Source organism: Cottoperca gobio, chromosome 6 (genome assembly GCF_900634415.1).
Source record: "Cottoperca gobio chromosome 6, fCotGob3.1, whole genome shotgun sequence".
Taxonomy (NCBI): domain Eukaryota; kingdom Metazoa; phylum Chordata; class Actinopteri; order Perciformes; family Bovichtidae; genus Cottoperca; species Cottoperca gobio.
In genome coordinates this window covers 18899610-19043788 of record NC_041360.1, presented here as the reverse complement: position 1 = coordinate 19043788, position 144179 = coordinate 18899610, and the positions used below count along the sequence as shown (strand labels likewise).

At 40.7% G+C, this 144179-nt stretch overlaps 4 protein-coding genes across 5 annotated transcripts in view; 3 read left to right on the top strand and 1 right to left on the bottom strand.

Annotated features, from left to right (window-relative positions):
- Positions 1 to 19343, top strand: part of LOC115010099 (tumor protein p53-inducible protein 11-like) — a 28399-nt gene extending 9056 nt beyond the window's left edge. The window contains exons 3-8 of one of the 2 annotated variants that reach the window (XM_029434509.1): positions 8945 to 9084; positions 12692 to 12750; positions 12910 to 12958; positions 13482 to 13578; positions 15506 to 15607; positions 16611 to 19343. In XM_029434509.1, coding sequence (XP_029290369.1) covers positions 8956 to 9084; positions 12692 to 12750; positions 12910 to 12958; positions 13482 to 13578; positions 15506 to 15607; positions 16611 to 16744 — 570 coding nt within the window. In that variant the 5' untranslated portion in view covers positions 8945 to 8955 and the 3' untranslated portion in view covers positions 16745 to 19343. The remainder of the gene's footprint in view (positions 1 to 8944; positions 9085 to 12691; positions 12751 to 12909; positions 12959 to 13481; positions 13579 to 15505; positions 15608 to 16610) is intronic. The other variant, XM_029434510.1, reaches the window with a different exon arrangement.
- A 1978-nt stretch (positions 19344 to 21321) lies between these two features.
- On the top strand, positions 21322 to 42618 carry cd82b (CD82 molecule b). Its single transcript, XM_029434874.1, has 9 exons — positions 21322 to 21474; positions 27317 to 27389; positions 28637 to 28709; positions 35160 to 35284; positions 36569 to 36643; positions 38191 to 38289; positions 38512 to 38685; positions 39742 to 39825; positions 40743 to 42618. Exons 2-9 carry the CDS (start codon positions 27327 to 27329, stop codon positions 40818 to 40820), a joined length of 771 nt encoding a protein of 256 aa, XP_029290734.1. The 5' UTR covers positions 21322 to 21474; positions 27317 to 27326; the 3' UTR covers positions 40821 to 42618.
- A 32511-nt stretch (positions 42619 to 75129) lies between these two features.
- Positions 75130 to 105994, top strand: tspan18b (tetraspanin 18b). Its single transcript, XM_029432933.1, has 9 exons — positions 75130 to 75469; positions 92766 to 92849; positions 100434 to 100529; positions 101620 to 101814; positions 102982 to 103056; positions 103143 to 103241; positions 103464 to 103640; positions 104298 to 104381; positions 105118 to 105994. The coding sequence occupies exons 2-9, from the start codon at positions 92847 to 92849 to the stop codon at positions 105163 to 105165; spliced, it is 777 nt and encodes a 258-aa protein (XP_029288793.1). The 5' UTR covers positions 75130 to 75469; positions 92766 to 92846; the 3' UTR covers positions 105166 to 105994.
- A 15300-nt stretch (positions 105995 to 121294) lies between these two features.
- Positions 121295 to 138027, bottom strand: alx4b (ALX homeobox 4b). The gene is made up of 4 exons (XM_029434395.1): positions 137688 to 138027; positions 128863 to 129176; positions 122927 to 123055; positions 121295 to 122113 (listed from the first exon to the last, which is right to left on the bottom strand). The coding sequence occupies exons 1-4, from the start codon at positions 138025 to 138027 to the stop codon at positions 121793 to 121795; spliced, it is 1104 nt and encodes a 367-aa protein (XP_029290255.1). The 3' UTR covers positions 121295 to 121792.
- Positions 138028 to 144179: the final 6152 nt, after the last annotated feature.

Here is a 144179-nt window from a genome sequence, read left to right as displayed (position 1 = left end):
CACACGGTTAAACAACAAAAGAGTGAGCTTGATGGAGAAACAACATGGTTTTGCTTACATGTAATACGCATTATACCTTGATGCCCAGATTGTAGGTCGGAAACCCAGACCAAATGTGCAGTTTTCCCTTTATTCTCTCAAACTAAACCTACTGAACACCTCTGCACCCCACATATTTATGTACAGTGCGTTCGTCATGGTGTGTTTCTCTCACTGAAAAGGGGAGGAAAATATATTTTTTATCTAGACTCTACTGTGGGATGTACGATGTCCAAATGATTGTTAGTTTCATTACCAACATTCCTGTTTCTAACCTTACAAGACCCAGGAATCTACACAATACATTATTTTGTTGAGTATGAAACTAAAAAGTGCCTATTTTTGACACCTCGATTTATACACTCTTACAATCTTTAATAACCTGCTGTAATTTCAAACTGTCTGCATTACTGATCACTACCCGTTGCGACTCCGATTTCTTGCAGCTTTTACCAAGATGGACTTGAGACAAAACAAACCCATAACCATTATAATAACTTATTTTCACAAGCTACATTATTTTCACAGCAGGACTCTAAAAGGCTCCACTGTGTGTTTTGCTCTGTTCATTTTAAGAAATTGATCAATCTAATTGTTACCCACAAGCAAAAGGAACAACATTTTTGTAGATTACAATGATCTTGTAGTGAAATGTAATTTGCCTTAATCCAAAAAGTGCAGTAACACTTTTACTGTGATGGTGTTTTGTGTAGTGAAGGGTCTGCGAGTAGTGTTTACTTCTGAAATTCTTAACAATCTCTTGTCTATGCCAGCAGTCGTGAGGGGAAAATAATTGGGTGCAGAGTTTTATCCACTAATAATAATTTTTTGTGCGTCATTAAAGCCTGCCTTATTCAATCATTTAATTTGTTTTGGCTAACCGTTACCCTGGACAACAAGTGTTTGATCTGGTATTTCCGGCTACCTGGGACTCCACTTAACTTAATTCCTTCTGACTTAACTCTGCAGAGACATGTACATGCTGTACACTCGGTTACCAGTTTATTAGAAACAAGAAGCTAACAAGACTGCTGTCATATACAAAACCTTCATGAAGTTGAAACTGTTTTTAGAGAAAAGTGAATTCAACTGTGTGCTCGTTTTAGAGGCTTCAGTTTATGATGCCGTTCAATTGTAGTGTTTTCTACTGAGCTGTTTCTATTATTTTGTCCACCCATTTATAATAATAATAATAATAATAATAATAATAATAATAATAATAATAATAATAATAATAATTAATTGTATTTGTAAAGCGCCTTTCAAAGTTAAAAGCAATCTGAAGGCGCTAAAACAAAGAGGGTAGCCTAAAAAAAGATCTGCATAATGCAAAACAGTTCAACAGAACCACAAACGACAGCCTATTCCTGACATGAGTGAAGCTTGAAAAGATGAAGAACACAAACATCAGTATCAGTTCTTCCTCCTGTCCAAGAATTCGACAAATTTTGAGATATGTGGCAAACTAAACTTAACAGTCAGACTGTATACAGGACGGCTTTTGTTTTTAGCTAGTTTGTAACAATTAGCTGAGCTAGCTCGCTATGCTTGTGTATTGGGATAGTATTAGCTTAAACTTGCAAATGTTTTACAGCATTTACTTACAGTAAAAAGTGTGGTTGTCTGACACAGAGCAGGGGACAGGCTGCAGCGTCATAATAAATGCTGCGGTCTTTAGCCCTGGGAACGTTTATTACCGGGTTTCTGTAACCATCCCTAAATAAAATATTTTTTCTTATTTATCGCGTTTCAGGCAGTCTCTTGCGATTTGTTAACCACACATGTTCATATCATGATGACAATGATATTACGATGTATCGGTCAGCACTACTGTGCAAAGGTAATTGCAGCATATCTTGAAATCATAGTGACAGTGCAATAATATGCAGCTGCAGAGGTTAGGAAATCAACAATAACCCTAATTGTTAGTCACTGCATAACAATAATAATAATAATAGCAATTATATATCAGTAGTAATAATGGCTGGTTGGCTGTTTTTCAGTGTCTTGCTTTGTTGGTGTGTACGTTTGAAGGCGGGACATCGTTCTTGTCGTCTTTTCTTTATGTGTGATGGAACCCTGCTGAGCGCTGATGGATTTTCTCCCTTGAGGAGACCATTCACCTCCCAGCTGTGTGTCAGCTCTGCTTTACCTCACCACGTTGTTGCTGCTTCTGCGTTGGCTTCACAGTGAGCCTGCCATGTCAAGATGGCTCCATAGATAGAAACGCCAAACAGTCACTGGCAGGCCTCTGTGATGCTCCCTTTCAATACCATAAATGGTAAAAAATTAAATCACCGCTCTTTCTTACACACCATTGAACTATACATTGTGTTTGTGAGTTTGAGTACAAAGCTGTGCCAAGTCAAACTACAGTCCCTCACTGTGGTTTGGTATTGACACACATATATGATGATTTGGACATTTATATATTCAGCTGAGTTCATTGGACAACGCTTGAAATTGTTCTCAAATGCACATTCTTGATCGTTATTTCAATTGATGAGGAGGGTAGTCATGTAGCATTCAATGATGATTCATAGAATTTTGAAACTATGTTTTTCGACAGATTTGCATTGTTATAAACCTTACCTGAACAGATGTATTATAACTTCTTATTACTGTGACAAAGACTCCTGGGATACTCTACTTGGTATGTAATTGTGACTCCCAAAAGATCTTTAGTAAACACTCTAGGAACACTCTAACATAATCAAGTTGGAGCAAGTCGGCCAACAAGAGCGTAATTTCCCTTGCTGCAATGTGATGTAATAACTGAATATTAGGCAGGGAAACCCTGAATCCCAGGATTCATTAGGACTAGTTTATCCCATGGTGACTGTCCCCAGATGACTTAACAGCATTAATCTGTTCAACACAGCACAATAATCCATTGATAGTAACTGAGGAGCAGTTCTCCCAGACTGACTGTGTATACAGATCATCTCTGTGTTGTATAGAGTACAGTTTCCAGGGTATGCATTGCTGGCCTGTTCTTACTCAAGATAGAAATTCACTCCCTTCTCTACTGTCCTTTGTTTATCACCAGCTGTCAGAAGCACAGCTTTCTGTGTTCATCTGTTTTCTCTGCCCCTTTGCAACAATTGTAATTTGTAATTTCCACATCAGAGCCAGCATCTGTTATGCAGGAAATTCATTACTTTAGATGATTTGAAGAAAATGATCTGGGTTTTAACACCTGGATACATCTACAGCAGGGGTGCCCACACATTTTTGGCTTGTGAGCTACTTTTAAAATGACCAGGTCACAGTAATCTACCTGTATAAAAAAACAGCTGGTGCTGTCTGAGGTCCGTGCGACGATGGTGGGGGGTGCTGGTGCGTAGTTCACTCCTCTCCTTTCCTCCGCTCTGTCTCTGACTGTAGGTGTGTGTGTCGGGAGCGAAACAGAGCAGAGGAGGGAATGTGAATGCGCAAGGCAAGAAAAAAACTTGAATTTCAGGGTGATCACGATCGATCTTATGGGCACCCCTGATCTACAGCATCAATCCCTTCACTTGCACGATATAGTGTGCAGATCACAGTTACCAGTGCCTACCCTTGACTGAGCTATATTGATCAGTCACGTCAACTGAATATGTCAAGTGTAATCACGCAGGCCACATGAATAGAAAAGGCACAATTTAAGACTTGTCATGTGTCAGTAATTGGGTTACCCCTGCATGACATGAGGTGCTAGGGGTTTTGTTTTCTTTCCTTTGGTTTCTGATCTTACAATTCATCAAGCAGAAACACTGAAACACACTGAAAACACAACTTACGCACAAATCTCAGGACATTAAACACTGGCTCTTTGTTGGGAGCAGTAGAGGAAAAAGGGGAAAAGTAGAGGCGAGGGCCGATTTTGAAGGTCAGGCTGCAGTTTAAAAGGGATTGATGTCATCTGGTCTGGTCAATCAGGACGCAGCACTTGAGGAAATGGCCAATCACAGGCTGCACCTGTTTCAGCACCCTTGCACACTCTCACATGCATGCACACACTCTCACACGCATGCACACACTCTGAGGGGAGAGAGATCTGACACACAACACAACAAACACATGATGACCCAGGCTCATAACACGGTACACACCATAATACACTAACACCAGGGGTGTCGTGCTATCACAGCCCAGGTGTCGACACCTTGTATGAACATTACAGTGTTTTATCTACTGCTCTCAGCAGTGCTTGGTTGGAGCTGTAATGACTTGCTGAAAATGAACTGCTTTAAAAACAAAAAGGTTTCATTTGTCACCAAGGTTAGGCACCAAAATAAATAAATATTGATGGGGATATTGTTTAGTGCTTTTTTTCCTCTAGTGAATCAGTATTGAACATTGTGAGGGATACATGGACTTCATTGCAGCTCTGACAGAGGACAGCAACACGGAGAGTAGATCAGAAAACAATAAGGCGTTTATCTGTTACAGGAATAGTAAGAACTGGAATGCAGAGGAAACACACGTTGAAACACAACTCGGGTTGAGAGTAATGTCTAAGAAGTTTGCTGTTCAGTTATGGTTTGTGCGCTAATACATTAGCTCACAGTTCGGAAACAGACCATGAATGCCCAAACACATGGTCTACAGTAGGTAAACAAAGCCATTTCTCATGCTGTTCCTGTTTAATCACAATTCCTCATGGTGCTGCACGACACATATCTATGCAAAAACAGATCCTTGAGGTAGTGGCAGTAAATCAGTTTGTCACTGTTGAGTAGGTGTCTGAGGTTGTTGTTGAAATGATGAGAGCTTCGGGGTGGAGTCCTGCAATTACCCATCTCCGCTTGCCATAGGGCACGATACAGTTATGTTGGCCTGAGTCAAGAAGAACTTGTGCCTCAGTCTTCCCCGGTCATTGGATGTGGTCACACATGGTCAGCGATGCTATGATTTTGTCATCAGAATACTTTTCCAGCTACTGCTGCAGCATAATGGTATAGGCTCTTGTGCTGAAGCTCCAGTATTCTTCAGGGCAATGAGAAATCCATTGCATTAACACTAACCATGAGAGGTAACACGTTTACTAAGGTCACTAAATTATTCTTAGTGGGCTCTGGAGACAGATGTTTCATTAAGCATAAACTGCTCTCTCTTGTTTCTGGAGTCTGTTGAATTGAAGTGTTCGATGTACTAGATATCCCAAACATAGTGGTGGGGATTTAGAGGCTACTGGGCAACTGTCTTATTTATAGAAAAGAGGAGGAGATGAGCAAGCTGTAGAGTCTGATTTCTTATTTTGAGTAACACATTTGTTCACAGTGGCTCCTCCACACCCACACACTGCTTTGTTCTTATGATACAATTATATTTTTACAGAACGTCTTTCTTGTTGCTAACCAGAGATCTCTCAGGGAGTTTGCACCTTTTCCACAATATCTTACTCCTATGTTTAGCAGATTTTCATTTTCATAGCACATGTTATGTCACAAAACCATGACCAAGGAACAGAGAGAATATTGTTTGCTGCTAATCAACTCTCGGATTTTGCTTCATCTTTTACTCCAAGTGGACTAACCTGGTCTCTTCCACACACACACACACACACACACACACACACACACACACACACACACACACACACACACACACACACACACACACACACACACTAATGATATTCATTGATATGTTCCCTCTCTTGTTTATCCCTCAGGGAGGTAAATGCATTGATATTCTGCAAAGACATGCATGATCACAGAACATGGAAGAAAGCTGTATTAATAACCCTGTCCAGCATACATCACTGATGCATCTTCCTTGAGGGTATTATATGCATGTCATCATCACACAATCAACGCTTTTGAGTAATCTGCAAATGATTGTCCTCTTAACCACCCTCATGTTTTGTTGCGTGGGTGTGTTCAGTTTTAGTCAGGGTGTTTTTAAATTCACCATATATTTAAATTCTTTCAAGTAATATACGCTTAAAATGGGAAATAGGATTTTCCCGTATACAAATAGCTCTTATTAAACAATTACTGCAGGAATAACTATGTATTCTAGAAAATGATCCCTTTTATATAATAGCATTGATTATTGATTCTTGTCTTGCTGAGATGAGAAGTGTTCTGGAGGTATTTTTGGATCCTGGCAAACCTTTCTTCTGGTATCTTCAGTAATGGCAAAAATAGTTATACATGTAACACTAATTTGTGTGATGGTGACACAGATGCCGAGACTGTAGAATTTAGCACAAATTAACAAACATGGATGTTTTTCCTTCTCCGGCACCAGAACACTGATGCATTTTTATTTTAAAAAATCCCAGAGAGACCACCCTTCACCTGAAAGAACAGAAATCCGTGCTCTATAATGTAAAACAAGCACCTTACTGAAGAGACCTTGATTGCTTTAACACGCAGGAACACGAGCAAGAGCTCTCGCTTAAAGCTGTACTAATAATACTAAACCAAACCGTCCTTGTACGCAGCTCTTAGTCCTTTGCATACCTATTTATTCAATCTTTACAGCATCTCGATACATTTTCAATGAATGTTGAAATGTTACTCTTGGGAGCCTAAAAATGCACTTCTGTCTCGGATGATCTGCTCTTAACTCAAGTTTCTCTTTATTAATCCTGTCCATTCATCGTTTTACACAACTTGAACCTTGTTCTCGTCTTCATGTTTGACTCATCATCCACATGAGATGGTCACTATTCAAGTAGTTTAGGCTCACAAGAAGCTACACATTAGGAAAGTATGGCTTCTCTCCAGTTGACTGAACACAGATCAAAGTCTTCATTCATCCTAAGATTTCACCTGCGACAGCAAGGAGAATGACAGCGGAGTCACTGTTGGGTTCAGCAGAGAACTCATCACCAAAGATGGTTTCAATCGTGAAAAGTGCTTTCAGTAATTAAGAAGTAATTGGTCCATTGGCAGTTGCTAGGCAACTGCATCAGCATTACTCTGGCAAGTCAAGAAGCACTGTTGAGGAGATTCAAATGGAGAGACGTGCAATAGTATGTTATGTCTAGAGAAATATGTGATTTACTAGTGTCGTATTTACTGCATTATCACAGATTCTGATGTGGCCCCCTGAATGTTGATCTGCCATTTACAGCGATGTTATGCAACGCATGCTTTCTGTCTGCGCCTCAGACGAGCCCTGCATGTTGTAAATAAAGCAGGGAGGAGGATTTGTCTGTATACTTCTCTGGGAAGGTTGTAGAATGTGGTTGCTTTTGATACTGCATGCATGAAATAAGGAAATAGGATTTGAAGGTAGACAGTAGGGCTGAATACTATATTTCAGCCTTGTTATAGCAATAAGGGATGTTAATAATTAACCGACAATAAGAATTTTGAACAATTTTTAATTTAAACAGTTAAAACATGTTTACACAGTCTATTTAATCTAATAATGTCTCATCACAATCAGTGCACTGATTCATTGAGCATTAAAAACAAGTGTCTCGTGTATTTTCACATCAAACTTTTGATTTAGCGAAGAAGAGGAAAGAAAAACCAAAGTTTCTCTCGTCCTTTCTTTTTTCCTTCTGTGGTGCCTCTATAATAATTACAGAAAAGAGAAAGTCTGGTCCCTCATCCTCTGTGTGGGAGTCCAAGAGGAATGTTTGACAACTGCAGCCTGAACACATGCTGTGTAACCTTTACTGACGCTCCAAGCCTTCGTATGAACACCGATACAAGAGAAAGTTGTTAAGCCTTGCCTTATGCATGTAGTCAGAAGACAGAAATGTAGTCGGATTAGCACACTGTTTAGTTCCCACCTGTCTATTCCAGCCAAACGCATAACAAAATTTCAGGAAGACCTTACAATGTAATGCTGTCCAAGTATGGCGGCTAAACTTAAGCTTGCTTGTATAAACCTAATCATTAAAAGATATTAAACTTACTGAATGAGAAGCAGTAAATCATCCAGTTGAACCATGGTCGAGGTTACACTATTGAGTCGATGAGGATCTCTTTTGATTTGACTATTGCTTGCCTCCATTGAATCCACAGGCACTTTTCATTAACGGTGATCAATAGGACCACAGCAGTGTATCCTGCTATCCCAGTTAGCAGCCAACAACATGGTCAGAACAATACAAATACATGGAATGTTAATAATGGTTTTCATTTATAATTTGTGTTTGTATTGAAGAATCGATTGTCTGAATGGATAGATCAGACATTTTAAATGTTGATGATAATGGGCTATATTCATAAAATAAATGAAAACCCCAACAGTTATTAATACTGGAAGACTATAACTATTAAAACAGATGCAGGAGAATGCAGGAATCACAGCTTTATTGTGAAGGTTTTACTTTCTGACTTGTGAAGGGTAAGCTTGACTGGCTGTGCAATAGTGAAGCTTTGAGCTTTATTCAGCATGTGGTGGTGAAAATAAGTCATGCTAAGAGCTTAAAGCAGGAATCTGTGCCAAACTACAGAAAATGAAAGAAAATAGTAATAGGCCGCTGAGATTTCATTTAAAAAGACCCTCAGTCTTCGTGTGTGTGTGTGTGTGTGTGTGTGTGTGTGTGTGTGTGTGTGTGTGTGTGTGTGTGTGTGTGTGTGTGTGTGTGTGTGTATAAATAAATTGCCTGTTGCTATCAGATTGACTTTTTGAAGAGGCACCTGTGTCTCCTGGCCTCCCTACAGATCTAGAGGAAGTCTGGCTCCTGCCTCCAATTTCCCTCAAGAAGGTTTTATGGGTTGCCTCTATTTGCTAGAGCTGTGTTGCATAAGTCAAGTCCTCAAGGGGATTATTGGAAGATACTCCTGCCTGTGTTGTAGAGAGGTGCCTTCTTCAAAACAAGTGGCAGTAACAGAGAAAAAGCTTCTGATGTTTCTTATAATAATATTTATTTTTTTGCATCTATTCTCATCGTCTTTCTCTATTTCCTGCTCAATTTCTCCAACCTCTCTTTTCACTTCTTTGTCAGGTGTTTGCACCATGTCGTCTAAACCTCACCCTCCTCTGATGAAGAAGCACAGTCAGACAGACCTGATAAGCCGTCTGAAGAGCCGGAAGATCCTTGGAGTTGGCGGCGAGGATGATGATGGTGAAGTGCACCGTTCAAAGGTCAGACAAAGTCACATTATTTTCCCCCTGTTTTTTATTTATTTAATATGGGCAGTAATTCAGACAATAAAGCTAAATAACTAATGCATTAGCACAAAACTTAGTAATACATGTAAGCACATGCGTTAAACCATCGTTAGTTACATGGATGATATTGCAGCAATGCGCAAGCAAGAATGGCACTCCACCACAGATGCATTCATTAACCCTCAGCAGAGATATGGATTCCTTTTTAAAAGCCACAAATGGCTGCTAATTGGCTGGCTGATCACTCTCATAGTGTCCCATTGTGTGCATTAGCTCCTTATGCTTCAGTGAATCTAGATCACGTAATCCCATGAGCTCCTGCAGCTCCACTGAGATGTGACTGGCTCCCCTGAGACACTCGCTCCCTCTTACATCTCATGTATTATATTCCTGCCTCACATGCATTTGCACACTCATATAGACAGTGCAAAGTGATGTGTATACCGAAACACAACAGCACACATGCTGGTTCATGACAGGAGACATGAAGACACTTCTATATATTCCTGCACATTGAGCTGCACAGTTGCAGACTGTTCCATTTCAGAGAGTTCAAATATCAAGACCCCAATGATTACTTTTTTTGTAAGATTGCATTAGAATGAACATAGGCAGAGCTGTTCCTCACTGAAATATTAATCAGGGCAAGTGGGAGAAGAGAACAGAAGGGAGCAGGCATACGTTGGTGACTGATAGCTTGTGATGAGAAGACGCCCCCCTTTTCTCAGCCCTTCTGAGTGTTTGTTTTCTCTCTCAATGTTTTAGCAAGGAGCCTAGCCCGGACATCTGCCACTCGGATCCTTTCACAAAGCTTACTGATGGGGAAAGAGAAACACTTAATTCCACAACATTCATGCCAATAAAGCTTATTTGATTTGAGAAGGATTAAAGAGGTTAGATACCGGCTGTAATGATTAAATGGTGATCCAGCAACCGTCTATTTAAGGAACAGTAACACAATACTTTGGATAATATCTATTGTATGTGCTGATTTGAATAGTATGTTTCCCTATTTAACTCTTCCATAATTTATAATTACAAGTGTTGCTCTTACAATGTGCTGCATTGTGCTGTTACTCTTTAGTTGTATTTTATCCTTGCCACAAGTGTTTGTGGTAAAGAGACCAACGGGATCTGACAGTTCGCTGCATAACAAGAGTTGCTTTGGAGGGGAAATAGTCTATAACTATATCTAACTATATCCCTTTGGTCCCTGTAAACAAAGGAGGGAAGGACTCCCTTAGTCCGCTGACTGTTTCTTCCTGCTTGGAGATAAGAATACTGTTCCTATTAGTTATACTTCAGTGAGAGAAAGAGAGGCTTTGTATTCGTGCTACCATATGTGAGTGCAACTATGCTAAACAATTTTGCCCGTTGGCTGTTTTAACCCAGTGGTACACTACTTTAGTGTTCATGTCAAAAAGCACTCACCAAGCTTAAGCCCAGGCTTTCATAGATCAGACATACCACAAAGTTTTCTGTATATTTTCTATCCCAGGCAATTACCACTGAGACATATGAAATGGTGATAGTTATCTACATAATGTGACTGCACAAACTGACAACATCCATCAGATGAGAAGCACAATTTTAGTTTGGTGAATAAGAGATTCTACTTCCATTACTCCTCCTGAGTATTTTTTCATGCTCTCTGGCTGAGTTACGCTTTGTTTACTGAATGTAGTTGACTGACGACGAGGCCAGGACCCAGCAGCTGTGATTAAGCGTATCTCATCACAAACAGCATTGTGCATTTCTTCCTTTTCCTGTCTCTCTTTCTCTCCCCAACTCCCTTCCGCTCTATTCCCCCCTAAGCCAACGCTGTGCCCTCAGTCGACGCTCATTTCCCTTTTGAGTATTTCTCATGCCAGTTATGAATATTTATGTGTTCCTGTCAAAATACGCCCCTGAAACCATGGCACGGGAAGGCTGATTCACCTGGTCACGTGATCACAGCCGGCACACACGGATTTCTGTACAGGCACTTTAGCTGCAGTGCAAGGAGAGATGAAATAGGCATTAACTGCAACTCTTAATCTTAATCCATCATAATATATAATATTTCAGCCCTTAAACTCTCTTAAATTCATGAGGTTTTTACTTATTATGATTTGATGGAGCAACTATATGGAATACAGTTTAGTTCCACATGCTCAGTAACACCTACAGTACATGGTGGAGGATAGTAGAAGGCGAAACCCTTGACTTGATCTTTTTAGTTTATGACATGAATCATTTTGTTTCATTCACTCTGACATTTCACAGCCAGGCAGAAAACCACTTTCCAATTGATAGAGAGTTCCCTCTAAACACTGCTAGCCAGCAAATAATTAATCTTCTCGGATTTAGTGGTTTTCACGGTTCAGTGTATTTTTAGTTTTGGTGATGCAATGTCTCTCTGCAACACAACAACAGTTTTTGAGGGCAGAGATGTTTAATGATGAAGGAAACTTGTTCATGAGAGGGGAGTGATGAGGGCTTAGAGTCAAGTAATACAACTTCAGACAACCTCTGTGGGTTACTGTCTATTCAGGCAGAAAACTAGGTTTGTTTTGTTCTCTTGCCCTCTGTGTGGTTTATCTGGGATAGTCTGTTTACCTCCATGTCCTTGTGTATTTACACTTCTCAGCTGATATCCTCCTCGCATGCAAAAAGAATCAGTGATGTTGCCCTTTAAACCACCTCCTTTGTTTCATTTACAAACATAATACACACTCATTTGCATCTAGTTCACAATTCTTCTCATTATCAATTCAGATCACAAGGTGATGTTTACAAGCAGTCAGAAATGCAAATATATTTAAATTGACAAAACACACAAGAAACAAATCTTTATCATTTTGTTTGATTATTATTATTGTTTTTTCAAATGTGTTAATACATTTTCTTTGAATCGACTGATGATTTAACTAATTTTTTTATCACTACACTATACAAGCCCTCAGATAGTTATAGATGGATATTATTCGTTATAGATGAATATGCTGGTAATATCAGACTAAACAGAAATGGAGCCATAGAGAATGCTTGCATTCATATTTGTGTTTTTTGGAGAGGTTCACATGAATATATTAGTGCCTGATGAAGCGGAGTAAAAAAACAAGTCAACATTTATTAGCATTCCAGCATCTTCTAGCATCTTATCTGTGATACGAGACGCAAAGGTGTGTCTTCTCAATATTGCTGCATGATGAGATTCATTCTGTATTTTTCTGTGTTTCATGAAATAAGAATAGTTTTTCTATTCAACAGGAATAAATCATTGCTTTCAATTTGTCAAAATATTCTCCCACTCAATGCTTTAGGCTCTCATGATTATACATTGAGTATTGTGGCATTTGTGTTGCTATTATTAAAATTAATTTATGGAAAATAAGTTTTTTCTTTTCTTCTAGCATACACTTGGTATTTGGTATTCATCCAGAATTCACTACAAAATGTTGTTATGACATTATTGGTTATGTGATGCTTTGTTGAAGGCTGTCATAATAGATATATTTTAAGATCACATGATTGCTTTTACATTTCCCTTTTCATAACTAATTTACTTTTTCTTTTTTCTTACCTTGTTCGCTCACAGATCAGTCAGATGCTCGGAAATGAGATGAAGTTTACAGGTCGAGAGCCTATCGGGCTGAGGTGAGATTTCAACTGCACAGACCAGCTCACAGTTAACACAGCACACTGTGTAAAGTCATCTGTGTGTCACTTCTAGTGAAGTCTAACATCTTTTAAAATGAGCCATCAGTATTGCTTACAGGAAGGATGCCGTATGTCATGTAATGCCTCTCTTTTTAGGGTCTGGATACTCATCTCAGCAGTGGGTTTCACAGTTATGGCCGTGATGGTAAGTGTTGCTTTAATCAGTGATTGTCAAAGTATCTCAAAGTAGTGTGTGAAAAGTTTGTATATTCATTTATTGAAATTATCATGATTATAAAATCTTTCATTTTTTTTATTTTATAAAAGGCTTCATAGTTCAGCATATCATTTTAAAAATAATTACGGTAAGTAATTGTTTCATATAGATATATAGATATAGACACACACACACACACACACACACACACACACACACACACACACACACACACACACACACACACACACACCGATACAACAATTAAATTTCCTGATTGGCTTGGCAAAGCGCTCTTTTGGCAACAGCTCGCAAAACTCCACCAACCGTTACGGAGGAATATATATATACATACACACTCAATGTCCACAGTGTTCAGGTCATACATTGATTCTAACTCACAGACAGGAAGACTTTGTCAATGCTGCTGCATTTTTGGCGCATTTGGGGAGGACAGAATTCTGTTGTGCTGATATGACAGAGTTGTGTTGTGCTTTGTTTTCCTACACAGGCCCTGGTGTTTCCCAACCAGCTATATGAGGTTGTTTTTGAGGAGGAGCTCTCCACGACTAGCCTCTCCGTTCGCCTTTATGGAGGAGCACTGCTTAGTAAGTCTTCACTTCTATTCATGCATATTTGCAGTACAGTGAATATACTGCAACTATGGATGTGGAAGTACATTTGCTGTTCTGCAAGTATGCTAACACACCATTTTAATGTATTCATTCACAAAAATGCACATTGCTAAACTGCACATGGTCTTTTGTGATAATGAATTCATTACAGTTCACACACGCACATTCAGATGAAGTACAGAAAGCTCTGTTCTTGCTCTAAAAGCATCCCTTTAGTCTACAAAAAGAGGCTGTCTAATATTATTCAGTTCTGTGTGTGTACACTATATAATGACTTGACAGGAGTACAGAGACCACTTCTCAAGAATGCTCACAGAAAGGGCTCCAGTTGCCTCTGTGGACTCGGATCTAAATCCGCCGGGAACGTAGTGAGGGCTAGCAGGACACTGTATGTACTCTATGAATGTGTGTGAGTTGGCCTGGAACTAAAAGAGGAGGCAGTGTATTTCTCTACATTGCAATTTTTTTCATTACATTTTTTGCACTTCTGTGCCACAGGAGACAATCGATGTGAATAAATATGCCAGATAATGATGGAATTTGTGATCATTTTAATGGCCTTCTTAGTCTGTGATGTCTTATTGATGTGATGTGACTGTGGCAGAGAGGCTGGTTGCTCCTTCAGGGGAAAGTAAGCAGGGAAATATAGAAGGGTGAGAGCAAAGGCTTTGCATAATTTCAGTACATTTCCACTTTCAGCTAAGTCAGGCCATAACATGTGTCAGAACATCAACACCTAGACCCTATATAGATATAGGAGCACAATGTGTTCCCTCCTCCTCCCTTGCAAGAGATGTGTGTGAATACTAAGCTCATTCTCAGCTCAAAGCTCATTCTGCTCTCTTTACATATTGTACACATATCGCAAAAAACCTGAATAATGTACAATCTGAACAAATAAAAAATTACGCTCTGCATGATTACTGCATTGCCTGAGGAGCCTTAAACACATAACTCTGTGGACGAAGATACGAATGAACCAGCTCTCCATCTCATAAGGCCAACAAAAGAGGTGCTTTGTTATCTTAAATGTCAGCAGGGCTGGAGGGACTAGCAAAGAAAATGTGTGATGTCTTCTAAGACAAGAAGCGGTAAAAGGGTCGAAGGAAAGGGTCTCATCTGCCACACAGATGGAATCAGGCAGGGAGGGGAGACTGTCCATCAGCCCTCCCACTTTTCTGCCCACCCCTGCTCGTTTCCATCGCCACACTGGTGTGTGTGCGCGTGTGTGTGTGTGTGTGTGTGTGGGAGGGTGAGCGTGAAATACAGGAAAATGAACAGGAAGAATGGCAGGGAATTAAATGCTTTTATAAAAATCAATGAGGTGGAACATTCAACAGAATCAATAAGCCAATTATCACCGTGTGCATGTTGCATCACAGATTACAGCCGGAGGACAGCTACAAGTAAACTGTTCTCATAGAATCAGACTCCTCTTTATTGGGCTGCTATGTGCACACATAAAAATAATTAGACTCTGGGTTTTCTTGCATTGATCTCAATATACTTACACATAAATGGACACAACAGCTAGGAACAAAGACAACAAAGCTGGACAAATAAAGGTAGAGAATAGACAGGACTATTCAATTAAAACAAATAGGTATGTATATATAAATATATATAAAAATCACCAATGACTAACAATAAATAAAAAGAAACATCTATATACAAGTCAAGTGTTCTGTAACTTGTAAACTATACAATTATGGCAAAGAAAGAAACACTGAATGGTTATACATGGACTGAATGATTATGTAATGTAATGTACACCATAGTACTTTTGCTAGTGGAATTGCGCTTGGATATGTAGGAGTCTTTTTCCCTGATCTTCCTTTATTCTGTTTTCTTTCCCATACCCCTGATTCTATAAATTCCCTTTTATCACATCCTTTTCCAGGCCTGGCCCTCATCATGTGGAATGGTCTCTACACAGCAGAGAAGATCGTAATCCAGTGGACTCTGCTCAGTGAAGCGTGCTACTTTGCCGTCCAGTTTCTAGGTAAAGACATTTCATCTCATATCTCCAATACATTATTTTACAGTTCTGTTTATGTCCTTTTGTCTGTAGCTGTTAGAATCACTCTCTCACTTTGATTGTTACAGAGTTGAGACAGTTAGTCAGAATTGATTTTTACCAGAGAATATTGTAAATGTATGTGTTGATACTTCCCTCTTGTGTTCAGAGTGTGGAGTCACAGCCTTGCATTATTTTAAAGTATTTGTTTACATGTTATCAAGTCCATCTTAAAACAGCGCTCACATGCCTATATGTACATTGAAACTGTTTTTGGCCTTTAAAAGCATTCCTCCTTTTGCCTTTGGAGCCAGAGAGACCTCTTTATATAGCTATTTCAATGCCAGCGTGCCCTGTTTTTTGTTTTTGACCTGATGTATTTGAGGAAACCTTTTGTTTTTGCTTGATGTATTTATAACCAGGGACTACAGATGAAAAAAAGCATTTTGGCTAATTCTGCTTATTTTCTTTACCATAAGAAAACGTATTTATTGATTATTACTGTCCCTTCCCTCAAATAAACTAAACTAAAGCAAGTGATGGGGGAGAAATTTTACAGGCCTACGTCTGTGGAAAAAATACTTCTAAAGGGCAGCTGAAGTGAATGTGAGGCTTCAGCAGTTGGTTACAGAAATCAAGTTGTGTTTCTTTAGGTAGTCTTTCAGCACAAAATTCCCTCTTTGTGTTACTATCCCTCCACCGAAGCACTGCAGGGAATCACTGTCAGTGGAAACACAAAAAGGGAATTTCGTACTAAAAAGACTATAACTTTGAATGATACTGAACACCGACTGACAATTACAGCAACAGATAACTTGTTCAATGTACATACTGGTGAGTATTGTTTTAAGATAGATTTGGAAAAACGTGAACCTGTCCTCCTTTAAGAGCCACTTTCCAGAGGTTAAGAAAAGCTTGTGCAATGTGCCTTTTGCTTACAATAAAAATAATCATATTTCAAGTACAAAATGTTGCTTTGTGGTTTCAGTGACATCCATCACCTTAATCGAGATTGGCATCCTGCCAAATGCCGCCATGCTCTTGCTCCTCAGTCGGGTGTTCTTCCTGGTCGTCACCATGGCTTACTACTTCCACCTGGGCCGTAAGTGGAAGAAGATCTGAGGTGTCAGTTACACTTCCAGGGAGGGGACAGCTGAGCACAGATCAGGAACAAGGGGTCAGAAGGTTTGGAATATTATTTGATTGGGGCTTGGAGTATTACTTTGCCAGTGGATGCCCCTTTCCATGGGACCTAGCCTATTGTAACCCCCAGTATTTAACAGATGAGCACAGTCTCGCATTCCAGACTCTACGACACGAACAAGAAGTGAATTTTTCCTTCACTGGGCTGTGAGGTCAAGCCCCTCTTGACACACACTCCTCCTTTGTGCAGTTCTGAGTGCTGTTATTACAAATAAACAGCTAGCATTTTGTAGTCCATTGTGTCACCTAGTTAAATGATTTAATTTGTACAGTACATCTGACTATGTTGTTCATGTACAGCCACAGGATTTCCACATTCAGTATTTTGTGTTATCTAAAGTTGTATTTTGACACCGCTTCTTAATCGCACTCAAGGACCAAGAGTTTGTGCTTTAATTTGTTTGATACTATTGATGTTAAATCATACTGTTATATGCTTAAGTGAAGCCTGAATATCTGTGCTCTTGCATGCTTCTCTTACACCTCCAGCAGCTACTGTGCTTCATGTAAGATTCGCAGTCAGATGAGCTGGATGAGTGACAACAAACCTTTTCTTAAACAGCTTTCTTGGTCAGCACACTGAGGAAACTCTCAATCACCACCATCAACCATATTCAGATTTAGACTACCCAAAAATAAATGCTGAATCTTAAACATTTTTCAGGGACAAAGTGATTTTTTTATTCTTTGAGCAATCAGTCAAGAAGTTCTACCAAAGTGAATGGGAATTAATTTGTACAGAATATTGACACTACTGAGATTAATATGTGATGTTGATAAATGCACATGTCAACCGCCTCGTAGAAGAGAAGCAGTGTAGTTCTCTCTCTCTGTGTGTGTGTGTGTGTGTGTGTGTGTGTGTGTGTGTGTGTGTGTGTGTGTGTGTGTGTGTGTGTGTGTGTGTGTGTGTGTGTGTGTGTGTGTGTGCGTGTGTGCGTGTGCGTGTACGTGTTGGTAGGCAGGACTTGGCCCGAGTGATCTTACAGAAAGTATTTTAACATTCTGAGCTTTACTGTAAAGCTAGTGCCACAAGCCCAGCATGTAAGTGTGCAGAGCAAACAAACCTGAGCTGGTTCCTCTTCAGTGATGTAGCACAGTTTTTTTTACATACACCTTATCCTTAGCCTTAAAACTACTTAAAGAAACAGTCATCAACACTGCATCCTACTTCATGTAAATATGTAAATAAAAGTATTTACTATTATGTGGTGTTCTTATGGACCGGAACTTGTTCAGTATTAGTTAAATGTTTTTCAAAGGTTAATCTTTCTCTTGGTGCGTCTTATTTTGTACTTAGTGCTGTTTGTGTTTTTGACGTCATGCATGCAATACAATCCACCAAAAGAAATGACTAAATGTGTAGCAGACGGCACCCAACTAGAACTCAAAGCTGATAAATACAGTAGAGATGTTAATGGCGGTGAATGGATGCATTAGCTAAATATGGCAAAATAGCCTAAAAAAACATTTGATTTATAAGGCAGTTAAACTAAATAAGAGATATATATAATCCAGCACTTGATTTTCACCCAATCGATATGTTCAATGCATTTTATTTACCTCCCACTTCTTGGCCCGCCTTCAGGTACGGGACATCCTTACTCGACGACGCTAAATAGTCAAATCTGATCTCTGCAACTCAAAAAGACACTCTTAAAAATAGTTCTCATTTTGTAAAGAAGTCGAACAAGAAACATACGGTCGGTCTCCTCCAAAGGTGGTCCATATTGTTGCAAATGACCACGTTCAGTCCTGCCCTCAAAGGGAGTGGTCCTGAGGTCGGAGTGATTGTGGGTTTGCAGTTGTGAGTCCAGCACTGAAGGCAGATGTGCTTGTTACTTGGGTGAGCTTTCAGTTCAGATAGGGAAAACATGAAACATGGGTGAGGTCTCCCGTACTCCTGAAAAGTTGTAATTATCTTTTTTTCCAGTGTTTAATTAGATGAAGCTCTCCAGAGTGACATTGTGTGCCCCAACCTACTGATCCGTCCTGACTAGCACGGTAATTATGGAGTTCAAGAAAAATGTCATTCCATTTCCGTCGATACTACAGGCCTCAAATCATCAGCCCTGTGAAATGTTCAAAGGTCTGTGAAGCAGGTTATTTTAGGAGAGATGGGTAGTTTCAGGGGGGACAGGCAGAAGAAGGGAGGCAAAGAAATGGCTCTTTCATCCTCCTGGTTCTCTGACGTAAATTAGTCCAAATATTACATTGGTAAATTGTGTCCTTGACATTTTAGAGGAATAGTAAGTTGAGCTATTCATTCCCTCCTGATGTAGATCCAACATATATTGTACTGTTGTGAATAGCATACTCGGTCAAATTGTTTACAAGTTGTAGCATTGTGTTTTTATATATATATGTGATATATTGTACCTCGAAAATGAATTGTTATGGATTTCCACTATTTAGTTTGAAATAAAGGACAATACTGTTTATTTTGAAGACTTCAAAAGTTATGTAATCATCTTTGTTCCTTGTCCTTTCTGATATAAATATATAAAGTGCTGTGATAAACTATTATTGTCATTATTGATTAATCTGCATATTATTTTCTTGATATTGTTTGGAGGTAAATAGTGAAGAATCTAAGTGTCTCACAGCCACAATTATGTCATAAAAGTGCTTGTTTTTTCTTATCAACAGTCTAAAACCCAAAGATATTCTGATTACTGTCGCATATGATAAAGAAAAGCAACAAATTCTCATGTTTTTTCTTTAAAAATGTACTAAAATCATTAAATCAATCATCAAAAATAGTTGCAGAACAATATGTTGATAGTCGTTTAAGCTTTGCTGCTACATACTGGAGCCCAGAACTTCAAGTAATGCAAAATGTAATGGCAATGTAAGGATGTGGTGATTTTGTGAGAAATTGTATCGCTTATCGAGCAGCTACATGGAGCCTTCACTGTCTACTGGTATGATCATTTATTCATCTCATTTCTAAAGTAACTAAACGGAATTTAAAAGGTTTACAAATCAACCACTTCAAACATACCAAAATACTACACATACCTAACGTACACGTTTGGAATCGTAATGTTAAGAAAAGTGCTCCACACAGATCAAAACATCCAGTGTAACACTCCACTCATGTTCTGAGTTGAGCCTGGCTGTGCTTCAATTTGTTGTATCACTGATTCCCAGCAGCAAAGGTGAGACTTTAATTTACAGACACGGGTATACACTCACTAATTGATAGCTGGCAGCCTCAAACAAGATACTTTCCACAAACCTGCGGCAACCTTAAAAGTGGAAAGCCTTCAGCAAAATGTACTATTTAGTTCAACACATCACATCAAAACACACAACATAACCAACATCCTAGTTCTAACATGTCTCGACAAAGAAAACTAGAGAGCTGTTGTGTAATGCCACCCTTTTGTTTAGTGTTTGGAAGGTGTTGAACATGTCGTAACATGATCGTCCTCAGGTCTGCATAAAACTCTTCTCTGTGAATTTAAATTATTTTCTACCTGGTGTAGCTTACCACATATTTCTGCCTAACCTTTCCCATCCCCAGTGCTCTCTCTTTACATACACATTGGGCAAAAGGTGAAAAGGGGGATTGTGTAGCACAGGAAGTGTGTGTGTGTGTGTGTGTGTGTGTGTGTGTGTGTGGTTAGGGTTGTTTATAGGCAAAAAGCTCCCATGTGTCCCTGTGTTTGCACTATACTTTCCACTTAATATAATGAGTCCAGTTTATTTCTAAAGGCATGATGATAAACAGTCATTTAGAGTTGCTTACAATGGATCATTTAAAAGGCAGTCTAAAACATGTAGTCAGGTTTATCCAGCAACAGCTGATTATTAACATGTAAATGTTTATCATCTGTTATTATTTTCATTATGTTACGGTGAATGGGACAGGCAATTCACATTGTGACGGTGTGCTTTCTCACGAGCAAATTATTATTATTTTGTGATCTAATAAACTTTATTTTCTTAAAATTACAAATAAATGTGGATAATCTCAAAATAGCCCAAATGGTCTTTATATGATCATCAAATAAAGAAAATAAAAAAGGTTTTGGCATCATAATAGACTTAAAGTACTAAAAGTAAATTATTATGCAGAATGGCCCATTTCAGAATAATGTATATCATATTAATAATTTAGAATTACTAATGCATTAATGTGTTCATCGCTTTAATGTTGAATCTGGTTATCATGGGGCTATATTTAACTACTTTGTTTGACTGATAGCTAGTGAATTCTCACGGGACACATTTTTATCTGTAGCCATAATACTTTGTCGTAATTTATTTTCTTCATTAACTAACTAATTACCTACTACTACAAGTACAATTTCCACCACTGAGATAATAATAATAATAATAATAATAATAATAATAATAATAATAATAATAATTCTGTAAAAACATGCCAATGAAGTAGGTCTCAGTTAACTTAAGAAATTGCACCTGTGTGGTCTCAGTTTTTTTGGCTTGATTGGGCAGGAGAGGGTTAACAACCAAGTCACACACGCTCATACACACACACACACACACACACACACACATCCAGATAGACAGACATGCAAAAGTCTTGTTTCTCACCACAGACACTTTAGTCACCCAGCAAGCACGACAGAAGACGGTCGACCTCTCAGCCATCTGTTACCACCTCAGGAGAAGAAGTCAAAGTAAGTTTTAGCGTTATTCATGTGTACATGTATCTAACTTAGCTAGTAATAAAATAAGCGAACGCCAGAGTCGATGTTGTCAGTTAGCCGCCATGTATTTTGCTTTTAGACAACTCTTATCTCCTGAACAGCCTTTAATAACAAATTGTCTACAACACTAACCGACAGTTAACTAACATTTGAACGGCAGTTAGCTTAGCTGCGTCCGAAGAACAGTTGAGTTTTCAGTTGACGTTAACGTGAAGCTAACGTTCGTTCTGGTTTTAGATAACCTTCGATAAAGTGTTGAAGTCCCAGATATAAATGGACGTGTTCATCCAACGTTAACTTGTTAAAATGTTACATTTGTTCAATATTTGTCTCAAGTCATACTCTAGTCGTGAGTCAGTATTAAAAAAAACCAATGTATAAAAGCTGGCTGTACAGTAGCGACCTGCCATGGTCACGTCTCAACTTTATATGCAGTTAACAGCTCTTTGCCATCTGTTAACTGTGTAACTCCTGAAACATGTGGTTGATCTTTAAACAATCTCATCACTAAACTTCGGACGTGAAAGCTGATGACCCAAAAATGAAGGACCTCGAGGATTGGCTTTAATTTAATGGGGAGATAGTGAAAAGTCATTATTTTACATATAATTATTCATTATTAGCCCACTTGGGTTAACTGTTCAGTGTGTCCGGATAACTGTCCTCATCACAGGCTTCCGTCTTTTCATGTCTATTTCAACCTCCTTTGACAAAGTGTATTAACATACTATTTGCCAATACAGCGTGATAATTATAATAATCATCAACCCCCTGTTTTGGACGCTTTTTGATGCAGCTCCATTATTGCATTCTTAAGCAAAATTCCTAGTTAGGTACAACTATCTTCTGTGGAGTTAGTTCTCTGCACAATTATTTTACAACAAATCTGTCAGGGAGGGATTTATGGGACACAAACTTATTGTTTTTTTAAGGTGTGTGTGTGTGTGTGTGTGTGTAAGGAGGCTTGACAGGAAAAAGGACTTGAGCTTTACAGAGGCATGTCTTTGGCTAAACTGAAGTTAATTAAGATGCCTATCCACCACATGCAACGCAACATCCAGTTGCAACAGAGCTTTTTTTGTTTACAAGCAATTTCATATCTGAGCAGACACCTACTGAAGTCGGCTAAGCTAAATAAATGCTCAACTCTCAACTGTCTGCTCTTATAGTTTGCTTTTAAGGTTTTGGCCACCATTCCCATTCAACTAGCAAATGTATTTGGCAGCTGTGTGTCAGGTTCACAAACTGTAGTATTATCAGCTCGTATACCCACATGATGCTTCTTAAAAAGCCTCAGAGCAGAGGTGAGTTGTTTGATGCTGTGCAGGACATTGCCCTGTCACACATATCCGTGTGACAGAAACGTATGCCGGCGCATACGAAATATCGGCAATAGGTTGATAGAAATTAAGGGTAAGTTGTGATCGTTTGAAGGACGCAGACGATGCGCCAGACATACGGCGGCCGGCCCTGTCACACAGTTCCATATGGCCGAAACATATGCCGGCGTATATGAAAAGTAGCTCAAAATATGTCAGAGTCCAAGTTTTCCACAGCGGTGTTGTAGCTGACGTATACATAACACATTATTATACGTATGTCAAATGATCACTTACCTATTTAAAACGTATCAGAGCTTCTGGCCAACGGAGCTGGAAAAGTGCCATTTGGTTCACGTCATGCTGATGCTGGAGAACGGCTAGAATGCTGAACGCTAGCTGTTCTGTAGAAACATGTTTAATAAGTTACTCCGTTGTCAGGCATCATCTTAACATCGGGTAGGAATAGGGTATCCACTCGTTATCAATACATTGGCTGTAGGGATTCACCGTCAGCCGACGTAGCCTTTATCTAACGTTCCTCTAACGTAGTCACGTAGGTATTTACGTACTATATTTACGTAGGTAAGTATTCACGTACTGTATTTACGTAGGTAAGTATTCTCGTACGTATTCCATATTCACGTATGTCTAACGTCACGTAACGTCTGCATATCTTATGAAGCACACGTCGGGTACGTCCGGTAATTTTGAACATACTCAAAACATCAGCGTTCACCAACGCACCCCAGCGTAACAGTGAGCTCTTAACGAATACTACTTATACCTTACCTTATATCTACGTAAACCAGCGCATTGCTGATATTTTGTATACGCCATATTTTTGTACATCTTATGCATTTGTTGGGTATTCGTCTGATACATCTTGTATTAGTAAGTGATGCCTATCAATAGGTTAGACATGCGTATCTGTATACGTTCACTTTTCTGATCCGATGAAAAGTTGAACGTATTTGAACTCTGACAAATGTTCGTATGCTCCGGCATACGTTTCTGTCATACGGTGATGTGTGACAGGGCCTTAAGACTAAGAAAGCTATTTTAGGTCATGTTCCCTCTGGTTACGTATCGGCCTTCAGGTGTCATTATTTTTTGTATTTAAAACAAGTGATTCAAAAGATGACTGAAATTATTAATGAAAACCTTTTAAAGACGTAAACAATATTACATCATTACTAGCAGGCCTAGTCCTCACCTCGCAAGCGGCATAACTCTTTCCAGAAATGTATATGTGCTGAAGCTTTTGCATCTTACTAAAAAAAAAGCACATTTTTCAGTTGAGTCACCAAAATGCCACTGAGATAATGAGCTACATCCTGTCTGTAGAGGGACAAACAACATTGTTGCAGATGTTAAAGCCGGTTTCTGGCATGGTATTAAGGATTTAGTACCAGCACGATGGCCTCACAGATGTGTAAATGGGTCAGATATGAATATAAAGGGAGGAGTTGGTAGATGAAGGTTGGCACATCTCCATGCTTTTTGTGTACAACAGGGCTGTAGTTGAATTATACTGGGTCCATTACAGACTTAGTCAATGCCATCTGCCACTAATGCTGCCTTCATTGTCAGCTCTCTACTCCATGCATGTGTAACATTGGATTTTGTATACATGTATGTTACATGTAAGTCAAGCCACATGGAGGGAAATGGGTGCTATAAAGAAGAAATAATGGCTGTATGAGGTCGCAGAGTTATGAAAGCTCAAGTGACTAATTTGCACCTTTCTTAAAGAACATAACATAGTAAGTAACATATTTTCTTCATGTGGTTTTTGCATTATTAAGCCTGAGCGTACTCCTATTTTTCAACCAAACTACATTGTCTTTTGATTTGAGGATTATGAATACTTGCTGTTATACAAGGTTTCTTGGAATAGCCTTTTGGCTCTGCTTTGAATTTCCATTGCAATTTGAATTTTCCTTATTTTCACTTCGGAACAGATTTGTCATTCACTTTCAGGGAGCCCAGTGTGATTGGGTTTGTCTATGTAGCTTCAGTGGAAATAAACCTATAAAATGTCCTCAAAGTTTACAGTATCTGCTCAATGTGTAAACTTGCATGACAGTTCTGACAGAAGATTGTATTTGTGGTTTGGTTTGGCTTTGCTGCTAACCTCAATATGTTCAGTTGGCTGCTTCAGAATAAATTGTGCTGGTCCTATTAGCCTATTTCATTTGTTGTTTGAAAAATATAATAAGTAGCATTGAGGCATTGTTAGGAATTGTTTTCAGATGGACGGTGCTCTGTCAACAAACAATGGTTGTCATAACTAAGCCTTTTTTTAATCCGCATTGCTGCTCACCATCTAGACAAAGACCAGCAATCTCCTTTAAGGATTATCTACTTTGCAGGGCTATCTGCTTTGGGTTTAGCACTGTGTCCAGTTTTGTAAACATGAATTGTGTTGGTATGTAGGCTGTCAAGTACATTTAATAGCCTAGTATCAGTGGTTAGTAATATTAACTTCAGCTGTCTCTCAGAAGTGTATTTATTTGCCTATGTTTGCTTTTGGTTACTCTAAATAACTAAACTAAATACTGTAACTATAACTCTGGTCTTGTGATGATTCCCTGCAGCTCAAACTGTTGAATCCTAACCTTCAGATTTGTATTCGTTCCGCGAGTAATGACTCATGGATCTAATTGGGACGATCATGTTAAACAAATAATTTTGTGAGAAGAAAATATGTTTCCTCAAACACAGTAGTTAGAAAATAAATAAGGAAGTTAACAGTATGGTAAGACCTTTACATGGGTGTTAAATACCGTTTCATATTTATGATAGGCTGTACCTCATTTCCTGTTGTTCGGATGTTCATGTTAAATAGAGATGGCATCTTGGATATTATTGCTTCCCTTTTCACTCGCATGAATCAACAGACACGCCACTAACCAACTGAAGGGGAAGATACAAGTCCAGCAGTTAGATGTGACTGACAGATATCAGCAAAGCAAATATGCTCAACTAAAAAAGTAATTTAACTGGTAATGCATTATATTAGCGTTTTCGTAAGTAAGAAAAAATATCACTTTCTACAGACAGCACTTGCCATAACTTTAAGTGCCTGTGCTTGTCTTTAGTTGAATCTCTAAACAAGAAATCTACCATTACGAAAGAAAATACAATCAATCAAAAGCAAAGCAGTGCAGAAACATGGGACCTAAAAACCCAAAGACCTTAAAAGTATGTTAAGAAGCGGTATCCTTTTTATATTCAGAAATAAAACACAATAAACACCAGGTCATGGGTCTTTGCTTCCAAAAGTAGTATACACTGTTTAAAATAGAACTAAATACACACTATTATAGGCCCAGGCATTGGGAAGAACCTACAGTTTTGATGGAGAAGAGAACAGCTTGTCATGTGATACATGGGGAGTTGTCTCTATAGGATATTTTCAGACTCCTCAAATAACCACAATGGCTGGTTATATTTTCAGTGCGCCCAGTGAAGGAAAAGGTCTGGTTGTGGTAAATATTTTCTTTTGACTTGTGGAGCCCAGGCTGAATCATGTTGCCAGAAAGTTTCATAACGTGTCCCTACTGTGCTGTATTTGTGCTGCTAGCCCCGCCTACAGGTGTTACCTCAAAGGAAAATGTTACTCACAGAAAAGTCACTGAATGCAGTCGTATGTGTTGGCTTGTGCACTCGATGTATACATCTGAATAAACACAAATATAGATGAGTGAGAGGTAAACTGATTGTAAAACGACGCAGATGTCAGTGTAACATGCCCAGACCTAAAATGTCAGACAGTTTTGGTTTTGATTCACAACTTTATTATGTTGTCAGGTTATGTGTTTGTGTCAGCCAGACCTATTAAATATGGCTACATATGGTTTTTTTTTTTTGGCTACTGATTTGGCTCAAAATTGACTTTACTACACTGTGTTTCTAACCAAGCTTGTTACTGCTAGTAAACAAAGTTGTAGATCGGCCTGGTTCCCTTCTGCCTGTGATGACAATAGCATGTCTAACCACATGCTGTCATGGTCTCCACACATCATCATGACTTCACCCCTCTACACTTTGTGGTGGTTTTTCCTCCAATCTGTTCCCTGGGGTGGTACCTCTTGTCGAGAATTAAACTATATTCGTTTTGCTTTTAAAAGCATACTATACTTGTGAAACCCAATATTTTAACACAATGGGCTAATTGTTGTCTTATGAAACTAGAGCAGGTTGAGCTGTTTAAGACTGGAGAAACATGGCTGTTAAAATGAATTAGGCTTGATGTAGTTGTTTTGAAGGTTAAAGCGGTTTAATAAGGAACCCAACTGCAGATTTCTGTCGTTGTTTTGTGGCATGTAGCACTATCTTAAAGCTAGCTAGCTTTGTTTTTTTTATTGTCGTCTTTTCTCCATCTTGTGTCTGTCTACTCTTTTTCACTCTCGCGCCCACACTAGGCTGTGATATTACCCTCTGATGTTTAAATTAACCAATAAATTCTGTTTATTTCTGTCTTTCAGAAGCGCAGCCATGGGGAAAGGATGCATCACAGTCACCAAGTACTTCCTGTTCCTCTTCAACCTCCTTTTCTTTGTAAGTGATGACATTTCTTCATCACTGCTTGCTGGCAGTGCTGCAATAAGTGTAAATGCATAGCGTGCACTGTCAGAAGCATGTCACATGACTTCCACTTTGTCAGCAGCTTTATTTACCTAAGATAGAAAAATAGGTATGCTATACTCGTTCAGCTGAATCAAACACTCATGACGCATTGGGAGCAGTCTGATGCCTTTCAGCCTTCAGCATTAGTTTTTATTTGAGTAAGCGTCCTTATTCAAATAGCATTAGATAGAGACATAGGAAAACGTCGCTGCAACTCTGCCTGGAGCGAGAGACTTTACAGAGTACCTTCAGCACAGCCAGGTCTAAACAACAGCAGATGGTTACTGTTTGTTTCCTCCTCTCTCACACTAAAGTCCAGGAGTTGATAAAAACCCCAGACTCCTAAAACGGACTCTTTGAGGGTGTCCAGACCTTTCCAATGAGACTGCAGCTGTAAACCTGACACAAACCTTTTGATGTGAACACTCAACTCTAATAGGAAGCGTGTGTGGTTGTGTCAGTGTTTGTCCATGTGGACAGATTAGACTAGACTAGAGGAGGCTAGGTGAAGGCAGGAAGTGGTGGGCTAATGATGGCTGCCAGGAGCTCAACAGTCCCTCTAAATGAACAGTGCTTAACCAGGGCTCTAATCACTGTTGTGGGGTTGGGAGGAGCGGGAGCTGGTGAAACAACAGAGCCTCTCATCTATGGATGTTTCCCCTACTGCAGTGTCCCACGATTTCTAAACAAGGGCCATCTTAATTACATAGAAGTTCTGAACTTCATTTCCTCATTACAAGGGTACATAAGGTGAAACTGATCATTTTCTGAGGCTTTCAGACTCCTGTGACTAAAGGCTCCAATCTAGAGGTGATGATTCCTCTCATTTCTGATTATCTTTACCACTTTATCCTTACTTAACACTGTTCAGTTTGCGGTTCTTGAATAGAATATAAGTGACTGGTAGATTTGTGGCTGGCTGGCTGTTAATTGTGAGAAAATCCAACAGAGTGGTTCTCTTGATCCTCTCCACATCCCTTTTCTCTCTGCATGTTGCTTAGAGAGAAAGAGACAAGCAGACAGAGAGGCAGAGTGAAGAGTTAGGATCTGATTAGTTCCAGATGTGACAGACTAAGGAAGCATAAATAAGGCCCTCTGTTTAAGACACACCAGCACAGATTTTGTCTTACTCTCACATGAGATTTTGTGCCTGACTCTTCTCTCTTTCCCCTCCACAGATCTTTGGAGCATTGATCATGGGCTTTGGCCTGTGGGTCCTCTTTGATAACCAGAGCTTCATTGCTGTTCTACGTAAGTGTTGTAACACGCAGTACCGCTGTCTCGTCCTTTAGTGATAACAATCATGTTAGCAAACATTCAGCACTTTTAACCCATGTCCATTCAGCTGGTCTGAGCGTAGTAGAGTTGGAAATAGAGATTGAAGAGTGTGCTTGTCAAATCCTATAACTTCCCGTCTGCTCTGCAGAGCTTATGTAGATTTTATCCCATAGGACTCCTTCCCAGGGAACCACGAAGGGATTTTCGCAACAAACCAAAAATATGACTCACAGATTAAACTTTATGACTTCCTCAGCAATTCAAAGGCTTCCCTGTAGACTCACACTGATAGATACATCTGTGGAGATCCAGGGGAGTAGGTTAGTCAGGGGAGGTGACACATATCAAGTTATCTTATTTCAGTAAATGGCAGCTTTATTTTCTCCTCAGTTTCCACAGAGTTGTACTTTGAACTTGCCGGTTCTCTCCGCTCCCCAGATGGCAGAGGTGCACAGATATAATCTCCCACCCGCACTGATGTTGATAAATCTATTTATAGACACTGCAAGGTGAAAAAGAAACCAAGCCTACGAATGGCGTTCTCCTAAGAGACCAAGTTGTCAGCTTTGTCCTAGACAATAATATGTCTAACTTAAGTTATCTCCTTGTAAGACACTAGAGAAAGTATAATGAAACCCAGTTCAGGCTGAAAAGAACAGGGAACCACGGATGGAAACTCTTTGTTGCCATAAATCTTGTTATAAATGCTTTCAGTGTATTCATCCCAGATGGAGTATTGCCGAGAGCAGCACTGAGGTTTTCTCCCAACTTCAGTCTACAAAGAAGAATTCTTTCAATTTATTATCTGGCAACTTAATATGCGTTGGAAGTGAAATAGTGTTTTTTTCCAATGAAACTGTGATACCCCTTTCCTATAGGAGATGGGCATATGAGGGTCGCAAAGCTACATCTGATGATTAATGTTAACCCATTCAGATCAACCTCAGATGTGGTTAAAACATGTGCACTGTGCAACTCTGAAAGACCTATGAGATTTACTGATCTTTTACTGACAATGTTTGAACAACAGTGAATAACTGAAACCACGAGTCGATTAGATTGAGCAACAACTATTTGATTATTGTTTGATTGGTATATCTTCAAGAAAAAATGCCAAATGTGAGGATGTGCGGCTTTTCCTCTGTTTTGCATCATCGAGTAATTTTAGTTTTGATCGAACAAAACAAATAATCTGAAGACATCATCTTGAGCTCTGGGATATTGTGTGTGACAACTTTCTGACATTTTATAGACCTATCAGTTACTGATTAAACAGGAAAGCAATCAACCGATTAATAAATGGTGAAAATAATCGTAAATTGCGGTTGCGTTTTTAGCTTTAGTTTGCAGTCCATGCTTTGCCGTTTTAAGATGAGCAAGGCTAATCTCTGAGGGCTGAGCAGAACTGGAGAAATCTATATTTAGGCTGGAGGTCCGTGCTGCTTTGACTAATGAGTTGTGAAGAGGCTGAAGTTATGACGAAGACCAACCAGAATTGACCTTGTGTCCTAAAGTAGTCGTACTGAGTCTTCCTCTGACTCATATTTCAGCTCTTGAGGTCACTACTCAAGAAGGAATCCCTCCAAGGTTATTACTTGAGCTGAATTTCCAGGTGTCCAGAATATAAAGGCCTGAACAGTATCTATCATCCTCAGTCCTATTGTTATGATAATCCAGCTGTTCCTCCTGAGATACCAGAGATCCTGCTTCACTAATACCCTGAGGATATCCCTTCCTATGGGAGGCTTGATGACCTTCTCTTCTCTGTGTATTTTTGTTCCATGTAGCCAGAAGGGGTCAACTTCATCTCTTAACTGGGTCCCTGAATTTCTAACTTCACTGGAAATCTCTTACCCCTCTGTAGAGGAAAAAAAGCAAAGGCTGCAGGCAACTCTGTTTATTGACTCTGTGTGTTCCCCTCAGAAGTTGTACCATTGCCTGACCATAAACAGGATCTCTGTTTTTTTAGTTTCCATTCTTTATGAGTTATATTAATAGAAGCCTCTGCAGCTGTCCCAATGACTTCAGGGAGGGGAACTTTGGGAATGTTTTGGCTTCAGGACCCCTATTTCTCAGTTAAAAGGGAATCTTCCCCTCAATGTACACCCCTCTGTATCAATACGTGTTATAAGTTTACCTCATTGACATGATGCCTTGAATTTATCGTTCTTTCACTTGCCAAAACACAGCTTGCCTAATGTTTAAACAAAATTCAGCTTTGGAAAGGAGGTTTGTGAGCAAGAGAGTGCGCCAAAGCACAGTTTGGAAATATGCTGCAGATTAATTCAGAAACTTTCCAAAGTCACGAACAGAGAAAAGAGAACTTGGTTGGAAAATGTTCTTTCTTTGGGCCGCTTAAACTCTAGAAATGAAGGACAAAGCTGATCTACTTATGTTTACATTTTAAATCTGACTTTATTTCAGCTCTATACAAGCTGAAAGTGTGGCTCTGGTCATGTTTACAGAAAGACCTGCAATACCAAACAGTCCCCCCTCCTCCCTCTGAGGCTTTCTTGAAGGGCACCATCATTCTTGTTTTTTTAAATGGAAAGTTCTGTGGAAACCACCTGAGGAACTATTTTAGAATATCTAGCTGCGACCTACATGGAAATGGGCCATAGTAAACAACAGAGCAGCACAGGACACACAACACTTGCTGACTTGAGACAAAGTATATGAAATGACCCCAGAACACAGTTGCAGAGCAGCAGGTTGTAAAGTACAACCTGCTGCTCTGCAACTTTGATAAACCTGACAGAGGGTCTGGCAGGAAACGCTTTTTTGTTTTGTTTTAAAAGACCTAAGAATGTAGGATTAAAAATAGAAACTATGATGTTAAAGTTCGCCTGAATATGTTTCATTGTTACAACCGGGCCACACTGCATGAGCAGCGGGCTACGGCCACCTCGTTGAACCGTTGCGTCTCGCTTGCGTGTGGTGTCCACACAGACAGCGTTTCTGCTGCTGCGGCGCTGCTACTACCAGCCCAGTCTTTCTACATTAAATCTGCATTTCATAATAGCTGGAATGTTTAATTTAATTCTAAATTACATTTATATTCATTTAGACAGAAAAAGGTTATGACGCGTGCCCTCATTTGTAAATACTTAGAATCCAAAAAGCTGGTACTCTATTTATGGAGCTGTGCAAGTCACTGCATTTTCAACAATATTGTCCTGCAAATATTTCAGAATAATAGCCTTGTGTTAACGAACGAAAGGATTGGATGCATTGACTTAACATGCCAAGAATATTAGAAAAAGGGAATTCAATTAAAACGTAAAAGTGGTCACAGCAGAGACTCATTTTGAGGTTGCATTAGTGTTGCATGACGTTTCCTCTAACTCCAGGGTGTGTGTTTTTACTGGAACAAGTGTTCGTTTAATCACGGGGCTGCAGGGAAACTACACACAAACATCTTTCTTAATTATAGTTCCACTGTTAATAACCATAGCAAACTGGCTTATGATCTACATGGGAAAATATATTTTGAAGTTCCACTAACTAAATCTCTATTACGTTGATTTAATGTGCCACAAGTGCAGTGAAACAGTTCTGCTCCACACTCAGACTAACAACTGTAAAGGAAGTCATGCCGTAGTATCTAGCAGAAGAGATGATGGCCCTCTATCATGCAGTCCCAATTCAGCAACTGAACTGGTAACGCACGTCACTGCTTCCTCTATTTTCATCTCTCCTCTAGATATTGATGTGTTTTGCGACTAACCAGATACTCTGAAGTCTTTTGCACGCTTTGGTTTGGCAACACTTGTGTTCAGTGTATTTCAATGGTCTCACTCAATCTCCCGACAGTCACTGAGGCTTCTGCTTAAACCATTTCATGCGTCTTTCCAAATTGTTCAGGTAATTTCCTGTGAACATCTGTTACTTTTGCAGACACCAGTTGTGCGTGTGTGCGTGCGTGTGTGTTTGCCCGTGTGTTTGAGAGAGAGAGATTGAAATAACATGCTTCAACAGAGAGCTGGATATAGAACATACACTATGCTTGTCTGCCTCCCTTTAAATGCTACCCTGTAGCCACATAAACACTCTGCATATGTTGACCAACGTACTTTTAGCTTTCAATTATTCTCAAACCGCCGCAACATGTGTTTCTCTGGTGACCCATGTAGAGTCAGCAATGTACATGCATGTAATGACGTCTTTGTGCTAGCGTGTGTATTTTGTCTTTATTGCAAATAAGTAATAATATTAATTTAATGTCTCAGTACACTACACCATCTATGTACAAAATATGCATGCTAACCATTTATAATATAGAAATGATAATTTCCTAGAGTCCAGGATGATGTCCTTAGATGTCTTGTTTTTGTCCGACCAACAGTCCAAAACCCAAAGATGTTCAGTTTACAGTCGTATGAAACGGAGAAAAGCCGCAAGTCTGTAATTAGAGGAGGGTTAAAGCTTTTGCTTAAAGAATTATTGCTCCATTATCAACAAAGTTGTCAATTCATTTTCTGTTGACTGATTAATCAACACATCGTTTTTGTATAGTACTTGGCGGCAGAACGTTTTAAATGCATATAATTGCGTATCATTTACGGGTTCAATTGCAGCCGTCAAAAATGTCATAACTACATAAAACTTCAAATATGTATCGACTAACATGTATATGGGAATGAGCTGTTATAGGCAACACATTTAAAGTTAAGTTAAAGCCTTTTATTGTCATTATACAAAAAGTACGAGATTCAGAGTGCAACAGAAAATACAAACACAACATTAAAAACACGACAGGACAACATAAGCAGTCATACAGAGGGAATAAATAGTTAAAAATATTGATAAAAAATTGATTATACTTTTAAAAAGTGCATTCAGAGTGTGCATGTGTGTGAAGATGGTTATGGTTATTGCATTAGGTGTGCTGGTTAAGCAGCCTGACGGCCCAGGGGTGGAAACTGTTTTTTAGTCTGTTTGTCTGTGATTTGAAGCTCCTGTATCTTCTCCCAGAAGGCAGGAGGGAGACCAGTCTGTGACCTGGGTGAGAGCTGTCCTTTATTATTGTGTTTGCTCTGCTGAGGCAGCGGGAGGTGGAGATGTGTTCCAGAGAGGGCAGGGGGCAGCCAACGGTTTTCTCTGCCATCCTAATCACTCTCTGCAGGGACTTTCTTGTCCGCAGCTGAACATCCAGCATACCACACAGAGATGGAGTATGTCAGCACGCTCATACGCTTAGATTCACCTATAGACTATGTGGTATGAAAGGATAAATAGGTTTTCAGTCTTGATTTAAGAATAGCATTCGTCTCTACGTCTGTACTTGAGTAGTGGTTGATTCTAAAGAATTGGGGCATGGTAGGAAAATGCTCTCAGGCCCTACAGATGCACGTTCATCTTTGGAAGAAGCTTTCATCCTGTGATAATGAGTGTACATGACGGAATATAAAGACTGAGGATGTCTGCAAAGTAACGTGCTGCTCAATAATGAAGCAACTTGGATGTCTGTGTGGACAAATGTTGGCTCAGTGTATTTACAGTTAAGTTTTACACCGTACCGTTGTACTTTGAAAGACACATTTGGATTTACAGGTCCAATTAATATTCATTGTGCACCTGTCCTAGTGTATACTGTGTAAGATGATTGCTCCGTGAAGCAGCAGCAGCAGCAGCAAATGTGATGATAAGAGAAGCCATGAAGCAACATTGCATTATATTCATTGAGCAGTGGTGGAGGAGCTGCTGCGTCTCTCAACTTCTTCACCAAATAAATGGGAGTGAGTTATCTGATGGCTCTGGCTGGCTTTCTTGGAACTGGAATCTTTGGGAGTTGGAGCCATTTCACAGAGCTCAAATTCAGGCTTCATCTGCAGACCGAGCTCTGACTCTCTGGAGCTCCTCCAGCCCAGATAACACACAGCCACATAATGGCTACAGTTTATCTCCGCTCCAACCTTCCAATCTTCCATTACAGTCCCTGCCCCCTCCTCCTCCTGGAGCCCTCCCGCTCTACATACCAAAGAGGGAAATCAATTAATCTCGCCACACATTGGTCCAACTCTCTCTGGTGGCCTATTAAAATAATCTTTTGTGGGGGAAAAAACTGAGCAACAGAATGCTCTGAATTCAGAGAAATGGAGGGTTTGCACATTGCTGTAACCATCTGTATCAAAATAGTTTTACATGTGAACAAGGCCTTCCTCTGAGCTACAATTGTTTGCAGGCACACACACTGGGTAAAGTATTAGAACAAGAACAGAGATCTGCTTCATGGAAAATGATATGTCCGTGCATTTTGTGTGCTAACTGGTTGTGTTTTCTGTGTTTAACTACAAACTGTTGCAATAAAACTATTGCAGCAGGTGTTTAGTTTGTAGCACCCACATAGGTTTCAGTGGTTTTGTGTAAGTTTAACTCTTCCTCCTGTGTGTTTCTCTCTGTTCACATCTGGGGTTTTTTCAGAGGAATCATCAGACACGGTGAAAGTGGCCTCCTACATCCTCATCGGAGTGGGTTCCTTGTCAATGGCCATGGGCTTCTTCGGCTGCATAGGAGCCATCTACGAAATCCGTTGTCTGCTGGGACTGGTGAGGAAAGCTCCAATTCATTACCACACAGGAAACTAAATATTATGTTGTATGACAGAGAAAATAAATAGGTTTAAATCTTAGTAGAGTGGCGTTCTGGTGATCTAGGGCGTTAATGTGCCGATCATGAACTCCAACGTCCATAATTAGAGTCAACCACAGAATTATTTTATATCAACAGGGCCATAGAACTATATATTATTGTATATATTGTACAGTATTTATAGTTACTGTACACTTATGATCTACATGAAAACGTTAACCTAAATGCACCTGCTTGAGATCTCAAGCCTGGCTAAGAACACATGAGAGATTCCTGCTGACAGTAAAGCCTTTTCACACTTGTGCTTATGTGTGTGTTGGGACCTCACAGCATGTGTGGATCTACAGAGGGGAGGGGGTGACAGGGATAAAGCCAGTGAGATGTAGGGGGGACAACAACAGTGGGGATGGGTGCATAACCTCTTCAGCTAAACCTGCTAGGGGTTAACTGAAGAACTGCTGTGACCTACTTCTCCAAGTGATAGTGACCAGCTGGCAGAGGACCCCCCATTTTACACACGCACGCACGCACACACGCACACACACACACACACCACCATTACACTCTGGGAGGACATGCATGAGGCTGTTGAAGGATCTTTAATGGCTTACATTATTTTTGCTGAAGGCTTTAGAGATTAGAGACTCTAAACTAGATTAACAGCCATTTAAAATGGAAGGTATCTCCCCAAGAGTTTTCTTTTCTGCTCGTTTTGTTATATAATGTAAAATTATTGAAACATTCAAAAACTGGTTTGTTTTGTCCTCATTGGCCGGGAAACAAAATGTGTGAACACAACATTGACATATCATCACATTTGAAGTCGATATGATGAACTTTTCTGGCCACCTGATGAAGACCAAGATTTACTCTGTGTGTACTGGGGGGGGGGGGGGTTTTAGAGCTTTTTCTATAAAAACGATGCCTGCTGTGGCCCAACACGATGAGAGCAGTGAGAGAGAACCAAGCGGTAAGGTTGCAGGCTGGACAGATAAACAAAGAGCTGAAACATCTATAAAGTTCTGCGGAGCTGCACATTGTGGGGGCTAATTCTCTGTAGGTTAATTACTACATGCAACCCCTTTCTCAGTTTAAAATGTTATCAAATTGACATTTCACACAGTCGATTATAGCCGCTTGTTTTACTTTATTGAATTTTTCATAACTTGTAATTGGAGCTTATTGATTTCCTGCTGTATTGTCAGTGTTTTAAAAGTTGTGGTTCCCTTTATTCCCCACAGTACTTCACCTGCCTCCTGCTCATCCTCATCGCCCAGGTCACCGCTGGAGTTCTCATTTACTTCCAAAGAGATACGGTAAGACTGTAGCTTTAATGTACCTTATCGATCTACTTTACTCCCTTCCCCTATTCTCAATTTCACATCTCATTTTTCCTCCTGTCTTTACAGTATTTATTTTTAGTCTTCTTCATTATTCCCCAATCTTATTTTAGTTTGCCCTTTAACCCCTACTTCTCATGCGCTCTCCCTCCCACCACCCTTCCTAACACAGCTGTGACTGGCTGTGTTGGGGAGCCCCCCTGCATCCTGTGATGAAACAGTTTCTTATCTTAACGAATGGAAAGTGACTTGGTGTCGGTTTGTACGTTGGATGTGGGTAAAAAGTGAGATGAAGCAGGTGGACTGAAGGAGATGTGTGACAACTAGAGGAATAATCAAGCAGGCTTTTGCACTGAATATTGTTTCCATTGACGTCTTTCTTGGTTCCCCTGCTGGGTTTTTTTGTTTCTTGTGTTAGAAAGAGAAGATAAACAAATTGATGGTGAATGAGTGTTGCTGAAGCAGCTGTCATATGCTGACATATTAAATTGTTATGTCTAACACTGCCTCATATAAAACTGTAATTATCACCCCAGGCCAGAAACCACTTCCAACTGAAGTCTTTGATGAAACAGTGCCCCCTACAGGCGAGATCACCAACTCACCAGAGTTGATGGAATATGTTTCAGTCTTTGCTTTGAGTTGTCAGGACACTCAACACACTTTTTAACAACAACTCTCCTCCTGGGTTTTTCCTTTAAAACCTATTTTATTGAAAGAGGAGTCAAATCTATAATAGTCCCAGCCTAAATAATAGCGCCAGTGTGTTTGCATTGTGCATGTGAAGGGAGTGTTGCTTTTGAACACACCAACCTCTCAGACCGGTTTCACGCTCTGAACTTGGCCGCTGCCTCGCAGAACATAAAGAACCTGTCCTTTGATAAACCTCACACCTATAGGACTCAGGCTAGGCGGAGGTTGTTGTCACCCTTTCAGCTGTTAGACCTCTATCATGTACATGTGTTTACACTTGTGTGTATCTCTGAGAGCACGTGTGTGTCTGCAGCCTTTAGACGCTCCCTGTGTTTAAGGCTTACCACAGGGCAGGGTGGTGCCATTTCCCAGAATAGGGAAAGGCTCTCACTCATCATCTCCTGTAGAGCGCTGAAGATGCATCGCTGCCACCCCTCTGTGGTCTTACTCACATAAACACAGAGTGGTGCTGCGCCTTCTAAGCTGTGCAATGTTTCAGCCCAACATGGGACTTCACAGGGCAATACCACCCGACGTGTAGCCCTAAGAAACATTAAGTTCAGATGTTGCTTGTACATCGTAGAAAAAGATTTAGTATGGGTGTGTTTGTTTTCTTTTCTTCAACACTGTCTCTCTATCCTGCATGAAAAGATTGATTTCTACATCTGTGGACAATCTGTTTACTCTTTTTTAGCGTTCATACAAGCATGCACACGCATACATACTATTCATGTACAGATATCTATAGTATGTGTATCAACTAAGAACAAGTAATCAATATTGGTGTGACGCATGAGCCTTGTTTATATTTATTCTCCTCTCATTTTCAGTTGAAATATGAGATGTCCAACATCATAAATGGCATGATAATCAACTACACTGGCCAGAACAGGACCACAGAGCACACCTGGGACTACGTTCAGAGGACGGTGAGTTAACTCTTCCACCTGCTTTGTACAAGACTAAACTAGGAATAAACTAAATGCACCTTTACAAGTTTGTTGTAATAACATGTCGGTATATATTTTACCTTCACCTTGTTTATTTTAACATTCATTTCCATCTCTCCTCTCTTTTGTGTGCGTTTTCAATCCATCTGTTTTATCTCTTAATCTTTTCACTCTCATCCTTCCTCTCTTTCATGTCACCAGATGAAGTGCTGTGGATGGACTGGTCCAGGCAACTGGTCTGAGAACATTTGGATTAAGAACAGCTCCCAGAACCTCTACCCATGTTCCTGTCGCAACCAGTCCCTGCCTGGCACGGAAATCAAGGACATAGGCATGTGTGACCACCTGTCCTCGGAGACACCCGTCTATGAAACGGTAAATAACACTTAGATCTGCAATGCTGTTTCTGCACCTAAGGTTGAAAACCATTTTTGAATTTCACTGATTAAGCCAACAGCTGTTTACCAAATGTTCCCATCTCACGGCAAACATTACTCTAACAGTATTTGTGAATATGTTTTTATAATAGAGGAGCACAACTCTGCGGTTGGTTGTAAAATCCTCTCGGTTCATACTTTTTGTGGTCACTCACTCCTGCACCATGTGAAACTGCTGTGTAGAGCAGCTGCAACTCCGGCCTGCCGTCTGCCTCACTGTGCTCAAACTACTTTTTCTTAGAAGGGAATTTTCACATTAATGCAGAGTTTTACTCTGTTGCTGTGTTTTAATGTTGGTTGATGATCAGCCATGATTCAGTCACGACACAGACGTGTTGGATATAACTTAGTTCAGCTGTTTGTTGCTTTCATTCACAATATCTGTAGGTGATACCACAAAGGCAAATATAACATTAATTCTAATGTATTTACATCTTTTGCTAGCTTAAACTTTCCCATTGGGTTTGCTACCCAGGCCCATAGGAGTTTATATAAATGGTAACTGTCTAAACCCAGGTCGGTGTTTCGTCAGCTCGGTGCACAATGCTTACAGCACCTGCCTTGTTCTGACAGACCATACACCTTTACTCATTGCATAAGTTGGTGTTGTGTAACTCCGGCTGCCGGCTCCGTGTGGCACTGTGGTCGTACTTTATCAACACAGTGGATACCGACAGCTGAGGCGTGTTGTTTGTGCTGTGGGATTTGTTCAAACACCAGGAAAGCTTTACTGTTCTTTTGTTTGGTCTGCGTGTTTCAGAAACTTTTCTCTAGTCTCTCTCTCTATCCACTTTTCCTCCGCTCGGCTAAGCCGTGTTATTCTTCCCCTCACTGACTCAGTCCAAAGACAACAGTTGTGTTTTGTTCAGTTCTGTTCATGTCCGGCTGGGATCACGTAGCCATTCATCTCTCCTCTGCACATTTGCCTGCAACCCCCCTCTTTCCATGTCTTTCTTGACCCCTCTCTCTCCCTCCCTCTCTTTCTCTCCTCTAGGGCTGTGTAACCAGCGTGGAGAAATGGCTCCTTGACAACTGTGGAGTTATTCTGGGAATCTGTGTTGGTGTGGCAGTCATAGAGGTATCCATCTTTCCCCCAGACTGACCTTAAAGAATGAGTTCTGATTTATGTTTTAATACAAATACACACATGCCATATGAACTGTATTAGTAAATTGTGGTCACTATAATTATTTGATCCCTCCCTGACGCAACTCCATCGAGAAAGATGGGGGAATAAATCATACAAATAAAAAAATTCTTAGTTCAACCAAAGCTAATATGAGTCAAAGGAAGAGTTTAACATTTTTGGAAATGCAAGAGTTACAGTAGTTGAAAAGATTCTCATGCTCACGTCTTTCTTGTATATATGAAGCTGCAGCCAGGGAAACTGCACCAACTCTTCTAAAGTTGGTCATTTACATTAAAAGGTGGAATAGTTGGTGTCAATGAAATTAATATATGAAAGCAAAATGCGACAAAGTACAATTAAAACAAACTTAGCAAATAAATGATTGTGTACATGAAGCATGAGACTTAACATCCCCTGAAGCTTCCACTCTGAAGAGACAAAAACCTCAAATCTGTGTGAAACAATGAGGAGAGTTGACCTTCCTCAATTTAATACATGAAACCAACATAAGTGCATGCTATAATTACACCATGGTTTCATGAGGTTCGACTGGTGTTACGTCATCTTGTCGTTCTCTCTTCTCCTGCAGTGGTTTGATGGCACCTGTCTGGGGATTTAGCTCCACCTACTGTTAGTCTCGATAAACCAACTCCTAACATGTATAACAGTAGTGGAAGGAAACGCACAATAATTCACATTTTCTTCCTCTGATTTTCTGTAAATTTGGTTAAATGCAGTCCTAGATTTGGGTGGTAAACTGGCTGTTGTAAATGTGGTTACATTCTTTGGCTTTGACATGTTTGATTGAGTACTCCATCTGTCAGTTTTAACTCTGATAACTAAGTTGATAACTCCATTTCCTCCAGCTCCTTGGGATGATCCTCTCCATGTGTCTGTGCAAGAGTGTCGTCCAGGAGGATTATACCAAAGTACCGAAGTACTGAGCTGAAGACAGAGCCAGCGTCACACCACACACAGATGGATGGACTCTTTTCCCCTCTCTCTCTATCTCTCTCCTTGTCTTACATTCTGATGAACACACACACACATTTAGACAGCTGTCTCCACCATTTGAGCTTCTCCTGCCTTGACAGCTGTTCAAATTTCTCACGCCCCATACGTCCCACAAACACACACACACACACACACACACACACACACACACACCTCTCAATCAAGCTTTGACACACTTGTTGGACATAAGTCCACAAGTTACCATTGTTGTCTTATCATTTTGTATTTTTTAAGGAGACATTATTGATGTTTCGGTGGAAGTCTTGAGAATTTTGCAGGTTTGAAACTATGCAAACGTTCATTTATGTGTCGTTTTGTTTTCCTTGGCTGACCTCAATGAAACGCTTTACATAGTTGGTAGAGAGCACTTTAGTGACATTTGGTGAGCAGAGAGCCAGAGCATCGTCTGGCTCTCGGGCATGGAGATGAGAGGGAGACGGGAGGGTGTGGGTGGGTGCGTGGTCGACGCTCTCAAGGATTATTACCACTTTGTGATCCTGCAGCTGGTATTTTTAGTGCAGAGGGAGGAGGACAGGCCAAGGGCTGTGCCAGGGCAGGGCTGCTGTGGTGGAGATTTTAGTTTTTCTCATCAGTTTCATGTGCCCGGTAGGCCTGATATTAACCTCCGTTTACACCAACCGCTACCGCCTCCCTCCTGCTATCCATCATCTGTTAGCGTCTCGAAATCACGTCTCTGTCCTCCTCTCCGTTGTGTCTGACTGGTAACCAGTAGCTTTCCAAAATGCTTAGTTTTGCATGAAGTAAGTGTGTGTATGATGTGTTGAGTGAGTATATTATTACTTATTTTATATATTCTTGTGTGATCTCTGTTTTGTTTTTTTACAACTGTATATATGACTGGTGAGGGATTATGGCACTTCAGTGCTTGGTCAGCGTTTTATATGGGAAAGCTGTCACCCACATGCTCTTGTTTTAAGAGTCCTATTGTTCTTGGTTTCCTCTCTATTGTTTATGATGTACAGAGTGTGGCTCCCACAGCAGCTCGTCAGCACTATTTTGGTCTGAATCCCTGACAGTGAATCTGTCTTCACTCTTGAAGCTATACTTTTATTTCCTTAGCATAGCATGAGTTTGTGAACAGACAACCAGTCATATCCCCTACCTTAAACATCCTTATTTAAGCTCCTCACACTTGCCATGAACACGGCAGCTGTGCGACCACAACTTATTCTCCCTTCTCTGTATGATCGTTTGTAGTCATTTGGCCTAATTTTTTGATTATCGGTAACAAGAGCAAAGAAAAAATGTTCATCAACTCATGCTGTCTTTGTTGAAAAAAGATGTTGCTTTGAGTTTCCTCATCCCACTTCTCGTTATCTCAGTTCATCCACTTCATTTTAAACCCACTATTATTGCCGAATTTATGGTTAATTTAGTGGATAGATTGCACTTTTATTCAGTTATTTCCAATCATGTTCATCCTGCAATGACACAAGAGGGTAGGAAGTGTCCATTTAAAAAGAAGGAAAGAATAAACATTTGTGTCTGTCACAATTGCAGTCGGCCTCTATTTTATGACCTGCCAAATTGAAACATTTAATTTATCTTGATGAGAAATGAAGGCTTTTCGTGTGTGTTTGAGATATTTTTACACTTTTGCAAAAAAATGAATTGTTTTGTTTAGTAGAATAAATACAGTATGCCATGTTGAAAACAAATGTTTCTTTTTATTATTTAGAATTACTAATAAATCTGAACCCACTAGAATCCATTGAACATTTCTTTCATTTCATTTCATTGTGCTAATAGAACTTAACTGATATTTCATCACACGGTTTCCCTTTGGTCAGCTGTCAGGTGTTGTACATAAAGCAACCAGAAGATGGCGGTATATATTCAACAGACAGACGGATGCATTTGGACAAGATGAGCCAAATTAGTATGTTATGGCGTTCAAGTGTAAAAAAGATTCTTCATCAATGGATTAATTATGTTTTAAAACTCTGATTTGTAGAAGCTGCAGGTTTAATTATGAGCGTCATGCCGATTCTAAAGAAATGACTTATTTCACTATCTTCCCACTTCTACACCTCCTCAGCGAATTCATTTCTTTTTTTGCATTATTTCCCAATTTAATCTTTGTATTTTCTTGTAAATTTAGTTTCACTACCCTGGGGCTGCACAGAACAAAGAGCTCCACATCCATTCATTTCTCTACAATAACAGGATTTTTACTAAAAGAGCTCCTCCCGTAAGATGTGAGTGCAATGACTCTTATCAAGGAAAGCCTCATGATGTCATGTCATACCAGAAGCTAATGCCTCCGCTGATTTACGAGCACGGCTTTTTAAGCAAAAATAACAGAATCATGGCACCAACCTGGCTGCTCCAGTCCACAGTATAATGAGTACAGTGTACATCATCAACTTCTCATTAAAAAATATAATATTGGATAACAAATGTCGGCTACATAAAGGAAGAAATAAACCGAATCCACAAACTGGATTATAGCTCCAGAAATGTTTTTGGACTAAAGAAAGTCTCTTGTTGAGGCTAATCGACAACATGATAAAAGGACACCGTTTATATAGACACCAAACTGATTACATCCTGTTGATGAAAGTCATGTCATAGTTTAATGTTACCATAGTTACAATATGACCCTCTACACGTATTATCAAAAAATATGAAATGGCTGCAAATAGGTCACGGAAAACTATTTTGGGATTACTGGGAGGTAAAAATGTCAATTATTTGCATGTTCCACCTCATAGAAAATTTGGATTTGATGCTTATTTATGTTTCCTAACATTTTAAAATGAACACATTTGGATTGAGGATTGTTGGTAGAACAATACAAGCAATGTGAAGGTGTCACCTTGGGCTCTGGGAAGCTGAGGGTTGTTTTATTACCACTTTGCATGGATTATAGAGCTGCAACAATAAGTCCTTCGACAAAAAATGCATTGTCAGTTTTATTTATAATACATAAGATATCTTTGTATGCAAGCTGTGGAAAACTAAGTGGGCCTATAATAGACAGGATAGTGAGCTGCTGCTGCTGCTGCTGGGCGCACACACACACACACACACACACACACACACACACACATCCAGTCCAAACACAGCGAGGAAGGAAAGCTTCCTCTGTTTTTCCACATAACTGTCAGTCAGTGAGTCCAGGGCAGAGGAAGTGTGGGATAGATGATGATCCCTCTGAGACCAAATGAAATAAAAGGATGAATAATGGAAGATGTCAGGTCCACGTGTTCACCAAGTAACCCGCAGTGAAAAGAATATGCTGATTTGAAAAACGTGTCTCTTGAGATAGGCAGGTAAAACTTTTGTATGACTGTATGTTCTCAATGTGGAGCATGCATGCATTTTACACCACTGCATAGAGCTCATGCATTCAAATGAGATGTATGTTTGCCAGGATGTTCCCTCTGCAACTATTTGTCTCCCTATCAATGTGTGTTTTTAGTTAACTCTCTGCTCCATTGGTGCTCATCCAACACCGATGATGGTGGGGGTCTCCCTGCGGCTTCCCGTTGTGCTCTTGTTCCCAGCATCCTGTTCTGAACATGTTCAGGCAGCACCCCCACATGCCTCTCACTCACCCCACAATGGACCCCACCTCCACCTGCAGACTGACCTATCTGCCTGGTCCTTCATCCTGCACAGACCCACACTGGCTTTCCTGTTTTCAATGTCTCTCGGGGATCATACATAAACAAACTGTGTGAACTCATGTTCTCATGCATATCCGCCTGATAGATATGTTTAATACCATCACTACTGCAGGGTCTATCCCCTGTCTGGTGCAGATTACTTTTAAGCCTGAGGAGCTCTAATAAGAAATGAGCAGTATGAGTCACAGCGCCTCTGTATGAAATGGAAAGACGATCAGCTTCGTTCTATTAGCTGTTTAAATTGTTTCTGTGATAGGCTGAGAGGCGGCAATTGGCTGCAGGTCAGTGGGTGTCCTCCGCCTCATTTCCTGCCCAGCGGCTTGTAGGCTCCAGAAGAATGATGCCCTGACTCACACTCAGAGCATCTTCCTTTTCTCTCGCTCTCTCGCTCTCTCGCTCTCTCTCGCTCTCTCGCTCTCTCTCTCTCTCTCGCTCTCTCTCTCTCTCCTTGTGGGCTAATCCATTGTGATGAGAGCAAGCTCTCCTCTCTATGTGGCCTCTTTGACCTCTGAAATCACTCTGCTGCAGCTGCACCGCCCTGCCAAACACCGGTGAACATCAGCAATATGAGTATGTGAAAACACAGCTTTCACTCCAGCCAGGTGAGAGAGAGGGAGATGGACATGAAGAGAGACTATTGGTGCCAAGTGGGGACTGAGAGAGAAAACAACAACATTTACATCAAAAACACCACACGAAGCAGCAGAAGTATATTTACTCATGTACTGTACCTGATAACAATATTAAGGAATGTGTACTTTACTGATTACTATTTACTTTCTTACTCCACACGACATTTATCTCACGGCTTTTGTTATTAAGATTTGACATCAAAAACATCTGGTCATTTAAAATCCACTTCCAGATTACGTCTAGATTAATCATTATTTACACAGTAATGCATTACTTATAACAAGCCCTGGTATTGCACCTCAATACCTTTGTACAAAAGTACAAAATTCTTGGTCAAATTGATATTCTTGCTCAGGCTACTTAGCTATTTCCTCATTTGAAATCATTTGAATCACTAGATAGCTGCAGGTTTGAAGTGATTAGGTGAGGCAACTGAAGAAGCTTGAGGGGTTTGGTGACTTAAACTGCTGCTGCTCTAAAAGGGTGTTATGCAGATCAGCTGACACGCACACCTCCCAAATCTCAAAAACACATCGTACAGACCTGCAAGTAAGTAGATCTGTTTATTCAACTCAAGTACATGTGTGCCTATGTGCAGCCTGGAGAAGCATAACTCCAGCTTTAAGGTGCCTGCTGTTATTGACAGATGTGTTGTTGCTTCCTAAAGTGTGGTAAGTTTGTTTGGTTAGCTGCATGCTGCCAGTGAAGGCAACATGTCATTTAGCTTGACATGAATACTTTTACGTAGGCTATTTGTAGTCTACAATGTTGTTTTACTACTTCTCTTACAGTACCTCAATTAAATGAATTAACTAGTCGATGGACAGTTTAGTTTCAGACATTTGTAAGAAATATAATTGGCAGATTAATCGATAAGGAAAAAGATCATTAGTTGCAGCCCTAGAAGTTAGAAAAAAACATCCAACATGAATTAAAACCTGAGCTGTCAACTTCATATTGAGTGTGTGGTTGTGGCTTGATCCGATTTGATTAACAGGGGCGTATCCTTGGCAACGTAGTGCGTGAATCGAGGCCTGTTGACTTCGACTAAACCGCACAGACGAAACACAAATACTAAAATCTCTTATGTGAAAACCAATCGTTTGGCAGAAGATAATGTATTCATGTAAAACGTGTTACTCATAAGAAGAATTGTATCTTCAGGGCCTTTAAATGTAAGGTACTGTATAATATGTAACATTTCCTCATTGAAATATTTCCAAAAATATCTATTTTTGTTGAGTTGTGTACTTACATTATCCAAAATGTTTCTAACAATGTTCAAATTGTATTAAAGGTAAGGTGTCCTATCCTCCTTGATGCCCTCTGGTAAACACTGATACATTGTTTATTACTGTTTGTATTGCTCACTCGTGATGGAGCATGGTTATTCATTGTCATTTGCTGCATTTCTTCTTTTTATAATTGAATTCACCACATTATGTTAGCTACAGTGGCTGTATGGGTAGTGGACTCATCTAAAGGTAGTCTAAGTTTGCAAGTTAACCTTACGTTAGCCAACCTTACTTGCGGGTATTTGATTAGAATGAAGTGAACATGAACAGACGATATGTGAATACAACTTTATTACATTTGTGCCTGAGTCACGTCAGATAGATTTTCACCTGCAATGGTGGCTGTTTAACAATGAAGATAAAAACTCCCATGAGCCCACGCTACTTCACGATGATATCATAGTGTGTCTTTTGTTATTTCACTTTCATGTTTTGATTGAGAGACCTCTCACTGCAGAAAGAACCGACCGTGCGTTTAAGGATCTGAATACTACACCACTGTCTATTTCTACAGAGATCAGACAGTGCCAGCTGTAGTTAACATCTTTTGGCTTGAGGTGCTAATTATCTGTCATTGTGTCCATAAATACCTCATAATCACACTGTAATCTTTTGTACCAAATTACGGCCATAATATTGTTGTATCATTGGACCCCACAGGCTATAATGAGCTGTCTCTGCATTGAATACTTAAACACACATGTGTGTGTCTGTGTGTATGTATACTGTATGCTTTTGTGTGCTTGGTGCTTGAGTGGGAGTTTATGTCCGATCTGATTGATGGGGGTGGTAGTGGAGGCAGCGCTCCCCTGACTGAAGCTACAGGCAGCACTAGGCTTCTCATTAACCTATGATAATGCACCTGTCACCCTGATACGAAAGCCTCACAGCACATTTGTTGCGGATGGCTGTTCTCGCTTCTTCGTTTTTTTTTCACTCCCTTCCATACTTCATCTATCTCCTTTTGTATCTCTTTTCTCTCTCAATTTCTTCTGCAGCCTTGTACATTAACACGAACACAAAGTAATCTCCACCGTTTGGAGAATCTTGCTGACTCCGTGCCAAAGCTGACCATAGCAGATGGAGGTTTGTGCTTTTGTGTTTCTCCCCCTCCTCTATGCTGAACAAAGCAGCAGCTACAGTATTTAATAGGATCTGTGTTCACTAACCAACCAACTCCACAGTGGCTCAACTGTTCTAGCTTTCATGGCTGCATTTGTGTATACTGTATACTGAAAATGCGATGGACCCTCCAAAATGACTAACAGTATGTGCTATCACACAACATACGCCCTCTGAGTCCACTCATTTGCTGGCTGACAGAGATGTGATTTCTCCTTCTGGTCAGTGTTTGATTTTTATCACAGACTGAGAAGACCAAAGTTGGGTTGTACCAGCTGCACTATTTGTATTACCATAGTCCTTGCTAAGGTTTTGTGTGTACTGTAACTTGAGTTAAATCCACCATTATAACTTAAAAAATGCCGTAGCTAGTAAAGACTTTAGTGATGTGTAAATTGATTGCTAGCATACGTACTGTATGTACCACTTTCTAATCAAAAGTAATCAATTATGCAAACATGAAGAGGGATTGTATCCATGTTCCTCAGCTGAATATCCTCTTAATGACTCATTAAGAAGACCTTTCAAAGATCTTATGTTCTCAGAAATGTTTCCCTAGCTCAAGCGTTCATATGTTTCCCGGATCATTATGTTGAAATCTCCCACCTACATTGTCTAGTTTATAAACTGTAGGCCTAATCCTTGAAACCTATGCCTTCATATTTGAGGGCAAGAATGGAACAGGTTTTTAACCATTCAAACAGCCTTCAAAACGTACATCTGACTTTGTTCTTTTTGCTATTTAAAATGCAAAGATAGCGCTTACCAATCACTTACAATGAGAACCCTGAGAACATAGGAATGACCCCCATAAAGTCGGTGTAGCATCACAAGCTGTAGAATGTATTATACATGTAGGTAATACTTGTAGTAATACTGTTTTATTTCTATATGCAAACATGGAAACGTGTGTGTGTTTCATTTTAGTGTTCAAGCTGTTTGGAATAATGTAGCTGATGAAATTAGGTCTGGCTTCTCTTTTACCCTAACCCTCTCTAAATGGGTCATTAGCAAGCTAACGTTAGCTTTGTCAATTATGTTCAGTAAACTAATATTACGCTACAGTTAGCCTACACCTGGCAGTTACCATCATTTACTCAAATAAAAGCAGAAAGTACCACACTGTGAAAACCCATTTCAAGTTCTGCATTAAAAAATATGACTTAAGTAAAAGAATGTAAGTGTTATTAACAAGTAAAAGTAGCCTGCTCATACTGCAGAAGTGTAGCTTTATGCTACCGGTATTATACTAGTATTTATTTCTTCTTGTTTATTGTATGCACCAGACACCAAAGCAAATTCCTTGTAAGGGAAAAACTACTTAACAATAAACCTTATTTTGATTCTAATATTAGCATGCATTAACACATTAATGTTTAAGTAGCATTTTACTTCTGTAGCTGGTCATGGTTGTGCCAATTTGAACAATTTTATATACTGTTGAATTCAATTTCCCTTGAGTACAGTACTTGAGTGAATGTACTTTCACCACTGGCAGTTACTGGATGTAGATATTTAGTAATAACTAATCTTAGAGATCCCTTTAGGTTGAGCTCGTGAAGAGCTGGTGCGACTGGCTCCAGTAGTCGTTGTCCTATCATAATATCTTTCTATATGTCATTTTCTCCTCCAGCTCCTCCACCAGATGTCTTCTTTATTCCCTGTTGCCCGTTCCAGTCAGTTTCTCTGCTCTCCAGAGGGCCTTTGTGTGATTTATTTATCATATCTGCACATTCAGAGCCAGGAACACACCCTCAGAGCACACAGGACTATGGGAACGATGCCTCGAGCCGCTGGAGAGTGTCGAGAAAGGGTGAGGACTTAGAGGACAGATAGTAAATCAGTCTGGACCTAAATATGTGTGTCAGAACTGTAGCATGTAAGGTGGAGGCTGCTTCAGAAGACGTAAAGAGAGTGTTTAGGTTTGGGGTTTCGGGGAGTGAAGCTTCAGTAGCTCCCATTAGTCACTCTGTCAGATGTGTGAGAGAGATAGACGAGGCTGCTCTCGTCCCATTTGATGCCGAACAGCCTTTAGAATTCAGATTTCCCAATATTGGCAAGGCTTGATCATGATTAAGGAATGAACATGTGTGGTGTTGGGAATGTCTCTGGCATGACTCTTAGCTTCAACCTAATCTCTTCCACTTCATCCTTTGCCATGCAGATTTCTTAGAGGGCAATCAAATATTACTGTTTTAATGTCTCTTGACAATAGCCGGAGTTTGTTTGCGTTGGATACCAGCTGCTCTCATTAAGGAAAAGCAGGACAAATAAAAAAAGACACCCCTTCATGGGGTCAGACCTTCCTGTTTAACAACCAGCCAGCTTCCTGTTGAGGCCCCTTCATGTGACACGTGTGACCGACATTGACACCTCTTTGTCCCTGAGAGTTCATCCTCCACTTTCACGGGGAAAACCTGCTCTACATTTTGCCAATGCAAACATCCTGCCATCTTTTTCCTTTCCATCTACACATACATAGATCACAAGAACGTGGAACATTTCACAATTCAATTTAGAGGTGTCAACAAATTAAAGAAGATAAAAGCAAGAGGACTCGGGTCAGTGTCTCAGAAATTACTGTTACCATTCCAAGCTCCATACCAAGCGACCTTAAATGTGTCAGTGTCACCGTGACCGACGATTGGAAGTAATTTGGCTGTATTTATCTCGTGAGCTGTCATTCGGAATAGACTGGCTTTCAGCTTGAGTGCCCATTTCTTTCTACTGCTTATTGAGCGGGGCTGAAATGGTGGGAAACAAGCCTCTCCTGATGTGATGAGGGCAGCGTAGATACCCTTAACATGGCAGCCTGCTGAGTTTCACATGTAAGGACAGACCACTGGACCTAATGGAAGAACAACAGATGTGGCTTTCTCAGGGAGTTGGGTTTCTTTAATAAAAAAGAGATAAAGTCAATATATGCATCAGTGTAATCAAAATAGGAGGTGGGGAGCAGAGCGGATGGCCTTCAATGAAATATTCTCGAATGCTGATTAGAGAAGCCATGTTAATGAGATTCTTTGACAGTCTAATATGGAGAACAGCATGCCCCCTGCTGTGTCTGTCTGTGCCGTTCCTTTCTCTCGGTCGCCTTGCTCGTCTCATATTTTGTTCTTTTTCACACTTCCTCTTCCTGTCGCTCTGTCTCTTCTTCACAGAGGGGACAATGTTTACACTTGGCTAAGACAGCATGGGATCTGGCCCTTTCCACCGACCTCTGTGATGATCACAGCTGTGGAAGTGTACCGTTTAACATCTCATGCTCCATACAGCCCTCTACTGTCTTTTCTACCTGAGGGTAGAAGACACACACACCTTGGGATTTGGGGACGGGTGGTGCCACGTGACAGGCAGGCAGCTGGTCCACATTAACAGGAGTAAAGACTGCCGTTGGTTTTTTCGCCTATAAGCAGTGTAACATATCCTGTCAGGTGCTGTCGCTCGCACGTCGGTATGTGTGTGTGTACACTGTATAAGGATCCATCTCTGGGCTCAGTGGAAAGCTGTGCAGAGAAAGTAGGGGGCCCAGATGTTTTAGCTCAATATGTTTAAGGATGAGTTCATGGGGAGAACATCTGAGGCTTTCAGCTCGGTTGACCTCAGAAAGAAACTCTTAATCCAGCCAGTTTGAGGACACATGCATACATATCCTTTTCATAAGAGAGCCGGAGATGCGACTCTTGTGCAAGTACTTTTGTTCAGATAAAGTTAATTACTATTACTATTACTAATAATTATTTTTAGCGTAACAGCACTTAAAAACAAAGAGGGAAAGAGTAAAACATTGGCCAGATACAGAAACAAATGTGTTCGAATGCCTGTGGGTGTGCTATGCAAAAGAGTGTGTGTGTGTGTGTGTGTGTGTGTGTGTGTGTGTGTGTGTGTGTGTGTGTGTGTGTGTGTGAGAGAGAGAGGCGGAGATAAAGAGGGAGAATTAGGGAAATAGTCGAGACTGTGATTGTGGACTGCAGGGAGGGAGGCTGGAGGTGTTTGCAGCCAGACTAAAGTTGCTCCTATTAAGCAGAAGTGTGTCTGTGTGTGTAGGTGATCCTGTTTCAGGACAAAAACAAAGACACTTCCTCAGCCATGTAGCATGTTAGCCTCAGCGTTGTGACAAAAAGAAAGAGATCGTCAGCGGTCAGATGGAGGGATGGATCCCAAGACGCTGCGTTTGCACTCTGGTCACAACACCTAACTTCCCCCAGCAGAGGAGAAACAAGGCCAGACCACAAGCATACTGTCCCCACATGTTACTGTACACAGCTTCTGTCCAGACTGTACTGCTGCAGACTCTGTGGTCTGTGATAACAAACCATTAAAAGAGCAACAGTCCATTAATCGTTTTGTATTTGTTCTCACGTTTTTATTTGTTTTAACTTGTTGTTGTTTGATAAATGTTATTCTGGCAACTGTCTGTGTCTAATGTCTGTTTAGATGAATCAAAGTTTGCGTAAGCATACTTGGGTGTGACACTGGACTGCGTAAGAGTACGGTTATTGAAAATGATTTGCTGATTTTAATGCATAAGCATATCTTTGGCTTCTGAACTGACAAAATAAGAAATCTGATGACATCACCTCGGATCCTGAGAAACTGACATTTCTCACTATTTTCGGACATTTTATAGACCAAACGATCAATTAATCTGGAAAATAATCGGCAGATTAACCAATAATGAAAATAATAGTTATTTGCAGTCCTAACTGACAGTATCCTTGAAACTTCACATGTGGGTGTACTCTGTATAAAGCCTTTTGTGTCTCCAAAAAATCTGATTAATCACTTGCGTCAGCATCAGTTGGTTCTGAAGACCACAAGCTTGAAACTGTAAAATAAATGTAGAGGTGTGGAGTTAGACAGAAGTGAATTTACCCGGGCTCTGTAGGCGGTTTAGTTGCATTATGGCTAATGTATGCACCAGGTTTTAACCACGAGGAAGAATGCGTGGCGTAAAAAGGACGATATATCTGAATTTTTGTTTCAACTGTCGATTGTGAGTCCAACATTTTTATAGGACTATCATGCTAAATCAGTGGAGTAAGATTAAGATGTTTGAGGCTGTAAATTTAAACATTTCTTAGTAATATTTCTACCTTTGCCATCACAGAGGAAGGGGCGCTTTTCAGATGGTCCAGACAGCAGGATGAGCTCAGCACTCATCCAACTTGTTCTTACAGTCTAAAGCCGTCAAATCACAACTCCTGCTTCTGAGAATCAGCCAATCACTTCACCAGTGGACAGAAAGGTCAAGTGAGACCAGTAAAGTGTTTTTATGAGGCCAAACCAGACAGAGGGACAGGAACACTGTCTTTTATGGGCTACTGGGAATAGTGAGCTTCCATCTCAAGGCTATTAAAGGTCTCCCCAGCACAGAGAGTCTCACTGCCTGGGGGTGGGACATGATGCACCTGGGCTCTGGATGGAGACAGAAGCTTAACCCATTCTCTCCTCAAGCCTGCTTTTCCCATACCTCATCTTTCCATCTCACCACTTACATATGTATTTCCCAGTTAGCTTTCACAGCGCTGAGAGACGCCAGTATTCTTTGGATCACGGGTTTTCAAACTTCTCTCAAACCCTCCCTAGAGGGGCGTGAAGGGAGAGACTATGCCTTCTCAGAGTCATAACTGAGAAACATAATTCACTTAAGATTCAGAGTGACCCGTCTATTATTAAAGCTAATGTCCAGCGTGGATAATAAATCTGCTCAGAAATAACAGAACTCCAGACTCCAGAACTAGCTTCAGAATCATCACAGCTTTAGATTCTCTTCAGTATTAAAGTATTCCAGTAATAGTTGTCTGGCGGCTATCTATAGGTTAATAGTATGCAAACAAATACAGGCTAAAAAACGGGGCTCAGTTGTCGCCCACATCTAGCTAACCGACTCCTTGGCAATATACTTTCTGTTTACAGCCCCCAGGTTGTCTGTATTGTATCTCCATGCTTGTGATAGTTCTTCTAGGGAGCAGAATTCAACAGTGAAGGCGAGCAGTAGATATAAAGTATACTGTACCCTCTTGAGGTTAGCTTGTGGCTCTGGTTAGATTTAAACTCAACAGGCAGCTGTAGGGATAAGTGAACTCACTCGACTTTTATTGACCTTCCCCATTTCCTTTATGATACACATGTGAACCCACAATAAGACTGTATCACAGGGGAGAAAGAGAGGTGTAGTGGTCGAGGCTGCACAACCTACATTCATTTTTTAAATTTAGCTCACAATTTTCCCCGCTTGTACTCTTGTATCCAGCCAGCCGAGCAGTTTGGTGCCTGCAAGAGTGAATTTTATGCTAGATTGTCATTTTGATTCCTATGGGGCCCGCTATTGAGTGTGTTATTGTGCGATCCTGAGCCCGTTCTCCTGCCGCACCATGCTCTCCTCGCGGTGTTATTAACTTAGCATCTTTAGATGTGTGCGAGATGAGTAGTCACAGGGGACGGAACTTAGAAAATGATAAATTGTTAGAGGAAATATTTTTTTTTTATACTCTCTTCCTAAATCTTGCTGCTGATTGAAATCTCACAACCTTCACGTGTTGTACCCTCTGCTGAGAACTGAAGGTGGGTGTAATATAAGGGAGGAGGAATAAAGAGCCTGATTTGGCATGCAGTGCATGACACCAGTGAGCAGCGCATGATTGTGGAAGTAACGGCATCCTTTTCACCTCTCGCCAGCATCTGACATTAGATGATTGGCTGCCACAGGATGCCTTTACCCACCCTAGAGAGTGATGAACACTTTGTTCACACAAAATCAGGTGAAAAATCAGGTGTCTGATTTGTCAGCAACATTATTTTCTCACATCTATGTTGCTAAAGCATGTTGTACAATGACATTAAGAGAAACTGGTTAGTTATATTTTGATTTAGACTGGAAGTAGGGGAAAGCAGCTAACCTGGCTCTGGCTCTAGCGAAACAACCACCTTAAAATGAAATGAGCTAAACTGTTGGCAGTAGCTTCATTGTTACCGTACAGACATAAGAGCGCTTTAGTTCTTCTCATCTAATTCTCGCTAATCTCAGATAAATGTTGAACTTTCTAATAAAACAAATCTCAGCTATCTTTTACCAAGTGTCCATTTTATCTTTTTATTTTATTTATCTTTCTCTCCCTCTTCTCTCCCCTCGCCTCACTGCAGTCTGGACTTGTATGCCATGTGCTTTTGTGGCCTCTGGATAAGAGAGTGAAAGTGACAGGGCGGGACGGCAACTGTCCCCAGAGGGACGTGATGTCCTTCTGCCTCAGCAGTGAGCAAGAGCCAGCCAATCCTAAATGAAAGCCTCAGCCCAAACTCACCATGACAGAGAGGATGGAGCCTCAGCTCAACCCTGATGGCGACTGGATTTTCAGTCTGGTCTGATCGGGAGCCACGTTTACATGCAACACTGCACCCACATGATCTGAAAAAGTACTTCAGGACCCTGAATATGCTGGGAATACAAATTCATCCACAAAAAGAGAACATTATGTAACACTGCTTTGATTCTGCAGTATTCTCAACAGGTGCCACGCGTCTGGCTCCGAGCCACTGCCCAATATATGTTGAGGTAGATATAAGATGGCTGCAGTGTCACTGTAAATCACTCATAGAGGAGTTACGCTGGCACGTCTGCTGTAGTGCATATGCAGACGTGCTGGTAAACCTCAGAAGTCTGCTCTGTGATTGGAGAGAGAAATGATGGGCCTCTCGGTTAATGGGAAAAGCAACCGGCGGAGGAAGCCTGTGTTTTTCTAGCTCATCTGGCTTAGATTAGAGCACGCCTGCACTCCACTGTCACAGTGAGAGTGGAGAGGAGATAGAGGCATTAAGACACGAAGAGAGCAGACAGTGAGGAGGGAGGGGACCGAGGGGAGGGAGAGGCAGAGAGGAGGGGGGAGAAAAAAAACAATAATAAAGAGAGAAAGCAACCAGAAAAGAGAAAAAGCATTTGCAGAGGGTTTTAGGATTTGTGATGAGCTCTGGCTCTGTCACCTCGAGTGCTTAGCACAAGTCAGAGGCATAAACCCTTTAGATAGGCCTTGTGGAACAATGGAGGAGGAAAAAGCTCTTAAGACGAGACCATGAATGAAAGCAGAAGGGTTGAGTTCAGGGAATAGAGCCAAAACGCGTCGGCTTGCCCCTGGCACGTCCTTGCCCACTAACTGAGAGCACATGCCTGGCACAGGAAGACAACTTTCACCCTCTTCACCTTCAGAACATCCTCCTGCCTCAACAACCGCCCCCTCCTCCTCCTCTGCTAATGCACTCAGACATGACCCCTCACGACTCAGTTGCTCCCTGCACTCTAAATGAAGGAAAGAAAAACACAGAGACAAAAAGTTACGGGTATCCATATCCCTCACTGCAGGTTGGTGTTGTTTACCAGCTTCCTCACAGCATGCCGTACCTGCAGAGTCACAGAAACAAGTTACAGACATGCTGGAACTAATTGTCTCTTCTGCTGACAACTTCACAGAAAGCAATTTCAAAGGCTTTAAATTAGTTGCCTAATTTCCATGTTGGCACTCCTCCTGTCTCTGTCGTTTTGTCCTGCAACATGCAGGCTTTATTTGGCTCTCTGCATGTTACTGCATCTGTAAATTCTTGAGGCTGAAGAGGATTTTTGTTTGAAAAGAGGTATTCTTTCTGTCTTCATGTGTCTGTTTATATGTGTGTGAGTTAATCCAGGCTTTTACACAGTGAGCTGAGTGGAGGGATTTGGAGTGTTTTGAGTCCATCAGTCTGTTTCTGCTTGTTGTGTAGCCTTCGTGCAGACAGGCTTTCTAGGTCAGGCCTAATTGATGACCTGTATTAATAACAGTGAGTGTGTGTGTGTGTGTGTGTGTGTGTGTGTGTGTGTGTGTGTGTGTGTGTGTGTGTGTGTGTGTGTGTGTGTGTGTGTGTGTGTGTGTATGTTCCTGTCTTGGTTTATGCTGTCTCACTGTCCCTAGGCACAGCTGAGATCCCCCCACCACCCAGCCCCCCTAAAACACCCACCCTCCTCTCCCGCTCTCTGGGATACCTTGTGTGTGTGTGTGTGTGGGGAAACGTCCTGCTGTCACTGCAGGGGGGGCCAGCCTTCGTCCACACCCTTGTCTATTTTGCCTCTACATGAGGTCTCTCTGTCTCTCTCAGATAGGAGTGGGGGGTGTTGGGGGGTGTTGGGGTTGCAGTCTGAACAAATAACATCACCTCTAATGGGTAGACAGTACAAAGCAGTGTCGAATGGCAGCAAGTTTTCCAGTGGACACTGGAAATGAATATGAATATGAGTACATGGAAAAAATGGAACCTTTAATTATATCAAGAATTAGAGGTTTCAAACTCCTTCGTGCCTTCATCTCCAGCAGGGTGGACAACTGAAACCGCAATGGAGTTTGCAATGGAAAAGACCATCAGACAATTTAATCACATTTAGAATAATTCTTTCACAGTTTTAACAAGAACCAGGAGAAGTGAGCACAAAAACGTTTAAAAAACGTTTTGCTCACCAGAGATCTGGGAACGCAGGAACACTGCTCAAAAGAATTCAGATTTTTTTTGTGGTTAACCAAACCTAATTTTTTATTTTAAATGAGAAATCAAAGGAGGACTGTAACATCATTGACTCAAACTGCCTTTTATGAACATCCATTCCAGGTACTGGTTCAACTTTGACCGACTGTAATTGTGTACACACACTGTTAAAGACATTACAGCATCACTGCCCTTTCAGTTTATCTCTAAAATAAAGTGCTTTCACTGTCCGTGTGTTTACAGCCTGTGTGCGTGCTTGTCTCTCTTCCCCAGGTGGACTGTATTGTAATGATGTGTTTGCGATCTCAGATTTCAGCACTTACTTTGGTGAGTACAATTTTCTTCCAGCATTAGAAAAGATGACCAAAACTGTGAATGAAAACCCAAGTTATGATACATGTTTCCTTTGAGAAGAGGAGTGATGTGTTCTTGCTTTGGTTGCTGCCTTCTGAATGTGCTGCAATCTGAAGGGGATTTTTGGAAAGACCATTTTGGGGAAACTGTAATAAATATCCTGTAAATCTTTACACAGTCTTCCAGATAGTTTATAGAACAGATTTCAAAGGCCTGCTGCTAGTTTATAAATCACATCAATGGTCTTGGGCCAAGATACATTAATTTTTTGAAGAATATATAGGCCCTTTATATCGTTTAAAGCTTAGTTTAAACCAAACATGTCAATCATTTCCAACACACAAATGGAACCAACTTTTAATTTAATTTGAATTCCATTAAAAGGATACTTTATCCAAATAAATGATCATTTCTACCAGTATATCAATTACTCACCCCATGTTGCCTTGAACAATAAGTTGTGTGAGTTTGTAAACAGTTATTTTCACATAGTTGTACTGTTGTTAAACATGTTAAACAATTCATTAAGACCTTCACCGTGGCGGCATGGGAGAAAAAGTTTACCTCAAGAATTCCAGTTAACACGGCATAAGATATACAAATGACAAAAGTATTCTAAATCACCCAGAATTAAATCACTTTAAAATCTGAATTAAAAAGTCGATTATTTCCTGTATCTTTTATTAACTCGTTTATTTTTCCTTTTTATTGTGTTTTCATCCTTCTGTCTGTAAAGCACTTTCAGTTGGCCTGTGTTTAAAAGGTGCCATACAGATATACTTGCTTTGACTCTCATGAGGTCATTGCTGTGCTGGAAAGTGAAAGTCTTTGAGGATAGCTTGAGGGACAGACTCTTGTCATTATAGAGGAATTCTCTCGTCGTGCGGAAAATGACTAACAGTCTGATGCAAACCTTCACCTCACAAGCTTTTTTCATCAGGAAAAAACTCCACTTTTCCAGCTCTGTCTTCTGGTAGAAAATATTACGTCTTTTCTTCACACAATGACCAAACTTCCTTGTTAATCTTGCAGATGGCACTTTGAGCCAGCTCTTGCATGGATGCTGAGTCTGAAAGTGAAAGCTGTGTTACCTTGAAAGCAGAAAGTCAGTCAACTGTTTTCTCTGGAGCAAATCGCTCGTGCTGCTCAGCCTCCTAATCCCTTATGGAGCTGCTGTGTTCAACACACACTCTAATAACCCTCCGCTTCTGTTTTCTGACACACGCTTCAGCTTTATCAGTGCTTCCTGTCTTTCATTTGTTTTTCATTCACCAGCTGGAGCTGGAAACATGCCCCCCCACCCCCCCCCTTCATTCTCCATCCATCTTCTATCCCAGAACAGTCGCTGCTCCCAGAGGAGATGTCAGTGCAAAGAGAAATCATGTCCGTGATCACAAAACTTCAATGCTCTGACAGGGCTAAAGCCCAGAGCGCCAGTATCAACATGTGTGTGAGACGGATAGAAGTGATGCAAGAGTGAAATTGTTTGTTTACATGAGTGATAGTGTTCATATGCATAATGATTCTTTCAGAATTTCCCCTTTGACTAGCATCTGACAGCAGGAGGGCAATAAATCTCTGGCTCCTTGTTTAGACAATGCGTTGGACTCATGCACACATTGGGCTGTGGAATGTGAATGTGATAGCTTGTAATTCCTCACATCTGCTTTCCTCATAAGCGTCCACATCTTTATATGGTCAAAGTATTCTCTGGCTCCTGCCATTTGGTACCAATGTCTAGAAATGGCCTGAGATCATCTAATCATGTCCATATCCACATTGTGGCATGTGCAGGATTCACAGCACTGACGCATGTTGTGCTCTCTCTTGCTAAAAAAGTAACTACAAGTTACCATTAACATGCATGTTGCTGCTGGAGCACATTGTTCCCCCTCGCCATGAGAATCATGCTACTTTTGTCTGAGCAGACTGACGGGGCCAAGTCCTGCTCGGCTCCCTCGCTGAACTCTGTTGTCATGGCGACAGAGACGTCGTGGCAGTGGGAGTGCATCTCCTTCGAAAAAATAAGACCAGTACCAGAGCATTATGCATCTACTCGTGCTGCCTCTTTACTATTAATGGACATAAATATTTATATGGTTTGGAAGATATTTTCACGGTGCAGGAGAGCCGGTGGCCTGCGGTGAGCGGAGACATGAGCTGATGAGGTGCTCTGTGTCACACATCTGTGACTGTGTGCTCATGTGTGGATGCATCTCTCAGTACCCTTTATTTCAATCGGCTCCAAGAATAATAATGTAGGATTTTATTGTAACATAGAAACTGAGCTTTTATTGTATTTTGCATACATTTAAATCTCGCTCATATCCAGCGATCCTTTAAATTAGAATCATTAATCTCTTTTACAAGGTACCTCTAGTCTGCAGTACGTTTACTGTACTGTGTGCTTTCACACTATCATCACTATGGTTGATTACAATAAGATAAGAACAAGATTTAAAAAATGTATTGACGATTTTGATCATTTGTTAATTAGTTAGGTAATAAAAGTACCAAACATTCACTGATTTGAGCTTCTCAAATTAAATGATGTCCTGTTTTATATCACTGTACTGTGAGTTTTAGGCAAATCAAGCATGTGAAGATGTCACCTTAGGGTTTAAGAACTTGTGATGGGGAACCACTGTATATATATATATGTGTGTGTGTGTGTGTGTGTGTGTGTGTGTGTGTGTGTGTGTGTGTGTGTGTGTGTGTGTGTGCGTGTGTGTGTGCGTGCGTGCGTGCGTGTGTGTGTGTGTGTATCTAGCTGTTCCCTCTGCTTGCAGTGTTTATGCTAAGCTAAGATAACCGCCTGTTGGCTCTTGCTGCATATTTATCGCACTATTATATTAGAGTGTATCAATCTTTTCATCTAAATAAGTAAAGTAAATAAGCATATTTTCCAAAATGTCAACCTTTTCCTTTAACAAAAACCTGGATGATAAAATTCAGCTTTTGCTTACTCTGATATTATTTTCAAAACCAGATAGAAAATGTTTTGCTCTCGTTGTGACAGCAATTTTTCAGTCTGGAAACAGGAACCACACAGCAACCTTGAAAATGCTCAGACCAGAGAGAGAGAGAGAGAGAGAGAGAGAGAGAGAGAGAGAGAGAGAGAGAGAGAGAGAGAGAGAGAGAGAGAGAGAGAGAGAGAGAGAGAGAGAGAGAGAGCAGAAAGAGTAATGCAGGCTGTCATAAAACAAATAGAGTCCAACATAACTGTATTTGCTTTTCCTTTTCTTTTTCTTAGCTTTTCATAAATGGCACTCTCTGGCTACAAGGTCACCCTGTCACTTCAATATGTTTGAGATCTATATATTGGCTTCTGTGTCGCCCGTATTTCATTCTCGTCGACTTGTTCCTCCATTTTTCTCTCTCCAGCTTTGTTCTCTAACACACACTTCTTTTGTCTCTGCTCTTTCTCTTAAGATTCTCTTGAACTTGTAACATTACTTCTGGTAAAAGTATAGAAAAGCGGGGCCCTGAGGGCTTTGCAATGTGGGCTCAGCTTTATAGCAGATTAAATCATAAGCAGAGCCTGTAGAATCTACAGGCAGAGAAGAAATATCTTCCTTTTTTACATTTCATTTGCATGCTTTCCTCATCTTTCCTCCAGGCCTTTTGGTTAACGTGACCCACCTCCCATGGCTGTCTCACAATCTATCTTCTCCATAATGACTAATTTAAATGGCTTTGATAATCCGTTGGTACTATGAATTAAATAGCCATTAGACGAGGGTTCACAGGGAATGAGGTGAATGGAGGATGTGGCCTGAGTCTCCTCTCTATCTCGCTTCTCACACACTTTTTATTTTATTTTATTAAAAGCATTAGTTACAACAAAAGGAGCTCGGCCAAAAGGCTAAAATATTGTCCTATCATTCAAAGCTGGACTCATCCTACAATTTATTTTCTATTTATTCTTTGAAATGTTGAAGACTTAAGATATTACTATTTTGAACAATTCGTGACATTGAGCATTAAGTTAGATAAAAGGTCACACAACAACACTACAGTCCATTGAGTAGTTTAATTCACTTCACAATTAAATATCTCAATCACAACAACATAACAATATAACAACCAGTAAGAATACGTGTAAAATATATATCGATTTCATTTTTAGATATTCTCACAGTGAGATCTTCATACATGTTTAGCCTCCTGTTTCTTTTAAAACTGCACATATAAGAACGCTCTCCTGTCATTCCACACTGCCTCCAACAAAAAGCTGCTCTGAAGCCCATATTAAGTGTTTAAAAACTTTTAATATCTTTGTGGTAACTTGCAGATAAATCTCCTCGCATCTTGTCCTCAATAATTATATCCAATTACAGTTCCCACTTTTCTCTCACATGGAAATAGTCTTCTGCTATGTCAGCTAATAACGTTTAAATGTATTTATTTTTAAATAGGTGTTCTAATAACGCTTTGTTGCGAAGACGATTAATACCACATGTATGTCTGTAGAGTAAATATGAATAGCTAAGCGGCTGGTGGTCGTAGCTTCATCTTCCCTGTTCATATGAGAGTGGTATCAATCTTCTCATCTCCCTCTTGCCAGCTAAGAGAATAAGCACTTTTTAAAATGTCAAACTAGTCCTTTAATGAAATGTTCAAATACGTCCAACTTTTCATCGGATCAGAAAAGTGAACGTATACAGATACGCATGTCTAACCTATTGATAGCATCACTTACTAATACAAGATGTATCAGACGAATACCCAACAAATGCATAAGATGTACAAAAATATGTTGTATACAAAATATCGGCAATGCGCTGGTTTACGTAGATATAAGGTAAGGTATAAGTAGTATTCGTTAAGAGCTCACTGTGTTACGCTGGGGTGCGTTGGTGAACGCTGATGTTTTGAGCATGTTCAAAATTACCGGACGTACCCGACGTGTGCTTCATAAGATATGCAGACGTTACGTTACGTGATGTTAGACATACGGGAATACGAAATACGTACGTGAATATTTACCTACGTAAATATAGTACGTAAATAGCTACGTGACTACGTTAGAGGAACGTTAGATAAAGGCTACGTCGGCTGACGGTGAACCCTACAGCCAATGTATTGATAACGAGTGGATACCCTATTCCTACCCGATGTTAAGATGATGCCTGACAACGGAGTAACTTATTAAACGTGTTTCTACAGAACAGCTAGCGTTCAGCATGTTAGCCGTTCTCTAGCATCAGCATGACGTGAACCAAATGGCACTTTTCCAGCTCCGTTGGCCAGACGCACTAATACTTTTAAAATAGGTAAGTGATCATTTGACATACGTATAATAATGTGTTATGTATACGTCAGCTACAACACCGCTGTGGAAAAGTTTTTTAGCTACTTTTCATATACGCCGGCAGACGTTTCTGTCATACGGATATGTGTGACAGGGCCTTTATCTGTATACTCGAGGTGAGACCAGGTCACTGTAGCCCTGATCTTTTCACTCTTGAGTTTGACTTGTGGTTGGTATCTTTTGACCAGCAGTGGCCTGTTCCAGTTTGCAGTATACAGTTTGTCACATCCCTGCCAGGAGAGAGGAAAATGCTTTCATTATTAAACAGGGCCCCTCCGGCATTGACCATTTGAATCGTTAGCAGTAATTAATGCACTTTCCTTCAGGATAAACAGTTCAATAAATAAAGGGAAGCAGCTGAAGAGTTGGAAGCTCTTGACGCAAGGTGAGTGGTCGGAGCAGACAAGTCTTCCTGTAAAGCTCAAGCAAGAAAAAAAGAAAATTAATGAAGAGGGCTTGTGTTTTTATATGAGCAGTATTCCCTGAATCCACACCTCAAGTTAAAGTTTCATGTGTCTGTCACTTTTGGAGTGATATCATAGAGTCAGAGCAAATTGAACATTCATCCTGAGGGAAAATAAATAACACATCAAAGAATCAGATCTTTTTTTATTAAGGAAATGTAAACTGCAAAATGACTATGGCATCAATTGTCTCCTGATGGACTTGGGCTCATGATTTAAAAATGAGCTTTTATGTGAAACTCGACTTTCCCCTGAATCCGCCTGCCGAGTTGACATGAAAAAGAAAATATGTGTCAACCTGTGTGCTCTGCTTCACTCCCCCGTCTTTGCTTACCATATTCATTAAGTCTTTCCATTTCATATGGTATGTGACATTTATTCTTTGATGCTGCAACAAATGGATCTTGAAGTAGGACTTTGATGACAACATTTCACGGCTCACTGGCTGCGCTTTGAATCACCGCTGATGGTGATCCAAGGTTAAATGCTCAATCAAACTCTCCACCTTCACCTTGTGTTGTCCTTGTATAGCAATAATTACACCTTTGTGCCTTGCTTTCTCAAGTCATACCGTTCCAATCAATCACCTGAATTATCTTTTGTACACCAATCACATCCTCAAATAATGAGACGCAGATCTATCGGTAAATGAATGTGTCTAATTATTCAGACATGGTGGGGATCATATTTGCCCTGGTGGACAAATAATTGTCCATTTGTTATCCATCACTCCACTTTCTTTGACAGACTTGTTGGCGACATGACCTTTCCATCCAAAATAGGTGACTAAGGCATAATTACCATCTTAACTGAATTTCAATCATCTCATAATGATTATTTACCATACATAATTCTTTTGAATTAATTATTTATGGGTCGCAAAGAAGGGTGTGCAGCAGATGGATGTTGTTGTGAGCAGAATACAGGGATTCAACCCATATGGAGGAAAGTATCTGGAGGATAAAATGTCCCGATCTCCTGGTGAAGAAAGCAAACAATTATTTTTGATTTACTTCCAAACCTGGGTACAAATATTAAAACCTGTGAGTTTTTGGTTGGAGCCAAAATGATCAAAAGAAATATTAATTTAGGGCATGTACCAGTTTTGTGTGCAATGTAATGCTTAAAATATAGGCACAAGCTTACCATTGGGATGCATCAGCTCCATCGCGGGTATGAGGCAGCAGCTCTCATGGCTTTGAATCTCGGCCCGTACATGCACTCGTTTGGCCTCACTCAAAAACGACTTCTTGATGGTCGTCTTCTTCCTACATTTCATCTCTGTCCGATTCGTCTGTAAAATCCCCTGGCATAGGCGATGGTGGTGGCGAGAACAACAGACAACGGACTTAGTAGCTACATGTAATTTGGTGGGGTTCGTAACACACATTCAGTGCTATTGGGTCAATCAATATATGTAAACAGTTCCTCCTTAGCTTACTGTTTTTACAGGAAACAATGTTTCTTCTGCTGGGATTTTCAGGAGATGAAAGCTTGTGCTGCTGACCTTGCGGGACCATTAGGGGCTGATGGTGGAGCCCACTTATGTATGGGGAGAGGGAATCAATATAAAAATATAGTGTTTATATTGCTTTCTCCTATAAGTGACCTTGTAGCATCCTTTGATATTTAAAAGCACAATGACAAAGAACTTCCTAAAAAACTAATTTAGAGACTCATAAATATTATCCCATCTAAGCATCACTTAGGACCCAGTCTAACTGTAGAGATTATGCCCTCTTCCTGTATTTTCTCTTTTCATCAACACAACTCTAACAATTGTGGAAACCATAACGCGTTATCTGCTATTTTAATTCAGCTATATCATACAATTTTAATTCTGCTATATTAGAACATTTTAATTCTGCTATATTATACAATTTTAATTCTGCTATATTATACAATTTTAATTCTGCTATATTATACTATTTTAATTCAGCTATATTATACAATTTTAATTCTGCTATATTATAAAAATTTAATTCTGCTATATTATAACATTTTAATTCTGCTATATTATACTATTTTAATTCTGCTATATTATACTATTTTAATTCAGCTATATTATAAAATTTTAATTCTGCTATATTATAAAATATTATAAAATTTTAATTCTGCTATATTATACAATTTTAATTCAGCTATATTATACAATTTTAATTCTGCTATATTATACAATTTTAATTCTGCTATATTATACTATTTTAATTCAGCTATATTATAAAATTTTAATTCTGCTATATTATAAAATATTATAAAATTTTAATTCTGCTATATTATACAATTTTAATTCAGCTATATTATACAATATTTAATTCTGCTATATTATACAATTTTAATTCAGCTATATTATACAATTTTAATTCTGCTATATTATACAATTTTAATTCAGCTATATTATACAATTTTAATTCTGCTATATTATACAATTTTAATTCAGCTATATTATACAATTTTAATTCTGCTATATTATACAATTTTAATTCTGCTATATTATACCATTTTAATTCTGCTATATTATAAAATTTTAATTATGCTATATTATAAAATTTTAATTCTGCTATATTATACTATTTTATCTGCTATTTTTATAATGGTACTTCAGACTCATTTACATCTACACTGTGATTATTGTACTGTAAATTGTCTGGTGAACACAAATATCCAAATAAAACATAAAATGTCAATGTGTCTCTTTAAGCATGACATCACCTTTTCTCCAGCCTGATGTGTTTATTAATCTATCCATGGAAACAGGACCATAATAAACATCCATTCAGCCCAGTAGGTTTTGTTTTGGATGCTGATTTTTGGGTATTACCTGTCTTGTGTGTTTGTCAATAAAAGCATGGCTGCAACTCCTGTGCATGCAGAAACAGGTTAGCAAACACTGCTGTCATGGGAGGAGCACCAGATTTGTGTTTTATGATCTCAAATGAAATTAAGCATGTGAGTTCTGGCACTTTGAACATGTCATTTTTATTTTTGTCAGGGAGCTGTGTTTACATCCGTATCTGATGACATCTGGAGTGGGATTAGGAAAAGTCCTTTGTTTGTACGCTCAGATTTTTGTTCAGAGTATTGGACAGGTGTTTCCAAGGAGCGGGCCTCTTCTCCTTACTGGCCACAATGTGCACACACACATGTAAGTCCCTGGTGGTTTTCCTCAGGCCTAGTGAATCTCACATAGAGTAGACAGTAATGAGAAAAAGGATAACTGTGTTCCATCAACAGCTGAGCCCTGCAGCTCCTGTCAGCATTAAATGCACATATATCGCTGCTGGGCATGCAGTTGCTAAGGAAGTGTTGGTATCCAAGCAGGAGTTGGCAGGGAAACATCCCTAAAGTTGATTCAAGAGATTGGATGCCGCTGGAGTTGATTTCCAAGCTGCATACATATTTCATTTATGTATAGTAGTTCTCTAAAGGGAAGGAGGGAAATTACCTGGGCATCTGTAATAAGGCTGCGTGAAGTGTAGCAGGTCCAAAATAAACTCTGGGAACATCATTATCGGCTTGTGGACATGAAAAAACAACGTTAGTGGTGGTACAGGACAGTAGCAAGAGTTATGGTTCTTTGAGTCCCCAGCTCAAACTGTATTAACGGGTTTCCACATTAACGTTGGTCAGTGACCACCGTGTTTCCACACCTGGTAACTGAACTTCAGTTGAAATCTGTCAAAACCATCCGGTGCTCTGCAGACGTGCCACGAAAGCACACTGTAAATCATCAGACATACTAAAAATTAACTCCTCTGACGTCTTGGGACTTAAAACGATGACTTGAATGAATACAAAGCTGAGAGCTCATATTACAAATTATGTTTCTAAGATAAAGTAATATGCAATATTAGCAGACTTCCCAGAATGCATCTTTTTGAGTTCACACTTCTGAAACAAGGCAATGTGTTGTTTTACAAGTTTGTAAATCAGGTTTGTTAACTTTGCAAAAAGGTGTGCCTCAAGGCTCTAGTTTAGAGCCACTTCTGATTTATTAATTTTTCTGGCTCAGGTAAAACGTTTTACTCTACAAAGCAAATAATGCTTTATGTAATGCAATCAGGTAAAGTTTTATAATCTAATTTAGGTTGTAATATTTACTTCTCTTTTGTTTTGAGTTACTATTTCTTTTGTGTTTTGTTGTCGTGTTTTCTGTTTGTGACTTGAGTGTTTATTTTTAATATACATTAAATGATGTCGTGGTTGTTTCCTACGTTAATAATGAAACCAATGCTAACCTTAATGATTGTAAGTATTCACTTCAGTCTCTAACCCCACACACAAGAAAAACCAAAGCTGGAAGGATTGTGTGCGGGATGAAGAACAGATCCTTCATACTGAGAGTATGGAAGTGGAGGAAAGCAAATGTGAATGTAGTATACTGTATGTCAGTGGGACAACACAAATGAACATGTTGTAACTTTCTAAGCTTTCTTTAGAGATGGAAATTACGAATCACTTTGCTGATTTGAATTGTTTCGTTCAGTACGGTACTGCCTCTTTTATTTTTATATTTAATATGTTAGCCTACTTATGTTATTTTATTACACATGTGTTTGCCTACTTGTATTAATGTGTCTTTCATCTGCATTGTCCCTTTGCTGTTGTAAAGCTGTACATTTCCCTGCTGTGGGACGAATAAAGGATTTCTGATTCTAACGGTAAAAAGATGCACGGCCACGCACTATGCAGTTTATTTGCTTTCTATGCTGAGTGATTACATTACCAAATGCACTTTAGCATGTACATTAGTAAGTAATGCGTCATCGTTGTTACGTCTGCGAAGTTCAGTACAGATTCTGACCTGAATCTAATCAGTTCAGTAGTCGACCGCATGTTCAGTCTGTCGCTGGTTCGCACCGTTAGTTCATTACAGAACTAGGCGTATACAAGCACCGTTTATGAAGGTTGTTACAGACAGAACGCAGTTGCCGTTGCAGCTGCTGCAGGTTGCAACACAGCAGCCTCCGGCTACTTCTGATAGCTGCTGCTATCCACATGGTACAATCTCATCACAGAGCTAAACAGAGCGGGTTGTAGCTCAAAATAAAGGAGCTAGCAATATGACACGATTAATTAAGCAAGTTTTGCAAACAATAAACATAAACAATGTTTATTTGCCCAGACTGGATTAACACATTTACCAACCTGCACATTGCAAACAACTGATTATCCCTCTGCTCACCTTTCCAAGCATGTCCAGGAACTAAGGGGGCCTTATCTGCTATTTTAATTCAGCTATTTTTATACAATTATAATTCTGCTATTTTTATAATGGTACTTCAGACTCATTATCATCTACACTGTGATTATTGTGCTGTAAATGCTCTTACTTCTGTCCTTGTACTAATTGTTATGTTTTTGCTGTGAAGCACTTTGGGCTGCAATTCTTGTATGAAAGGTGCTATACAAATAAAGCTTATTATTATTATTATAATTATTATTATTATTAAGGAAACGGACCTGCTTCATATGTAGATTTGAAGGGCTCATTATAAGCTAGTTTAAAAAAAAGAAAAATCTTAGTCTCATGTGATTATACACCAATGAAAACATAGTTTCATTTCTGCCAATAAATCCCCCTGAATCCTAGACACCGGCCCTTTAATTTGAACCAGCACACAATATTTTACAGTGCACCAACCGCAGTGACTCAATCCACAATTCATAATTCATTTAAAATCTTTTATGTCCCACATTTCCACCTTCCAAGACTCCCAGACCAGAAAATGTGCCTGGGCTGGACCAATAACCACAGACCTCCATACTTGTGCTGCACACACAACCGCAGTCCTGTGACAGAAGAAGTGGCTCAAACCTTTTTAACAGTGATGTCTTGTCAAAACACACACTGCATGTATAGCACACCTACGGCAACTGAGTGCAAATGAGAAATAAATCTTCAGAGTTAAACATGCATGTTCTCTCTGAGGTATTCAAAATCCCCAAATGACACAGAGGAGGAGAGAAATTGTGTGTGACAGACAAATGGATCTTTCCCTCCCGGTGAATCAGATTTCTGGAGGAGGAGGGGATGCAGTGGTGGCTCCCCTGGCCTACTTTCCGCCATTCAACAGCCAGTACATCCTCCTGGGAACACTGGAGGTACAGTATATGGAGAGAGTTCAGCCACGCTTGGCTTGTCAATGCAAGACAGCAAAGAAATGGCTGCACTCAGGGGGGTGGCAGGGATGGGTGAAGAGTCAGTTAGCACACTTACTGTACACAAAGAGGGAACAAGGGCAAAAATGGTCCATTCATTCCTTATTTCCATCTTTACACTCTCCATTTCCTCTCGCTCTACAGCCACGGTGCTGCTGTGTGAGTTTTCTCTCTGCTTGGTTGAGCTCAGGCTCAGTAGATGTTTCTGTTGTGTGAATTCCTAAAAGAAGAGGGGTATAAAATATCAGATTGACATACATCTCTACACTCTTCCCTCTACTTTTCTCTCTCTCTCTCACTCTCTCTCTCTCTCTCTCTCTCTCTCTCTCTCTCTCTCTCTCTCTCTCTCTCTCTCTCTCTCTCTCATATCCTCAGGCTCCTGTCACTGACTGAGCTACAGCAGGTCGACATCCGTAATTATTAAGGTGGAGGAAAACCTCTCACTAAAGTGCCTACAGGTGTTTTTAATGCAGGGGAATGCACACACAAACAGACCATGTTAAGAAGAAACATAGCATAGAGGAGTCTTAATACATAAAATAAGGAATAAAGATACTTCTAAAAGCTTTCTAATTTCAGATTAAGAGTGTTAATACTCTGATTTCCTTCTTTATGCCTCTTGCTACGGATGTGTCTGATTATTCCTCTAAATAGAGTTGGGGGCTTGTTGCTAGGCTACAGCCAGGTAAAACACACATAAACATAGGGGTTGTTAAAATGAAGATGTTTCCAAATAAAAAATGATCCAGTCCCTTCCAGTTTAAGTGTGTCATTTCCATTGTCACCTTCCTCTACCCTTTCTCCATCAGCTTGGCCATGAGACAGATGCTGACAGGCTCACTAAGCCAGATGGAGATGCATGAATTCTCCGATGATTTCATGTGAAAGCACGCTGATTTTGAATGGTGTCTCAGAGGGAATCTTGGGGGGGCGTTGGGGATGTTTGCCTCTTGCCTCACGAGGACGGTTTCTGCTTAAATATCGACATTAAGAATTTTTCCACGGGTTGGCCTCAAGACAAATACATGTTCATGACTCAAGACAGCAGAGCCTATTCAGATTCAGATTCAGTGTGTGTGTGTGTGTGTGTGTGTGTGTGTGTGTGTGTGTGTGTGTGTGTGTGTGTGTGTGTGTGTGTGTGTGTGTGTGTGTGTGTGTGTGTGTGTGTGTGTGTGTGTGTGTAGGTTCCCCTACAGGGCTTCCAGGAGATAAGTCTTGCCGGTCTCACAGTTTGATCCTGGTCCCGGAGTGGAGGGGGCATGGCATGCTTCCCCTGGGTGCTGTCTGATGCCCCCTGACAGATTGAGGCTGCAACAGTGTGTTCGACGTCTTCCTGTGTGTTCGTGTACGTCTGTGTATGTCTTAGGGATGTTACATTTATCAGAATAATGGCAGGCAAATCGCACAGTTAGAGACAAAACCTCCATGGCTTTGTTTGTTTGTTCAAGCAAATAAATGAATCATAAAATGCAAACTTCAGTGTTTTGTGACTGATCCTCCTACTGTGATTTATTCTCTAGCCTATTTATCACATTTTAATTGCCTTTTTGTGAATGTCCAATGGTCTTCATGCTAAGCTAAGCTAATCGCCTCCCAGCTCTAGCTACATACTTAACGCCAGAGCTGAAACATATAGTTGATTGACAGTTAAATCAATTAAAATCAGTTAATAATTTAATACATTTTTCAAGCCAGAAAGCAAAACATTCACCAGTTTAAATTTAAAATAATCTAAGCATTAATTGATTGCATAAATAATTGTTTGTAGCAGCTGTACTAAACGCACAGACATATCTGGAAGTGGTATCTTCTCATCTGTATCTCAGCAAGACAGCAAATAGCCATATTTCTCAAAATGTCAAACCCTTCTTTTACACGAAACATGTCAGTGTCAATAGAAAAGAAGCTTGTATGCCATTTTAAGCCTGCATAACACAAACCGCATTTCAACATGGGGAGAAGATAGCTTTATCTCCGTGCAACAACAGAATAGTGAAAATACATCCTGTTTTTACAGGAATTCAAAATTGGCATAGTGTATTAAAAAATATTTAGACAAAACAATCCAGCATCACATTACCGCAAAATGCGATATTAAATTACTCCTATGCTGTTGCCGGGGAAATTCCTTAAGACTACGTCCCCTGTGTGCATCTACGTGTGTGTGTGTGTGTGTGCACAACAAGGCCTACTTTGTCAGAGCTTGTGAAGCTTGTCCACAGCCTGTTTAATGAGATAGCATGTGGTATGATGCTATGTGTGTGAAATTGAAGCGCGGACTGTGTAAATTGAATTAAATGGGTTTGTGTGCGATAAGAATGTGCATGTGAGGAACGGCATATAAGCTAGCATAGTCTGCCTATCAGTGTGTGTGTTACTGTATGTGATTAACATGGACACAAGAGTTAATTGTATCGCCGGCAGCATGGATAGAGGAGGAACAAGTACACTGTACATTAAATCATGTCTGAAAAAAAAAAAAGGGTTTTGAATGCTTTTTTCTTTAAAGATTTTTTTTTTAACTTTAGTTTGAAAACAGCCATAGAGAGAAATGGGGATGACATGCAACAAAGGACCGTGTATCAGGTTTGAATTTAGGCCGCTGAGATAAGGACTTAGCCTTTGCACACGAGCCGCCCAGGTGAGCTATGGTAACTTAAATCCTGTGTGATTTAAAATAATGTCCTTGAATTCTTGCAAAGTGACTTAGACAATCACTGAAAGGCTAGAACCTGAGACTTTAAACTGAATTTGGAGCTGTACATTGACTGGTACTACATCCCGAGGGGCCAGATCACTACATTTGTTGATCAATCACTGATTAGCTAATAAAAACAAGTAATCTCTCAGCTGAACTGTGTCAGGGCCTGAAGAGAGGACTTCTCCCTAACACCAGTGATCCATGTGAGCGCTCGAAGGCGGGGGGAGGTGGTGGTTTAGTCAGTGATTCACCTCAGCCTTTCTTTACTCCGAGCCCTCTGAAAATACCCAATGAGCCAAAAAGAAAATACCTCACAGCTGTTCTCTCGGCAGCCAAGCCATTCCTGTGATACTTTTCTTACACAGGCGGAGTCCCACCGTCTGAACCGAGCTCCTGACGAGTCTTTGGATCCAACATTTCTATGAGATGATCTATGCTTTGTTTTGAACTTCACTTTAAGACGTTCGTTGTCGTTTATTCTTGACTTCAGAAATGCTTCTAAAATTGCAGACTTCCGAGGGGCCAATAAGAAAGGGATCAGGAGAAAACACAAGGAGGCTGGGGGTTGGAAGTATCACGTATGCCACTGGGAATGTCAGTGTCACGACCTTAGAGGAGAAGGCAAAAAGATCAGTCTCTGGAGCGCTTATCTTGCTCTCCATCTGTAGTAGATTTTGTGACACGAGGTGCACAGAGGGGTAGAAAACACTTCAGCTCCCCCCTCTGTCACCCCCTCCAAACCCGAAACAAAAGCACTCCTCTTGTTTTCTGGCTGTGAGAGAGGCACACAGCATGAATAATTAACAAGGGACAAACAATAACTATCAGCTGCCTATCTGAGAGTTGTCACTTATCTGTTGCTGGAATCAAAAACAGTGTTGAGCTCCTTTATCAAGAAAGCAATTCTCATTACTCTCACAAAGATAATATGACTTTATGCCTTCGCTTTCTCTCCAGAAGGAATTATTTGTTGTTCTCTAAATTTTTCATCACTTTCCTACATTTAGTGTGTGTGTGTGTGTGTGTGTGTGTGTGTGTGTGTGTGTGTGTGTGTGTGTGTGTGTGTGTGTGTGTGTGTGAGTGTGTGTGTGACACAATGATGTGCGTGATGATTTTGTGCCACACTTCCAGAGACATTTTCCCACTGAGACTAAAGACAAACTGTAGCGGAAGATAAGAGCCAAAAAAAGAAAGATTGCCATCTTAGTCTTTATTCAAAGAAAAAGATTAAAGTCAGAATTCTGCTCAAATAGTCCTTAATCTGCAAATTAAGTAAGAATTTGAGTTATAAGATTAACTCATTTTGACTTTATTCTTACTTTACAATGGTAAAGCCACTGACATGCTGACATCTTCTTACCCAGAGTTAGATGAGAGGATATAATATAATACATATTAGAATATATATTATGCAACTTTACTCTCTTGTTCTTTCTTGTTCTTTTGCTGTAGCAACGTATATTTCCCCGTTGAGGGACTAATAAAGGATTTCTGGTTCTGATATTGTCCATGAGGGTGGACATTTGTCTTCGGCTCAGCAAACAGAAGAAACAACTACGTAAAAACCAAACAAGCACTTAGTAAAGCAAACACATAGACAAGGTCATATTACACATTAAAACTGTTCATGTCAATGTCCATGGCTTAAATCTTCTTAGTCACTTTGTGGAGTTAAGAATAGTTATGGCACGTTGGATGAAAGACTTCTTAAATACATTTTAGATGTCAGAGATAGAGCCTACAGGAGCTCAAGAGGTCAAATTGGCTGAAGAGAGGATGGGAGCTATCTGCCAGGATACTCTTCGCTTTCTTCCTCGTTGTCCTCGAGTCCTTGAGTCAAGGGCTTTTTGGGTTTGCCAACTATTTTGCTTTGCCATTAACACAATCTCAGAAAGTTTATTTTCAGATCTACAGTTTGGGCAACCTACAGGCAGGAAGGTGAAAAGTTAAAACACTTGTTCTAAAATATGCTGACTACACCGAGGCCAGTAAGGTTTCTATGAAGATAAAGTGTCTCTTGAAAATATTGGCCCACTCTTTATTTCCAGAGAAGCTCACCTGGGAGTCCAGAACTGCAGCAAATTACTTTAACTTTTCCACGGTTTCAAAAAGTTGGCCATGAAGTGAAACTGCCTGTTTTCAGGTCGTTTTGTGCTGATAATCCATTATTTTGTCCACATTGATAGCCGGCTAAAGCGAAACAGTTTTTAAAGGGCCTTAGTGTGGACCAGATAGGCGAGGCAGCTTAACCTATGGGTCTATACCAATCTCCTATATCTTTATGCTAAATATAAAGCTACAGCCAGCAGCCGGTTAGCTGAGCACAAAGACTGGAAACAGGTGGAAACAGCTAGCTTGGCTCAGTGCGTATACAGCTCTAAAGCTAAAACTGCTGGTTGGAGTGCAGTTTGTTAATTATATTGAACTGAATGGTAATGTTAAGTGTGATGTAAAAACAAACCACAATCTTTAAATGAAAATCCAAATATTTCACTACAGATTTTCAGAGAAATGTAAGTTAATATGTAGACTACTTGTTATTATCAATTTAAACAATGTCATTTGTGTGTCACGATATATGATAATAAGATACGATTCCATTAAAGACGATAAATTATCATATTGAATAATAGCCAAGCTCTAAAGTAGGCTAACTATTTCCCCCTGTTTCCAGTCTTTATGTCAGCTTTATGCTAAAAAAAATAACTATGTTGGTATCGATCTTCTCACCCAGCAAACGTTAACTCACTGCAAGAATATACATATATTATTGTGTAGCCTACGATCTGAAAAAACATTTAATATAGCTCTATAATGAAGTAAACAAATCAATGAGAATTGTTTAGAGAACTTTTTTGATTAATTAACTTAACGCTTCAGAGGTGTTAGCCTACATCTATTATTCAAATGATTTTTTTTACACGAGGTTGACTGCTGATGTTACAGATGCAAAATATTTCTTGCAGCACCGAGTTTATGTTTAGCACACCGGAGTTACAATAGAGAAGGTAAACCGGAGGCGTGTATGAGAGGAGAGTCTCCGCCCTCCACAGCAGAGCAGGCTGCTGGATGAGCCGCTCCGCTTTCTGCCACTTCACAAAACTGTTTGCATACCAATCTCCCCTCAACACTGCGTGCCTGTCCAAACTGGGATCTCACATTTAGGAGTGCTGGATTTTATTAGTTGGACTCTGCTAGGTAAAATTATCTTCCGTGGACACCCCCAGCTGATCGGCATTGTTTCTTTTATTTTAAATCTTCCCTCCTGCAGTCCCAGCCTTTTTTTTTTTTTTTTTAAACCCGACTGTTTAGTCACATTTTCGCAGGGAAACATCTTGCCACAGAGAGAGGTTTCGACACTGAGCTGCGTTTTGGAGGTAAGAAACAACTACAAGCCTCCAACTTAAGTGCTGTGTGTTGAAATGAAAGTTAAATCATCACATTATGAATCCCTCGCTTGTTTTTCTTCTGCTGTGTTGAACGGGCTCGTTATTTACAGCTTGTCTAATGGGCGACGCTGTGTTTGTTTTCTGCTTACTTTGTTGCTTTAAGTTACATTTTCCCATCAGATAAACTGCAGAAATAAAACAAGTCATTGTTGAAACTAATTGTTTATTAAGTAGTTTATCAAGCTGTTTGTTCAGACTTGAGTTAAAATCAGGTCAGGTCGGTGTTTTTTTCCCTTTGGGGGGAATAATAACAGACTCACACACACTGAATATCCTGAGGTGACTGGCTGTGCCATGAATCAGTCTATTAAATGTGGCTAATGCGCAGTCTGGAGATAATAGTGGGTTATAGTATGAGAAACCTGACATCGGGGGGAATCCGCGGTGATGTGTGTCAGTCTCCAAGCTGGCATCCTTCCCACGGGGCTCCAGCCATAACCGAGGAGGAGGATGTCTGAATAGATGTGTGGGGTCACCAGATGGATGTCTCTGACGGCTCTACCTTTGCTGTAGGGCAGGAGTTCACTGTCAGTGTGCATTAATAAGAGGGATGCATCATCCAAAACCACCTCATCCCGCTCTGCCCTTCTGATCTCCACTGGAGCGAACATGACACTTTCAAGAGCTCTGAAAGAGAAAAGTCAATACTTTGTTAACATGCACTGAGCATGTGACTCTATAAGCAAATTCAGTGTGATTTCATCTTTGTTTCACCAAATGTTTGGACACCAAAAGCTAAAAAGTTAAGTTTATACTCTCAAACATTTGTCTAAATACAGTAACATGCAAAACACAGGTTCTAATCAGATTTCGGTCGAGGAGATTGGCTCCAAGCTCCCGTTAACACACACCAGTGTCCAGGTGAGTGTGTTGTGCTGGATTTTCTTGCCCAGAGTTAAAGTCACAACCACTCACTCCCGCTCTCCGTCTCCCTGAGGCTGGAGTGTCAGGAGGGAAGAATCATATCAGGCCCCAGCAGCTTGGACAGACTGACTATTCTGCCCTGATTAATGAGCTGTCTGCTGTATCATGTAAAGATTTCTCTCTTTCACTTTTTGTTTCACCTTCCTTATTCTCTCTAAATGACTGGGGAGTTAACAATTTGTAGCGAGACAAGCACACAAGCTGGAAACAGAGGTGTGTTTGTTCACCATGTTGTGGGTGAACATTTGCCTTGTCAAAAAAGAAAAGAAAGAAACAGTGGTATTGATGCTTTTGGAGCAGCTGCCAACCCGGATGACTAAACTCCGCCTGAAGGCTTTCTCTCCTCTGCTTGATTCACACAAGTGTTGGGAAATAGTTTTGTTGCTCAGACACATAAGTGATGTCTGCGGGATAAGTACAAATGCAAACAACAGCATTTGTAAACCTACAGTGTAATTAATACAAGGATTAAAGGTTGGAAGCAACAATGCAGAGAGTAGCAATTACAAGGGAACATGTTTGAGTGTATTCAAATCTCCGAGCCAAGCTGGTATTTATTCCGCCTACAGACACAAAACACCTGGTGTGAGACTTGCCACTGGTGATCAGTGAACTCATTTTAATAGTGCCTCTGATAATGTGTTGCTCTTAATCACATATTCACAGTGCCAGCGATGAAATGTAGAGCAAAAGCAAAATCATAGGAAAGTAATGAAATTAAGTGTGAGATAGAGACAGTTAACACACTGTGTGTGTTTATGTGTGTGCGTGGTGAGTTCACTGCTCCTCGGCCACCTAGTCCTTGTGCACGAATAGAAATGTGTGAATTTCAGTGTATGGCAGCTCCTGCTGAGAGGGACGAGGTGACTGACTTGATGCCGCCCGGCCTGGCAGACCACAGCTCATTAAAGGCCTGAAATTAATCAATCTGTGGCTCCACATGGTTGGGCATCAGATTTCTGTCTCTCTGCTCCTCTCACACTTTCACTCTTTCCTTATTATCCGCTGATAATTATCAGTCATTTGATCGCCGGCCCTGGTTTCACATCCTTGACTCACTACAACCTCCTTCCACCTCCTCTATCTGTCTCATCTATTATTCTTTCTTCCTCTTGTCCCCATCCTTTCTCATCTTCCCTGTCTTCATTCCCCCCATCATCCAGTCTGCGAAGCACGTCTGTATCCGTATCGATGGGTTCAGAGCAGCAAGGCGGAGGGAAAACGAGGCTGGGTCATCACTCCTCACTCGCTTTCCCCTGTATCAGCCCCACTACGGCAGCAGCGGTCCGTAGAGAGCCCGGAACTAAATGGAGTATCTATTGGCTCAATGAGAAAATTGCTTTTTTCGATTGCTAGAGGACCCTTCATTTAATGTGTGTGATGCAGAGGCCTCAGCTAGTAATGGGTTCAGCATCTTTGTTGTCAGGAGACATGAGAAAATGAAATTTGCTTTTCAGCTGGCAGAAATAATTTACTCTCAGAAAGGTGTATTGTTCATCAGCTGCCATGAAGGTGTGTGTTATTATATATATATATATATATATATATATATATATATATATATATATATATATATATATATATATATATATATATATATATATATATATATATATATATATATATATTTTTGCACTGTCCCAACCCTGTGGTTTGATGTCATCTACTGAAGTCAGTTTTAGCTAAAGAGAAAATGCTGTGATCCAGTAATAATTACACATTCATGCATTCCTTTGGTCCTTGCGTGTCTCCAAAAGGTCCAGGAGGTAGTGAATGACCTAAGCGAGTTCACAATAGCAGGAAGCTGAGGGGCCTCTCTCTGCAGATGCTTCTTTTTTATCTGGAAGAAGCAGGCCGGCTGTTTGCGCTCAACCCAAGAATTCTTTGTGCTTATCTTGCGTTCACCCTATTTCCCTCCATAATGGCGGGGCTGAGCAGGTAATGAGGTAAAAGGTATGTATTTGACAAGCTGCGCTCGGCAGATAGCAGACTCGCAAACGGTCTCACGGCTTGGTAGGCACTTAGTTGAGGGTACACTCTGCCCCGTCTTAGGATGTTCAAATTGTATCTATCTCGAAATCCCCCCAGCCATCTTTTCCTCCACATAATGTTGTTCAGAACTAATAAACCGTGTCACTCAGGTGTCCATTAAAGGCTGCTGGTGAGGACCCGTTGGTCATTACACAGTGCGAGCCCACTCAGTAAATCCCTGTGCCTTTTGCCAGAGGGCTTCTTCTTCACCTTGTGCTCTTTTCATCCCCCAGATGTAGTCAAAGCTCAGATAGGGGCTTAGACGGGCCGGGGAGTCTGGCACTGATAGGTATGTGACACAGGGCGAACGTATGGGGAGCTTATCTGCCTGGCTTTAGCACAACTCTGATCCCTTGAACGATGCTGAAGTTTAAGCACATTGCTGCCTGAAAGAGCATGAAACAAAAGTCATGGCAGAGAACTACACAGCGGTATGCGCCATGTGTATACAAAGATGGACATTTTAGTTTTTAGTTTAGCAGAAGAACAACCAGTGCTTTACTAGTAAGTTCACACAATAGCGCTGGGTTGACTCACATTGGGCTCAGTGTTGGCAGACTGGGCTGGAGGAAGCTGGGTGCTGATCAAGTGGCACCAGGGAGGAAGAGCTCATTTTATGGATGTGCGGTTGCTTCCTACTCACTGACTAACACTGGAGCTTTTCACTGTAGATGATATTTGCTACCCGTTTGAACCTTTTATAGATAAAGAACTCTGTGTGAGACTTCTTGTTTCTTGCATAAATTGCTTGGTTCCTGTTAAGGCTCAATGTTCAGAGGAATCATTTATCGACACAAATGAAGAATTGGACATTGTTTGTGAATCACTGCGGAAAACTACACGTGTGGAGGATAAAGAAAATAACTGTTATATTTTGAGTAGATACTGTGAATAGACTCCATGTTCGGGCTGGAACACGCTTCTCCAAACAAATGTGCACAGGTGTCATTCTGAGATCTCTTTTGTTCAGATTGTGGGTGAAACAGTAAAATGCCCAATTCAGTTTCATTGTTCAGTTTCAAACATGCTTCATTGTTTTTTGTTGTTTAGATTTGGTGTGTGAACTGCGCGCATAAGGGTTGAAAAGATAAGTCAATTAACCAAGAAGATTTTGTTTTGAGTGAAGTAAAACGTTTACAAAACGTTCTGGTTCAAGCTTGCTGCTCTTTCACGGTTTGTAAATTTGAAATTCTGTTGTACGAACCGAACAAGCAATTGGAAGATGGGCTTTAGGAAACATTGATCACCAGTTTTTACAATTTTCCAACCTTATCTGGGTAGATCTGCACATACGTTTACACATACTTTGGCAGAAGTATATATGACATCAGTCTTCACTGATGAGGAGGCACACTACTGGAGATTAAAAAAAACATTGTAATTCATTTTGGGCCACTGTTTCTGCTTGTCTTTAGCTATTTGTTCGGGGACGGTACAGCGAGCAGAACTCAGCCCAGATATGTTTTTTCAGCCTCTCCCTGTGACTCATTGGGCCTAATGGTTCTCTCTTTTCCTGACTCAGGCATTTTTCTGATGAAATGGGACTCTCTCCCAGCTTCTGGTCTTTCTCCTTTTCTGTTGCCCCAGCCTAAACTGTGTCCCAACTCGGCTCTGCTCCACCCCTCGCTCCTCTCTCTCCTTCTCTATTCCCAGGTTCTCCTCGTCGAGTGCTCCTGCTCTTTCCATCCGCGTTTCTGGAATGAGAGAATATAGCTTTACAAGAATGCCCTCATTAGTCGTCTGGGTTTCTTTTTTTTCTTTTTTTATGTGACTTATTTTATTATATATTCAGCTGTGCGTTTTTAGTTCCTCTGCCCAAAGGGGATCTGAGCCCCTCTAAATATCCTGTTTGTTTTTAATCACTGATAATGGGCTACACAGTATAATGTGATATGGTAATTGTTACTCGTAAATAGCAACACACACTTGCTCTTACCACAAATTGATTAATAATGTCAAGTGCACTAATTATTGTAGGGATGGACAGTAGGTTGGTGATGATGACCCAGATAATTAGCCTATTATCATTTTGAACAAATGAAATGCATGTCGGGAGTTTGAGCTGGATGTTAGCTCATTAACTCACTTTCTCTTGATTGGACGTTGTGAAATGGAGAGATGATGTGGTTACATCAGGTCCATGGACACAGTGAGGACTGTTCGTTAGTGTGTGTAAATAACGTGGTCTTGTTAGCTGTCTCGGCTTTTCCAGCATGGCTGAATTATAGATAACCTCCTAAGAGATTTATTTTGAGCGTGATTTGGGTTTGCATCCTAGTCTGCTAATAACTTAACTGTAGAAACCTCAAATACACAAATGTACATGAAGCTCTCCCACAGACACACACACCCCTGCAGCCTGGTTGCTGCTGGCAAAACAAAAATAGGAAATAGGGTGTTTAATATTTATTGTATATGAGTCTCGTATCTGCTTGTATCTAGGTGAAATGTTTTCCATTGAACTCGTAAACATGGCACAGAAAAGCCTTCTGTAAGCAGAATCTTTTTTTATTACGACTTGGAAGTAAAGGTTGTAAACTTCAGTAGATGTAACTGGGCTAATGTGATTCTCTTTTTTTATCCTTCTTGCGATCTGTTTGTGTGCATTTGTATTAAAATATCATGCCAAAATGAGAGTAAGTACCTTCTAAATAGCCCTGGCATTTTTCTTTGCGCTAGGCTGGCTAGCTTGGCTGCCTTTGAAGCCCACACACCTTGTCCACAGCGCTGCTTCCTGCCAGTTCCTGTGGGATAACAGCAATGTTTCAGTCACTCCCACAGGGCGAGACTGGCCTCAGGTCTATCAGACATATGGGCTCCTTGTCAGCCTCCATAGCATCAGGGGGACAGATCAGTGTTTGATTAAAAAAATCCACAGCAGGGTCCAACTTTTACCTGGGGAAACTTGGGGGAAGGGCAGTATAATGATGTCTCTCCTGCTACGATCACAAGCCTCTGAGATAGACGCCTGTGTTGCATTTCAGCTTGTTAAAGTACAGGAACTGAAAATCTTTAGGGCTCATAAACTAATAGCAGTGTAGATGAGGGCCATCTGTCTGTGTGCATTTAATGCCTCTCTTGTGGTTTGCTTTGCTTGAGTGATAATGTTATCTAATCTCACCTGCGGTTACGGCACATAAAATCCTCTTGTGTTAGAGTGTGACACAGGTGTGTGTGCAGGATTTTCTGCTTGTGTTTCTTCAGTGTCATCCTGTTTATTGCCCACAATCACACCATTACACCACATGTGGTTGAAAAGTGAAGCACAAAGGTGTGCTGAGGTGTTACTCACAATAGAGCCTTAAAAGCCAATTGAGGTTGTTCAAGCGACCCCGACATCCTCCAGCGATCTATACCGGTTTGTGTGAAGATTGCAGAGGTGGTTCTTGGACTAACTTCCCTGTATGCTTCTTACGGCGATGCCTTTTAACAGTAGATCAAATGCACATGCTGTAGACAGTTTTTTCTGCTCCTCAAAGGGGAAAACAATTAGACAGAAAAAAACGAGCGCCTCACTGCCTCATGATTATTTGATGGTGCTTTATGAAATTTTTAGCCCACCACCACTTTAAAAATGCGCTCCTCGAGACGGCATTCTCGGGTCATTGCACTAAAACACGGCCTCTGTCCTTTGGGCAAACAGTCGGTCAATGCCAGCCGATGTGTTACGACCACAAGAAAACCACACTGCCATTACTGTGCAGGGTGCGCTGCATTTTATAAACTCAGTGGCCCAACTTCAACAAGGAATTCTTAAGACGCTATGGTTTCCTAAGAAGAGAAGAGCAATAATAGATATGAGGTGGTATTTTCCTTACTGTAAAACGTCTTTGCTAATAGTTATTAGGGTAAACGCATGCACACCATGAAGCGTAATTCCCGTTTTCCCTAATCCTCACTTCGCTGCATCTTCTTTTCTTTGAAGCTTAAGGGAAAAAAGAAAAGTCCACTGAATTGGAAAGCTAGCCCCTGTTTAACCATTTGAAATATATTGAGTTTGATATTTTCATGAAAATGTATTTTAGTCCTTACGTTTCTGACAGTACAATCCAGGCATCACCTTCACATGTGTTTGTCAGAGATAGCACAGGCACAGCAGGTGTCTCCAGTATGTGGAATTAAATTGGCTGCAGTGCTCATTGATTTAGGCGAGTACAGGATTTTATTATCAGTGGAACATCAGGTGATCTTGGATGGCTTCCCACTGATTTATCACCGGTTCCAAGTCAAGACGTCAGGCCAGCGTCAAAGTCGTCCAATCTCAACTTGACCACCTGGGTGTAACGCCCTAAACTGTGAAATGTTTGAGGGAAAAACAGACCGCTCAGGCATTTCTCCAAGATCGTCTTTCCCGATAACACTTGGCAGGAGTCAGATCTCATGTGAAATGCCTCAGCACCAATGATGAAGCAAAACTGATTGTGTGGGTGCCTCTGTAAACCCCTGCATGTGGAAAGGTTCGCTTTGCTTTATCTGTAAAGCAGGAGAAAAAAAAGCACCTTTCTTTTTAACTGGTGCCTCAGCTGGTGGCTTCAAACTGGTGCTTTAATTGGAAAGATGACAAACAGGATTCAACACAGATAAAACAGCTTTTAGACTTTTTTTACTTGCTTAAATGTTTTTGAGTCTCAGTCAATAACCGGACATGATCTCATTTGATCTCCCGACATTAATATGATGCACAAAAGAAACAATGAAGAAGGAGAAAGCCAATGTTGTGAGCAATTACCAAAACCACTTTCGCTTATCTCTGCAGGCAGTTTGGAATTGGACAAGCTGCTTTTTTATGTAATAAGGAACAGATGTCCATCCTTTTCTTACTCAAAACATCTCTGTGTGAGCTTTCCATACATTTGCCACATCTAGAGCAACCCCCACCTAACGCAGATAATCGAGTCTGTTCTCCGAGCTTTCAAAACACCCCCTTCAAATATTTGGCCGGCTGTTCGTGCGTATATATTTATTCTGTTATTCTTGGCCTGAACCAAAGTTCTGTTGTGTTTCCAAGATGCTTGAGACTTTGCAGACTGTTGGAGATATTACAAACTTTAAAAACAAAACCATCTTACAGTAACTCCACAGCTCAATATACTGAATATCTTCTGTATTCTCCTCCTGCTTCATATCTTCTCCATTTGGTGGCTGGTATTAAAGTCTCATTTGCTGAAAATTAATCTTTTTTTTCTTTGTTGTGTAGGCTTATACCTTGCTTGCTGAACTATGACAGAAATCCTGAATGGCTGTAAGCTTTTTTGCATAGACTTCTTTTAAGAATCTATAGTTTTCATCTGTAGCAATTTGATGAACGCATCTTTAGTTACCGCTACAGGTGATTATCACTTCAGTCACACAGTGGCTTGGCTTCAGCTCACAGCACTTCTGTACGTGCATCTCTTAGACAAGTGGAAGGACCATAGTATTTTTAATCTTTTTTCTTTGCATTTCAAACTCAAGTCACTTGCAAATGTTTAAATAAGCAGAAGAGCAGTAATACGTTTCGCCATAAATATCCCAGCTGTGGTCACTCCTGTGGTCCTGTTACAGTAGTGGAGAGCATTAAATGGATTGTTTATTTATAACTGTTTGTCTGCGGTGGGCCGATGGAGATATGCTACCCCCCCTAACGCTGCAGTGCACGCTTAGGCGCATTACTCACAATTTCATCACTACACCCAATTAATACTCAAGACAGCATCAGCAGCATCTGTTAGAGCAAGACAGTGATCAGCTCCCCAGTGTTGAGATAATTGAAACTACGCTCAGCAGTAGTGTTTTTGTTATTCTGAACTTGTCACCTGCATGTGCTTCTTCATGAGCAGGTTCATCGAGAAGCTTCCGTATTACAATTAAGGCTGCTTTTATAGGTTTAAACATTTGTTTTCAATTATTTTAGATGGGTTTGACCCCTACTGTGTTGCAAGTGTTTCTCTGACCACATTCATCCCCACACAATTGTCTCAGATCCATCATGTTTTGTGGTGTAAACCTATTGAATTGTGTTTCTTCAGGGACCAAATCTTGGACTGCCTCCAAGCAGCTCAGTTTCCATCCTCTCCTCATCTTTCGTCTGTCTCCCATAAATCAATGTGATGTAATTGCATAAACTCCCTTTCCCACAGCTCAGGCCTGGAGAGAGAGAGAGAGAGAGAGAGAGAGAGAGAGAGAGAGAGAGAGAGAGAGAGAGAGAGAGAGAGAGAGAGAGAGAGAGAGAGAGAGAGAGAGAGAGAGAGAGAGAGAGAGAGAGAGAGAGAGAGAGAGAGAGAGAGAGAGAGAGAGAGAGAGAGAGAGAGAGAGAGAGAGAGAGAGAGAGAGAGAGAGAGAGAGAGAGAGAGAGAGAGAGAGAGAGAGAGAGAGAGGTCCCTGGCTTGTGAAAGTTTTAATTTGGCCTTTTAAATATCTGTGTTTGCAGAGATTCTTTCATTGGTAATGTTTGATGCTTCACGCATTGTTTTTCCAAGCAGCAGGGCTATGGAAGTTAACTTTCTCACAGCTGGTAGTGACTGTTTACATCTGGCTAATGCACTCTAAGCTCAGCAGATTAAATCTAATTTCTCTGAGTGCTTTTTGTGTTGAGCCAAGCATGATTTCTCCTGACGTCTCCCCGCTTGTGGCTTCCTCAGTCTATTGAAGGAATGTTTCTTAAAGCACTTCTGCATTTCCACAAGATTGTACCATGGAAAATGTCCTCTTTTTCCACATTGAGGTCTCTCCTGGCTTCCTCTTGGGACTTACTCACAGGCAGGATATCTCATCAAAGGATATCTTTCAACTACTTATCCCAGGAGTATCGAGCTTAGAGTGAACCCATGTGGAAAAGAGTGTACCTTAAGGTTTTTGGGATCGAGCAGAAGTCTTACTTACACAGTTCAGAGTTCTTCTCTATCCTGGTTTCATCGTCAGCTGCTCCAGTAATCCTCCTGCCATCAGTCTCGCCATGCTCTGCTGAGGAACACAAGTGATGAAAACATTTCTTTGCCCCTTTTGCAGAAGCACATTTTCAGGGTATTTGGCCATTAGTGAGAACATGTTTGACAGTGTGAGAGACAAAAAGCATGAGCCATTTTCACTGCTGCCTCCCTCTGTGATGTTGTGAGTTTGTCACAGCTTGCTACCTGCTATCGCCACAGTCGCCACATACAAGCTGACATAGATGGAGGATTTTGAGGGATTTGGGGTTCTTTGGCACATGTGCAGCTTTATGAGGAGGTCCCAGTGTGTAGCCCCTCTGGGCTGAGGAAATGATCCAGATGCAAAGCTTCTGGGTCTCGTAACCCAGTGGGACACCTGCCCTGCTGCTCCTGTACAGCCCCCTGCAAAATCCACAAAGACGCAGACTAACATCTCTCTCTGTGTGCAGCAACTTTGTTGTAAATTGCTGTTTCATACTGATTTTCTATCCAGCTTGTGTAATACATGTGTGTTGGCAAACAATGTTTTCCACTCACACAGTCTGTTCCCTCAGTTACTCCTTCATACACCTGCATGCAAACTCTTTACAAATCCCATTTTAGGTATTACTGCAGTTTGAATTCTTTCACCAAAGTGAATGACTCTGAAACAAGTCGCAACACAAGACTTATTTGTTACCCCGGGGGACCCAAACAAACAAATACAACATGTCAGCGACACAATTTCGGACATTAAACTGACGAGGAACCAGCCTACAATTTAATTTAAGTTTTATCTAAGACTGCCCAGTCAACCGTTGCTGTTACTAGTTAAAGCATCATTTAGTAGTACTGTTGTTTGTATCACTTGCATACATACATTCATTGATGCTTGTGTGTCTGTAGTGAATGCAAATGTTTCATTTATTTTGCATTAGTTTTCATTGGGGGATAATACATGAGACTTACCTTCTTTATAACTCAATACATTGAGGCACAAGTCATTTAGTGTACACATAATTGCCACTATAAAATCAAAACTTTATTGATTTACACTGTCACCTACTTAGATGTGAGACTGCAATCAGAAGGGACCTCCTGATATGATATATTATGTATTCATAAGGTGCTGATTCTCTCAGTGTTAATCTGTAAATGGGATTTCCCCCAGGAAATGTGTTCAGCCGAGGTGGAGAGACTCATGTAATGTAAAGCGCTCTCACTCACCGAAGATTAATGTTTTATTTTTTAAGAGTGTATTGATTTTTAGGATGTTGGCAAAGGTGGTCCGCTATAAAACAAACACTGTTTTTCTGGGGTCCTTTGTTGAGATTAAACAACATGTCTCTTCATGTCTGTTCCTTCTGGAACACAGTTTCTGAGACAGAGTTTGGCCGTATTACTGCCACACTTAACATTGCCATGACAAAGTTGTGAAACTCAAAATTCCACCAGACCTTGGATATATGCTGCCTTCATCCTCCATGATTGTTTATACTTTTGTAGAGTAATGTGACCCACATGTTTGTACACATAAACAAAGGAAGTCGGTGCGTTGTATTACAGTGTTGTTTTACATTGCCTGGACATGGTTGAAAACATAAATTCTATGCCTCAAATATGTCAAATAGAAATATTTGTTTTGGAAGCAATCAATACAATCACTATTATCTGAGTTTGAGAATGATGTGTGAATAAAGTAGTTGGCTTTGGTGTGTGTGTGCTCAGTAAGGTATGCAGTGAGAACCTCCAGCAGTGAGAACCTCATCCACTGCGCCACAGATTTTGGGCCAAACTGATGTTGTAACTACATGGCAGCAATCCAACTGCCCATTGGCCCATTTGTTTTTTAGTTATGTTGTCTTTTATTGAGAATTATATTATATACTTATCCTAATTGTGTCTTTATTTTGTTCGTGTTTTGCATTGCCATGTGATGTACACGCAATTGCCAAGTGGTCATGGAGCACAAAAGCAAAAACATCACTGCTTTGGCAGAGCTGTTCAGGCAGTTTTGCTTGTGGAAGAGTCCAAACTCAAATGCCCTCCACTGGTTTTAATTATAAAAATAAGTTTCATCTGGTCCCACTGAGCAAAGAATTTGTTTCCACTTATTGTGTATCTTCTGCATTGGGATGTTTGTCGAACAGCTTCAAGTCTTAAGCAGGCAGAAGGAGAAGGTGACACATATTCATAATTACAGATAACGTTCCAGGTAGCGGACAGCTCCCTCTGATACAGACGTGGTTGTAACGCTCATGGCCGAAGTGGTCTTTGCAGAAGAATCTGCTTCAGATATTCAGAACCTACGATGGTATTTTAGCCAAATTTAAATGAGCCCTAGAAATGGTTACCAGATGTGTTCTTAACACATGTTTAAGTGGCTGCTTTCACTTTTAGGACAACAGTGGCTCCATATTTCTACTCTCAATGTCTTGTGGAAAATATAACACCATATGTTTTAGTACCAAATGTTTTTTTTTACAAAATGTGTTGTTACTAGAGCTGAACCAATTAGTCAATTAATCAATTAATATTTTTATAATCTGTCAATTGTTCAAGCATAAATGCCCCAAATTCTCTAGTTTAATCTTCTAATTTATCAGGATTTATTGCATTTATTTAATTTTATGTGATACTAAATGTGAACGTTTTGGTTTTGGAAGTATATTTAGATAACTGTTACAAGCATTTCTCACAATTTGTAGACATTTATAGACAAAATAATCTGCACATTAATCAATAATAAAGACAATCATTTGTTCGAGCTACAGTCTAGTCTTAACTTTTTTATACAAACGGTTCATTTCACTTTCTTTCTTCTAATCTGACTTGACTACAGATGTGGTGTGATGTCTTTTGTACACTCGTAATGTTTTAGCTGAGGAAAACATCCTGAGGGAAGACTCTATGCAAACCTCCTCTTTGTGCCGGCAGCTTGGATCTTCATCTCAATTCCTTTCTAACTTTGAAGCTCTGTAAGCTGCGTGATTGTCAGGCTTTACTTAGGATTTAAATGGGTTGGAAATGGTTATCATGCGGCTGTTCGTCAGCTCGTAGGGCCTGTGGGTAAGGGAGTCAACAAACCAACTGGCGAGAATTTAACAGCCCCAGCCCCCTCTGTGTATGTAGTAATGAACTCTTACCTTGGCTTGGAAGGCTGCACGGCTGGTATCCTCACTGTGTTTTTGTAACCCTCACTAAAAAAGCCTTGCTCTTAATTGTATCCCACGGGGCCCTGAGCTCTCAGTATTCACAGCCTTTCCTGTCCCTCGTACTGATCCTCCCCCTCTTCCAACCTTAGCCCCATCATCCCAATTCGACAGGTCTCTCCTCTTTAATCGCTCGACTTCAAAGCGGCGTTGTGTTGCTCCCCCCCCCAGGCCCCTGCCTCCTCAGAGACAGGGGGGCTAGCCTTTAGGGCCTGGGAAGTAGGGTGAAAGTGTGGTGGTGTACAAGGCGGCTTGTTAAGTTAGACAGGCATGGGTTAAAGAAAAAATAACAACAAGTAGTTCTGTTGCTGTTCTTCATCCTGGTGTCACTAGAGAGACGTTGGTGTTGTGTAATTATAGAAGCAAGTTGCACATGTTTGAAAGGATCTGTGTATGACACTTCTCACCGTTCTTTTTGATGAGAGCATCTTTGTGGAGGCGAAAGATAGAAGTTGGTGTGCTGTTTGAGGAACCTGCCACCAAGAGAGAGGCCTGGCTAATGTTTGCAGCTGACTTACCAAAGAGGTGGACACACGCCATCTTTCATCAGCATCAAAATGGCACCCTTCAAACACGTTTGCAGGGGCTGCATTCTTATCAGGTTTCCATTTAGCACAAAACAATTATCAGGGAGAAAACGGAAGTTCAGTCTGCATCTTTTAGCTGGAGTAATTGTGCACCGCAAATGAGTGAATACACTCTTGCCTGGCGTGTAACCCGAGAGCACCTACTGTAGTGTGGAGAACCGAGACAACCAGTGGGTTAGCTGTGGCCAGGGAGGAGAGAGTGATGCCCTCCGATCAGAGTGGGGATTGTTTCTCCATCGTGGTGGTTTATCTTTATGTGGTGGTTGACTCACACCGTTAGATCAATAAATCAAGATGGGGTGAGGCGATACTTCTGCCTCAGTGTTGCCCTCATTAAATCGGCCGTTCAGGAGATATGACTGCTGGCAATTACCCTCTTTTTTTCATTTCAATAATACTATCCCATGATGTATATGGACTTGAACTTGCTTGGAGATCACCAGGAAGAGCTGACATACAGTGCTATAGATTTGTCTTTTAATTAAGTGCGTTTATGAAGCTTTGATTAAAGGGTGTAAAAGGCCCCAAAGGTTAACGTCTTTAAATTTGCCTCCAAAGTTCAGAGATTTGCTTTTATTAGCTCTGGTGTGGAATCAATGTCAAACCCAGCTGCGAGGTGTAGATGGAAGAATTGTCACTTCCTCCCTCGTTTTCCTGCCTACTTCCTGTCCCCAGAGGAAGTCTCGATGGTCAAACCCCCCCCTGCTGTTCTCTGACCTCTGACATTTCAGTCAAGGTTGCCCAGCAGATTGGCAGGATGAGGAGACTTGTGGCGGCAAAGACAAAACATAAAAGACGAGTTCCTGGCCAATAGTGAATGTAAAGTAAAGGTCGGGCTATGCTAGAGACAAACAAGTTTGTGCGTCGTGTAGTCGTATCACGTTTGAAGGCAAAAGCGTTAATGAAGTGGCCACACTCAAAGACATAGAGACAAGCAGTCAAAGGGGCAGTACTCAAAAGAATCTTACAAATGACACTTTCGGAGTGTCCTCATTGCGTTGCGCTTGGATGTACACACAAAAGGTGCAACAGAAGTGATTGTGTGGAGAGTGATGAGAGCTTGAGAGAGAAGTTGAAATCCTTCCTACACTGAGTACAGTCAGACCCAACCTGAGAAGACCTGAGGATAAATAGAACAGAAATGCGGTCAACACGAACAGAGCACAGCAGCAGCATGAAGTCCTATTTTTACCTCCTGCACCAAAACCAAAATTCTGCAGCCAAATGCGTGACAGTAGATAATACTTCTCTAACCAATTTCATTTCTGCAAATCAAATTCCAAAAGGTTATTACATTTATTAGCACAAATAATTTTCCTAGGCTTCTGATTTTCTAAAATCATGCTTTGATTTGTAATGTACCATGTGATCAGAACTAATACTAAGTATGCTCGGATCCATTCAGATCTATCTGAGAATCAGACACATTGACGCACACACTTGAGACCTCTGGCAGTAAAATGAGTTACCAAAACTGATTAATTTAGACCTCTTCCAACTTGGGTCCGCAGCACTGATTGCCAAGTTGGGACAGTTTGACGATCAGAGGAGCGTTTTATTTGAAGCATACTGACTCTTTCATTCCTCTTATTCCCTTATGGCCACTACAGTTTCCTCTGCTATCTCTATTGTGCATTGGACTGCAGAGGATAACCACAGTGTATACTGTATGTAGAAGCGCATCATTTAAAATGTTCTTACACTCTGTATAGCTGTTGGTGATGCAACAGTATTGTCAGAGCCTGAAATATCAGCACATGCTAATCAATTAGGGGCTGCCTTGATGTTTAAATTGCCCACAGTGCTCGTGAGCTTAAATGTCAATGACAAGTTGGCGAGAGAGATATCTGTAAAAAGGAAAGCCATTGAGCGGATGTAGATGAAACCTTTTCTCTAGTGTTGAGCTGTTCCCCGCTTTGTTGGACCCTCAGCGGCCTGGCCTTTCTGGTCTCCCTCGAGGCTTCGTCCTATTGTTGTGCTTTCTCAGCCGTCTGCGCTGATCTCTATTCTCACCCCCATAACCGATTCAATGAGGCTCTGCGATCCTATTGGTGCGCCACTTTCCAGTGAAAGGGTTTCCATGGAAACCAAAAAATAATGCAGACCCTCACCACTGTTGCTCTCCAACAGCTAATAGCTCTCTTTAACAGTTGTTCAGGAGAGACACCTCTGCAACAGGCTTCAGGGTAAAATGTGACCACTCTGCTGCTCAGAACCAGCTTACATACACGAGGATGCACCTACATGCTGCTTCTGTAATAGACTGAAACCAAATGAAAGTGATTACACTGTTGTGGAGATATGTTTGCTGAAAATGACTCTTTCAAACAGACTCCATCCTTTTGGCTCCCAATGCATGTGCAGCCACTGTGGAGATGATATTGATTCCCTGAGCTTGTGCTTTGTAGTGTCTGAATCCAACGCTCTGTGATAAGAGAGTGTATCGTTCCAGTGCATCTCACCACTTCTCGGATTTGTCCGTTTCCTCAGTCAGGCTTTGATTGCCTTTTTTTTTTAGATGCAATCAGAGCCCCTGTATTGTGTATGGGGGACGGTGTGTTGCTGCCAGTTGGGTTCTGCGTCCTGGTGAAGCTGATGTCTACTGGCAATATGGTGTGTCGGTGGGTTGATGTGCCTGGCTCTATCAACCAGAATACTCCTGGGATATTCTCCACCCCCAGCCCCTGTCAGACAGACTGTCTGTCTGTATTTCACCATTTAATGTGGCAAGAGCTATATGCTGTTCATGCCTCCGTAGGCAGCTCTTGCCATATTTGATGCTTTATTTGTCTTTGCCAGTGCTTTGAAACCGTCTCCAAAGTATTGTCAGTCAAAACCGTGCCGCTGACTATTTTTGCACATTGAGGCTGGAATATCAGCAGTTTAATTGCCGCTCAATGCTATGTCGTTATTTTCAGCTGGGATGCACTTGTGGCAAAGATGTTTAGAAACAGGAAAAAACTTTAAAATGTTTATGCTCATTAGGCACAGCTGATGGGAGGCGCATTGTACATTGACAGTTTAAGCAAACAAGTAAAAAAGCAAGGTATTGTTCTTTTAGTGAATAATGCATGAGTGTGGATACTCATCAAAGTCACATCAGAAGCTGTATGAGGGGATATATCCTTCTAATAAAGGATAATTAACTTAAATAGTTAGAAGACACACACACACACACACACACACACACACACATTCAAACCCCTCAAGGTAGATATTTAAGTTTGACCTGCCCAGAACACAGGCCTGGACTGCTACTATTAAAGATCCTTTTCTTGTTTTCTTTCCTTGTTAATTTGGCCTTCAAGCTGAGCAGTGAAAGATCCACACATAAAACACTGATGCAGTCCTAAATTAGCTCGCTGCTGGGAGCGAGCGCTTCATACATAATAAATGCAAACTGTCATTTTAAGTGTCCTAGAATTTTATTTTCAGTGGGGTTTTTTTTAAAGCTTGCAGTCTTATTCTGCTTTAATAAATTGCATACCAAGACAAATGTGCCACGTTTTCTGTCTCCACTGTTTATTTATCTCATTAGCTCAGTCCTGACCTCTGCTTCTTCCTTTGTGCTTCTGTCCAACAGCCCATGAAAACAGGAGAGGAGAGGGAACCGAGAGAAGCCGTCAGATTCACCTGAACAAAGAAGAGGCACACGCTGATACACATGGTATGGTCGTATTTTATCTGTAAATAAAGCACACATGGTCTTAAAGAAAAGCCATAACTGTAATCATAAGTGTGAAACACATCTCTGTTTCCTCCTCAGCATCTGTAATGTGAATGATTTCTACCAAATCCAGCAGTGATTCCACCCTAGCAGACACATGTTAAATCAGCGAGAGCAACAGCAGAAATAGCTTGTTGACAGACTCTTTTGAGTAGGATGCTGACAGCACAGGCGCAAAGCTATTGTTGCCGTCAACAGGAGGCGCGGTGCTGGCGAGAGCCGGTGCGTAAGGCTGGTCCTGCGAAGAGGCAGACAAGTGCTTTTGTCCTTTACCCATCACAGCAGGCCAGCACTGGTCTTTGTTAGCCTCTGATTTGCATTGGCATTTGTAATATTAGTATTCCAGGCACGGCTGAGCAGCAGACATGTATAGATTGAAAGGTTAAAGGGGAGTTTAGACCCAGACACATCAGCTGTAATCAGTCATAGCACATAACCATAAAAGCATCCAAGCAGACAAATGTGTGTTACAGGTGCAAGTGACATGTAAGATTAGAACCAGGTTTTTGAGCCATTTTTAATTTCATAAGGACTGACTTAAAGGATCATTTTTGGCTTATTATAGCTTTGGAAGTAATTTTTATTGCTTAAAATGTGTGGGAACACAGCAACATTGCTCAAAACATAGGTCAGACAGAAAGAAAGACGAGCAGTCAGATGACCAAACCCATTTGAAACGAAGAAACGAGAAAAGAAAGGCAACATTTCAGAATGATTAAATAAACTTCCAATACATTTTGGAGGCTCACTTTCAATGTTACCTAATAAATTTGGATCATCTGGCTAAACTTTTGACTTATTGACAGGTTTGTGCTTTTTGCCCTGTCTTACGAAGTTGCACGTGTCATTCTAATCAGTGTACATTATTAAGATAGGAAGTTCCCTCTTGACCTTGGATACTGTAGTTGACACCACGTGGGTCATGACTTCTGATCTCACAATCTTCCTTAACAGATTGAGATTTGCCCAGTTCTTGATAAGTGCATTCTTCATCTTAGAAACAGAAGTTGACAAAACCATCTCATCAGAAAGGAAATGGAAATTTCTACAATTGAAGCTTCAGAAGGACTCAATGGACCTTGAGCTGCTGTTGTTTTGTCAAATGTAAATAAAAAGAAGATCCAAATTGTAATAAATCAAAAGTATCCTTTTAAAGTCTGTGATAAATGCCATGATCTCAACCGACAGAGAGTCACATCAATAACCACATACAGTACGAGATGCCTCCGTCGCAGCAAATTGCAAGGCAAGATCAAAGAATCATGAATGTCCAGCTACAGCTGCACAGGTATTAACACAGTTTTGTTTTATTTCTATGAAGTCATTATTTTTCAATGGGACCTCCAATATATGTGGAAATCTCTTTCATCTTATGACCGAACATTTACATGTTTTATCCTCGAGGCTTTTGTTTGAATCTTTGCATTGCGCCTGTAACACAAATTAGGTTACACTGTTCCCTTTGCTGTTTCTCTTTTGTTGAATATGAAGGTTCAGATTGTTGTGTGTGTGTGTGTGTGTGTGTGTGTGTGTGTGTGTGTGTGTGTGTGTGTGTGTGCTACACAGAGTCCTCATCAGTAAGTGATGAAGCAGCTTCTAGGTCTTCTACAGAGGGGAACTTGCTGAATTCAAACTAACATATGGCCTTGCAACAGGGTGTGAGTGATCGCTCATTAGACAAATGGCTGGCCAAGCTGTCCCCCTGTCGTAAAGTGCTCGGCTCTGCTGCCCTTTGTTTTCTAATAGGAACTAGTGCTAAGTGGAGATGCCAAACACTGCTCTGCAGACAAAGGCCACTCTCACCACATATCCGGGTTGCCGTGGAGACCAGCAAACTTCTAGGAGGTCTGGAGAGATTCCAAAATGTGCTAAAACAATCATTCAACCGAATTGTGTATTGAGCCATAAGAAAGTAACAACCCTAATTATTTCTTTCATTGTTCTGCGTATATTTCTGTCCATTGTCACGATTTTGTGATGTACAAGCAGTTGCGTGTGTGAGTCGGCGTGTATTTTGTGATTCGGCGCATGTTTACCCTCCTTCGTTTCCTTTTGTGTTTAGTCCCCTGAGGCTGGAAGTGGTGTCTTTCCTTAAATCTCCCATTGTTTACTTCTTCCAAGGCCATCTGCGATGTAAACTCTCTTTATATGGAGACTTGGCGAAGACAACAAACTTGAATTGAATGGTATAAAACGAGGTCCGGAGAGAACACCCCCAACATTTTAATTGTCTCTTGCCTGAGGGCCAAAAACACTGGACAAAGTAGAGATAGTCAGATTATTAACTGGTTTGCTTTAACTTTCTGTCAAAGTGATATTGATTCCACTCCTCGTGACCCTGACTTAATAAGAGGATTTTGACTACGATGGGAACTTGCAGAAAAGAAGGCGAAGTACAAAATACAAAGGAAATAATCCCCCACTGTTGTCTTCATAGTAATTATTGAGTATTTAGTTTTGAATTGAGTTATAACTCATTTTTGTGGAAAGCCCCAATGGCAATGTTTCATGCTCCAAAGTATCCCGTGGGAAAAGTCAGAGCTGAGTAGAAACAGGCGGTTAGGTGTTTATGTGTTCATTGTGCGCTACTATCACATGCCCTCACTCCCAGACAACCAGCGGACTAAGAGCCTGAACTCTAGGGGATCAATGCTTCATTGACCATGTGCCTGAGCCTGGTATTGATCCAGCCCCGCGCAGCCAGTGTGTATCTTCACTCAGCCAGATAGAGGTGCCGACACAATTAAGTGAGAATCTCTGCTTTGAGAGAGAGCGAGGATCACACACAAACTAGTGTTCAATAGAAACCAAAATCTGTGATCCTCTCAATCACATGTCCTCTGCTCGAGTTAACCAAGAAGCTATCAATGCCCTTTCCCCTTCCAATCTTTCTTATCTAAAGAGCTGGAGAATCGATTTCATTGTATGAGTATGAGCAACTGTTAGTACTGAACGAACAGCTGGACGTATGCCCAGCTGGGATGTCAAGAATGTGGCCTGCAGTGCTGTTGACAACACATGGCCAGTGAGTTTCTGACTGTGCATTTGTTCATTTTGGGATCCTTTTTCGTTAATCAGCCTTTTGTTCAGGAGTGTGTCAGCTGCCTGGTCAGAGGACTTCTGCTCTCGGGGGTTCACAAAATCTAATTTCCAAACTGAATGGGCCAGGAGAGCGCCACTCACAGGCTCAGATAAGAACTGCTTTAGATTCACTGCACGTATTGCAACAATGGACTGAAATGATAAATGGCTTTGCGAGGCAGAGCAAACTCATCAGACTGCCGACTTTTTGTGGTGAACTAGCAATGCCCCTAATGTTCAGAAGCTGATCATTTCCACCAATCCTACAATCCTATATATGTACAGTGAAAACTCACTTAGCCGGTCTGAGGGTAGAGCATTTATACGTATCCATCTGAGCATGTAACCAACATGAGGACCTTTGCTACAAGTCTAGCAGTTTCTCCAACTTTCTAACCCGGCAGATTTTCTGCGCCGTGCTTTCTGTGTGAGCTACACCTACACACACTGTGTGCTGGCTCGCCTTTCAGCTACTTTTCATGCACTTTATCTCTGTGGTTGTTCACTGTTGTCTGCAAGTTGCATGCCCTCTAAAGCAGCATACATTGCTATAGCTGTTTAGCATTCAGTACACTTCAAAGCTCTTCGGTGTGACAGCACAGCCCAGGGCTTATTCTCTCCTAATTGGAGGTTCATTAAGGGACATGGTGCGCCTCAGGGGAGCCCTGCTCACTGCCAGAGGAGCCTGTCTTTATTCTGATGTTGGGATGTTTACTTGCTGCGGCTGATTTAGGAAGTCATGGAGAAATATCAAAATGAGTTTTTAATTGAGATAAAGGCTGATGTGGCATGTGTGTGGTCCCTTAGAGTCACTGTCAGAGGGTATTAGTGCACTCCGGAGAGAGCTTTAGAGTGGCATACAGTAGATGGGAAAACACACACCTGCTCCCGCTGCATCAGGGAGCCTGAGGACGAAATGTGCCCTCCCCAGGGTTTAACTACAGGTGATCATTTAGAGGGTCAATGACATTTAAAGGGGTCAAGCTCCAACCCTTATACTCTCAACAGGGCTTAGTATTAATGATTATTTGTTATGCAGGCTCACGCTCAAGATGAAGTGAACTGGCTGGTTATCAGGGGGGTGGAGGATGGCGACAGTTTGGCGAGGAGCAGGCACGGTGTCCTTGTCGTGCTGATCCATTTGTCCGGGGCGGTGGCCAGTGAAGCAGGGGAATAGGGACTCACTTCATTAATCGTGTCTAAAGTGTCAACTTCAAGGAGAACAACCCAAGGGTGTACTATTTATATATGGAGCACTCTAAATGTGGTTCTATGTCTTCCTTATCTTTTAACCATAGTGAGTTAACATCCCCATCATGGTTGGTAGTTTAGACGCCGTTCAAACATGCCTCTGGTTTTCTGACTTGAGCATGAAAACAGGCCTGTATAAATGTGTCAGAATTCCTCATCTTCATACTGAGTAGAATGTAGGTCAGATGGGTTTGCCCTCATTCCAGAGATATGGCTTCTGTCAGTACAGTGAAGTTGATTTTGGATCTATTCTCATTAATCCGCTATCAAACTCAACCATGCAGCGCTCCACAACCCAAGCTGGCTGTTGATTGGTCTCTGCCAAGAGTAAACAATGGGATCTTAGTGTTGTGTGGTATTTCATGATGTTAGTAACAAGAGACATAGACAGAGTTGGCATTTACTGAATACCTCAGGGCGATGACTGCCACTTAGATTGTCAGATTGAGGACATCCATACAGTATTTCCAGCTAACAAACAAATTGTCTGTAAATATAGCATTGCGGTATTTCTCCCTGCTCTGTGTCATGTTTGTTTATAATGGGTCTATACAAACACAATGCCACACGACTTCTTATCTTGACACATTGCTGGCTTAGGCAAAGCAGCACACCTGAGGAAGATCTGCCTTTAATCTAGTAGTAATTTGTCGATGTTGTTGTTGTTAAGGCTTGCAGCTCCTGGGGTGTGAACCTCGTTTCCCTTGTCTACATATTGCACTCTGCAGAATATTCAGAGAGACTTAGTGGTCTGATCACTACAGCTGGCCTTTGATCGATGAGGACCTGCGATCCCCAGGGAGTCATGGGAAAGACCAGTTTGTTTACTCTGCACTTTCTCCAGGGTCTCTGTGGCAGGTTGATTTATACTATGCTGCTTTGCACCATACACTTGTTATTTGGAGCCTGACTAGGCCCATAGTGTACTTCATTCTTAAGCATCCAATGCGTTTTAATGCAGAAAAGAAAATAGGCTCCAGATCTGACAGTTATTTTTGACCCTGAGATGGAAGCGAAGAGCAAGAGGGTGAAGCTGGAAGAGAAATCCGATATTTTGTTTGGAGTATAGGATGTGAGCTGAACCCTGAGAGTTTTTCCATCCAACTCTTTCCTCCCCTTCTTCCCCCTCTTTGTTCCACTTATTCATCCCCTGCTCCAATAAATACAGTTTGCACTCTTCATAGGGGCCCTGGACTAACAGTGGAGAGCAGCAGGGATGAGAAAGGGGCTTTTCTGATGCTTTCTTTCTGTGAGACTGTAATGTATGCAAATCTCAATTAAGACCTCCTCTGCCCTCATTAGGCTTTTCATTTGGGCTTAGGAAAGGGGGTTTAATTAAAACCCATCTCTGGCAATGAGGCTGCTGCTGGGTCTCAGAATACCAATAGGAGGTTGATCAATACCTAAGCATATCATTATGATTTAGAGGAGGTGATTAAACCATAGCTCTAAATCAATTTCCCTGGGTCTGGGGAGGAAAGAAGGAGAGGAATAAATAATAAGCCTCGGGCTGGTGATGGGAGGAAATGTTCTCATTCTATGTTCGCTCGCTCCCACGGCAGGCAAAGAAAGCGTTCACATCTTTAGCATTGTTCAGCTTTATTGCCACAGCAACTTACACAAGCCTAAAATAACACAAAAAACACGTTGGCACATTGAAATTATAATCGGAAGGAAAAACAAACCAGTGCGAGCACAATAACATAACTACAGACTAGAAAAAGATATGGGTCACATTTTTTCTAGTTTGCGTAATTGCAATACTTCTCTGTAAATTGGAATTTGCAGCAAGCTCTTACTTTGTTAATACAGTGGTTTGGAGAGATTATGATTTATTTCACCTGGAAATGTGAATTTCCGATTCGAAGACGTGAAAAGGTCGACGCTTTGAGCGACAGCAGAGGCCCTTTAAAGACTGACAGGAATCAAAGTTGGTGTCGATCATAACCCAAGCTTCACCGGCGCCTCAGAGAAGCAGACAGATCACCCAGAGAAGTGACAACACATCAGGCTTTGGAAAGACTGCCTGAAAATTATGAGATTACATCTGACAGATGTGCTGCAAAGCACACACAAAAACAAGGCTTTTTAACTTTTTTGTTTTCAATTTGAGATGACGGCGTCTAGCTGCCTAGTTGTATGAACCTATTTACGATTCCTCAGAGAAGTCTCTTTTTAATCTGCGTGTTACTCAGCCTTAATCTTGGCTATCACTATGGGAGAGCTAATTAATAATCACAACTACAAAGCAAAGAGTTCCGGGTCGTTTCTGCCAAATAATTAATTTTCTTCTTTCACTGAGACTGCAATTATAACTGCCCCACACATTTCTTTATACTTCAGTTTTTGCAGAATATGTAGAGATGATTCCTTAGACAATTATTTTCCTCCCTGAGGGAAAAATCTTGTTAATTTCTAGCTTGATAGGTTAAACAAATGCTTCAATGAAGGCTTTGTGGTGCATCAGACATATATACTGTAGGTATACAGGGTCATGGATACTGAGGCACCCATGTTGTCTCCTAATGCAGGAGAGGCGTTGTTCATTAAACAGGAGTGCCTCCAGGATGGGCCCTCATCAGGGAAAGTGTGTATATGTCAGATAGAGGGCTGGCTGGTGGGAGTACAGGGCTCCTGCCTCTCATTTCATTAAGTAGAAGAAGCTCCATGGTAAAGGCCATATGTTGTCGGTTAATGCGCATGAAGTCTAAGTCAGGACTCGTATCCCTAAAAAGCTCTGAGATAGACAGCCCCTCGAGTCATTCTGAACCCAGGGACCCCATCTGTCCAAAGATAGGTAGTGCTGATAGGGAATGAGGCCATCTGACTGTGAAAGCGCGTTTTAAAATGACATAAGTTGTCACGGTGTGTGGTGAGATGAATTGTGTCAGGTTGGGGTGACTCTGTGTGGCACAAACTTGTAGTTACTTAAAGATTGTTGAGAGACTATAGCTGGTGCCGTGCGCCTCAGGGGATAACAGGGTTTTCAGCTGAAATTGGACCAAATGAACCGACAGGCCTGTGTGTCTATTGGATGTTTGAGTGGCAGAACTCATTAAACATGTGAGCAGAGTATTATTTTCTTGACAGGTTCATCTGAATGCCTTTCCCGCAGCACAACTCGAATACTGTAAGCATTTGGCAGGATTCATTAGGTGGCACATTTTTAATGTTTATGTTGTTTTCTTCCAGGGGCAGGGAGAGGCTTCAGCGCGGGGGACGACCATGGAGGGGGACTGTCTCAGCTGCATCAAGTACCTGATGTTTGTCTTCAATTTCCTCATCTTTGTAAGTATTTTTCATCTCATTCTCAGAGACACTTAATCTGGCAATGTCTAAAGTTAGTGTCAATCTAATGATTTGAAATGGGCTTTTGGCTGCCCCCTGCCCGACTGACTAATGGAGCCACATTTGCATTTCATTAGACGAAGGCAATCTTGATTCTATCAAATTCTCTTTTGATTAGATTTTAGTGTGCTGACACACATCTGAGGTGCACTGTGCCATGAAGAGTTTGTGACTGGCACCTGGGTTTATCAGTCTTGATCAGACAATCAAGGATAATCCTGTTAGTCTGAGCCTGTAAATGGGGGGAGGGTCTAAGTAAGAAGGTTTGTCTCTTTTCCTGCTTTATTAAGCGCAACCAAACCGTTTAGAGACTCCACTCAGACGAGGTTGTTCAAGGCCGAGGTAATAATGCAGCCAGCAGAGCAGAGAATGAACTTGAGTGTTAGAACCACTCAATAACAACAACTGTTTTCCACTGACATCCCTTTGTTTCTCTCACACAACAGCATTGTTCAAGTCCAATCAGCTTTCAAAATGGCTACCTCCTCTCCTCATGCCATCACCTCTGCCATGAAGTGGCGTTCATTTGCAGAAACTCAGATCTGTCCTTGTGACAGGAAGAAGGAGATTGGGGTAGAAATGTGTCAGGCTCAGATCTCTTCCACCCCCTACCTCAATACTTTCTTTTCTTAATCACATGAGTCACCCCACTTTGGCTGCAGATAGGGTTTTAGTGAAAGGGAGGATGGGAGAGAATGGAGGCTGCAGTGCTGTGCATTTCTTTAGCAGGTTGGGGGGTTAGTTGAAGCGGGGTAGATATCTCCACCCACCCCCCCACCGAGGCATTATGGCTTTGTAGATTTCCGGCCTTTTATCTGCCCTCAACTCTCACCCAACCTTTTAGAGATTTGCATTACCAGCAGGTTTTCCTGGCAAAAAGCACACATTTATTTTCCATTATATGACATCTTGTTGATATTTTATGTGCCACTGGGGATACCGAGCTATCCTCTGAATCTCCATCAATTTTTAAAATGCAGCCAGTTTCTGTTTTGTCTAACTAGTGTCTTCTTTCCATTTTCTCTATTAGCTAGGGGGATCTTTCCTCCTGGGAGTGGGAGTGTGGGTACTGGTGGACCCCACAGGGTTCAGAGAAATTGTTGCAGCGAACCCCCTGCTGTTCACTGGTGTCTACATCATCCTTGGCATGGGAGGCATGCTCTTCCTTCTGGGCTTCCTTGGCTGCTGTGGAGCCATCCGCGAAAACAAGTGTCTGCTCCTCTTTGTGAGTTGGCCGACAAATTTAAGATGTAGTTCTGTTACTGATCCTGTTTGTGTGCATGTGTGTTGATTATTCTGTCTGTCACATTTTGGACTGTCTTGCTTGAAACAGAAAGCCAAAAGAGCAAAATGCTATTTTATGTGCCTTCATGCCTTGAGCCTCATGCATAGTTAATGCTGAGTGAAGCGGGCACAGCCAGAATGTGATTTTTACTGACTGACCTTTTCTGCTACTCATCCACCTTGTCCCAATCTCACTCTCTCACACTATCTCTCTCTCACTCTCTCTCTCACTCTCTCACTCTCACTCTCTCTCTCTCTCACACTATCTCTCTCTCACTCTCTCTCTCACTCTCTCACTCTCACTCTCTCTCTCTCTCACACTATCTCTCTCTCACTCACTCTCTCTCACTCTCTCTCTCACACTCTCACTCACTCACTCTCACTCCCTCTCACTCACTATCTCTCTCTCTCTCTCTCTCTCTCTCACTCTCTCACACTATCTCTCTCTCACTCACTCTCTCTCACTCTCTCACTCACTCTCTCTCATACTCTCTCACTCACTCTCTCTCTCTCTCACTCTCTCTCACACTCTCTCTCACTCTCTCACTCACTCTCTCACACTCTCTCACTCCCTCTCTCACACTCCCTCTCTCTCTCACACTCTCTCACTCTCTCTCTCACTCTCACTCTCACACTCACATTCTCACACTCTCACACTCACACTCTCACTCCCTCTCACTCACTCTCTCTCTCTCTCTCTCTCTCTCTCTCTCTCTCACTCTCTCACACTATCTCTCTCTCACTCACTCTCTCTCACTCTCTCACTCACTCTCTCTCATACTCGCTCACTCACTCTCTCTCTCTCTCACTCTCTCTCACACTCTCTCTCACTCTCTCACTCACTCTCTCACACTCTCTCACTCCCTCTCTCACACTCTCTATCTCATTCTTTCACTCACTCTCACTCCCTCTCTCTCACTCCCTCTCTCTCTCCCACTCTCTCACTCTCTCTCTCACTCTCACTCTCACACTCACATTCTCACACTCTCACACTCACACTCTCACACTCACATTCTCACACTCTCTCACTCTCTCTCTCTCTCTCTCTCTCTCTCTCTCTCTCTCTCTCACTCTCTCTCACTCTCTCTTTTCTTTTGTCTTATTGCAGTTCTTCATGCTCATCCTCCTCATCTTCTTAGCAGAGCTGGCTGCTGCCATCCTGGCCTTCATATTCCGGGAGCATGTAAGTTTCCTCAGTACTCACTTCAGAAACAGATATATCATCCCTGTGAGGACACTAACCTGTGCTCTCGCCGGCAATTATTTTAGCTGACCAGAGAGTACTTCACCAAGGAGCTGAAGAGACATTACCAGGGCTACAACACCACTGACGTCTTCACCTCCACTTGGAATGCCATCATGACTACAGTAAGGCCACACCACACATGGCAAAGAGCTTTGTAGCTTTTACCAAGTCATTGCTTTCACCAACAGTCTGTGGAAACAAGAAGGTTTTTTATTTTATAGATAAAACCCTAGACATTTGGGTCAATATTCATGCTGGATTGTCACACTGACCACAGGCCAGTGCACAAATAGGCACTCAGAAATAAGGGCTTCTTCTCCTATTCTCTCCTCTCCTCCCATCAGTTTGACTGCTGTGGGGTGAACAGCCCAGAGGATTTTAAGGACAGCCTGTTCAGGCTGATCAACCAAAGTCATATGGTGCCAGAAGCCTGCTGCCAGCGTGCCAGTCAGACCGGGGAGTTGGCCTATATCAGCCAGGAGCAGTGCTTATCAGGCAATATGATGTTCCGCAATAACAAGGTAACTTCTACCACGACATCTTCTCTCTCCCTTGTCCTCTCTCTTTCTCCCTCTTTCCAAACCACCTCCAGCCTTAATTAGAGCAGGAGATGGTTGAAGGGTGACATCCAGGGACTTGCAGACTCTTCCATTGCTGATTAGTGCTTTTAGGTGTCATAGGAGGCCATCTTTGTGTGTATGTATGTGCGTGTGTGTGTGTGTGTGTGTGTGTTGGAAAATTGGAATTCTTATGGGAGCGTACATGTGTGCAAAAATACAGGATAATAAGTGTATGAATATGTGAAAATTAGCTGTGCTTCACAGTTGCACACATGCACACCCACTTCCATGTGTGCAAAGGAAGCCTTGGAGTGAAATGTAATTATAGTGGAAGCTGTGAGGAAGAGGTTTTTACCACACTCTCCACCTGTTGTTTTTTTTTAACCACCAGAACAATGCGAGATGTCCACAATGTGTGTCTCTCTCTGTTCATTCACACAAAGAGCCCTCATTAAAAGGCAGTGAGGCTGGAGTCCCTGCTTCCCACTCATTCAACCGGGCCTTTGTTCAGAGCCTCACTCGATTAAAGCTGTTATGTTACTTTAATTGTCTCGGTAATTCTGAAAGTTTATAGCCTATTGATTCTCTGCTGAGCGTCACGTCTTTGTGTGTCCACAGGGCTGTTACTCTGCAGTAGTTGACTACTTTGAACTGTACATCTATGTGGCTGGAGCGCTGGCCATTGTGGTGCTGACCATTGAGGTATGGAGGTTTTTAATTTTACTCTATTCATCACATAAGCAACCTTTTCTTTGTCTCTCCAGTAATGTGAATATACATTAAAAAATGGGGAATTCTGCATTAGGCTGAGGCTATTTGCCTGGATGTGTGTAGTGCAGTGTTATTTGAAAGCTTAGTGTGGCAAGATCTCCATCTAGTGGTGGGAATTGGTCAGTACTGAGTTCGCTTTTTTCTTTACACTGTTTTCTTTCCCAACATGCAGCTCAGCACAACAGTTAATCTCACATCCACAATGCACTAATGAAACACAACACTTCATACAAATCTCAGGATCAACAGAAAACTGTCACTCATACTACAATGACCCTAAAACAACAGTAAGAACCCATAGCATTACAATATGTATGCTATTCCCTCTGAAGTAACTAGTATTTATTTATGATTTATGATTTTCTAATTGTGCACAAACCAAGACTTCATTATTATAATAAAATGAATGGCACCTCTTTACTGCATGGATTGTGCTTCTGAGTATTTGTTACAGAAGATAATGAGAAATAATGCAGCATGCTTTAGTAGGCTTTATTTTCCTAAACCAAAGTTATTCCTGTGATGCAAAGCAATACAATATTTGCTATTCATGTTTAGGAACGGTACAGATATAGAGACATCATTGTCTGTGTAGATGTTGCAATGTGTAATCTAGTTTCGCATCTTTTTTTTCCGTGTTAATCATTTGTTTTCTTCCTTTCCTCAGCTCTTTGCCATGGTCTTTGCCATGTGTCTCTTCAGAGGAATCCAATAGAGCTTCTCCATCTGTGAACTTCTTCTTCTTTTTTTTTTTTTTTAAAGGGAATTCAGGAGAAAATAACAAAATGGACACTTAAATTTGTTGATCTCCTTTTCTATTTGCTAATTGGTAGAAAAACAAACTCTTGTACTTCACAGCTGGACTTTTGAGGTACTGGGTGGCAAAAAAAACAACAACACGTACACACACATAAATCAAAGAGAAAGTGGGAGATCAGAGACAAAACTGATGTAAAAAGATTTGTGTGTAAAGTGGAAACAGTAATTTCTTTGGACCAGGTCTAGCACAGACTGGGTGTACAGTGGACCAGGCATGAGGACCGGGTGAAGCCTGAGCAGAAGGCACTGCACTGACTTTTGGATGAAGAATATTTATATTAAGTAAAGTTGGCTTAACTGTAAAAAAAAAAGAAGAAAAAAAAAAAAAGTGTTTTATGTACACTTTGGCTGTTCCCTTTTCCTGCTCATGTATACTGTAACACTCCCTCCATACGCCTTTTTTACAGCCACTATTCTTTAATGCTGTATTATATAAGCTGTGTGTGTGTGTGTGTGTGTGTGTGTGTGTGTGTGTGTGTGTGTGTGTGTGTGTACATACGGGATGCTCTTTTTGAATGTGTATGAACTAGTTTGTGAGCATGTGAGCTCGAGGCTCCTCATGACCCTTCCCAAGCTTGAAAGCCAACCTCTGATTCTTTTTCTATTTGTATGGTGCTGTTTACTGCAGTAGTGGTTATAATGTGGTTTTAGGTGGTGAAATGTACGTGTATGCATTTGTATTAGATTCTTGAAAAGTCAATGACATAAATGGCATTCTAAATGACTTTCCTCGTGTTTTGGTTTTTATTTTGTTCTAAAATTGGTTGAACAATTTCAGATGTTTATAAATAGAATTGACCTGATGCGTCGCGTTCTCCTCAGTCCTCATTCTTCATCCTAACGTGATGAAAACGCATCCAGTACATGAATGTTTTTTACAGCCTGATCAACAACTTAATTTGGTAATGATTATTTAGTTACTGTTTGCCTTGCTAATTTTATTGCCCATGATTTAAAAAAAATAATAATTCTAGTTTAACTGCGAGACCAAGATATTTGTTAGAATAGAGCGTTTTCGGCTGCAGCCTTGTGGCATTGGTGATTGATCTCTTTAATAACAAATCATTCGTCACTGCTGCACCCTTTTGACATTTGAAGAATTGAAAGACAAAGGATGGATGTTTCATTTATTGATGAGCCAAAGCATAATAAAATGTGGTTATAGGCCACATATGGCTCTTGGTGTTATTTTGATAATGGACTAATTTTTCACTTTGAATGCATTAGCTTATTGATTCCTCAAAGAAAAATCCATCATAAGTGTGAACAACATACAGTAGGAATGAATAAGCTGTGTCCTGTGTCGATATGTCAAAAGATAATATGATGCAGTTACAATTTGTGAAGTAGAAAATATACCAGTTTGTCTTAACAAGGAGTGGTTTCACAAGACTTTAACTAAATCCAACTAATAAAAAGGACTTCAGTTAAACATCTCAGGTTGTTGGTTGTACAAACCTGTCTAGCTCTTGGCTGATGGTGTTAAGATTCTCTAAACTAATAACATTTTACTGAACTCAAGCGCTTTGTTCACTACAGCAGAGAAATGTGTCTGCGGAAATAATTTAACAGTGATAAAGACTTTTTTTACAACTCAGGAAAACACTAGGGAGGAAAGTTTAAAATAGGACCCTGTGGTCTGTAACTCTTCTCAGTGTATTGTATTTGTCAGCAGTAATGCTTTAAATTAACTATTTCATTCTGTGCAGCTTAAAATGCAAAACTAATTCTAGTTTCACTACACAAAGCTGTCCTAAAATATGTACAACCAGCACGGGTAAACAAATCCATATACTAATGTAATGCCTGCATCTTTGGCCACTAGGAGGCAGAAAAACATCAAAACAAGATGGATGCTGCAGGTCTATGTTTTTGCTGTGAAGCACTTTGGGCTGCAATTCTTGTATGAAAGGTGCTATACAAATAAAGCTTATTATTATTATTATTATTATTATTATTATATATCCGTCGCCTGTAAGCCTGAAAAGTTGTTTAGTCCAACGTGTTATCGAATAAGTGCTTCACCTTCAGTGTGCAACATAAATATTCATTTGGAGTCATGTTTCTGACCACCTGATGAAAGTAAGTACGACGTTCACTCTGCATTTGGCTCTGTGTTGGTTTATCTTGGTGTGCTTGCTATGACTTCAACGGGCCTACAAAACTTAAAAACCATGATATCATATTTCTTTTTTAATTGAAGCTTTTTATGAACATAACCTCTTGTTTATCTTGACTAAAAATAATGGAAATTATTGTTTGCATTCTGGTCTCGGGGCCTAATTAGCTAATATTTACACATTGAGGTAGGCCGACACATATTTCCTAATATGCAACTCACAGCAACTACGATCAGGTTACATGACAATGAACTAACCTTGTGGAGCGGAATACAAAGTGTGTCTGTAGAGCTCAAACACTTAGATACCTGGGATAACCTTGTAACTTATGCCTAAATATCTTTGGGTTTAAGACAAACACTTAGGAGATGTCATCATGGTCATCATCTTTACTATTGTGTTGGGCATTTTCCCTCTTTCTGACATTCTGTACACTAAATTAATAATTCATTACAAACAAAAATAATTGACTGATTAATCAAAAAATAAAATAATTATTGTTTTATGTTATTGCAGGACAAATGTTTGAATTGTGAGGAATGTATGAAGTCTTTCAACGATGTGCTGCATCACTCCTACTGGCCTGTAGATGCAGAGGACACCGGAGCATCCATTATTTGGCAAAGAGCACCGTCATCAGGTGAAAGGATGAGTTGAAGATGTGCTGGAAATCCTGTGTAAAGAAGCTGGAATATAACAGGGAAATAGTGAGAGTGAAGTGCACTATTAGGCCGGCCCGCTGAGCTGGGGGCTGTTTAGCTCTGTCAAGCTAAACAGCTGTTACTTATTCACTCTTTCCTGGTTGCCCTCCATCATTTGTCCCGGTCGCTCACAGGACTCTTGGTCGAATAAGATTTCTTAAGTTGACTTGACATGATTCCATGCTGAATGACTCATTTTCAAGGAGCTTATGAGCACATCTCTGGTAAACACAAGATGATGGAGCTTTTGCATGATTCTTGGTGGAGAAACTCAGTTTTACAGATCTGTCCTTTAAATCAACGAATCGATTAGTTGTATGAGTGTTAGTCGAATAAGAATTTCTTAAATCGAGGACAACCTAATTCTGGAGGTGTTCTGTCCATCTTTGAATTTTATTCAGTTCCCTCTGGGTTTGGTTTCGGCCCACAGTGAGTCGAGCTTATAGATCTAACAAAGAGTAAGTCAGATAGAACGTTATCCTCTAAATGGGACTTATTTGCTTTGCATTCTGGGTAAATTGGGACTCTTTTGAAACTAAAAAAACAGCAGAGCTTCAAGCTGCTCAGCACTGTTGAGTAAAGATAAAGCAGAAGAAAAGGTTACTGGGGTCTGTAATAAGTATTTTTAAAAACTTCTATTGTGTCTTAACTCTGGCTCGTATGGCTTCCACTTTAAGATTATATCTATTATGCTCACTGAGGATTAAAAAAAGACATTCATGCTTGAAATGTTAATCTTATTGTACAATTTACCTTTCCCAGATGTCTAAAATATATAATGAATAGATGCAGCCCAGTTTGCATCTTTGTGTTCAGCCAACGATGAATGTACAGTAAGAGCCAACAGTCCTTTATTTCACCACATGAGGGCGGTAGCATTCCTACTTCTCCATCCACTGCTTGTAAATGCATAGTATCTGCCAAGCATCAACAAGAAGGGACTTTTGTATAGAGACATACACATGAGGATTTCAGCAAGTATTTATTTGTCATCATTTTATATGTTGATAGTTTTTTAAGTGTTTTTTGATTATTTTAAGTTTGTCAAGTACACGCTCCTCATTTCATAGGTTCAAAATGAGAAATGAATGTTGCTGTTTGCCACACACAAATATAATTAAACACCATCTGTATGTTCCATGGTGCCCTTTCACAGATTCTGTAAATATTAACTCCAATCTCAAGAGGTCTGAGATTTTCTCCACTCCCAAGTGTTGACTGAAGCAAATTTGACATGACTATGAGGCCGGACCTTCAAATTAAAACAGTGTGTATTTGGTATTTCAGGCACAGTTTGTGTTTGACCTGCTGATCAGAAAGTAAGCACCAGTAGCAGTCAATGTGTCAGAGCCCCCCGCCCCCTACCACCATCTCTTCCCTCCCATTTGAAGTGTCTGCACTGGTTAAGGTCAGGATCTCACTGAGTATTTAACAGCTGCTAAGTGTTACTGCTGGTCAGCACTAGCAGCTCCTGATCCTGGTGGTTTCTCTCTCCAGCACGCTCACACATCCCATACAATTGATATTAACACAAGCCTGAGGTGTGCAACCTCTTCCGGCGGCGCCATAGCAGGCGTATAGTGGAACAGCTATTTTGTAATAGTTTTGTTATTGATCTTGCCTCTAGAACGACGACGCTTTAATCCAATTTAGACCAGTGAAATCAACCTGTGTTGACACACTGTTAGGATTCTCTTCCGTTGGTTATATCATGCACATTAAATACAAAATTATAAAGTTTATTTTATTTTTTTATATGAATTGACAGTTTGTAGTAAAACTAACTAACTAAAAGTATATTTGATTATTTCAGCATTTTCCATTTTAATTATGGCCACCAGAACATCCTTGCAAAAGCTTTTTGGATCCTCTCTACAGTAACAAATATTAGCGTAAAAAAAACTCCTTTGTTGTTATTTTGTTACCAGTTACAGCGGTAGGATTTGTAGTCGTCCTACTGCTGTTAGAGGAACTTGTGTAAAAGCCCTTAAAATAATGTTAGATTTTTTTCTAGTCTGGGGTCACTGCAGAGGATTGATGTTGAAGTATCTACCTCTTTGCTCTAGCGTTGTCTTGGACCACTACTACTCTTCTTTCCCCATAAAAATTCCTACCAAGAAAAAGGGAGAAGAGAGCGCCGGATGGGGGGGGGGGGAGTGGTGTGTCAGAGGGGCTCCGCGTTCAGTTTGTTTTAGCCCCCTGTTTGGAGAGGAAACTTTCATTGCTTGATGATTTATGAGTGGTTAGACTCCCAGGGGAATTAGAGAGTCCTTTTTCCTGCATGTAATAACCCACCCTCTAACATAAAACTTACGTTTCTCCTTTGTGTTGTGTTTATCCAGTGTGAAAGGTGTTAGGTCCGGTGGGGAGTTGAAGGGCCTATAGAAGCCTCTGAGGATCGTTCAACACAAACCATACCAGGGGCAGATGTGACCGCAAAACTCATTGTAGAAATGTGAAAATTTAAAGAAAATACCCAATAAACTAAATAATGCTGCAGCCCACAGTAACAGCCTTGCTGTTGTGGTAAGGAACGACTGAATTGTCCCACAGTACCAGTGGCCTCAGACTCGACAGGGCAGTCTTTGTGACGCACAGTGTGGTGCCCATGACCCAGCATGAAACAGGAAGTGAGCTGGAAAGGCCAGGAAATGAGTCTGTAAGGATGGCTCGTTTCTCAGGCCGAGCATCACTACTGTCTCGAGAGATCTCTTGTGCTCTGTGACTCATTTGTGGAGAATGCTTTTTTCAGTACACAGGACTTGGATTTAGATAATGAGTACAAATAGGTGGCCCAAGCTGTCCCATGTGAGAAGACCACAACGTGCTCTAATGTTACAAAGGAGAAGAGAAATGTTTTGCGGCCGGCCGTCAGCCAAGTGATAGTTACTGTATGAGGCCACTTCCACTTTCCTCATTAGTTATCTTTGTTTTTTTCACCTTCTCTGCTCCCCCTGTGTTTCTGTGTAACAAAGTTTCCTAACAGCTGGAGGTTAATGTAGCGCTTAGCTCCTTATTGCACGCCAGATTTTCTCACCCTGTGGCCTTCGCCGTCAAGCCGTTATCTCTGCCTGTCAATCAGGTCCAGAGTGACCCGCTGCACATGAGTCCACGAGAGGTCAACTGTTGTGTATGTCTGACCTTTGAGCTCTGCAGCAGGAGGGCTTCTTGTGCAAATGCACTGAACAAGGCTGGACTTAAATGCACAATAAATCAGAAGGATGCTTCACAAGATCCATAATTGGAAGCATATTGACGAGAGAAGAGACAAAATGCTGCTCTGGAGCAAAGAGGTTGAGGAGGGTAAGAAACACGGCCTGATGACAAACTTGAAGAGTGTTGGAAGGAAATCTCAGGCTGCTGATTTCAGTGTGTTGACTTAGATTTAAAGATCTGAACAAAAACTAGAGGAATCCTCAGGGTGAGTCATTTCATTGGTACAGCATGCCAGCTGACAGCTGAAGCCAGTTTTATCAGTCATTCTATTGATGTTCTATCATATGCGTGTTGTAAATACAAAAATAAAACCTCTTTATAAACTTAACCAATCTCATCTTGTACGTAATGCTTCTGCAAATATGCGCTTTTATATTTTCCTGTTACTTTTAACAATGCTGCTGCTCTACAACAATAGACGAGTGCTGCTTTAACCCACTAACCCAGTGCTCAGATCCACAGCGTTCACCCATGTGTCAGTACCACTTTAAATCCTTTCCCTCTCTGTTTATGTTAGCATGTCAAAAAGCCACAGCAGACATTTCCACACTAATAAACTTGAGTTTTATTAGTGGGAGTCAGTGAATGATGTGAGCCATCGTGAGGCTGTCTCCATGGTTACAGACCACAGTGATGCCTGTCAGGCAGCTGGTTGGGCATTTTCTGTTTGGTGGCCAGCTGATGGGAAAATGGAGGAGAAGGTGGAGACTGACCACAGATTAACAAAGCCATCTAATACCTTCTCAAACATGAGAAAATGCTGCTCTGATAGACTCACTTGGGGCTCGCTGTGAGTTTTGATTCTAGATTTGCATTGTGCCAGCTAATTGCAACGTTTTGGTTTGTATTTACCTCTTTTTGCACCGCAGACAATTTACATATTGTCGACTTTGTTGCGGACACAGTAGTTACACAAATAAGCCTTCAGACCAGATAGAAAATAAATCATTGTGGTTACTCCCTAAATGAAAGAATACAGATAATACGTCTCAGCGCTCACACAGTGGCCTACTTATGATTTCCTGTACTGCTGAATGCTATAAGAAGGTTACTTTGCATACCTACTTTAGACCAAAATCTTTATATAGCTGCTGAGGTTGTGAAAGAGAGTGATAAGAAAAAATGCAGCACAGGCAGACTGTGCCACGTTCAAGGTACAGTGGAAACCTCTTAAAGTGGTCACATCTATCACTATAAGTGGATGATCGTTATAACCAAATGTGTTTTCTGTTTCTTTATTTCTTTATTTCTCATGCAGATTACCATTTAATTAACATTTGTATATTTATCACATGAATATAAACTAATGAATGGCACAGATTTGCTATTAATTTCAGTTCAGTGTTTTAAAACACAATATACAAAATAAAGCTTACTGTAGTTTAAATTATAATTAGGCTATAGCCTAAAGCAGGATTGTGTTGTTTACAAATTCAGTAACGTCAGTAGAGCTAAAAGGCTACTAAGCCATAGCTTGGCGCTGGTTTCAGAGCATCCGGCCTGAAAATAAACAGCCAATCAATGCCTAATAATATATATTTTTAAATGCAATCTTCTATTTAAACATCATTTGTATAGGAATGATTATGTCCTAATGACCCAAGCTTTTTGATCCATATAGGCGGTTGATCTGTGTAATTACCACATCAGAATACAAAAACTCATGAAGTTATACAACTATTATTCAGCTTTGTTTTGCTGAATCATATTTTCCCCTCACAGCTTGGTAGCAAATGTTCCTGAGGTCCACGATGGATCTTCGGCCCAGAGGTTTTAAAACCTTAGTTTTTAGTTTCAAGACTAAGTGACAGAAGAGGACCACTTAGTTTTCATACTTTATGAACAGGTATGAACACTGTATTTGCACATTTACAACACTGCAGATGTGCTCGACAGTATGAGATGAAACTGATCTCGTTGATAGAGTTGAGTTGTAGATAAGTTGATAGGACAGGCTGGCATAGAGCCAGAGACCCCATTAGAAGGAGCTCAGGGAAGTAAGGTATCCATGCTTCTCTCTCAGTAAACCTCTAAGACAAGTATTCCTCCTACACTCATCTCCTATTGCAGACACAACTACTCGTCAGATCCTGTGATGCACAGACATGGCGACATGCAAATACTCGTTTTTGGTTCAGTTTATTTCTGTCATTCTGAGTTAAGTGCCAAAATGTGCATACAATGTCCCAGCGAGTTTCACTGCAGAACGCATTTTAGCTCAGACAGTAACATCCTGTCTCTTGCTCATGCTGTTTTTCTGTTTTCCTTCTTTACTGGGTTTGCAAATCTTACTAAAACAGATGTCACTCCTTCTACATTCAAGCTGTTTAGGATTGGTTTCTTGTGTGTGTCAAAAGCTTAGCTAAATGTGAGCTGTTTACTGGCATTCTCAGCTTGTAATGAGGAACGTTTTACTGGACAAAGTGATGTATGTGGTGTTTCTTCCTCTTCAGCCGCCTGCTCCTCTCCACAAAGCCGTGCTGAGGGGCTGTAGGGCTGACTTATGGCCACAGCAGGAGACTGCTCGGTCTTTTATGTCCCTTAGGACAGCATCAATATATCAAGCTTCTGCCGGCTCTTTTGATTTACGACAGCTTGTCACTTGAAGTTATTTGAGTGAGGTAGACTTTGGTTTCATAGTAGCAAACATGGCCTGTGTGAATTTACATGTCTGAGTTTGTTTTGTGTAAGTTTTTCTTTATTGGTCAGCGTGCTGCAGTCCTCTGTAGGATTCCCTTTGTTGGTCCAAAAGTAAGTGGATAGATTTGCTTTACAATGCAAGCTTCAGCTTTATTTTCAAACTTAAGGGATCATTTAACAGAGTAAGCTAAAGTGTCAGCTCTATAATATGACCTGTACGAATTTATTTTGCTGAAAGCTGATATTAGTGCTGATTTACAGCCTTGGCTTTGCTAACGATGGCCCTTAATGAGCAGCTCAAGCATCCACTTGTTTATGGAGCAGGTTGATTGACAGGCCAACCAATGGAAAAATAAAGTTGTGAATGAGGAATTGGATCTGTCCCGTCTTTGCTATATCAGCAGGGCCCTAATGTAGTGGGGTGAACTTTGAAGTGCCCTAATGGTCTTCATGGTCCTTTGACCATGCAGGCTTCTATTAAGGGTGTCAGTGAAGCCTGGCTGGAGCAGCGTGACCCATTAGATTTAATGAGTGCTGTTCAGGGCACAGTGGGCTGCTCTTCTTCCTCTCTGCAAGTGTTTATTTATCTCATCCACCCGTGTTTTAGACCGAAGGGGAGTGTATAGGCGGGCAGGGGGAATGTCTCTTTAACTGTCTCTGATTGTATCAGTCCTGTGATGACCTCCAAACTCCGTCTGCATCAGTTAGATGGTCTCACTGGGTTCATGATTTGCGCCTGGGCCTTTTTTAATTTGCTTCTCATCAGTTATTGAAGGATAAGTCTGGTGATATTCATTATTTTTCAACACTGAATTGAATATGGTTCATTCCTCTGTGCCATAGACCTCCTGCTGTCTAAAAAGGATTAAGATCACATCCATACTCCACCCTTGTTTGCGCCAGCTGAAGTGTTTCTGCATTACCATAAACACAAGCAGTGTAAATACTCACCAGAGACCCTAATTCCAAGCTAAAACATTGTTCCCGACAAATCCACAATGTACTGCTGGTAGAGTAGCATTTGATTTAAAAAGAAAAACTAGTGTCCGGCTGTTTTAGGAAATTATTTTTGCCTTTTTTGAAAAGGAAAGTCGTAAAGGTTTGAGTTTGTTGCTTTTGGTCTTTTCATAAGATCTGTTGACAATAAGAACAATCTTGAATATGTTTAGAAGTGTTACCCTGTTTTTGAAGAGTTCTATGTTCTAATTATTCTTCGTATTCTTCATATTTACATCGTGAAGGACGTAGAAGAGGAAAAGGCTATTGCATTAGAAGTATTTTTGAACAAGCCTGCACTGAAGCTGTCCTATTGGCACCCCCCTTGATGATCTGCAGTTCCTTGACTAGAGCCGGAGGTTTTAGTGGGTGACAGCAGCCTTCTTTCTCTTGAGTTTTCCCATTCTCGTGCGATCAGAGTACTGCAGTTAAATTCTTGCACAACTTTGGAAAAGACAGCTATTGTTGCTGGGAGCCAGCAGAAGTGGGAGAGCTCCAACATTCTTCGTAGGGCAAAGACCACAGCGATGGCAAGATGTGAATTGGCACGGTTATCTTTTTTTGTTTTCTGGCCATGCCTTCCCTTTGTCCTACGTGAGAGTTGTCTCAAGTTGTTGTGCCTTCTATGGGTGATATTCAACATAAAGTTTGAAATAAAGGGGGAATTGATTACAGACATAGTTTATGATGCGTAGGAAAAACTTTTTGAAATGATTTGAAATGTTTTTCTGAGGACTGTTTTGTTGCATGATTGAGTTTGTTTTGCAAAAACAAAGAACATCTGTGTGAAACGATGTTGCATTCTGTATTGCATGACAGCTTTCTCTCGCCCCGACCATAACTACAGTTAGCCAAAGCCCACCTGGAGGTATTTAAGTCCCGTTCAAACTATTAGATTTAACTCTGGGCTTAATGGCTCGGGCAGAGCATCCCATCTGGAAGCTGATGATGCGAGAAAAAGAATGGGATCACATATCCACCTTCGACCACATACACACACACACACACACACACACACACACACACACACACACACACACACACACACACACACTTAACTTGAGTTAGTTGTATATTACATATTTCTATAGTTTGTCGATGCATGTTGGTTGTATTAAGTTCTTTAAGTCATTACATATCAGTATGCGAGTATCTGTGTACATTTAGTGGTCTTTTTTTGTTGGTTAGTGGTTTTAAAGCTTTATTTCAGATTGGAGGAAGTCTTTGTTTGACGTTTTGGAAAATGATGTGCTATCTTGTGGAGAGTTATGTAAAAATGACACGTTGTATTCTAACTCTCGTTTGTTTTCCCAATATGTTGAACTATACTTTTTAGGTTTCAAACTGTGTCTGAATATGCTCAACATTTACTGTATAGTATAATATATTTACCCCCAGCATTTCATTTGAGTGACAAAATTCCCTTCAAATGAAAAAAAGAAAGCAGTGTCCATGGCAGGAACACTACCTTTTGCTTCTGTAACAATCCCAGAATGCAATGTGTTGCATTTTATAGATAGTTGTGTGACACTACACAGGTCAGTGATGATGCAAAATGACAATGATTCATAAGTGTCTGAACTATCAGTTTACTGTTCACTATGCAGTAAAGTGAATGTCTATCCTATTGGGAGTATAATATAGTCTGCTTCACAACACTGTGTGGGTGTGGATCAATTAGATTTGATAGACAAAACAACCCAACAAGCATTAAAAAGTGTCAAATCAAATGTTGCTAAATCTTGATTGGTGAGTAGAAGTATATGACATCACCTTTTTCTACCTTCGCCCTGAAGACTTCAAACCGGTGACAAAAGAGCCCATAAATACAAAAAATACAGAATCATCTTGCATGAAATATTAATAATACAACTGGCAATAGACTCCTGACAGACTTCACCTTGGATGTAATTGTCAATTACCTCCACTATTCATCTGCATCCCTCTGTGTTTGTACCACATTACAGTATTCCTACCGAACAGGCGGCCCTGGCTCTTCACTCTGCACTTGAACACTTGGACACTAACAGAACATATGTACGGAGGCTCTTTCTGGATTACAGCTCTGCTTTCAACACAATCCAGCCAGTCTGGATTGTGAAGCTGGCAGACCTTGAAGTGCCAACGCCCACCTGTAGTAGATTTTAGATTTCCTTACAGACAGACCACAGGTGCTGAGGAAGGAGGTAAGGTCTCTGCTGCGCTAACAATCAGCACAGGAACCCCTACATGGCTGCAGCCTCAGCCCCAAACTCCATTCCCTGTACACTAATGACGGTGTTTCTACCACAATATCATAATTAAATATGCAGATGAGACGACCATCCTTATAGTTAGATAACCCTAACCCTATCCTCATACGGAACTGGTGAACAAAATCATTGTCTATGGAGAGGACAACGACCTTGTTTCCTAACTTGGACACAACCAGATACTAATGATGGAGTTCAGAAGGAGAGCCCCTCCCCCCCCAACCTCTGCAGCCTCTCATCATCTCAAGGGGACTGAGGTGGAGCGAGCTGACAGTTACAAGTTTCTAGACCTTCACATGACAGCAAACCTGAGCTTTGCAGAAAACACTGTGGCAACAGTGAAGAAAGCGCAGCAGCGGCTTTACTTCATCAGGCTGCAGAAGAAGGACGGAGTCAGACGTCAGCCGCTCTCTCGGGCCTACAGAGGACTCATTGAGAGTCCTGCTGTGTGGTTTCAAAACACCACCCAGGCTGAGAGGAAATCTCTTCAACCAGTCATCAGAACTTCTCTGAGAATCTTTGGCTCTGACCTCCCCTCCATGGACACACTCTACACATAACGCTGCAGGAGGAAAGCACAGAGCATCTTCAGAGACTGACACCACCCAGCTCACTCTCTGCTCAGGTGGAAGAACTCAGGTGACAACCTGAGACGCCACGGGCCAGAGAGCATCACCCACAAGGCACGCTTCCACAGCTTTTTTCCTCAGCTACTGTCAGATTGATTGCGAAGGGCGTTAAAGGTATAATATGTCAAATATCCACATTAAAATGTCAAAATAATTACTACACCTACGTTATTTATTTTGTTGAGTTGTATACTTACATGATCCCAAATTATTTCAACAATGTTCAAACTTAGAATAATTTTAATTATGGTAACAATTGCGACATATCCCCTTTGTGCATGCGTTAGTGGTGTGGTTGTCTGCAAGAAGCTGTCATAAATTGATTTTTTTATCACGTTTTAAGCCACATTTTGTCGAGACTCTTTATATATTTTTACCAGTTTTAATCAATGTAACCAATGAATGCAATGATGGCAGTGGTGGCTACGTCACAACGCCATCAAACTTTTGTTTTTTGTTTTGTTTTTGCGAAAATCCTAGCGGCAGAAAATAACATTTATACCTTTTTTAAGGCGGGAAGGAAATCCCAGATCCCCCACCACTCACACACCTTACACACTTTGTTCTACCACACCCCCTCTTACTCGCTTACTTAATTCATACAGAGTCTTTCCCCAGTTCATTGTTGTGTGCGATAATTTAAAGTGAAATAATTAATTGTACAATAATTCATAGTTTGTATTTGTATACGATTCATAGCGTGTATTTTTTATTCTCTCAGAGATACGCACAAGATTTCTATTGTACCTTTACTATCCTGTACCTGTGCAAATGGAAATAAATAAACATGTCTGTCTACACTATAGTTAATGTTATATTTACACATATCATACCTTTGTTGTATATAGTTTTTGTGTATTTTATAATGTGTGTTTAGTTAACGCACAGTACTTCCAAGCTTTTCACTGCACAATGTAGAAATGTGTTGAGTATGTGACAAATAAAAACTTAAGCAATAGTGTGATGATCATGTAGACTTCATAGTTCAGAGAAAGAAACAGAAAAGGTTGGTTTTCAGGGCGTGTAAAGAAGAACTCATTCAACCTTTGGAGATTAATTTATTTCAAAATCGATTTAAAACCATCATCAACAGAAACGGCAAGTTACTTCTGTACAAACAAATGTCAGGCACTTTAAACAGATGTCAGTGAGACTGTTCATGGTGCTAAATATAGACGGGCTTAGGAGACAGTTCTCGACTGTTGGGACACAAAACCACACGCCGCTGGTCTTAGCAAAGAGACCACTGTCCCAGTGGAAGTCAAAAAAACACAAAACTTCTCCAACACTGTAAGTGCAATAACTTATTGCAATGGCACATTATATAAAGTCACAATCAGAAGTAGAAATACTTGATTAATATACAAAAAGCTGCTTAAAGCCATAAGAAAATTAGAAAGCATTTCAACCTTGGTAAAAGTCCAGAGCAACTCTTCAGAATAACACGCAAAAACATCCTTTTACATTTCTTGGCAATATTACTGTAATACTTCAATGGTTTATCTCTGGAGGTCCATTATTTATCAAATAAGCAAAACAAATGTACAAGCAGTAGAACAATATCATTTATATTGTTCATATTCACACAATACGACACTATAACTATGGATTTCAATTGCTTTATTTCAGTAGTATCAACATGGACGGAGCTGCAGAGGAGTGGAGCGCTGAGGGAGGACCAGCGAGAAGACGAACTCAACTCCACAGAGTAGGAAGTCAGTCACACATGTAGTCATGCAATAAATTATTTTGACCACATCCTGTTTTTATCCTGAACATTTTGACGATAATGTTTTTTATTTTTAGACCTCACATCCAACAAAGTCTATATTAATTCAAAATGTTTCTCCTTCATTGAGTCAATTTTAGAAGCCTTTGTCTTTTCATTCAATACCATTAGCTTAGTTTCTGCCAATAAGCCCTCTGTGTAGAATATATAAACAGCTTGAACACTCATAATAATCATGTTGTCACCTCATTTACTTGCTGTTGACTTGAAATGGCTTGATTTGACGGCAACAGCAATCTATTTTGATACTGGATGATATTAGTTATTTTAAAAAAGTTATTTTTTCCTTCCTAGGAAAAAAAAAGAAAGCTTTGCAATTCTTTCTACAATTTAAAGGAGAAGTTGTAGAGCTGCAACAAAGGGTCAACAGAAAATAAATCTAACTAATATTTATAATTTCTTAAATAGTTTTTCAAGCAAAAATGGCAAATATTCTCTGTTTCCAACCTTTCACTTTGCTGCTGATAATAAACTGAATATTTTGAGGTTTGGTGCAACAAAACAAGACATTTGAAGATGTCACGTTATAGATTGTGATTATTCACTGTTGTTTGTATGGCATTTTATAGACCAAACGATTAATGGACCAATCGAAAAAATGAATCAGTACAGAAAATAGTTGTTGGTCGCAGTCTGGCGACCAAAGGGCACTCATATGTTACAATGATCAACCAGCTGTGAGGAGCAGAAACAGACTCTCTTGCCATCATCCTCACTGGGGAAAGAAAACGGATATGTAGCCTAGCGGGCGTCATACAGAGATCAGCCAAAAGACTAATGAAGCCTGTCTCTAGCCTCAGCCTGCAGCCCAGCTCTGGTGACAAGCTTATTCCAGGGGTAACGCACAGAGACACCCCTGCAATCACTGGACATATTCACCGCATTCCTGCAGCCCGGCTCTAAAGTCATCACATTACCTAAACATTACAGAATGCTATTTGGGACGATTGGGGCCACTGATTCGGCCTGCAGTCTCTGGCACGTGACAGATTATGTGAGAGAGCCACAAATCCAGGAGTCATCTCTGCTGAGCCCACGTCTAACGATGAATTGATTGTTACAACGTGTGGAGCTGTATGTGCAGCATGTCCTCACCGCGTACGCTGTGATGTACTATGGCTCACTTTGATGCTAATTAAGTGTGTCTATTCCTGTTGGTTGCTGATTGAAGCTGGCGTGGCTAGTTGGTGTTGAAGGCTGCTGCTGTGCGTTGCTGCGCCTTGTCTGCCAGTGGAGACAGTGTTTCCTGTAACCTGAGGCCTGAGCCTAGCAGGGGAACCTTTGGAGGCAGCCCTGGGGGAGGAAATGACACGTTGGTTTGAAATTGCTGCCAATCCAATGCTTGCCCTCCTCCCAGAGTAAATTGGCACAGGCCATGTCTGCTCTCCCTCAATTACACTCTGTTCAGTTATTGCATTCAACCTCTGTCCGTCTTTACAGGGACATAAACTACCCACCGCAGGATTCTACAAAATGTTATGTTTTATTTTATAACCAATTGACTGCAATAGCAAGTGACAAGAAAGAAACTCTTAGCATTTGGTATCCATCCAAGCTTGGCCTTGTTTTTTTAAATGGCTGAATACTGAGTTTTTCAGATGTGCTTGAAACTCATTTAGTTTGTGTTACTTTCGACGTACTTATAGTCTAAAAGTAACACAAACAAAATGAGTGGGGCAGGGGTGGAATGAAAAATAAGCTAAAGTAACTTAATAACGTGAATCAAGCATACTAATGTAAATTAAAATACTGCTTTGGCACTGAATTCCTGTATTTTATGAACGGATTTTGTAAACCATTTTTATTTTGTTGCTTATTTTACTGAAACCCATCACTATCGTGAATGATACCCAGTTTATAGGGGACTAAACCCCATCATACTTCAATGAGACCTGAGAGATTAAGGAATCAAGAATGAACACAACATCTCAGTAACATCTTCTTCTGAGTCACACCTCTGTATTTCTTTCACTTTCAGCATCTGCTGATTGTCACACTCACAGTTGTTATCTTGGTTGCGTTGGCTGCTGTAATGGACTCCTGTTATCTCCACAGTCTCTCCCTGTTCATTTGACCTGTGTTATCATTTAGTGCGCTCAGAAAAACTCCCTCCTCCCCCACAATGATGGCTGCTCCAGAGAAGAGGGCCAATGGGGGCAGGGTGGACCTGGGCTGAGACATCATGTAGCCCAAGAGATGGCTGCACTGTGTTCCTTGGCCTTCATACGCAGTGCAGCTATGCTGGAAGACTTGCGGTCTGGATCAAGATTGAGATCATAGCCATTCATTCCACCGCCCATCCCGGGACCCCCAAAAAGGCTGCCCATATGTGTTTGTCCCATGTGGCTGCTCCCTGGACTGGGCACGCCCAGGAAGTCAGAGACGCCTCCAGGACCGTGAGGGTGAGGTGGCATGCAGGAGGGGATGGTGTCACAAGGCACAACGCAACCCGGCACTGGAGATGCTCCACTGCTGCTGCCAATCCACGAAGGGTTCTGGATCTGGAGGAGAAGAGCAGGGATTATGAGTTAAAGATGCTGTAATAATAGAGATCAAATGACAATGTGAGTTGCTCGTAGTGATGAGCCGACAGAGAATCATCACCTGAATCTGCAGCTATACCTATTTACAGAGCATTATAGCAAGTTTCAGCTCATTGTTTAGCTATCCAGCCACAACTTTACTGTTGTGGTTCATCCTCTCTTCTCTCAGTGTTATTGTTGCTGTTTTTACCTGCTTCAGCACCAAATGGCATACGGACACAGTATGTATGTAGTTATTATACATTAAAAAGGCTTTTTTTGCCTTTATTGGCTAGTAGGCTACAACCGATGATGGGCAGGAAAGGGGAAAAGATAGAGGAGACGACATTAAAGAGATGTGGGTCCGACCTGGACCCGGGCCGCTGTGGTGAAGACTCAACCTTAGCACATGGGGCTCCTGCGCCACCAAGTGAGCTAACAGGATGCCCCAATAGTGCAATTAAAGAGGCAGAAATTTCCTTCAGGAGTTGGTGGAGACCAACAGAGCTGAAAGAGAGCAACTATTGGACTTACATTCACCAGGTGGTCAGACACACAATTGCAAATTAATAATAATGTAGTTCCGTAACTGCTGGATGCAAATGTTTGCTAACAAATTCGCCGTATCAACTTAAAAGGTGATGATCCGTCACTGTTGCCCCCAAATGGCCTGAAAGATCAATTATTGCAGGTTTAATAACAAACCTTACTAATAATCATTCATGATTCTGATATCTTAGATCACAAGTAACTGTGCTTAGTAATATTCTTATCAATCTCATTGCCCTTTACCTGTGCATAGTTCTCGGGCCGAGTCAGCAGAGGCAGCTCGTAAGCAGTAGAGAAGTGAGTCCGGACCTGTTGCATCTGGCCATAACGCTCCCTCTTCCTCCACTTGGCTCTGCGATTCTGGAACCACACCTGCAAAGATAACAATCCATCAGGAAAATACAGACCAGCCACAACAAAAAAAACTTTAATATCATTTTAGACACAGCTCTCATAGATCTCATATCACGTGCAAACCCAAGTACTTTTTTTGCAAAAGAAAAGGCCATTGTCTCCCTTCAGCAAGACAAAGTAAGAAACTGAGCCACATAAACTGAAGATAGTGAAGCAAATAAATTCAGCAGCACATGAAAGTCCAGGCCCAGGTTTTAAGACTTGACGTGTCTTTTAAGTGCCGTCCACACGGCGCTATTGATGTGAAAATGGTGAGTCTCCCCTGGTGCTACACGAATCAGCTCCACCCTTTGATACGCAGGCTTCTGCCTCCCTTCAGGCTGCCAGCGTCGACAGATCCACATCTGGGCCTGTAGCCATTCATAAATCACTCTGAGAGAGGTGTGCTCTCCCCCACATGTCAGCACAGTGGGATACAGTGGGGAATCCCTCTGCATAATCCATGAAACTGAAGTTCAAGTTTTGATCAAGAATATGTTTTTCTTTGTCCTTCTTTTGAGATTATTAAGTATTGGATATGAAATAGATTGCTACTCTGCAGAGGGTTGTAGGCTACGTTCAGTACCTGCTGACAGACCAGGTACAGGCATTGGAGGAAAGCAGCACTGAAGGGTGAAAGCAAGCATGGTATGAGCAAAGAAATGTGTATCCCGAGAGAAATACACTGAAACATTTCTACTGCAGTCTTGGTATTCACTGTCAATACTGTGTAATATAATACTTTACTATGGTCATTTTTGTCTACTCTGTACACACAAGATCTATCGTATGTCTGTCTGTCCTGGAAGAGGTATTCCTTCTCTGTTGCTCTTCCTTTTTAGGGAGTTTTAATATCTATAGCTTAAGTACAGAAGTTGTCATATGTTGTACAGATTGTAAATATTTTGAGGCTGTTCTGTGATTTTGGCCCAGATAAACAGGATTGACTTGACAGCTGTACAGAAAGATGATCAACAGTGACTTTATTGACCCAATAACACGGCTAATGGTTATTGTTTATAGACATATAACCAACCACCTTGTACACGATGCATTCCTTATCATAAGCCATTTCTTCAAGTGTCATATTGCTTTATAATGGGTTAAATATTATCTATTTGCACACCTGGCCTCCAAACCACTGTTTAAAGCCAAACATGTCTGCAACACTCTAGAGCTGCAACCATCCTTAATTAAATTATCTTTTGGATTTTCAAGCAAAAAGGTCAAACATTTGATTGTTCCAGCTTCTAAAATATGAGCATGTGCTGCTCTCTCCTTGCTGTCATCATAGTTTACTGAATATCTTTGGGTTTTGGTCGGGCAGAACCAGATATTTAAAGACGTCACTGTGGGCTCTCTGAACGTGTGAAGGACACACTGATGTGTTTTTACAGAACAAACGATTATTTGAATAACAAGAAAGTGATCGCCAGAATATTAAATAATGAAAATACCAGTTAGTTGCAGTCCTAGCACGTTCCTATTGTATGTAGGCCAGATACAAGATACCTGGTTAGTATCATTTGATATGCGGTAAAGTCAGAATCAAATCATCTGCTTGGTAATGTTAGCCACTGCTGTGCCTTGATATAATCAGTTGCTTTTTTCTACAAAGTTTTCTCACATCTCAATGCGAGAGAATAGTGGAGCAAAGGGAGGTACTGGATGTCTCCACATGTTTATTTGTACTTATTTGTTGGTTGTCTGAATCTTATCCTCCCAAGAGGGAAAGGCAAACTTCTTCAAAGGGAAAAGAAAGCGCGCCTCGACACAGGGGTTTGAACTTGGATTGTGGGTTGATTCCCAGCCCAATCAGCTTGTGGTTTTCACAGTCCTGACATGCAATTCCCCCCCCCCCCCCCAGTCAACCTCCTCAAATCCCCCCTCAGCTCTCTCTCTCTCTCTCTCTCACACACAGTTTCTCTCAATAAACTTAAGCACAATAGAGTTTAGTGACAAACATCAGCGGTGTCGCACAAAGAAGAGAATGTTTAATAAATGAGAAAGTAACAACTATCATCCGCACAACATGAACACAAACCTGTCATTTGTTTGACTGTATAAAACATCTACCTGGCTCATGTTTAAAGAGAGGACCGTATATTGCCTCCTGTGGCACATATAGTCGCTGACTGTGTTTTTGTGAGAAAGTGACGTCAAGAAATGTCGTCTGACTCCGACATTCCTCGGGTCAGCTGGCGAGATTAGTGGACAGCTCACCCCTGCAAAGTGGGAAACTGATATCTAAGGTTGTGGTTGAACCCCAATGTCACGGTGAGGGGTTATTGCCCTTTGAATTATATCATATGTTTGGAGGGAGGCTCAGAGTCTGTGTTATGCTCCCCTGAGGATTTGAGGTACGTTATTGTTTAAGGTTTGTCATGTATTTCCTTTGGTCCTTCTTTGGTTATGTGAGCTCATAGCATTACAAGTTTCCAAATATAATCTTCAACAGAAAAGGACTCGATTAGACTGATGCAAAAGTCCTTTACAGTTATAGTTTTCTAGAAAGTTATGAAACGGTTTGATTTGTCAGAGGTTAATGCAGCCTCGTATGTATTACTATTACATTCAAGTCACAGAGGTAAGCATCTGATTTTCATAAAAAGAAATAAAGACAGAGTAACATTTGAAAAGTAATTTAACAACAAACAATCCTCAAACACTCTTCTAACCATCTGGATGAAAGAAATCTACTGTACGATAAAGAAAAAGACCTGTTTGCCAAGTTACGCTTCTTTTTCCTAATCCAAACAAAGAACAAAGAATATGTGATACATGAACACAAATTTAAAGAAATACAACTTTTATTATATATTATATTGATTTAAGTTGACATATCCGACTTCCTGGATTAGGAAATACACTCCCCACTTCAGAAAGACGTGAATATTTTTTATTGCGTAGATAATTTAATATTTTTTCATTCCGGTCTCTAGTCTTCTAGGCTTTCTGAGCTTTTCAGAGATCACCAGGAATTAATTTATAGGAAAATCTGATTCATCTGTGACTCGAATCTAATGGTAATACATGAGAGGCACAAACTGGGGCTGAAGTTAATGTCGCTAAGGTTAATGCTGTACAAGTATTTCAAAGCTCCTCTCTTTTTTTGGAGTGTAAAGTTGTATCAGTTACCGAGCTGTCATTTTAACTGTGATGGACCAAGATAACCCAACTTTACTCCTCTACTCATAATCTCTTTGCCGTACTCCCACCCTCTGTTAAAGCTCAGCCTATTCTCTCCCACTCCAGCCCCTCTCTGCCCCCCATTGCCGACCCCTCTCTCCATGTCTCTCTCCTCCCTCCTCCCTTTTAAATCAGCAAGGGGAAGTGGGGATATTGGAAAGTGAGATGGGAGAATGTTCAAACTGGAGCTTGTTTTCATTTCATGTTTAATTTCCTGACGCCTAAGCCCTTGGCTTTCCGCAGCTAACCCCTATGACCTTTCAGGGGCGTGCAGACTAGAGCAGCGGACGAAGCGTACACACACACACACACACAGAAAACACACATATTTACATACCATGTCATATACGAAATTCAAAGTCTGTCACTTACAAATGTGTTCTTTTAACCTGGACGCTCTCACACACTTACTGGAGCCTTTTATAAACAAGCAAACAATGTCTGAGCACATACATGCCCCTTGTCTTGGTTTCTGGGTACTGAGTGTGTCATGTTTCACAGAGGGTTTGCTCTACGTAGCTTTGCCTTTGAACGGCAGTAGGAATGAGACCCAAGCCAAATAGTTTGGCAGGGAGATCATTCGGGGAACATTATGAAGTCAGATGTGTCCTTTGTGGCTCCGCGTCTCTTATTCCCCAACTTCTAAGTTTGTTAGAAAAGAAAACTAGGGCTGTTTTTGCACTAGCAGAATTTCAATTAAGACAAATAATTGTATTATTTCTCATAATGTTCAACGGTGATCCATCCTGTATATGAAGCCCAAAATGACATTTACCAACTGCAAACACTTACTACTCTTCTTTATTTTATCTAGCAAACATCTGCAAGGAAGGTGGCTCAGAGCTCTCGAAGCTCAAAGTGCTTGGCGGTGATACAGTAATTGCTAAAGACGTTGACAGCAAAAGGCAGCTTACAGAGCCATTAAAGAGCTTTATTTATGCTCCAGAGCCAGCAGGCAGAGAGAGAGAGGAAGAGGGAGAGAGGGAGGGCAGAGTGCACAACTCCAAAAGCAGCTTTGAAGTCCAGCCGTCTCACCTCATCTCTGTCATCCAGGACCACGGCGATTGATAGACTGCCTCAGCAGTCACTCACACACAGTCTCCCTCTCCATAAAAAGTTGGCAGTGTGGTGAAGTTCAAGCCTGAGGTTGAGAGCTAATTGTACTAAATAAACTAGTGGCAGGAGAAGTCACAGATGTGATTATGGAAAACTGCATCCCAACTTTATGAAGACATTCATCATCAAACTGAGGATGAAACTGTTCGACCTTGACATTGGCATTTTGGCAAAAAACATCTGTACTCTGGGTTTCAATGACTGTTGTTTTGGAGATGAAAAGGATTCTCCGATCGCTTGCCAAGCTTCGAGTGCCCCTTGGTATTCAACAATTGGATATCCCTGGACTTTGTCTTGATAGACCTTCGGTTGAAATTGTGGGGTTTAGTCTTGATTGCGTACATATTTAGGTTCTGATTTTAGAAGTATGGGTCAAACCTCACAGTGACTCAACAGAGTCTGCTGTGTGCCTGTCATATGAGGAAGTTAATTATATTCATCTGGGGAATAGATGGGTCTGTGTGAACGCAACATGAATGTACTTATTTTACTGTACCACCACAAGGACCAGGCCAGGTTCTCTGTCCCTGACTATGTCTTAGACCAGGCATGGAAATTGAAAGTGGCATCTCAAAGTGTTTTTTATATCCTTGCCAAATATCTTTGATGACTCTTTTTTCTCTGCATGTGTTTTTCTCTGCCTGCATCGAAAGTTGTGCGGTGAAGTAGTTTGAACATGTTAGTGCTGGGGAGAAACCCTTGGCCTCTGACCCTTCTGCAGAGTCTGCAGCATGTAAGAGCTAAGAGCAGAGTATTCCCTTAGTCCCACCCATCCCACTCTGATCTAAAACTGGCAGGCGGAAAGAGAGATGAAGAACAATAGGCTTCGCTGTCTGCTGCTCCAAACAATCTTTGTTAACATGCCAGTCTTAATTCTCCCAGCCCTCTCTGTCATATCCCCCGAGTGATTATTAGCACGCAAACATTAATGACTGCAGCCATACAACACAGATCATGGAGACCGTTCTCCCAAGAAGGTGCCCAAAGACGACATATGTTTACGATGTACGAAGTGACAAAGCCCTGTAGTGGCCTGTAGTCATTTTGATTGAAGCATATGAGGAAATATGATTATTATAGAGTAACGAGGGGGCCGGGGTAGGATAGACTTTAACATCGGAGACTTGGGAGGTTTGTTTTCAGTTTCAAAACAGCAGTCAGCGTTTTGTGTACGTTTTCTAAGCATGACACCGAACCTTAACCACGTGTTTATTATTGAAACCAAGATAACAAAGTTCCCCTCACCTAACAAATGAGTCATTTTAACCAAAACCACCATGTTTTTGTGCCTAAACGTAGCCAAAAAGGTATCAAAGGGTGGTCACATTGATGGTGATTTTTAATGGTTTTGGAAGATCAGAAAACATTTCTCGTTCTAAAAGGACAAATGTTGTCGTTCAATTTCGAGGACCGATTGGGTCATGTCAATGCAGAAAGGAGTTTTTCATGTGTACCCTGGTGTGTTATTCCCCCATCCTCACCTGTACACGCGCCTCCGTCAGGTCTGTCCTCAGTGCCAGCTGCTCGCGGGCATAAACATCTGGGTAGTGTGTCTTCTGGAAAACCTTCTCCAGCTCCTCCAGCTGGTAGCTGGTGAATGTGGTGCGGTTGCGCCTCTTCTTGCCTTTGTTGCTCTCGGGCTCACTTTTGTCTAGAGGGCTGGAGAAGTCAGAGCCCGGCCGCTCGCTCATCCCCTTCTCGCCTGGCGCTTTTAGGTTCAGATAGCTGCCTTCCATCCCGGGATTGTCGACACTGGGGGGTAACTCAGATTCTGTCAGGCCGCTGTTGTCTTTTCCTAAAACAAAGAAAGACACAGAAAGAAGAGTGGAAAGTTAGAAGCAATCGTATGTCATTCTTTTAAAGGGCAGGTCACCAATTTTACACATGAAGTTTAGTTTAGTTTACAAGTTACCAATGTTTGAAAGAATGTCTCAGTTGTCTGCATTACAAACTGAAGGTGTGGCGCTTGAAAGAAAAGGGTAGAATGAATGATGTTATCTATTTTCATTGTGGGAAATGTGGGATTCGGGGGTTTTGGAGCTTTGCTAGAAAATAAAAGTCAGGACATATCGGCCTCTGATGCATCAATTTAATCAATATGTCCTCTCCAACTTTATGGAAGACACTAAATCACTGCAGAGCCTCTTTAATACTTTGATGTGGATTGACAGTACTGCTCTTAAACCTCATAACACACACTGGAGATTTTAAAGTTTAGATCTTACACTGTGGTTCAAATAAAAAACCTTTGAGCAGTTTTGGAAATCGAAATAACCTTTACAGTTTGAGTGTGGCTCTGCATATAATACAGATCATATTCATACTGTAATAATATTATTTTCAAACAAGCTATTACAACCAACTTCCTGATCATTTTAGCTAAGACAAAAGTGGCCACATGTTGTCAATAATAGTCCTATAATTAAAGTCACTACTCTATCATTTGAATATTCAGCAGAGCAATACTTTCTTCACAATGTGGCAGAATAAAACCACGGTGCCTCACGTTCAAGTCAGGGAGTGTGTCTGCTCATCATCACGTTACAACATCCACACAAAATGACATTTACTTTCAGCTTACATCACCTCTGTAATGTTTTACTTTAAGGTTCAAAGGCCTTGTCTGTTTGCAACAAGAGAAGAAATGCCTTTTTCTGTTTGAAAGCTATGTCACTACACATTGGCGTGACCTGTGACACAACCCTTGAAGCCCTCTCCCTCACATCTCTCACTCACGCTACCTGAAACCCGAGCCACGCAAAACCTTCCCCATCTTGAGCCGTGTATGGCGGGCCTTGTGTACGACCACGCGTGCCCCGCAGCCTTGGCCCTAAGATGTAAACAACATTGTGTTTGTCACCTTCAATTTCGAGAGCGTCCATTTTGTGACAGACCTTGCTCTGTTCCTGCCGGCGCTTGCTAGCTTTTTTGTTTCCTTTAAGGAGATGAAGAAAGCTGTCCCTTCTCCTTCAATAAACAAACAGCTGTGTGAATAAATAAGCTGAAGGGGTCTGGTTGCGGGCCAGTGAGAACAGTGTGCTCTGTCAGCCTCTCTGCTTGCCTTTCCTGCGACTGGGCACGGGGAGCGCCCAACCGTCCTAACTGTATTGGTCCAAAACCAGCACATAATGGTCTCCTCCACATAAACAGACTTGTAAGTCTTGTGCAACACCAGCTTTACTTTAGTCCAACAACATTTGTCTCTGAGCTACATCAAGTTGAAGATAATTAACTTAATAGTTATGTGCATTTTACTTTGTCGCTTTGCATTTCTGTTATGAGTAATGTCAGTAATGGCCTCCTGTCATTCTCAGAAACCCAGAGCGATGAGGGAAAGAGAGCTGACACCTTGTGGCACTGGTGACTCTCTGTGCCAAGTGTTTTGGTGGTTAGTAAGATGACTGAATAGTTTTAGAGTGATGAAGCTAGGCGGTGGCTGTCTGCAACATGCATGTTTGTTTTCATGGATTAGTACGCCTTTGGCTAGTGTGTCCCACAATGAGATGTCAATAGTCATCTTCTCGATACTGCAGCAACCCTCCCCTGCTCTCCCGCTCAGAAGTGCCCCGACCGAGACGCTAATGAAACAACACAGCTCGCCCAGCTGGAGTTCATGACCTCATATCGCTGTGGCCCACCTGTCAGACCCTCTTACAGTCTCCACGCAGGCAGATGTTCTGACATCACCTACCCCTGCACTGGCCTCTAATGCTGAAGCACTGTGCAATATTTTCTTTTTACCCCTGGGCAAGAGCAATGTTAAGAAGTATGACAGGTCAACTCCAGGTTCCTGCTTGCCATTTGCATCTGTGAGAGAAAATTCAGTTATGCCCCTGAGCAAGGCATACATCCTGTGAGGCAAAGGGTTCAGCTGGGGGGTGGGAAGATGGTGGAATAGTGGGTGCAAATGTTCAAAGTTGGAATCTGCATTTATTGCATTAATTAGAACATTTTATTTGATTGTTTGACATTTTAAGAAACACATTGTTTTGCTTTCTTAACGAGAGTTCGATGAGAATAATAATACCACTTTTTATTGGTCCTGACCTAGAAATAGTTTGGCACTTAACCCCTTGATTTTGTTACATTTGGACAGTTCCCCCCTCTTTGTGCTAAGCTAAGCTAACCAGCTTCATATATAGAACATCCATGATTGTTAAACGTTTCCTTGGGTTCTCAGCCTCATACAGACTTATCACCACAATGAAGACTAGAATTTGCTCTAATCAGCATCTTTTTCTAGTACTCCAAACGTATCTCTCTCTGTCACGCTAACACAACGCAGTCCTTTGCCACAAACATCTTCCATTATTCTCGCATGCTGAGCTGTCTTTTCTGCACGCTGTTCTGAAGAACACAGCCATCGCACACTTTCTTTTGCGAGCCAAGATTCCACTGCGTTGGCTCCAGTTTTTTTTGGCATTCAGAGGAATGTGTTTTTGACTGTTCTCATTTCAGTGTTCATCAACGTACTGCATGCATACAGTAAATATCATCAGCTGATCCTGCAATTTGCCAAAGTTACTCTGTGACAAGCAGCAGACCTCTTCAGTTAGCCGAGGTCAGATGTTTACTAGGGTCAGCAATTTAATCACTGCTGAAAACAGAGAGAAAACATCAAAGTGTAATTTAACTGGTTGTAAAGCAACAGGGCACCCTCTCAGTTTTTATGGAATAGGACGGGGAGGGTCAAGTGAAGCCAAATAAAAGAAACACTATAAATTAGTAACCTGGGGAAGGGTTAATGACCAAACACTAAATAGGGAAGGGAATGCTTTTAAACAGAGTGCTCCAAAATGTTCTCTCAAAACAGTCAAGGCTGGCAGGAGTCTGCCACAATGGCTCTCCACTTATCACACCTTATATGGACCAAATAAAGTCAAATATTCCATTGGCCTTGGTGGCTATTCGTTTTGCATTCATTGCTGGTTCGCAGACATGCTTTTGGGCTGGATTATTTTTCCCGCAGAACAGTCCTGATGTTGACTGTTGTTTCCTCAGTGGAAGGGAGGCTCCCAGATGTTCCTGAGGAGAGATCTATGCCAGCGGCTCAAGCAGGAATGCAGATTCCCTGGGAAACCAAAAAATCTTTCTGTTCAGCCTCAGCTCCTGATAAATTGACACGATGATGACCTCACTACTGTCAGAATACCTTGGGCCGTAGCTGTCACTGTCTCATATCAAAGAGCTCAAAAATACTTCGGGATTTTATGTTTGTTTTTTTTATCAATGCAGAAACTAGTGGTGGAAGTACACACATTTTCTTCTTAAGGGAAAACTACGTGTAGAGAATCTTGATTAAAAATTGTATTTTGGTAAAAAACTTTAATTTAAAAGATGAGTTTTGAAGTATTTGCAGTTAAATGCTTGTGCCAGAATTAAAACTACATGTTCAACCATATGTCAATGCAGAGAAACAGTCCATAGTAAAAGCTTTAACCTCTAAAGGTCAAGTTGAAATCATTTGTCAAGCTTATCTTTTTAATGCTGTGGCTGTGTTTTGTATTATTAATATTACAAGTCAGTTTAGATTTGGTGTTAAATATGAAGTAAAAAGAGGAGTATAAAATGATAAGGAATTAAAATGATCTGTTAGCCTCTCCCTGTCTTCCAGTAGTCCTGAATTCATTCCTTGTCCACGTTCATATGGTCGAGATCATATTGGAAAAACTAATGAGGTATTTTTGTATCTTTGAACTTATTTGAGAAGCATAAAGAAAGTTTGTGGTGCAGGCGGTATTACTCGATGATGATTTGGGTTAATTTCCGCCCCTGGCTTTTATTACAAAACGCATGTCCAACAAGCAAAATGAGCTATATCTCTCTGAGAAGCTGAGAAAGAGAAAAGGGACTATTGTTAATCATGGACCCAAAAGTGATCTTCATACTTTTGCGTTCGGTTTGGCTTCGGTTTACATCTTGTGACGTGTCAAATGGCTTATATTACCATATAACATAGTACTGTGTGATCAAATGTTTGCATTATTCAAAATCTCCTACAGAGGTCAGATTTAGTAATTGATAACATCGAGGAAGTCAAGGTAAAGACACAACACTAGCTTCAACACGAAAGGCACGGCTCAAAATGTGCACCAGCTGGTTAAAGTTTCCAAAGCATTTCTTTAATCTGGTCTGCATACAGTTTTCAGGTAGGAGGTGGGGAGTTACCTTGCCCTGCAAGAGAGTTGGTGGAAAGTAAAGGCCAAAGCATGCTGTGTGAGCTGCACAACAGCATGGGAGAAAAATATTTCTAAAATAGTGATAAGAAGCGTTTTAACCCAAGTCTGAGAAAAATACCATCTCATGAAATGCAACACTCTGTCCTCAGAGTTGAGTCCCTTTTCATTCATTGGCAGGCAGATTTCTGCAGCTTTACCTCCTGAGTCACACATTTATACAGGCCATTACATTTTAACGAGCCAGAATTCACCCTTTCAAGCTTTCTCATTATATATTCTAATTTATTCTGGTTCACAGACGCAGGCCGGCATGATCACAGGTGTCATGTAGGCTTATTGTTAACATCAACACAATGTGTTAGTCATCAGCACATGCATATCCTGTGACATCACTTCCCCAGCCTTTTAACGTGTACTTAGAGTACTATATTTTGACAGGAGGCTTTTCAAAGGCTGCCAGGACTTTTTTGGGGGTCTTGTTTTGGTTTTCAGACACAGGGAAAATGTTTTACATATCACAGGATGCATCAAATCCCGCTGAAAGAAGGAGGGGTTGTTTGAAAGTACAAAGATTGACAAATCTGTATGTTATAAATGTTATTTTGTTAGAAGACAAAGGATGAGGCACACACAGCCTTTCGTGAACTCCAGTGTTCCCACAAACAGTACGTTTTACATCAGCGATGCAGATTGCAACCTCAGTATCCACTACAGGCCTACAACCGCAACGATTTCTACTTTTCAGATTGCCAGAGCTCCACTTACGTTCTTTCATATTTAGAAAGAAAGAGCAATAGTTTGTTCATCATACGTTTCTATTTACAAAACGGTAGGGTTAATCTATTGTAGAAAGCAATTAAAAAATTACAATTATGAAGCAAAAAATAATTATGCAATGCATCTCAAAGCCATATATAGTTCAGTAAAGTACGCGCATGTAAACAGTTATTCCCACACGTGTGCGAAACCCTCTTATTTCTTACGAGCCCCTCAAATCATTACCCAATCTCTATGTCCATTTCTGACACGTTGCTTATTTGTACAAGGTATTGTTGAGACGGGGTTGTGTAAACCAGTCCCACTTTGTCATCTCAGGGACTCTCTGAATAGCTTTGGAGATTTGATGTTTGAGGAGTATGAATAATAACTATAGGAGCCAGTAATGCACATCTGCCTTAGATTAATGCAGAGCTCTCCTGCAGTGCTGACCTGCATTCCTCAGCACTCGATCAGCTCCGGGGGTTTTATTTCATTCATCGCTGCTTGAGCAGGTAGATGGCTCCATCCATGTCTCAGTGATTAACATGCACTGAAGGAAACAAACCCGCCAAACTAAACCACTACTGTGCAGAAGTATGTTCATTCACTCTTCCAGAGACGATCTTGAGTTTTTAATGAACACCGTTTACAAATCCGGTCGGGACTAAGTAGGACGCAAAACAACATAAACATTGTAAAACACGATGCGGTGATTTTGGAGATTAAATGGTAAAAATGTTCGAGAATATCTAAACATAAATTTTAGAATTACTTTTAAGCACTTACAGTTTAGACTGTTTTTGAATCCTTGGTATAAAGTGATTTTAAATATATGTATTTGCAAAATACTTTGAAAGTGTTCTGTATTAAACATTAGGTGTGAATATCATATCAAAAATATGTGATGTAATATAAAGTAACAGTAAATCCACATATTTACCTTTTGCTTCTGATATGTATGTGTTATTAAATGTAAATATTACCATATTAGATGTTTTAGAATATATCTATACATTTGTTTCTCCTTTTTTGGTGTACCCAAACATTGTTTTGCGTGTAACCAACTCAGCATGACACAGATACAAAATGTTGGGTTGCCGTGTAAACAGTATTACAGTTGTAGCTGAAGTTGCCACACAGAAAACGCCCTTTTGGGTATGAGATGCCTTTTGTCATCTCGACGGAGATAAAGCGTCAACATTTAGCAATATATCTCCCATTGAGGACCACACATAACAGCACAAGCCTGTTGACGCCTGAGGGTTTGGCAAAATCCCAAAGCATCCTCCCCAGAGCCATGAGCCTTCATCTGGCTGCAACGTTTTTCAGTGATAACATTGCAGAGATCTCCTCGAGGGAGGCATGTTGCATTTAATGATGGTATTTAAATGGTTCTGTCAATGCACTTGCCAAATCAATTCACTTCAGTGCAGGGGGGCTTCAATCTGTGTGCAGGCATTGCTCTCAATCTCCAGGAAAAAAAAGTGACAGTTCAGCTGTAAGTAAAGAGTTACTCCAGTTGTTTCTCAGGAAAACAGATTACTTTGCACTTTGTGGATGTATTTTGGCAAAGTGTGGAACTGGCTACTGCGAACAAAAAAAATTACTTATTATGCAGGCTTAGTTGTAATTGGTCCCTCAGAGCAGATTTAGGGCAGTTAAATTGTATTTGTTACAACTAATGATTAAATGTACTTATACATATTCGATCAAATTAAATTTGTCAGTGTCTAGTGTCTTTTTTCTGAAACGTTTTTTTCAGTGACTGAATCTATTTTCCACTATGATTCTCCGTTTAATATCTATTTAAAGCTTTGTTACTGCATACGTTTCATACGTTTCATACGTTTCATACTTTCATAGCCATGATCATAACAGCTGTTTTTACTTCTGTTACATCTGCATCATGATAAACTGGAGCTGAAACATATAAAGACGCCGCTGAGTCTATACGCTGATAACTCACCAAAAAGTTATCTTTAATGTATTTTTTCAAGTAGGATATTCTATATTGTATAAATACAATATGCATATATTATATAAAGTATTTTTTTGTACACGTCATGGATCCTTTTTTTAGGCTATCCGCCCTCTCTTGTGGATCTGTTGTCACACAGTCCACTTCGTCGGCTCAATAAGAGGGTTTTATTTTTTTATTTTAAGCCCCCACGTCTCATAAAAGGGACAGTAAAATGGATTGTTTTCTTTAAACGGTACATTTGTAGTGCAACAGACTGTCGGGAGACTTTGTAAAGCTGTAAAGCTTTCGTTTTAAATGAATGCTATTTGTCAAGACGGCAAAGCTGTCTGTAAAAGTTTAAATCCGTAACTGACTTGTATTATGGTCTACAAATTGAGAGGGCCTATAACTGGAGACAATGAATACATGTGTATTCCCTTAGCTGTGGAATAGTTGCACCCGTTATTAGTTTTTCTATTTCTCATTAAAGAGTCAGTTGTGATAAAAATGGAATAAACATAACGCATGTTAAATAATCTACTTAAAATATGTATTACTTCATTTTTTACCATAGTGCTTGGATTCTCCGTTTGTGCGCGCGCGTGTGCGTGTGTGTGCGTGTGTGCGCGTTCCTCCCATGATTGTAGTTCATAATTGAATATTAAAATACAAGAATTGTCGGTGATGAAGATCATTTTTTTTGTCTCTAGACAATAACAAACTGCAGTTGTAGGCCAGGGAGATGAGTGTCAGTGATGCAGCAGCTTCAGGATGAAATTATAAACGTTGATGTGGATAGAAACGTATGGTCAATATACACAAAAGGGCAAACATCCATTTATTTAAAATAACTTCTTCACCTCTCAGTCTAAGCAGACACCTCCTTTTAAAGGAAATGAGTTGCTGTATGTAACGCCACAATTACAGCTCAGTGTGCAAGCTTACAGAGCAGGAAATCTTATTTCCCTTGAATATATTTCAAATTAATTCAGGATTACTTTTGTTAATCAATGATGACATTCAGTTCTCCTTTTAGTTTATAGTTACTTATTTCATAAACAATTATATCTGAATGGGTTAACGGGTTTTAAGAGTTGCAACTAATGTATTCTGCTCCCTATGATACACAAACAGTTAAGTCATAGCTCACAGTTACTCGCATTAGTTTGATAGGAAACTACATTGCTACATTAAATATACATTTTAGAAAATAGTTTATGTATGTCTGGTGGGTTTACCCTCTCCGCTCTTCGCTCACACATTATGACCTTCACATTCTGTATTACACACTACAGTACATTATCATCATTGCTTGCAAATGCCCGCTTTTGTCATGCATTTCCGTTAACTCAATGCCGATGTGTTGCCTCATATAATATCACTTCTTCCCTCTCTCATGTGCACTCACCATAGCAGGGAATGAGCGTCCCGTTGTGTCCGCTGTCCGGGTGCAGTTTGTTGCCTTCGGGCGGAGTTTTGCAGTTCGGCCGCTGCATGAAGAGTTGGTATTTGTTGAAGGTGCCCTCCTCAGCGCCATCCAATGACTGGCACTCCGTCTGGAAAGGACTCCGGGACTTCTCTCCGTAAACCTGTCCTTTACCCGGAATGAACGTGGGGCTGTATTTGGTTTCAGTGTTCGGGAAAGTCCTGAACTGGTTCGCCTGGTGATCCCTACCTTGCGCAGTAGACGCGCTATAATATGAATCCATCGATGTCATATCGCAGTATGAGACGCACGCTGCGTTCATACCTAAAAAGTTATATTAAAAAAATCCACACGGTTCTTCTCTCCCTCCCCTTCTCTAGAAAGCAGATATTCTCCCCAAATTCGCATGCACTGACAAAGTCACACTGACGCGCTCATGCACACACACTCTCACGCTGCCGCATCTGGGACTGGTTAAAAAATGAATCAGATGTTTTCCAGAGACTGCAGACTGAACAAATGCTAAAAGCCCCCTGAAGGTTTGTCGGGGTAAAGAGAAATGCCTTGCTCAAACTGATGCCGCCTCAGGAGCCTACAGTGTATCTGACACACACACACACACACACACCCACACACACACACAGCACTCCAACCTTCAGGCTCCACACACATCTGAAGTAGGCCCACACCGAGCTCCAGCCTGCGCTATTATGCTGCCTGTAGAAATGGGAGGTCAAGCTCAGAAGGGGGAAAGCTTTTTTGGTAAACACGCGGGAGACACAACACATGACATTAATGTAATTAGATTATGAATATAACTGCTTTGATTCCTGCTGTTGCATGGCTAAAGGCCATAACCTCTGAATATTCTTTGTATCAAACTTTAAACTTTTAAAAAGCGTTGTTTCCATGTCAGAGGAGCCACGCTTCGATATTAATGTGTTTAAGGAAAATCAAATTTGTATTTTCTTTGCCTCCTGCTTGCGGAAAGAGAAATGATCAAGCCGGGAATTTGGACCAATAACAGTGCTTAAAGTAATATTCAATAAATATTTTCTTTGTGTATTTGTTTTAGAGAGCTATATAAAAACAAAAAACTTTAACCGTTTGACATTATGTGAGGAGTCCGACTCTGTCACTGCAGATATATCCACTTATAATGATGGACAATTAGAGCGAACAACTTTCACCCCTGCAATTTCTAGAATTGCCTACTTCTTAATATTAAATGAATTATAAAGCATTAAGCCTATGATGCTCATTAAAATATTTGGCTTCTTGCGCTTTCACAATTTGGTAAAACGACACCGCGCCAACAATTTGTTCTTTCTTGTTATATAAAAATCTGAATTAAAGACATTTCAATGAAACAAGAGGCCTCTGTGGCTGTTGAGAGTTGAATTGGACAAATCTCAAATCACGTACTCTAGGCCATTTTCGAGATTGGTAGGTGATAATAAATGAGGGAAATAAATAATTAAATCTGACAATATTAAGTAAAGTTTATAATTATTCGTAGGTAAATAATTAAGGACCAAAACAATTACTATTGTTATTATCCTTGTAAATTGCCATTGAATTTTATTTTTAAAGGGCTGAAACGAAATATTTCTTTGCAGTGTTTGAACTTCGGCTGTCAGGCCTGAACGCAGTTTAATTCAGAATGAACGCTGACATTTCACTCCGCCCTTCTCTCTCTCTCTCTCTCTCTCTCTCACTCTCTCTCTCTCTCTCTGTATCTCTCTCTCTCTCTCACTCTCTCTCTCTGTCTCTCTCACTCTCTGTCTCTCTCACTCTCTCTCTCTCTCTCTCTCTCTCTCTCTCTCTCTCTCTCTCTCTGTATCTCTCTCGCTCTCTCTCTTCCCTCTCTCTCTTCCCTCTCTCTGTAGCTCTCTCGCTCTCTCTCTTCCCTCTCTCTCTCTCTCGCTCTCTCTCTCTCTCTCTCTCTCTCTCTCTCTCTGTCTCTCTCGCTCTCTCTCTCTCTCTCTCTGTCTCTCTCTCTCTCTCTCTCTCTCTCTCTCTCTCTCTCTCTCTCTCTCTCTCTCTCTCGCTCTCTCTGTATCTCTCTCGCTCTCTCTCTTCCCTCTCTCTGTATCTCTCTCTCTGTATCTCTCTCTCTCTGTCTCTCTATCTATCTATCTTCCGGTATAATTAACTCATTAATTATGACTCGAGATATAACTCGTGTCTTGTCGCTGTTGCACAACATGATGTCGGCCACATCTGCAGTAGAAGAACATCTTAAAAATATAAGATACACATTTTACAAACGAAGACAATCCCAAGCTCTTTTTTAAGACGCTGTCTTTTTTCACTTTCATCTATTAAGTTCACATGAGGTCACATTCTGAAATTTGAAAATATAATTGCTCAGTTGTAAAAATGACCAATGTACTCATTTGGGCCCAGTGCACGTGCAGTCTCTTCGGTGTAGTCTGCAGGCACCTCCCTCGCTGTGCAGGTATTCGTTAACGAGACTTTTGACTATATTCTTCATTGGTTTATTAGTAAATGTCTCCTGTTCAGAGCCATTTCCAATATAACATAATGAGTTCAACTTTGGCTGCGACGCCAACTGGACTTTTTAATATGAGGGAGAAGTTAGACCTATTTTCATTTATTCCGGGTGTTTTCGCGCTCAGTGCTGCTGTTTATTTCATTGTGTGTGTAGCGATGTCTGTGTGTTATCTCCATATCAATATCATAATCAATGTGTGATTGACTCTTTGTCAGTTGATCTCTACTTGATTTGCACATTTTACTCAGTTTTCAAAGGGATTTAGTGAAACGTTTCTATTTGTTTTCTAAAACAGCAAATTGATGTTGCATTTGATTTACAAATAATCTCTAGTATTGTTGTTAGATTTATACAGATTTTTATTTCAGCAATAAAAGGAAAACCGCTTATAATTGTCTCAAACATTTGGTGTTGAAAACAGGGTAGTTAAGTAGACACACACATGCATGAGTTTGGTCAGTTTATGAGAACATAAATATAAGAAATAAAGGGAGACATTAAAATGGAAGTTGTTAGAAGATATTCTTTTCCCACATTTGTTTCCTATTCACAGTTAACTATCCTGCAGGAGAAGCTGAGACAAACATTTTAAGATAAAGTGTCATGGTAAAGAAACTAGAAATTACAAGTCGAAGGTTGTCACACAGCTAAACAATCAAGAATGACAGACTTCTGCTTTGAGTGCAGCGTATATATGCAGGCCTCCCTTAATATAAACCACTCCACTACTACAGGCTAAAGTCTCAGCTGTCACAGATATACATCACTCATGCGTGGCATTCTCTCTAAAAGGTTTTAACTAAATGACGACTTGTCTATTTAACTTCCAGCAGGAGCCATGTTCGCTGCTGAGGGGACGGGCTCTCCTCTGATGCAGCAGCTCAGAGCCTCTGGGGTTTATGTTGGCACAGGCCTCCATGTATATCAGCAGCAGGGTCCCTGAAGCTCCTCTGGCTATCAGTTTCTTCTATAAGAGGCGTGGCGGTGCGGGTAGTGGGCTGGAGAAAGTGCTTTAGGTTTGACTTTATGTCAATGCCATGTAAAGTTTGTTCTGTGGGAAAGGCCAGGCATGGGAGAACACGTAACCTATATGTGGTTATGGGAACCTTTTCTAATGTCCGGATATGTTGAAATAGCAGTTTTATAAAAACAGTTGTGGTAGAAGAAGTACTTGGATTTTTTTTACTTAAATATAAGTACCAATACCACAGGGTATAAATACTCTGTTACAGGTAGAAATACTGCATTTCAATTCAAAAGTACAAAAGTATCAGTATAAAAAAAAGAGTAAAAGTACTGATTATGCAGAATGGCTTTTGGATTTTAATTAGTGATGCATAATTTTAATGTAGCAGATCATTGAATTACTTGATATGCTGCTAAGTGGCTTAACTTGTAATAATATGCCATAATTGAATAGTTTTTACTTAATAATGTAAATCTGCAAAGTAACTGCTGTTGGATAATGTGGTGGAGTAAAATGTACAATAATCCCTATAAAAATTGCTTAAAATGGAAATACAGAAGTAAAGTACAAGCACCTCAAAATGTATGGAAACAAACTATATCTATAGTCACCTCAGTAATATTTTGATTCATTCAGGAACATGTCACAGTCGTAAGAGCAGCTAATTGAAACTAGAGTTTGACTTGAACCCGATTTCTGTGATTTCTAGTTTCACTCATGGGAATTTTAAGTAATTAGAGGAATGTTGGGAATTCATAAACCAGTTGAGAATCTTCACGTCCCGCTCAGATCAGATCTCCCGCTGTCATTTGTCTCAAAGTCTATTTTAGGTTGATGTTTCTCTTTGTCCTCTATGCATGGCTGCAGTAATCCCTGCTGTCGCAGTGTCCGTTCGCTCTGTTCGCTCATCTCCAGTGGCTGCAGGTAACATTAAAGGATAGTTTAGCATTTCTTTAAGTCCATCTTAATACAACACTCGCCCATATGTACATTGAAACAGTTGATAGAAATTATGAGATTTGTGTGTTAAAATAATGCTACATTGGTGCAGGGCTTGTTGTTTTAGGTAACAGCGAGTCAAAGAAAGATAATCCAAGGAGGACTGTTTTAGTAAAGCAATCTATGAGTTTGAAGATTTATTACAAGACAGCGGATTTTACAACTCTGGATCGTTATCATAGTGACAATCGTTGTTTATCTTCTGTCGTGAGATAAACGGTAGAAGTCCTTGACTGGTAGGAATATGCACTTGCATGTATTTGATTTGATGAATTTGAGGTTTAACCTTTTTGCTAGAAGACTCTGAGTTGTGACCCCTTATTTAAATGTGAAATTCCCTCGATGCATTTTCATTTCCTTACTGAGCCAGGGAAGTTGGCCTTTGCAAAACTCTCTTCATAACTAGTGTAGGGACAAGGAGCAAGTCAACAGATCAAAAACCGATTTGATTTACATATAGGTTGTGTAACTTAACACGTAAACAGACAAAAGTTCAGTCCATCCACTAAAACTGTTGCCACGGCAACACGACGATGAGCCTCGGTGATGTTGCCACACTATTTATTTGCATGTGGTGTAAATACACAATCCTTCGAACCACATAGACTCTTGGTAAACATGGCTCTACTCTCAATCATTGCCACATTGCTGCTTTGGTGCTAAGAAATCTCTCGCTGTCTTTCACCTGTGGACATCACATGGTGTTCCTCGCTGACATTAATACAGGAAGATTATCATTTGAACAACGTCTCTGCATCTCTGACGTGTGTGTGTGTGTGTGTGTGTGTGTGTGTGTGTGTGTGTGTGTGTGTGTGTGTGTGTGTGTGTGCGCGTGTGCGTGTGTGTGTGTGTGTGTTAGTGAGAGTAAAAGAGACAGCAGACTTTTATGTGTAGCTTTAAATTGGTTTCACATGAGCCGGGCACACACTGCATCAGCAGATTCTCTGATCAAATTAAGCAGAGATGAGGGATGAGAAAAAAGAGGCAGCGGTTGTACTGATGTATAATTCAATAAACACGACCAAGCAGGGGCAGACAGAGGGGATGCTGTACTGCCTTCATCTCTCAGCTCTATATCTGGTTTAGCCATGGACTGTTAACCCATGAGCGCGAGACACACAGGAGTACACCTACATCCATCATCACTGCCACAACCGACCCTCTGAAGTTACTACACATATAAAGTTAATATAGATACATAAGAACAAAGATGTAGAGAGTAATACTGTACTTAACCTTACTTTTAGTCCCCCAAGCAAGCAATATATTGTTTCCTTTTAGTTATACATATCATAAGAGAGTTGAAAGGATGAGTCGATTAATGGATTAGTTCATTAAAAACTGTTTTAAATAATTGATTAATAATTTTAGTCATCTTTTCAAGCAAATACGCCACATTCTCCAGTTCCAGCATCTAAATAGTGAGGATTGTCTGCTTTTCTATAAATATCTTTTAAAGATTGCTTTTTTTTTTATTATTGTTGGTCAGACAAAACAAGTCATAAGAAGGATTCAACGTTTTTAAGCATTTTTACCTATTTTCAAATATTTTATGGGCAAAATTATTAAACTATTAATTGAGAAAATAACTTATAGATAGGATGGTTGATCATCCTAAAGTGTTCACTTTATTATTAATACTTATTAATGTTGAGTTTTGTATTGCAGTGAGCATTAGGCTTGGGGTTAGGATTAGTTAGGATTAGTTAGGATTAGTTAGGTTAGTCAATTATTCGATTAGTCAATTGATGAAAAACAAATCTGCATCTGTTCCTGACACTTGATAATCATTTCAATCCCTTCTCAAGCAAAGATGGATCAAACGTTTTACATGTGGAAGTTTGATTGTGGAATATATTTATCGCTCCTTACTGTTAACATATTCATGGAGGTGCCTCGCTCTAATAACGAAAAAATTGAAGCAGCACACACGATTGTTCAAACACGGGACATATGGAAGACTTCAGAGGACGAGGCTGAACACTTGTGG

What these genes read in the sequence shown, in the direction of transcription:
- cd82b (XM_029434874.1), top strand. Translation starts at nt 27,327, where the DNA reads ATGGGGAAAGGATGCATCACAGTCACCAAGTACTTCCTGTTCCTCTTC. An exon ending in GAGCTTCATTGCTGTTCTAC is followed by an intron (nt 28,710 to 35,159) that starts GTAAGTGTTGTA and finishes GGGTTTTTTCAG; the next exon opens with AGGAATCATCAGACACGGTG. An exon ending in TTGGTGTGGCAGTCATAGAG is followed by an intron (nt 39,826 to 40,742) that starts GTATCCATCTTT and finishes CATTTCCTCCAG; the next exon opens with CTCCTTGGGATGATCCTCTC.
- tspan18b (XM_029432933.1), top strand. An exon ending in ACAAGTGTCTGCTCCTCTTT is followed by an intron (nt 101,815 to 102,981) that starts GTGAGTTGGCCG and finishes GTCTTATTGCAG; the next exon opens with TTCTTCATGCTCATCCTCCT. An exon ending in GGAATGCCATCATGACTACA is followed by an intron (nt 103,242 to 103,463) that starts GTAAGGCCACAC and finishes TCCTCCCATCAG; the next exon opens with TTTGACTGCTGTGGGGTGAA.
- alx4b (XM_029434395.1), bottom strand. Translation starts at nt 138,027, where the DNA reads ATGAACGCAGCGTGCGTCTCATACTGCGATATGACATCGATGGATTCA. An exon ending in TGACGGAGGCGCGTGTACAG is followed by an intron (nt 123,056 to 128,862) that starts GTGAGGATGGGG and finishes TTATCTTTGCAG; the next exon opens with GTGTGGTTCCAGAATCGCAG. An exon ending in GGCCCGAGAACTATGCACAG is followed by an intron (nt 122,114 to 122,926) that starts GTAAAGGGCAAT and finishes CTTCTCCTCCAG; the next exon opens with ATCCAGAACCCTTCGTGGAT.